At 40.9% G+C, this 137,050-nt stretch overlaps 7 protein-coding genes and 1 long non-coding RNA gene across 13 annotated transcripts; 2 read left to right on the top strand and 6 right to left on the bottom strand.

Moving 5' to 3' along the window:
- Positions 1 to 39,044: 39,044 nt before the first annotated feature.
- mrc2 (mannose receptor, C type 2) lies at positions 39,045 to 65,971 on the bottom strand. Its single transcript, XM_039825391.1, has 29 exons — positions 65,686 to 65,971; positions 59,698 to 60,102; positions 56,709 to 56,882; positions 56,403 to 56,567; positions 55,351 to 55,464; positions 54,923 to 55,060; positions 54,630 to 54,821; positions 53,337 to 53,491; positions 53,080 to 53,184; positions 49,596 to 49,711; positions 49,319 to 49,467; positions 47,900 to 48,117; positions 47,372 to 47,514; positions 47,133 to 47,229; positions 46,921 to 47,050; positions 46,658 to 46,690; positions 46,366 to 46,532; positions 45,991 to 46,159; positions 45,761 to 45,903; positions 45,442 to 45,544; positions 44,939 to 45,105; positions 44,742 to 44,850; positions 43,914 to 44,152; positions 43,596 to 43,758; positions 43,166 to 43,315; positions 42,780 to 42,893; positions 42,127 to 42,306; positions 41,682 to 41,705; positions 39,045 to 41,577 (listed from the first exon to the last, which is right to left on the bottom strand). The coding sequence occupies exons 1-29, from the start codon at positions 65,810 to 65,812 to the stop codon at positions 41,357 to 41,359; spliced, it is 4,410 nt and encodes a 1,469-aa protein (XP_039681325.1). The 5' UTR covers positions 65,813 to 65,971; the 3' UTR covers positions 39,045 to 41,356.
- A 3,638-nt stretch (positions 65,972 to 69,609) lies between these two features.
- tlk2 (tousled-like kinase 2) lies at positions 69,610 to 82,894 on the bottom strand. Of its 4 annotated transcripts, XM_039824022.1 has the most exons (21): positions 82,221 to 82,891; positions 81,005 to 81,087; positions 79,466 to 79,543; positions 79,290 to 79,359; positions 79,160 to 79,203; positions 78,891 to 78,989; positions 78,451 to 78,552; positions 78,135 to 78,227; positions 77,848 to 77,958; positions 77,132 to 77,268; positions 76,537 to 76,689; positions 76,365 to 76,431; positions 76,184 to 76,281; positions 76,011 to 76,092; positions 74,730 to 74,821; positions 74,480 to 74,569; positions 74,138 to 74,307; positions 73,215 to 73,353; positions 71,454 to 71,565; positions 71,080 to 71,187; positions 69,610 to 70,866 (listed from the first exon to the last, which is right to left on the bottom strand). In XM_039824022.1, the coding sequence occupies exons 2-21, from the start codon at positions 81,083 to 81,085 to the stop codon at positions 70,693 to 70,695; spliced, it is 2,100 nt and encodes a 699-aa protein (XP_039679956.1). In that variant the 5' UTR covers positions 81,086 to 81,087; positions 82,221 to 82,891; the 3' UTR covers positions 69,610 to 70,692. The 4 variants fall into 4 exon arrangements, with proteins under 4 accessions (XP_039679956.1, XP_039679953.1, XP_039679954.1 ...); XM_039824019.1 differs by having other exon boundaries at positions 76,365 to 76,689; positions 82,221 to 82,894; XM_039824020.1 differs by lacking the exon at positions 82,221 to 82,891 and adding an exon at positions 82,052 to 82,076 and having other exon boundaries at positions 76,365 to 76,689.
- A 353-nt stretch (positions 82,895 to 83,247) lies between these two features.
- On the bottom strand, positions 83,248 to 87,641 carry mettl2a (methyltransferase like 2A). 3 transcript variants are annotated; one of them, XM_039824025.1, is made up of 10 exons: positions 87,542 to 87,641; positions 87,031 to 87,214; positions 86,349 to 86,437; positions 85,848 to 86,116; positions 85,063 to 85,112; positions 84,897 to 84,957; positions 84,659 to 84,798; positions 84,446 to 84,552; positions 83,937 to 84,002; positions 83,248 to 83,783 (listed from the first exon to the last, which is right to left on the bottom strand). In XM_039824025.1, exons 1-10 carry the CDS (start codon positions 87,564 to 87,566, stop codon positions 83,638 to 83,640), a joined length of 1,137 nt encoding a protein of 378 aa, XP_039679959.1. In that variant the 5' UTR covers positions 87,567 to 87,641; the 3' UTR covers positions 83,248 to 83,637. The 3 variants fall into 3 exon arrangements, with proteins under 3 accessions (XP_039679959.1, XP_039679957.1, XP_039679958.1); XM_039824023.1 differs by having other exon boundaries at positions 87,423 to 87,596; XM_039824024.1 differs by having other exon boundaries at positions 87,031 to 87,189; positions 87,542 to 87,558.
- An 851-nt stretch (positions 87,642 to 88,492) lies between these two features.
- Positions 88,493 to 103,125, bottom strand: LOC120574029 (integrin beta-3-like). The gene is made up of 15 exons (XM_039824017.1): positions 102,801 to 103,125; positions 101,215 to 101,300; positions 100,742 to 100,946; positions 100,210 to 100,462; positions 99,915 to 100,077; positions 99,640 to 99,801; positions 99,431 to 99,526; positions 99,251 to 99,340; positions 99,024 to 99,158; positions 98,513 to 98,942; positions 93,049 to 93,271; positions 91,543 to 91,643; positions 91,206 to 91,325; positions 90,688 to 90,854; positions 88,493 to 90,509 (listed from the first exon to the last, which is right to left on the bottom strand). The coding sequence occupies exons 1-15, from the start codon at positions 102,895 to 102,897 to the stop codon at positions 90,444 to 90,446; spliced, it is 2,394 nt and encodes a 797-aa protein (XP_039679951.1). The 5' UTR covers positions 102,898 to 103,125; the 3' UTR covers positions 88,493 to 90,443.
- Positions 103,126 to 112,274: 9,149 nt separating this feature from the next.
- On the top strand, positions 112,275 to 113,945 carry rprml (reprimo-like). The gene has a single exon (XM_039824016.1). The coding sequence runs from the start codon at positions 112,875 to 112,877 to the stop codon at positions 113,208 to 113,210; it is 336 nt and encodes a 111-aa protein (XP_039679950.1). The 5' UTR covers positions 112,275 to 112,874; the 3' UTR covers positions 113,211 to 113,945.
- Positions 113,946 to 117,753: 3,808 nt separating this feature from the next.
- On the top strand, positions 117,754 to 129,889 carry LOC120574025 (proline-rich protein 29-like). The gene is made up of 4 exons (XM_039824015.1): positions 117,754 to 117,795; positions 126,836 to 126,935; positions 128,704 to 128,816; positions 129,716 to 129,889. Exons 1-4 carry the CDS (start codon positions 117,754 to 117,756, stop codon positions 129,878 to 129,880), a joined length of 420 nt encoding a protein of 139 aa, XP_039679949.1. The 3' UTR covers positions 129,881 to 129,889.
- LOC120574027 lies at positions 118,259 to 130,408 on the bottom strand. Its single transcript, XR_005641812.1, has 3 exons — positions 130,057 to 130,408; positions 128,706 to 128,814; positions 118,259 to 120,302 (listed from the first exon to the last, which is right to left on the bottom strand). It is a non-coding gene; the product is annotated as an uncharacterized LOC120574027 (long non-coding RNA).
- A 3,508-nt stretch (positions 130,409 to 133,916) lies between these two features.
- Positions 133,917 to 135,977, bottom strand: LOC120574099 (titin-cap (telethonin)). Its single transcript, XM_039824181.1, has 2 exons — positions 135,639 to 135,977; positions 133,917 to 135,358 (listed from the first exon to the last, which is right to left on the bottom strand). Exons 1-2 carry the CDS (start codon positions 135,788 to 135,790, stop codon positions 134,968 to 134,970), a joined length of 543 nt encoding a protein of 180 aa, XP_039680115.1. The 5' UTR covers positions 135,791 to 135,977; the 3' UTR covers positions 133,917 to 134,967.
- Positions 135,978 to 137,050: the final 1,073 nt, after the last annotated feature.

Genomic DNA, 137,050 nt, shown 5'->3' with positions numbered 1-137,050 from the left:
GAGACAGCTTAGAGCCCGAAAGGACGCAGAATTGGCTTATTTCCTCCTGAACCGGTAAGCATTAGCTTCAGGCTAATTTATCACAGCTACTAGGGGCATTTTTTGTCATTTCAACATTTGTGTACTCACATTGAATTATATAGCTAGAGTACCGGAGTTGGTTACTTGCAAAAACAATTGAGACAGTAAAGTGATCCTGACTGGTCCTGGCTAACGCTGCCTTGCTAACCCTGCTTACTGCTAACGTTACCGGGGGACCAGGCAAGCCCATGGCTGTTTACAGCATGTAGCCTCTTCAGCGGCTGGAGCCGACAACGGTGAGTTATTTTAAACCACGAGAGGGGGCTGTAAATCGGAAAGAGAGGACTGTGAGTTTGCAGTGTGTTTAGCGATTGTTGCCGTAATTCTAAGCCAATGAAGTGTGTGTTTCCGGCCGCAGGTAGTGGTATATTTAGCGTTTGTATTGTAATTCTAAGCCGAGGAAGTGTGCCTGACTGGCGTGTGGAGAGGACGGTGAGGTTGTTGTGTTTTTAGCGGTTCATACTGTAATTTTAAACTGAAAAAGTGTGTCTGTCAGTTGGTTACAGAGCCCCGAATGAGCACGGGCTTTTATGACTGTCAATATAGCCAGAATCTAACGTTAGCTACGCTGTGCTGTGGAGTAATGTCTGGCTATGTGAGAAAAGCATCTAGCAACATTGTTGTGAATGCTGCGGTCTCAGCCTGGCAACCTCCGTGAACTTCGAGTCTGGGCAGGAGGGGGCGGGGGAAACGACTCTCCAGTATTTTGAATTTGTACTGCAGTAACTATTTTAACCGCTAGCTGCCAGTATTACACACAATATTACATATTGCACCTTTAAGTTTATATACCGGCTTGTTATCTCACAATCCGACACATATATAAATTACATTTATATAGTTTTGGTGTTCGAGTTCAAGTTTGAAAATACATTGGGTGGTCCCGTAGGGCGGCAAATGCCTTCGCCATCCTAGGAAGTGCAAATTTGCCGCCCGTTGAGGGTGAGTAGTGTCCAGCATTTCACAATCAACTTTTTGACCATTATGAGTGCACCATCCAGGTAGTCGTTCTCACACTGCACTTCTGCTACACTCAAAAAAGCAAATGTAAATACAGAAGTGCACGATTAGAGACACAGCATTAGTCTTGTTAGCTTTCAGCAGCTACAGAGTATATTACATGATATACATTTTCTGCTCCAATAACTGAATCCAATGGATATTTGTTTTCTGCCCATATGATCAAGCTGGCAAACTAACCACCTGTCACCAGCTAATTATGTGGTGAATAACTAAGGCAGCAAGTTGCAGTTGAAATACTTTGTGACCTTTCCATGTATACAGGAGTAACTCTCTCTGCTCACGCATGTAAACTGGTTATTCTGAATGTTTCAGAAACCCGAATAGTGACCTTAACCCGACCATAACCCGAAAATTGACAGCTTGTAAACGTAGTCAGTGATTCTACATCACGTCTCAGATCTTAATGAATGATTTATTTAAAAGGAACACGCCGACTTATTGGGAATTTTTATAACCTCACCAGAGTCGATAGATACCCTTCTCATCTCCGCGTGCTGTAACGCCTGTTCGACGGCTTCAGCATTAGCTTAGCCCAGCACAGATCCTGCAGGTAACTGGTTCCAACTAGCCTACTGCTCGGTTGTGACAAGATAAGATAAAAGTTAACGCTAACATGTTCCTGTGTTACATGTTGTGATTTGTAGAGTCGTCAGCGTGTACAAAAACAAGCGTAACATGAGACACAGCCATCTTCTAACCGTAAACAAACCGGGAACTATACTCTCAGACAGGCTTGCTGCGAGCATATCACTACTTCAAGTACTATATTCTTCCCGCCTGAGAATATAGTTTCCGGTTTGTTTACGGTTAGAAGATGGCTGTGTCTCATGTTACGTTGTTTTTTGTACACACTGTGACTCTACAAATCACAACATGTAAATAGGAACATGTTGGCGTTATTTTGTCACTTATTCAGAGCAGTAGGATTACTGGAACCATTCACCTGCCTGTTCTGTTATGGGCTGTAAAGACAGCTTTACAGCACGCAAGGAGATGAGAAGGGTATGTATCGACTTGTCTAACTCTGGGGGTTACGGTGAATAAGCTTAAATTCCCAATAAGTTGGCGTGTTCCTTTAAACAGTCTCATTTAATGTTGTTTTCGTCAACAAAAATTATGACTAAATATCGTCAACGAACCTTTATCACGTGACGAAAACGAGATGCAACGTAAATGCTGGTCATGTGACTATGACTATAATTAAATGTATAATGCTATATTGTTGACGAATAAAAACGAGACTAAATGTGGTTTACAAAATAAAAACTATGCTAAAATATCTCTTCATTTTCGTTGACCAAAATGAGACGAGACGAAATGTTATAACGTTATTTCGTCTCATTTAGTCGCATTATTATTTATTATTATTATTATTATTATTATTATTATTATTATTCGGGTCGCACTGCGCAGACGCAGGCAACGTTACTTCCTCAAGCCCTGTTGCGACATTATTTAATTTAGAAGATGCAGCGGTGAGTTAGAGAGTGAGACGAGTGTAAACGACAAAAAACAAAATTAAGTCTGACACAGAGAAAGCTGGGACCGTGGCCGGCCAGCCGGAGTTCCTCTTTGGGAGAAAAAGAATAAACGGCATTTGGAAAAACTTCCATTACATAGAAGTGGAAAAGAAAACAGAATGTGATGTGGGAAAAGATGGGGAGAAATGCGGCCACAAAAATCACAGAAAAAAACACCACGAACCTTAAGAGAAATCTCAAGCCATTCCATAATGAAATTGAGGTAAGTCAATTAACGTAACGTTACTTTCTATTTTAGAAAGCTCATGCCAACACATGAGGCTGTGGTTAATGTGTCTCATTTTAACGTTTAGCTTTAGACATTAGCCACTGGAGCTGAAAACGACTGAGACGAACGTGTGTGTGTGTGTGTGTGTGTGTGTGTGTGTGTGTGTGTGTGTCTGTTAATTCTGAGTACAATAAGACTGAAATGCTCAGACTTTTAGTCAACTGAAACTTGACTAGAAAAAAAATAAAAAATTTAAATTAAAACAGGCCGCCAAAAACAACACTACTCTCATCTTTTTCTGTTGTTTGGGGTAGGTCAAACGCAAAATTCCCCACCCACCCCCTCAGCCACTTGCATTCTCATATTTGCTACAGGGTGTCACCATTTACATAGTCACACACTAGGGAGATGCCCTTTTAGTTGTTCACAGTTTGGCCACCGAGCAGCTCGACTGGAGCAGTCAGGGGTTTAGTGCCTTAAATGTCACGTCACTGTCAACCACAGAGGGAGGGGAGAACATTATCTATTCACTGCTGGCAATAATGTAAAATACAGTAATCTCACCTCTCCCTGTTACAGTTTGACCTGCTGTGAGAACTTCTTTCATTTCTTGAAATATGTCAGGAAACTAGGATGAATGTAATTTGGATAAAAAAGGATAGGTTTTTTTTTCAATTAGAAACCGGATATGATTTCCTTTGACAAAAAATAAAAATAGTTTGCAGGGTTCATTCCATTTATTTTCGCTCATTCGTTGTGAAAGGAAGACCTTTAAGATAATTACCTAAATTTCCAGTTTTAATGCACTACATTGCAAAACTATTTTGTGCTTCAAAAATAGGGTTGACTTGTTTGGTTTTTTATACATTCAATTAAGTGGTTTAGATAATTGGGTAAAACTGAACTAAAAAGCCTTTTTGATCAATAACCGTGTCATCACATCCCAGCATCTCTGGCATGAAGCTGACTAATAAAATGTAATCATGTTGATGAAGGTGAGTATTATGTAAAGAAAAGATGAAAAAAAGCAGAACTGAAATATCATTAAGTAGCAGAGCAAAGACAAGATATAACATAAAATATGTAAAACATAAGCCACCACGAAAGCTCATTTAAAACAATGTACACCAAGTGACGGCATAACATGAAACATCCTCAATAATTAGTTGTTATAGCTATAGTGATACAATTACACACTAATGGTATGATGTAGAATGTTTTGTGATACAAAAGTAAGCTCACAGGATGTTTGTGGTTTGAACAAACGCTATTAGTATTGTCTGCCAGAAGAGCAGCAAGCCGTAACCCAGAGCGATATGAGGCTGTACAGACAGCAGTACCAACCTCGGTAAATGTTGTAAATGCTCCAGTTTTAGAAATCAACAATGCAGATCAAATAAAATGACCATTTTTTAAAATCCCAAAAACAGTCATAGATTTCCGACTCAAGAAACCTTAACTGACATAATTGGGGCCTTTAAACAATAAACAATAAAAACTAAATCATGTTGCTTCGTATAATGCAATCCATCAGCTTGATATTAAAAATTGCTTGTATGTAATACCATGTAGCCTACCGTGTAAATTAGGACAATACACTTTGGATAATTATTTATAATCGACCTGTACCTTTGGATATAAGAATAAGTAACCCAGACTGTCCAAACGTAATATCAGCGAGGAGACAGGCTCCTCATCCATCGTCTCTCTGGGGACAAAGTGTCTCAGCCTGTAGCTGCCGCAGTTGAGGTGATTATAAAAGTAATAAAACCCATGTCCACTCGTGTATCTCAGAACAGGTTTGTCAGGCTAGCTAATCTGATGCTGAAATTCTTCCTCTTGCTCACATAAGCTAGCAGGCTTTCTGATACAATAGGAGTGTGGTTTGGACAATTAAACACACAGAGAGCCAGTCAGGTGTTTTGTCACCTCTCACTGCTGTTGGATTTTTCTTTCCACACGTGTGCCCTGCAGGCATTTCAGACTGGTAGACTATTTATCATCCACGGCTCGGAACAACAATGTTGGTTGTAAATTACAACTATTAGATGAGAACAGAAAGCAGACAAGAAACACACGACAAATTATTAAAAGTGTGTTCTCTGACAACCTGACGGGATGAATAGTAATCTGACCGTGGCAGAATGTGAATCAGACCCTGATCCGCGAATGGGTTTCCACAGAGACACTGACGTCATGGCAACCGTGGCAGTGATGCTTCAGAATGTTAATGAGCTTGCTGATGTCCAAGACATGTTGTCAGTTACCTGGCGGAGGTGAGTCACTCAGAAGTACTCACAGACACGGCAGCAAAACTAAAAGCAAAGCATGTCAGGAGGAAATAGCAGAAGAGGACAGAGGAAAACAAGAGACACAGGAAATGTGGACATGGATGGTTTATCGGTAGGGAAAAAGCCACTGAGCCATTCCTAATCAGACCTGTGTAGCCCTGAGCACGCACACCAACATGACGCAAAGGCTGAAGTGTGTTCCGCTGGCTGCCCACCTCCTTTCCCCTCTTCCTGCTTTGTCTTACTCTGCATTATTAAGGGTCACTCATTTTGTCCTGATCGGCTACTCAGGACACTATGGTGCCATGATTGTACTCCCCCAAACTCCTCAGACTAAGAAAACTTTCCAACTTTAAGATGAGATGGATCAAGGCACGGAGACCGGCTTCAGTAGTTTGCTGTTGTCTGTGTGGATTTACAAGTGTGTGCTTATATCGATCTTTGCATTGGCTATGCAAGCACAGCTGTGTATTATTCTGTGAGCATTTGTAGTTTATAAGAAGGGAGTCGGGGGGGAGATTGGCTGCAGTCCAGCCCCAGCTAAGCCATTGTTGCCAGTTTGAGATGGCATATCACCAAGTTGGCAGCACCTGCTTTCAGACTCTGAGACCAGAGCAAGAAACAGAATGGCAACATGGCGATGTGGACTGCTGCTGCTGACTTGGTTGTTATACGTTGCCTCTGCAGTTAAATGCAGCAGTATAAAGCTGGCTGGCCATGACTTGCAATTGGTGATTCAGAAGAGTGAAGCGAGGGAGAGAGTGACACGTCAAGACCATTTATGCATGTTATCATGCACGTTATCATGTTATTTTGAGTTCTGCACCACTTTGTTATGAACAATTGCATCCATCCGTCTGTGTGTTTCGGCAACAATCTGCTAATGAATAAAAACAAATTAGTAGGTTTCTTTCCAGCATACTGCAAGTTGGTTTACTGCTCATTTTTATGGACTGGGAGGGCATTTTCATTTGCTCGTGTGACTATGTTTAAATATGCTTATTTACAGTGTGATCTGGTTTGTTTTGCATTGCAAGTGTATGTTTGCGTCCATGCCTTTGCATCCATGTTTATTTATGCAATGCATACATTTCTTGCTGGGCAAAGAGGAACAGATGAACAAATAACGAGTGAAGGAGGGCTGGCCTGGAGGCTTGTGTGTGTGTGTGTGTTGTGTGTGTGTGTGTGTGTGTGTGTGTGTGTGTGTGTGTGTGTGTGTGTGTGTGTGTGTGTGTGTGTGTGTGTGTGTGTGTGTGTGAGAGAAAGAGTGAGGGTTAATAACCACAGCCTACTGAATGCCTTATTTTGGTCCACCTTAACAGTTTGCTTAGTGTTTTTGGGTGGACATAACTCTAGTGATGGCTGAGTTTTGTCAGTAATATGTGTAGCCTCCCTCCTGCATGACACATAAATCACTGCCTCCCCACAGAGAGACTTTACACTATACAAACCCATCACCCAGAAACAGCACCGGCCAAAGCAAAAAACCTCCAACAAAGTATTTCCTCGCCCACACTTTTGTGTACTTCTTTGTTAGCTATTCCATAATAAATATTCACAAAATATACACTGTCTACTGTAGTTATTGTCTGAGTGGGGAAATAGCAATCATCCCATAGAGTATTGAAGTTCTCTTAAGACAAATGATGGCCCTATACATAGGGATGCACCGAATATTCGGCCGAAATACTTTTATCACCGAAACAATACGGCCGAAATGTTGTGACGACGCAAACAGAAACCGCGACCTGCACGTGTGTCAGTACCCGATCCGTTCCACCTGCAAAGCGTCTCCTAAGCAAAGAGGTTGAGACGGACCACGGAGTGAAAACCAATGAAAAGAGTGCGCTCGCCAGAGGTCTGTCAGCACACGTTTCAGTGAGATCTAGTCGGATCCTCTGCACTTCATCGCGGCTGTACTTGATCCGCGTTATAAAGACCATTACTTGGATGCGGAAATAAAGCAGGGCGCACGAGAACTGATCCAGGCTGCGATGGATGCGGCGAACCCGCGTGGAGACGAAGACGGAGCGCGCACGGAGCAGCGCCCAGCGCAGGAGGAGCTCAGAGCGCAGAAAAAAAGACTCGTCTCTCTGCACCAGATGAGGGGCATGCACCCTCGTTGTCTGATATGTTCAGTGAAATCCTGCAGAGTGCCTCAAATAATAATAATAATAATAATAATAACAATAATAGGTAAGCTATTCTGTTCTTAGGTTACTATATACTGTATGTGACTATCAGATTGTAGCCATATTTCTGCTAGATATTTTTTTAATTAAACTTTAATATTAATTTATAAAATTGCAATGCCTTGATTTTAGTAAAGTTAGTACACAGTCATTAGCCTCGTGAGACCGTCCTTATCTCGCGAGCTCCAGTTTTCCACTCGCAGATCAGTCTGGCATCTTGAGATAGAGAAAATTTGGAGCCGTTTGCCAAATGACCGGGCCAATCAGCGTTGGTTTTGAGGCGGGTTTAGGTGGTGATAGACAGATGGTTTATCCAATCAGCTAACCAGTATTTTCAGCCAGCGGTAGCCCTAATTCTGTTAGCTGCTCGCTAATGCTTTTTTTCTCTTGGATCCTTCTTTTGGAATATGGACCGGGAACCTGAAAGGGGGCCTTTTATTCGTAAATTCTCGTTACACAAACGGCAAATATCCTTTACCAACATGTTGCTTGTTTGCTTAGCTAACGAGCTATGCTTTGTCTGCAGCAGCAGGGGCGGGCTTGTGGTTGTATTTTCATACGCTTCGTTGATCTGATTGGTTGATTTGGCCCGTCTATCACCAACATAGGTGATAGACATATGGTTTAGCCAATCAGCTAACCAGTATTTTTGCCCCTTCCAATGGAAAGTTCCCAGATGGATATGCCGAGCAAATGCGAAGCAATCCATCTGGTGGAGTCAGGTTACACAGTCATAGCCATAAATGCAATGGTACCAATAATTGGCATAATTTCTTTCGGTGTTTCGGTTTTGGTTTCCTCTTTTTCGGTTTCGGCCAAGAATTTTCATTTCTGTGCATCCCTACCTATACAGTACTCCTAATTAGGTGCTGTTAAATCATATGTATTTAGCTGTTTATTCCCACCCTCATACGACTCTTAGCTAAGTTCCATTCCTGTAACATGTAAGCTGCAGCTTTTCTAATGAAATGTTCAGACCATTCAGAAACCAACCAAGCTGGTTATGAGGATGCTTCCAACACCAGAATGTCATCCTGGCTTATAAATGAGTCCTACAGCCCCAGGGCAGGCCTGGAGCCAGGGTCAGGGTCTGGCAAACTGGAGGAAAGTTAGCTCGGCAGAGTCAGAGGACCGCGCTGAACGCTCAGAGCTGGCCACTGCAGCCACACAAGCTTAAACACATCTCACACTGGGGAGATCTCCTGCGGCAAAAACAAGCGCATGTTTAGGTTTCTTGACTTAGCTAAAGCTGGCAGCCACGAGGACGTGTGATTTTGTTAGAAGTGCAGGGACACAGCTGACAACTACTTGGCTGAAAGAAATACTCACAATTTTTCTTAACTTAGTGGTTTATTTCCCTTGATGCAGTTCTGTTTTCCATTTTCCACAATTTATTTCTCTGTGTATGGCTTTCTTGTACAGGCTAGGGATTTTTGTAAAATAATATTTAACACAGTGCCTGAAAATCTACTCTAAGCAGCTAAATGATTTTCACTTGATATTCTTTTGGGGTGAAAGGAAAGTGTGCAGTCATTACTTTCAACGTCAGCAGCATTTTTCTTCATGAACTAATTTTTATCAAATATTTGCCAACTGGCAGCTGCACACCCAGGTTGTTTTTTCGATAAAACAAACAAGAAACTGAATCTCGATAAATAAAGCAGACACGTTATGTTGATGGATGGTGCTTATCTTTTAATATTCAGAGTGGTGTGACGTCTGAATATGCTAAGCTGTATAGTCTAACTGGATATGAGCGAGAAGGAAAATGACAGAGATAACAGAGAAACAAAGAATAGCTTTAAAATGGATTATTATGAACCTGAAAATTCACTTTGAGCCTCCCAGAAGCAGACCAACACAGAAACATCTTGCCTTTAGATTGTTTTCAGTGTATGTTTTCAAGTACAGGTGTGTCCATGACTGACAAAGCTTCACTAGGATATTACAGTTATGGATTTAGTGTTTCCAGAATGTTCCCCAATGTCTCAGTGGCTGAGCCAGACAGCAAATGGAAGTGAAGAACGAGCTCCCTTACCTCGGCACAGAAAGTGCTGGCCAAGGAAAATGGCAGTATTAAAAAGAAAGGCTAAAAAAAAAAAAAAAGAAAAAAAAAAATAAAAAAAAGTGTATATATACAACCCTACAAAAAAAAACCCCCCGCCTTTTTTTTTTTCTCCATCAGCCTCCCACCCTCTGTTTTTCATCTTCTATTCAACAATAAGTCAGTCTTTATCTCTCTAGCACTGATTACTTCTTTTGCTAAGACAATGACACACACAGATTCACTCTAAATGGCCAGGTATGAGGAGAAATCTGTTCACTGTGCCATTGCCAAGGAAATTAGCCTGTTTGTGATTTAATTTCAGATTTTCAGACTTAATTACTTGTGTGTAGGTGTGTATGTGTGCTGATTGTAGAGGTTTGTATGTGTAACGTTGTGTGGCCCACACACAGGATCTATGTGGAAAAGAAGAATTATGTACATTGCCTGCAGTATAGCACACACGTGGGCACCAATAATGATGGCACTGTAAGATGAAGGTAATTATTCAAGACAGCTTGACTAAGGTCTGTCTCCTGGAAACAAGGAATGAAAGCTTTAATATTTCTAGAATAAATGTGTTATTTACAAAATGATGTATCTTTGAAATATGAAGCTGGGTGGAAGTGAGAGAAAGAAAGACCTGACTGACAGCTCCGAATGAAAGAGAAGATGAGCAGAGATTATAAAAGCATAGAGAATGAAAAGATGAGATTCCACACAGGGGACTGGTCATTTTGGATCACTAGGCAAGTGAAAGTATGAGGCCACCTGAAGTCAAAAGTTGTCAGTCCATCCCTCCTGTAATTAAGCTTTGCCTTAACACCATTTCCAAATAGGAATATTGATTTGGACGATTCTACAAACCTATTTTTATTCCTGCCTCAAGTGTTAACTTCCTTGAAGGCGGGTACTTTGTTGAAGTTTAAAACTATTGGATCTACCATAACCAATTGCTAACGTTTGGTCGTGACGTATGTCATGCGCATGTGCAACAAGAGGGGAGACCGTCAAGGCTTATATTTAGCATTTGCATCACTAGCGTTAGCTTTAGCCTCCTAACTCCTTCACCACTAACGGAGCGAGCTGGAAAATCTAACTTTTCCTGAACTTCGTGGGGAGGAGGGCTACAACATCATGGCCACCAACACAACTCAGCAAAGATTGTTCTTGCTCGGGCTTTAACTTCTGGATATTCGGCAGTGTTGCCACAACGGACCCGAATGGCTTCGCTCGCATCTTTGTCCGTCACAACTCTAGCGCACGGCTACAACGTCATAGTTCTCAGCCACTCCCTCGGTTCGCTGATTGGACTGCCAAAAATTTTGCTGGAGAAAACCCAAGACTATACCGTGAACCCAGACGTAGTACTGAAGGGAAATGAAAATCGAGCGTAAGTACGTAGGAGGGCGGAGCCAGGCTACTGTAACGTACTCTCTTATTGTAAATGAATTATTATCTGTTTTAGCAAAACATTCATTGCAACTATATGACATGACCTTTACGACAGCAAATGTGGTAAAAACGCTACTGCAAACTGAAAGTTACATATGGTCACTTTAAGTATATAGTATTTAAATTTTAGCCTCTGGTCCTACATAAAATAGTAGAAGCTCACTTGAGAGATTAAAGTGATTGTTTGGAGTAATTTCACCCTAGGGTCCTTTGCACCATGACCTCGAGCCAAACACCCCCCCAGAAGCTTTTTTCACCTGGGTCGAACACTGGGAGAGTTAGCGTAGCGTTATCAGCTGAATAGCTTAGCGCAGGGGCTAATGGACCCACGTTTGTATCTCGTAAATGACCCTACTAATAATGCCCGAAATGATACCAAACGTCTACATTAGTACAAATAGGTTATGTACTCATAAAACGATGGATTGGAAAGTTTGTAAGTACACCAGAAGTTTATGTAAATAACACTTGCCTGCTGGCTTCTGCTCTCTGCTGTTGTTGTTGCTGCAGTAAGACGAGTGCTTAGGGCCGTCTACAAATTACAAAACCGAAAAGAGATGCAACAAAAATATTTTTTAATTTAACTTTTTTTTTTTAAAGTGCTGTAGTATAACTAGCAGGAGACAAGTAATAATTGAGGTAAGTTTGGAGACATTACCTTATTTAATCATTTATATTAATAAATATTTTTGTTGTATCTCTTTTTGGTGTAGTAATTTGTAGACGGACCTAAGCACTCGTCTAACTGCAGGTAGCAGCAGCAGCAGCAGCAACAGAGAGCAGAAGAGAAAAGGCAAGTGTTCATAAACTTCTGGTGTACTTACAAACTTTCCAATCCATCGTTTTATGAGTACATAACCTATTTGTACTAGTGTAGAAGTTTGGTATAATTTCGGGCATTATTAGTGGGGTCATTTACGAGATACAAACGTGGGTCCATTAGCCCCTGCGCTAAGCTATTCAGCTGATAACGCTACTCTACGCTAACTCTCCCAATGTTAGACCCAGGTGAAAAAAGCTTCTGGGGGGGTGTTTGGCTCGAGGTCATGGTGCAAAGGACCCTAGGGTGAAACTACTCCGAACCATCACTTTAATACCACCACACACTAGGGGTGCACGATATATCTACTCAATATGGTTTTTGAAATATCACGTTGTGCAATATCAATATCGAAAATGGCCCGAAGAGTATGCAATATTTTGTTTATTGTGTGGAGAGATGCACCTGTGGCTGTGTGTTGTGATCAATTTAGAGCCATATATTTCATTGGCCAGTTGCCCTGTCACACATGCACACTTTGACAGTGTGAGTGAAGAGATAGAGAGAGCAAAAGAAGCGGGAAGCGAAAGGACAGAAAGAGAGAGTGCGAACTGCGAAGCGAGTGTGTGGAGCGAAAGGAAAGAAGAGACAGAAAAGTAAGAACATGAGTGTGGCTCACGGAGACAACGACATTATGGAGATTGAAGAGAAAACATCAGTAGCCAAAAAGTAATGCCTCCTCACCAGCGTGAAAGTACTTTGGCTTTAAGCCAACAGCTGTTGCTCAAGCTAATGTACTATGTAAAACGTGCCGTATTGTGGTACAGTGTATGTGTAAAACCTGTTGTCTATTTTGATGCATTTTCCAAGAACTTGTGTGTTTTTATATATGTTTAGGAATATCAAAATGAATATCCATATCGCAATATTCAGTCTCATTATTGCAATATCACATTTGGTCAATATCGTGCAACCCTACCAAACACACACCCGCACAAACGCACACAGTCTCTCTGTGTCATTCACAGCATCTACACTAATTATTTACAGAGGTGAGTGACGGGCAGGGTGCTGAGCACAGGGGTGTCCTGCCATCTGCTCAAGGGCAGCACACGCAAACACACACACACACACACACACACACACACACACACTGACAGACATACACAAATGCACATATGAATATGCACACTCTTGCAGAATGAGGATTGGGTCAGTGAATTTCACAGAGCAGGTCAGAGGACTCAGTGGATCTCTTGGTGACACAGAGGATTGTCTTGTCAAAGTCATTCTGTTGCCATACATAATCCTAATCTGCTCTGAATAAATGTGAAACCTGATGTAAACTCAGTTATTTAAGTTTTCCTGAAACAATCTTCTAATGTTATTCTAAGAAAAGAAAAAACACAAACAAAAAACAGACACACATCACCAAACACTTTCAAAATCACTATTCAGAGAGAGAGAGAGAGAGAGAGAGAGAGAGAGAGAGAGAGATAAAGCAGCAACAATACAAGTGAGCCTAGAGCTTAACATCAATATCTCCTATTGATTTCCCTTTTGTCCCGACACAGAAAAACGAACAATTTCACAACATTAGACAGTCCTATTGAGTCTTCTGTTCTCTCCCCTGTTCTTATCTCTCTTCATTTTCCTCTACAGGCTTTTATTGCTGAGGCTGGAAATAATGACATAATAGCTGTCGTTTTTCTTTGCGAGCTGCAGATGGGGGTCAGCAGCAGTCAGGGGTGGAGGATGGGGGGGGTTACTATTTCCTCTGGGAAAATTTCATCTTCCTGGGTCACAGACCTCCTGAGTCAGGAGTCATTCAGGTTCAAGGAGAAAAGTCCAAGAGAAGAGAACCAAGGAGGAGACAGGGCATGGAGTGAATAATTCTGCCCTGTTGATCTAGGCAGTTCTCTCTGGTAGAAAACATAAATATAAACCACCATTAAATACAAAAAACAACATAACTCCTAGATACATATTAATGGGAGAGTAATCTCACTGTGACCTCAAGCATGTGGCTGTTCCTGAAATCCCCATGCAGTATATTGTAGGATCTGTGGGGTTTGACATGCTTTGCAAAAGGTCCAGAGTAACACCCTTATTAAAAAATACATTTGCACTTAAGCTCTGCATTCTTCAGGCTTTTTCTTGACAAATGAGGCCACCTCTGGTGTTTTGACAACGCTAGCTTTGTATGATATCCTAAACCTTTATTTACTTCAACCAATGCTGTATAATGTATATGGGCAGCAGCAGCAGTCGTACTCTGTGTCCAGATGGCTCTGCTGGCCTTCAAGTATTCACTCGAAAGACACAAGATGAGGAGGAGGACACCCTTGGCTCAGGGTTTGGTCAAGTGTCAGCACTGGTGGGTGTTTGATTGGTATTATAATCTGCAAAGGGCCTGAATACTGACCGGCCACCCCTGGAGAGATGAGAGGTGTGAGAGTAAAATCAAATTAGCTGAAAAAAACAAAGAGGCATCCGCTGAAAAGAAACCACATCTATGGCGACTGGCAGACAGACAAAGCCACTCCCACCAGCTCTCCTGATCGGGCCTCCACTCCCCATGTGGTCACAACACAAACAAGCCAGAACCAAGGACTTCAAAGCAGCCACACACAAACGCCACACACAGGGTCTGTCTGAGACATCTCCGGTCATGGGACTGCAGGCCAGGTGCACTCAGACTGAGCCCTTGGCAAAGCAACATGGTTTCAGCCCCTGTCAGTTTTGATCGCCAGCCAATCAGAGGCTCACCCTCCTTTGAGGTGGCCATTTTGGGAGATCAGGCCACCTCCCAGATTGGCTGAGCACCTGCTGCTCTCCAATATGCCCACCCGCTCCCCACAGCGGCACAACAGGCCTCTCATTCAGGCTCCTTCAAGCCCCCCCCCCCTCCCTCTTTATCTCCTCCTGCCAGGTGGGACCAAACACATGCCCGCTGTCTCATAACCACAAAGATGTGCCAGCGTTGCCCGGTTAGCTGCGAGGAGTCCTGAGAGACATCCAACTATCACGCAGACTTGTGGTCGAGCCAAACGGTTCAGGGAGGAACCAGACAGGCAATAAACAGAACAAATCCCAAGAAACTTTAAAACACAGCAGCACAAAAGCAGCTGACAGACAAGCAACACACACACACACACACACACACACACACACACACACACACACACACACACACACACACACACACACACACACACACACACACACACACACACACACACACACACACACACAATTAATCAGACAATAGAAAGAACAAGGGAAAAAAAGTCAAGAAAGACAGAAAAAATAGCAACCGTCCAACAAAGCAAAGGCTTAATAACAGATTTTCAGCATGAATAAACACACTATAGCAAATCTCCACACTGTATTTATAGGAGTGAGGATGGAAAAGGGGGCCAAATAAGAAATTGCCTTTCCCCTCTGTTCGTTTATTTCCTGCAAAGAGGCAATGATGACCAATATGTCTGACCATCAAAGCACAGCACCTTCCTGCAAATAGCCATGTAATGTAGGCAGGAGTGGCATTAGGAGAAGCAGCGAGCTCCTGGCCGGGCTGATAGGAGACAGATCGGCCCCCCAATAATGTGAGTCGCACAGGGGAAATCAAGCCAATCATTCACTCCCCCCTCACCGCTCCACATGCTTCTCTCCGTCCTTTACCTCTAAATAACCACACTCCTGCTCTTTTCTATTCTCTCTGCCCATATCGCTCTCGCAGCCTCCTCCGCCGTTGATCTATTAACCTGTCCCTCTCAGCATAGGAGCCGGGGTAATCTCAGGCTGGCAAAACCAATTCAACAGACAGTGTAATGCTTTCCACTTCAGCTAAGCTCCAATTGGAGCTCTTGAACTGGAAATTACATTTTCACAGCTTGCCAACGCTGAATTAATGCCAATTATAATGGGTGTTTGAGATGAAGATGCAGTGAAAACAGCAGCTATATTTTAAGCCAAAGGAGCATATTTGTGTGGGCTAAATGGGAATATCACTAGGTTTTACTTTTTGACAGCTGTAATTTGTATTCAGAGCAATGGACAACACTTGCATCATTTCATTCCTCCCTCTTTTATTTACCACTTTCTTTATTTCTGTCTTCCCATCATAGTGTTGGATTTAGAAAGGCGGGGCAACTGCAACATTTTCTCCATCATCATGTACAAATGAGAGTTTAAACAGCGAGGAGAGGAATAAAGACAGAGAAACAGTGAGACAAAGTGCTCTTGTGTCTAGAAGATAGAAAGAATAAATGGAAGGAAAAAGATGGCACTTCAGAGGGAAGTTAATAGTGATAAAGTACTCTGCTGGAAGAAAGTCCCCTCAAATCCATATAGCAGTAGCTGCTCAATCACCACCAAGAGATGGGAATCTAAACAGTTATTTTGCCAGAGTTGACAGACTTGCAGAGTTTGCACCCCATGGTGATTGTTTGGAGAAATAAATGTACTGAGTCTCACACACACACACACACACACACACACACACACACAAAACTATGTTTCCACTTGTAAGTGTTTGAAACTATTACAAATTTTGGCACACTGGATTTACATGTTAGTCAAGAAGAGCATGTCTTGTTGTTATTACTGTAAGAGTAAAAACAGCATTCAACAAAGTGTGAATACTAAACAAAGCACTGAAACTCAAAATCATACATTTACAGTTTATGATAGTACGGAAGTCCAGACCTGCTAACATCCAAATTAAATAATTTTATCAAATTTCATTTTGCATTTGTGTGCTCATAATGTAGGACCAATTTTCATTTCCATGCTGATGTTTGGAAAAATCTTTTTTTCAGTTTTTTACATAACGTAACACTACTACAATTATCATTTCATTTTCAAATTCCAAGTCAAAAGACAATGTGCAATCCAATGTGAAATTGCAAACTGAATTTTTGGATAAGAATTTTATCCTTATTAGAGCTATTTTGAAGTGAAAATAAAATGGGGAGGTCAACCATCAATAACAACTTCCAATTGGCACCAATCAGACAACACCATTCCCCTGATTCGGTTTCTCACCATTTGGGCTCGTTTTTCTATGCAGGACCATTTTAAATTCAGTTTGCAATTTTAATATTGACGGCCTTGAGCTTGAGTTTGCAGCAATTCATATATTATAATAAAATGGTATAAAACTGATTTGTAGAAAGCTAACAGCATTTAGTTCCCTGGTTTACAAAGAAAATCGAAATACATTTTTACAAAATCAAATTTGCAAACCCTTAAATTTTTATTTAACAAGCTGGTTTGATCAGCAAACTTCTTTTTATATTTGAAATCATAGTTACTCCAGTCTACCTACAGTACAAACAGTTATTTTGCTCCTGTCGATTTTAAAAGCCATTCATGTTCAAGGCACTTTCCTAGTGGTGAGATGTGTAGCTGAAATTAGAGCTGAATTATCACTTATTGTGCAGTCAGTCAGAGTATCACAAGTGTAGTGTAATTCCCAATGATGATCACACCTGTCACCGACACCATCTGGAGCTTCAATGTTCCGCTCTCAGATTCAGCGCTCACTTTCATTTCTCTCCCTGCTTGCATCTTTGTGTCCACAGCCCTTACCTTGACTGGTTGGGTGTGCTTTTGATTAATCATTTATCAACCAAGTCAAGCAGGTCATGCATCATAGCCTTCTCTGATGATGGACACACTGCATATTCTGCTTGCAAAATATCCAGCCGCTGTGTGCGTGTTTCTATTACGGATAGGTTTCTAAAAAAGCAATCTGCAAAAATAGTGCCTGACAGAGTAACATTACTGTATGTTTCATGCCCCAAATAGCAGATTTACACAGAAAATGTTTTATTTAAAAACACATTAACAAAGCACTAGGGAGTGCTGGAGAAAACCAGGCTTTGTTATGTGATGGCTCATCTCTTGAGGCCATGCTGTGGATGTACACAGCTCATTAAAATGAGCAGCAATAATGGGTACAAGCTTGATTATCTAGCTAATGACATGTTGTTTCATAAAGAAACCAGAGAGCTACAGCACAGGGATTAACTACAGTAGTGTACAACACTGCATAGCCTAAATACATAAGAGCTGCTGTCAGACCATAAGTGTTGCACTGTGGGCAGATGGCCAATCCTAATATGCTGTATGTTGTGTAAACAATAGCGACGGTCAGAACTAGGTTAAAGTGTCCCAACTACTAAAGAGCAGGTTTTCTTACAACTGGTATAGCCATGCAGATAGTCTCAGAGATTTCTGCCTCCAGTCCAATAGAATTGAATAGAATACAGCATTGAAACATTTTAAAAGACAAGTCTACAGCCATATACTTGAGATATTTTACTCAAAGTGTAATGTCAACCTGCTGATGTCGTTAAGAAAAGGTCAGGGAATCACCTAAATCAGTAGGCGTCATCCTCTTGGGACCATAAAGGTCTGCACAGAATTTCAAGGCAAATAATCAATAGTTGCTGAGATTCAATGGCTAAAAATAGCGAGTTTTTTCAGAAACAATGTCCTAGTTACTCTGGATAACCCTTGTTATAACTGTTGAATTGCTGACTCAAAGCGTGTTTCTTTTTATTTGGGTGATCCATAAAAAGAAACAACAAAAAAGGGTTGTATATCACGCAACCTTTGGCTAATTGTTAAATCTTGCTCTGGCCTGCACATGGCACAGTAACAGGTTTCTGCAGCAGGTTCCTGTTGGAGGAAGCACAATGGTCGTCTATTGGCTTAGAGGCTGCAGTGAGCTAGTGGCTGTATGCCCAGGAGCAGAGGGATGTTTTTGTGTGTGTGCACCCATTTGCTCTTTTCCTCACACAGAACCTCTATTGTGATGTTTCTGGCACTCTGAGGGTAACATTTGACTGGGGACCTCTGCCAGTTCCCCGAGCCTGGCTCTCCCTCTGGACTTAAAGAAGAAAGACAGGTGAAAAATCTGATCTTAAATTGTCTTTCCCAAAAAGAGTCTGTAGTGTCAGAATGGCAAAACGTCAAAATAAATGTAAGGACTCTTTTTTAGTTTATTAATGGGAAATCAGATGTTTTCTCCCATTTGCACAGCTTACAAGCCTTGTGCATTTAAGACATTAATAACTTGTCATTTCCGACGCGATTATAGATGACACCTTATCTGAAAGCTTCCAAATGCCTTTTAAAAGTCAGATTATTCTGCTTGCTCTTGAAGCTAGCATCAGTAGCAGAAGTATAAGGTCTCATCATCTTCATCTCATGTGCGACTGAACTGTTGACATTTGGGATGTATCAGCTGTCAGGAAGTTTTGTTTGGAGAGCACCGAGCAGTGGGATCAAGTGTTAGCCCAGGTGATGGCCTCCCCTTTCCTCACCGTTGTTTACCCCATCTCCTACCCTACACAGGAGCCCTCCTCACCTGTCCGTCATCCTCCTTCCTGCTGAGTGACAGCTCTGTCAGCTACTGGGGAGAGAGGGGAGACTGAGCGTGCCCAGTCACATCTGTTGTTTTACAGGCAGCCTGCGTTCAGCCCATGGGATCTCATTATAACCCGGCCTGTCGAGAGAACCTCCTAAAGCACTCAGACACACAATGACACACACACACACACACACACACACACACACACACACACACACACACACACACACACACACACACACACACACACACACACACACACACACACACACACACACACACACAAAAACAAGACTGCATGCTTTTAAACAAAAAAAACGCAGGCATATGTTGCTCATGTTCGCCCAATGGATGCAAGTTTAACCAACCTACCCCACACATACATATAGAGACAAATAAAGCCAAGAGGACGACGATGCAAAGAAAAACTGGGGCCTCAGTGCAGCACATGCCATGCAAAACAATACGTGAAACCTCTCAGTATTCACTGCTGGTATTCTGCTGTGCAGCTGTCAATCTAGGATTAAACTTCACCTGCAAACACACTAAAGGTGAGCCGATGCAGTCTTCAAAGTCAAAAAGGCAGCTGTCACGACGAGGCGGTGAGGTGCTGGTTTAGACTGCCCACTGACTCAGCGTCACTTCTTGTTGAGACAAAGTAGGCTGATTTGCTTCACAATACTGATTCTCTCTGGCACGACGGGTTCCATGCAAATCGCCGGTGTCTGTTTTGGTGTGCGTGTGGTTTGTGTGTGTGAAAGGAAGGAGAATGAGCAGAGGAGAGAGTGAACAAGGGAGATGGAGTGTGAGGGATAGCATGGATAAAAACAGCATGTATGCTGGGATATGTATGTTGATGTAAGCAATTGTGTCACTCTGGTGCTCTGTGAAAGCAGGTTGCCCATTTACCCCCCCCCCCCCAGTTAATTACATCCTTACACACACACGCACACACACCACTGTGCTATCAGTAGCTGTGTCCTTCATTCAAATAACTGCTATGGTGCTTTTCAACAAAATAACTAATTAAGAGACGTTTCCAGTTTTTACAATTTGGTACTCATTTGCTTAGTTTTTCCCCATCATTTATATACGTTCATGGTCACTTTGTACTCACCAAAATAACTGCTGAGATGGCAGCATTATATTTACTTTATTTGGATATAAAACCAAAAGTGACTTACATAATATTGGTAATAATCCTTCATTGAGTGCACAACTACAGTAGGTCAAAGTTGAACCTGGAATTTGTTTCCTCTTCCAAATAAAGTTTGGCTTACCTGTATGATTGAGATGACTGTTTGTGTTCTCTTAGCTATGGTGATGTGTTCCAAGATCTCGGCAATTACTTTGATGAGTGCAGCCTTCCTAATACTGATAGGAATAATGGCCAAAACTACAAAACTGAGACCCAAGTTTTAATAAACCAGAACTATCCTTGCAGGTGAGAGGAAACGTGTACCTTGTAAGCTAGCTGGTATATGTTGCATTTTATCGAGAGATAAAACCAACTATTAGTCTTGATGTACTCGAAAATAATGTACATTATTCATCTTATATATCCAGCTATCCAACTCCCCACACATACAATCTCAATTTTCTTTCAATTCTGACTCCTTCATTATTCACTAATCTCCCTCTCAATGTCCATTAAATAATTCAGCACACTCGCTTTTAGTGAACACTACTGATCCATGCTCCCTTGTGTCCGTTTTATTGGGACACCATGCACATGCTGGAAAAGTATGTTTTTCAGTGTTTGAGATATTCAGTCTAGCCAGTAGGTCAAGATCAGTAGTGGACATTAAAATTCATAAAAAGGAGCGCTTCAAATCCGAAGGCATGTCGGTAACCGAGAGAGGAGATGAGATGATAAACATGTGAGCCTCAGGTCGACATGCACAGACAACAAGCCCCGGGCCAAAGCAAGGCCACTGTCTTCTCAGTCAACTCACGTGGGCACACCGAGAGCATTTATGTCCACAGACTAGTCAAACTGCCTCGCAGGAAACTTCGAGAGAGACGTTTGACTCACATTTAACCTTTCCTGGATATTGAGGATGACACTGACAACACCATGCTTGGTTTGATAGTTTTGTGCAAATCCCGCCAGGATGACAGGAGTTCCTGATGGCTGTTGTGCCCCAACTACAGCAGATGGACCTGCTTGTCCAGGTGGAGAGGAAGAGAAACTTTGAACAGACTAAAACCCTACTTTGAAAATAATTTTAATCCAAAAACTATCTAAATAAATAGTGTACAGGCTGAAACTGTCCTTGATCTGATGCATGGCTGCGAGGCAAGCTCCACTACAGCTTCCTGTTTATAATATAATCTCTCGCCAAAGGCTACACACCGGCTTAGACAATCCTTTTTAACCAGCGTCTTATCCAGCCTCATGTCCACCTTGCGACCACCTTTTAATGTTCCCTCTTCTTGTATTTTTTTTGGCTGATCATTTTTCCTAGGGACATCATTATTTCCATTTATAGGGACAGACGAGAACACTATATATGCATGCAGAATGCCAAACTTTGTTCTGAACAAATGAATAGATTAAAATGAAACATTATTGATGCCTGTCAGAGTAAAATGCTGTAGTATGTCAGGTAAACACACACCTAACAGTTCAAACATTGTGTATAAATACACATTGTGTATAAATGTTTAAAACATAATGGATTGAAGCTTTAATAAGATGCAAAAAAACAAGGAATTGAATTTACGGACAAAAATAACATGACAATGATTAATGCATCAATATATCTGATATACTGTATAATAGGAGAATAATAATATGAACAAAAACTGTTTTCTTAGTGTTTTCTTATTCACAACAATCTTCTGCCCAATCAGAGGCTTCGTATGTATATACAGAAATGATCTGTGTGTATGTAAATGTGAGCTGTGAAAGTACTATGTATCTTATATCCAAATTAAAGATGTAGATAACATGCAGTGTGTAGATGTAGATACATGGTTTTGTGTTGCTGGCGGAGAAGACAGATTTACATAAATTGCGACCGTGTGTGCACTGATGTCATTGCAGTTGCAATAAACTTTGCAAGAAGAAGAAGATTTAGCAATAGTTTATATAAAGTAAAGCATAGTAATATAGTGTTGTATAACACACTGATGAGTCAAATATACAGCACAGGCACAGAAGAGCATAGAAACATGGATAATTCTTCAAAAATGATCCTGAACATAGCAGTTGCAGATAAACAGTTAATATTAAATGTCGATGTGGTGCTGTGGAAAAGACTTCATATTGTAACATGTTTTCAAAAAAGATGGCAAAGAGATCTCATAAAAATGCCCTATCCAGCACAATAAACAAGCCATTTGATTGAAAATTCTGCTTAATTCAAATACTAAAATAAAACCTTCACCTTTCTCTTTCAAAATCTGATTTTTAAAGTTTTAATGGCTGATGAATCGATCCCTCCTGCATTTTTGCTACAAAATTGAAAAGTAGAAAAGGATAAAATAAGTCAAGAAATAAGCCTGTGACTTTGGAGCTGCATGAGGCAGTGCCATGGAGAAATTACCTTTATTAAGTCTACAACGACCCTATTGATTTTCTGTTGTGTGTCTGCCATAATAATGAAGGCGGCGGACATCAATGCTGCCACAGTGTAATCAGTGCATGCTCTGACAGCCTTTCTCCAAGTGAGGAAGAGGAGACATAACTGCCTGGCAGGCCTGCACGTTCACAGCCAATTTGAGCGCTGCTGACTAATACAAATTCGGGTTTAATGTGGAAATACAGATCAAGATATCATCAATCTTTGAAGTACACATTTTGACAAATACACAGCATCTGGGTTTAGGGGTTGTTGAAGGTTAAAGGCCCAATTATTTGTTTTACATGAAAGCTATATTTACATACCTTTATACAACATTTGTATTAAAGGATGTTTCAGGGTTTTTACAACTTATGTCTATTGTCATAGTTTGGCCATCATTTCTATTAGGGCTGCATGATATGAGGAAAATATCTAATAGTGATTATTTTGACTCATATTGCGAATGCGATACGATTCACGATATTGGAGGGAATGATAGTTTTTGTATCATTATTCTTATTTTCATTGAAAAATATTAATTAAAAAGAATAAAATGATTTTAGTGTATTTTTTGCGAGAATCTGTACCAAACAAAGATTTTTTTCTTTAGTCTATAGGCTACAATTTGTAGGCTGGGACGTCTCTGCAGCACCACATTACTTAATTCAGAATGGTTTGACAAATATTTTGCCATTAACAAATATTGCCCTGCGATTTGGATATTGCATATTGGATAGGATAGGTCCATAGTGCAATTTTGATAAAGTTGTGATTAATTGTGCAGCCCTAATTTCTATCATAACATTTTACTCACCAAGGTAATTGCTTGCAATTGCTACAACCACGTTCCCAGACGTCAGCATTAAAGTGCCCATATTATGAAAAAAACACTTTTTCTGGTATTTGGGGTGTTATTTTGTGTCTCTGGTGCTTCCACACACATACAAACTGAAAAAAATCCATCCATGCTGTTTTGAGTGAGATACGGTTTCTGAATGTGTCCTGCCTTCAGTCTCCTAGTGAGCTGTTCAAAATCGGCTCGGACTGTGACGTCACAATCCGAAATGAGCTGGCTAACCGCAACCGTTAGCTCGTAGCATTAGCATTAGCATGCTAACGCTAATGCTAACACTAGCATGGTACCTCGTTCTCAATAGCAAAGCACTGCTACAACACACACAAGTTCACCATAATCTACAAAAGAACTACTTACATGTGTGCCCTCATTTAGAAGTCTCCCAGCTAATCCTGCCTTGTAACTGACTGAAGTTGGAGAAACAGCCTGTCTTTTACTTCTATGGAGCTAGCTAGCTGACATGATCTACATCTGAGCTACTGAGCATGTGCGAGTGCAATCAAAGATAGTACAGAAGAAGAAGATGAAAAGAGGTCTCACTCTGTAGCTAAAACAGAAACCAGGTGAAAAGAGGATCTACAGCAGGTAGAGAGAGCTGTGCAGTACAACAAAAATATGGTGTTTTTTGAAAATTAAACCATGTAAACCTATTCTGGTACAACCTTAAAATACAATTATGAACCTGAAAATTAGTATAATATGGGCGCTTTAATCAGTGAGTCCAGTGTCATAACTAATAGGAATGAGGGCCAAAACTATGTAAATAAGACACGAGTTGTAACGAAGGGCACTCAGAGAGCACAGACCTCTACCAAGGCATGCCCTATCTCGCAATAACGTTCTAACTTGAGGGGGCATTCCTGTGAATTTTCCCAGTCGGGAAACAAATTTTTCTAATTATTCTGACACCACTTGATTGCAGCACAAATGCCCTATCTCGCAATGGTAATGACAGGAAAAGTGAAAAATAATTTGTCTTTCAGCCAACTCCTTTTTCCATGCTACACCCTTCCACCAAGTTTCACAATTAGGCCAGTAGTTTTTCTATACTCCTGCTGACATATAAACAAAAAAAACAGACTGTCACACTTCTAATGGGATAATGTGATCATACCTCTGCCGGCTTACTACTACAGAGAGATGGGAGGACAGTAGCATATTTAGCTACTTTATGGATTTCAATTTCTACAGATGGTGAAGTGACGAGCAATCTGAAAAGGCTTATCAGTACTTCCATAGTACGGTAATATAGGAGTGGTGTAGAAGGAGGTGGGATGGAACCTTGTCTATCTAAAAGCAGACATAGGGCCTTATTTTAACGATCTGAAACGCAACTATCAAACGCAAGTAGCTTTGTGGACAGATCTCGGACAATGTTGCCATTATACCTGCGGGATAAATGACTCTTGCGCCCGATCAAATCTAAAATGGGTTGGTCTGAAGTAGCTAGGTGTGGTTTGGGCGTAACGTGCAATAAACCAATCAGAGCGTTATCTCACATTTCCTTTAAAAGCAGGCGCCCTTGTTCCATGGCGGATTGCTATTATAATGGTGGATTTGCTAGGCGCACGCTCTTAATACATCCATGAGCGCACACCAGGAGCGGTTCACAGCCAAGGAGACTGACGTTTGCTATTGATTTTTCTTTTTGACAAAATGTAAATAAAGAAATGTCACAAAAACATACTTTCCGATGTTTTGGGCTCACTCTCACTGAATCACGAGCTTATGAATGCATGGTGATATTTTTGCAATGTAGTCTAACATTAGACCGGGATTACCTCACTACGATGCAGCTCTTCTGTCTCTCCTCTCCCGTGCTGCTGCTGGGGCATTTGAGTTAAGTGGCATTGGCACATGCAGTTCAACATCACATCTCCTTAAGTCCTCTACTATTTCCTCATTTATGTCATCAACACATCCATGATTCATGGAAATGTTGTGTAAAACAAGGTCATATTTGTACTTGTATTTATGTATGGTTTGCAAAAATGGGAACTGCTGGGTCTGTGAGATGAGAGAAGCAAAGTGTATGCGCGGTGTGCACACTCTACATTACGGCCAAGCATGCGCCCCTAAAATAGCATCTGAATAATCTGACTTTAGACCAGGTGGTTTTTCCTGGTCTGTGGCGGAATTGTTTTCTGAAACTGCAAAATGGCAGTAGGGAACGTTTGCGCTAGAATACGCCTCCTCTTTTTGCTGAACCGCCCCCGGAAGTGCAAGTTCATTCCCTAGTTTACCGACGTGAATCTGTGGAGGGAAAAGTCCGCTGTGCGTCGGGTGCAAAATAGGAATGATGTGTCGGTGTACAAAGTCAATTGCGCTGGGTGCAAGATAGGGCCCACTGAGTAACTTCTTCTTCAAGTTGTTCTCTAATCCTTCCCGTAGTAGAAGGCAGAGCTATGATGGGTATCATGGGGCTAGGAATACCGTGGACAGCCTATTTTCTGTCTGGAACCTAAGTGTCAGAATGAAGCCAAACAACAATCCCCTCTAAGTCTTATACATAACCATATGTACACATACACACACACACACATTTACACACACACACACACACACACACACATTTACACACACACACACACACCCCCACACACACACACACACACACACACACACACACACACACACACACACACACACACACACACACACACACACACACACATTGTGGACTCTGACTTGATTCCTGACATATTCATATCCAGGACAATTTCTATGTAAATTTGCAGCTCTTCTGCATCTCTTGACATTGTCTGTTCGGGCAACACTAGCCACAGCACAAATTTTTAAGTAGCCAAGAAGAATTTGATCCTGTTGAATACAAATGATGACATGACTCAACAAAGAGGCTTTTCACACAGACTCCTCTATCACACCAGCATGTGGTGGTCAGATTACCGATACACTTGAACATACTATAGACACAGCAGTACCATTTTAGATTCTTGCCTACAGCGATGAAACAGTCGCCCGATAAATCGGTTAGCTGACCAACACAAACTTGATCGGCAAACATTTTGATAATCACATAATTATTTTACTTAAGTGCTCATATTATGCCTTTTCCCTTACCGTTATTGTGTTATGTATCTTTTTTGTGCATGTTATAAGTTTACAAAGTGAAAAAGCCCAAATTCCACCCCAAAAGGGACTTACCATCTCCAACAGAAAACACTGTTCACAAACTGCTCCAAACAGCTCTATTGTAGTCCAGCCTTTACTTCCGTGACGAACGTGCGTCCCTTTGTAACACACGTTATAATGCTCGCCTAGATGCTAGCGTGGCACACCCTCATGCTCTGCTTCTGACTGGCTAGTAGTCCTTACCTAGGTACTGTCAGGACACGCCCTCATGCTCTGCTTCTGACTGGCTAGTAGTCCTTGCCTAGCTACTGCGCATGTGTGACTCCCAACAAAGATGGAACAGAAGTGAGATGCCTCACTCTGTAGCTAAAACTGAGAGCTCAACACACAGGGTGAGAAGAGGAGCTGCAGCAATGTGCATTACAACAAAAATATGGTGTTTTTTGAAAATTAAACCATGTAAACCTATTCCGGTACAACCTCTAAATACAATTATGAACCTGAAGATGAGTATAATATGAGCACTTTAATTTATTGAGGCCACGCATTTGCTTGTTTTTACAGTGTGAGGATTTGTTGCTTTCATCCATTTAAAATTATTGTAAACTTGCATATATTTTGCTTTTGGAAAATTGTTGATTTTTTGAAAACTTTTCTGACATAAAAATGAATTACTAGCAGTAACTGACAGATGGACAGATGCATTTGTAACAGGGACATATTTGCATTTGGCTTTATCTCATTTATAATTACACAAAATATGTTGTGGTTACTTCTGTCTTAAAATGAGTTCAGAGCCTATTTCTTCAGTTATTTCTTCTTCAGTTGTCCTGTGACTATAAATAACTTGTGTCCCCTTTCCCTCTCCCTTTTTTGTAATACTGTTTGGGAGAGGTGAGTGCAATTTATTTTTGGCTCATTCATTATTTTAATTCGTTCCATTATTTCTTGTATTATTCCGTTTATATTTTTGTTCCCCACACTTTTGGGGGTCCCAACCTTTCTACATATTGATTTCAACAGACTTATGTCACTTTGTCGTTTTACGAGTTTTTAAGAGTTAGTGTAGCTAGCTTAAATTCACAGCAGACAAAGCTAACTTCCGTTTTGAATGTGTGTTAGTGTGTATTGTAGAAGTTGGAGCGGACCGTTCTGTTGCATGACAAGATCTGTCTATTCAAGTTTGTCACCAGAATAAAACGTACATCATCCTAAGGAGATCCTGGTGTCACAGTGTGGTGAAATAATTCAGACTGATCTCATGAAGTGGCGTATGTATGACACGCCAATTCGTATGCCATTTTGGCATGTTATCAAGACGCATAAATCGCTTTTTAGCGTGTTTATCAACGCAATTTGCCCGCCACTGACCTACATTATGAGTGAATTTTCGCCGTAGCAAGTAGTATAAAGGGACGTAGGTTCACGTAAGGAGGTTGGTTGGGGTGGCGGATGAAAAAACACAGGACTTTCACCCAGGAGAGCCGGGATTGCGTCCCGCGTGTGGTGATTTTCAGCTGTTTTTTATTTTTTTTAAGCCTTTCCCAATGTTTTTTTCCTAAATCCAACGGTTTGTTTTCCTAAGCGTGTTTTTGTTGTTATTTTCCGTGTTTTTGTCACTTTTTTGTGTTATTAAAGCCTTTCCCTGTGTTCTTTTCCTAAACCCAACCTTTTTTTTTTCAAACGCGTGACGATGTTCTCGCGATAGTACGTTGCGTTCTCGCGATAACAAGCAACATGGCGACGTCAAGTGGTGGATATGTTTACATCTGCTGTATACAGCGTAGACATACACGTGGATAGCTGAAAATGCTACAGATAACACGCCATTTGGCTTTAGGAAAGTGGCGTGTAGGTTTACGCAAAGTCATGATGCAATGTTGAATAATTATATACAATGCAGAATTCCACCGGTCACACATTCATAATGCAAAATAATGAAAATATCCATTGGTTGCAGCCCTATTCGCCTACAGCTATTTTCCAGTAACAGATGGAAAAGAGCAAACACTTATAATAAAATAATATTTTTAATAGATAAAAATAGTGACCTGTTCTTAGAAAGGGGAAAGTTCTCATAAATCATGTTTAAACTTGATAACAGATGGTGCACCCTCTTCTTTTGTCTCCAGGTTTCTTGACGATAAGGACTGAGGATGAGACGACCAGACATATAGAGGTCTGTTGGACGCAGCGTGTGAAGGTTCAGTGAGGGGTGATATATACTGTATATTCACAGAGATGTTCACTCTGTGTGACTTATTGCTCCTTCAAAACCTTTTCATGCTGTAAGAAATCTTCATGTCTTCTACCTTGATGTGCAGAGTGCCAGTTCTCTGGGAGATGATGGACATTCAAGTCTGTGAACTACAGGCAGTCCTCTCTGTTCTGTCTCAGCTTCTCGGTTTTGTTATTCATCTCTTCTGCTCTCTGCAAGAGGGAAGCAACATTGCCTTTCATTGATACTTTGTTGCATGGATCCAGCTGAGCATGCAGGACGTTTTTGGGGTTGCTGTCGGTGTGTGTTCTGGGGATGAGTGTCTAGAAATTCAGAATTGCTTGCTTACATATTATGTACAGTGCCTTGCGAAAGTATTCGGCCCCCTTGAACTTTTCGACCTTTTGCCACATTTCAGGCCTCAAACATAAAGATATAAAACTGTAATTTTTTGTGAAGAATCAACAACAAGTGGGACACAATCATGAAGTGGAACGAAATTTATTGGATATTTCAAACCTTTTAAACAAATAAAAAACTGAAATATTGGCTGCGCAAAATTATTCAGCCCCCTTAAGTTAATACTTTGTGTCCGCCACCTTTTGCTGCGATTACAGCTGTAAGTCGCTTGGGGTGTGTCTCTATCAGTTTTGCCATCGAGAGACTGACATTTTTGCCCATTCCTCCTTGCAAAACAGCTCGAGCTCAGTGAGGTTGGATGGGAGCGTTTGTGAACAGCAGTTTTCAGTTCTTTCCACAGATTCTCGATTGGATTCAGGTCTGGACTTTGACTTGGCCATTCTAACACCTGGATATGTTTATTTGTGAACCATTCCATTGTAGATTTTGCTTTATGTTTTGGATCATTGTCTTGTTGGAAGACAAATCTCCGGCCCCAGTCTCAGGTCTTTTGCAGACTCCATCAGGTTTCTTCTTCAGAATGGTCCTGTATTTGGCTCCATCCATCTTCCCATCAATTTTAACCATCTTCCCTGTCCCTGCTGAAGAAAAGCAGGCCCAAACCATGATGCTGCCACCACCATGTTTGACAGTGGGGATGGTGTGTTCAGGGTGATGAGCTGTGTTGCTTTTACGCCAAACATAACGTTTTGCATTGTTGCCAAAAAGTTCGATTTTGGTTTCATCTGACCACAGCACCTTCTTCCACATGTTTGGTGTGTCTCCCAGGTGGCTTTTCGGCAAACTTTAAACGACACTTTTATGGATATCTTTAAGAAATGGCTTTCTTCTTGCCACTCTTCCATAAAGGCCAGATTTGTGCAGTATACGACTGATTGTTGTCCTATGGACAGAGTCTCCCACCTCAGCTGTAGATCTCTGCAGTTCATCCAGAGTGATCATGGGCCTCTTGGCTGCATCTCTGATCAGTCTTCTCATTGTATGAGCTGAAAGTTTAGAGGGACGGCCGGGTCTGCGTAGATTTGTAGTGGTCTCATACTCCTTCCATTTCAATATTATCGCTTGCACAGTGCTCCTTGGGATGTTTAAAGCTTGGGAAATCTTTTTGTATCCAAATCCGGCTTTAAACTTCTCCACAACAGTATCTCGGACCTGCCTGGTGTGTTCCTTGTTCTTCATGATGCTCTCTGCGCTTTACACACACCTCTGAGACTATCACAGAGCAGGTGCATTTATACGGAGACTTGATTACACACAGCTGGATTCTATTTATCATCATTAGTCATTTAGGTCAACATTGGATCATTCAGAGATCCTCACTGAACTTCTGGAGAGAGTTTGCTGCACTGAAAGTAAAGGGGCTGAATAATTTTGCACGCCCACTTTTCAGTTTTTTATTTGTTAAAAAAGTTTGAAATAGCCAATGAATTTCGTTCCACTTCATAATTGGGACCCACTTGTTGTTGATTCTTCACAAAAAATTACAGTTTTATATCTTTATGTTTGAGGCCTGAAATGTGGCAAAAGGTCGAAACGTTCAAGGGGGCCGAATACTTTCGCAAGGCACTGTATATAGACACACTTTATAATTTTGCATTATTTTAATTTTGTTTTTACCAAATGGTGGCCAAATTTCTAGGTAGCTAGCTAGCTTGTTGCGTGGTTACACATATTTGGGTGATGTGGAATAGCAATGTTAATTGATTTATTAATTTTGCTAATTAAGTTTAGTTTAATAAACTTAATGTCTTGTTTAGTAATTGAATGAAAGTGCATGGTAAGTTAATCAATAATGAAAACAGTTACAGTAACTGTTACAGATGGATCTAGAGAGGTCACGTTACTCCGTACATACTGAGGCAACCTACTCCATTATGCAATGCAAAATCCTGTGTGAGATTCTCTTAGACACGTCTCCTCATTAAGAAAATCAACTCATAAAAGGTATAATCTGCTGTCAGATCATAACTTGATAACTTTGTACCTCTGTAAATATCTACCAACACCACCAGTGAGACTACCCTATCTTTTTCTAAATGTACCTAAGTATTTTTTGTGCCTTAACCTAACCAAACTTTGTATATTTCAACAGTAATAATAATAATAATAATAATAATAATAATAATAATAATAATAATAAATTTAATTTATATAGCGCTTTTCACGAACTCAAAGTCACTTTACAGGGTATAGATAATAAAGATCTTATCTTAGGCACAGATGAAAAGGGGAGGGGCGTGGGGCTAGGGATAGGCAGTGGTGAAGAGATGGGTCTTGAGGCGAGACTGGAAGATGGTGAGGGACTCAGAGGTGCGGATCTCTTGGGGGAGGGAGTTCCAGAGCCTGGGAGCTGCCCTGGAGAATGCTCTGTCCCCAAAACTGTGGAGGTTGGACTTGTGGATGCAGAGGAGACCAGCTGAGGTGGATCTGAGGGACTGTGAGGGTTGGTACGGGGAGAGGAGGTCAGTGAGGTATGAGGGGGCCAGATGGTGGAGGGCTTTGTAGGGGAGGACCAGGATTTTGTAGGTGATCCGGTGGGAGGTAGGAAGCCAGTGGAGTTGTTTTAGGACTGGAGTGATGTGGTGCCAGGATTTGGAGCGGGTGATGAGTCAGGCGGCTGAGTTCTGGACCAGTTGGAGTCGGTTGATGTTGGTAGAGCTGATGCCGAGAAGTAGTGAGTTGCAGTAGTCCAGTCGGGAGGAGATGAAGGCGTGAATGAGTCTTTCAGCAGCGGGGGTGTGAGAGAGGGTCTGATTTTGGCAATGTTGCAGAGGTGAAAGGCGGAGGTTTTAAAGGACATGACGGATGTGGGGCTCAAGGGAGAGGGTGGAGTCAAAGATCACACCAAGGTTACGGGCCTGGGGAGATGGGGAGACAATGGTGCCGTCGATGGTGAGAGTTGGGTTATTGATTTTGCCGAGTGTGGATTTGGAGCCTATGAGGAGGAATTCTGTTTTATCGATGTTGAGTTTGAGGAAGTTGTGTTGCATCCAGGTTTTAATAGCTGACAGACAGGAGTTGATGTGGGAGAGGGGAAGATTGTGAGGGGATTTGGTGCTGAGGTAGATCTGGGTGTCATCGGCGTAACAGTGGAAGTCCAGGTTGAAGTAACAGCGTCTTTAAAACAACGATCATTACGTTCTCTTATATACAGTAGGATGATGGAAAAACGCTCCTGTGGGTTGTATTTCCTGCCACTGCTGGGGGCACTAATTTCTGAAACGCTCCTGTGGGTCGTATAAGAGGGTAGGAATAAACAACCCATATCATCGTATGGTTTGGAGGACTTGTTGCCGCCAGTACCCCTCATTTCTCCACCTCATCCCGCTTACTCTCCTCTCTACTTCATGGCCTGGCCCTCGCTCTCAGACAGAGAAACTCATTATAGCTAAGGATTAGATCGATCAGTATGAGGGGGGAGATGCCCAGTGGAGAGGCAGCATGCCTGGGCCAAGCAATTTATGCCAACAATGGAGCTCATCTCTGCATATCCTGACTGCTTCACACTCAGCAGCAAGCCAGAGAGGGAGGGAGGGAGGGATGGACACACCACACCCACACCCCCCCACACCCACACAAGACTACTTATTAGTAGAAATGGCAGAAATCTGCCAATGGTTACTGAGATGTGACATATTCAGGTTTTGCTAAAAGGCAGGCCAATAACGAGATTAAGCCTACAAAACCTTGTTGGTAAAACTCAAACAAACAGTCTATATTTTTACATTCTTAGAATCTGCAAAGAGAAAAAGCTCCCAGTAATGGACCATTTTCCCCACAAAACATTTTATTTTCAAGGCTGAAATTTTCTCCTCTAAGTGGGTTTACCTCTACAGGAAAGGCAAAGCCTCCTGCCATTGCTCTGGAAACCAGCGCGAGTAAACACAAGTGGAATTGGGTTGTAACTCCTCAGTGTGTCTTCATAGTAGCCTCATCTCAATCCTTGTGCACCCTCGGCCTATCTTTATTTCCCAGAGGGGTAATATTGGCTTCAGTACCTGGTTTCCCTGAATCAGGAATCCTCAGCTCTTCAAGGTGTGTGTGCATTAGAAAGTGTGCGCGCACATGCATGTTCATGTTTGTCTGCCCAATGTTGTGGGGTTTAATAACAGATTAAGCATCAAAGCAGTGAGCATTGGAGCAGCTGAGCTTTCCATAAATTACCTTCACCTTTTGTCTCTATTTCTTCTTATTTGTGCCTCCTTACTATTATTTTCGGCTGGGAAACCATACAAATAAGGAGGTCTAATCCCGTCCCTGGTTAGGGGTGATAATGGTACCTTTAGTTGTTGACAGTAAGGAATTATCATTAGGCAGGTGGAGGAGTGGGCATGTGATCCTGTCACTGCCATTTCACTCTACTTCATTTTGAGGCTTTGGCTATAGCACACAAATGCTCTTTTTGAAGCGCCAAAATAGTTCAATAACTTGTCTCTGAGGGAGAGAAAAATGTTAATAAAAAAAAAGAGAAATCACGAAATCTTAAATGCTTGGTTCAAAATAATAGCAATTCTTTCTGAGCAGTGATGTTTTTTTGTGGTTAAATCTCAGCTCCCTTATCGATTTGTTATCTGTACATAAAAAGGATTTGCTTTTGAAATTATCACAAGCTGTGCAGGCCCTAATTACACCCATTAAGGACGCTAATTACATACCTGAAAAATGGCCAACAAACAAGTGCAGATTGTGGCTTCCCCAAAGACTGGGAACAGTGTGCCCATAATCCCTTTCACCACACGGATGCTGTCCTTGGCCTGAGAAAGAACAGCATCCCGCAGGCAAAGACATGTTCTCATCTGCACAGTGGAGTTAACTGCACCACACCCAGCATCCAGTCCTCCACGCTCCCCCCTCCGCTACCACCAACTTGCCTCTGCAAACCATCCATTCTCCTGGGGGTCCAAGTTTCTTCTCTTACAACTGTACATCGCAGCACACACACACTCAAACTAAAACACAACGCCACGGCAAACTCACTGAAAATATTAAAAGGGAGAAGAAAGACGGGAGTTGAAATTAGTTTGAACAGCAAAGTGAGAGCAAAGCTTTTTTTTTTTTTTTCTTTCCTTTCTACTGCTCTGGCATTGCTGTTCTGTCTGTATCTCTGCTGATCCAGTCACTTTGAAGTGTGCAGCCTTTGATTTGGATAAAGATTAGGGAATTTGATCCCCATTTAAAAGAAGCTGGCACATAGGGGTTGTTTTCATGGCCATAAAAAAATCACTTTGACTAAAAATCAATGGCTGATTCCAGATGGGGCCTTCTTTGCTGGAAGTGAAGTGCATCATCTCTGCGTATGTCAGTGTGTCTGCAAAGTGTTTATCAGGCGACTGGCCACGGAGATTATTATATTGACTCCACGCTCGCAGTTCAGAGGGGTTCGGCAATGACAAGCATCAAGCAGTAACAACAGGTGGATAGAGAGCCGTCATACTGCATGATGAAACACCAGAAGCAATCTCAGCCAAGAGCTCTTACCACTGCAGATAACAGAGATGGGGACATCATCATCCCTGTGGTGCCTCGATATAAAATGAAGCAGGACAGCGAGAGTACGCGGTGACCACAGAGCAGCATATTAGAAATGCTCCCCTTGTAGAAGAGTCTCAGTGATCATTAGTGGTGCAGTTCACCCAACTCACTTGCCCTTATCTAGCCATGCAGATAGTTTGGGTTTTATATGATGAGGTTTTGACCATGGGTCACTGAGACTACAATATTTGTTTGGTAGAAAGTAGCTCCAGTGAAGGGAACAAGGAACCAGTTTCTAGAGGGAAATATTGCTTTTGAGTTTTTTCAATGCTTTGAGCACCAGAAGCCAAATTCCATTACCTCCATGATACTGTAGGTAATTATGAAGTGTTGCTATCAAGTTTCTAATGAAAAAAGTAGGTAATTTGCTTCATTACACTGATGATATGATATATTACTAACAAAGTAAGTAAACAAAACATTTAGGCTGCAAAATATATTACGTTAACATGTCAATAACAGAGCCCAATTTGCTGTAGACGCACTTTGCAGCGTGCATAGTTTGGCACTTGTTATATAATTCAGCAGAATAAAATATCACACAGGCAGACAACAAGGGCATGTAGGCCTATTACAATATACTCCACAGCAGCTGCAGCCACAAATACACATTAAAGCAAAAAGAGAGCTGCACAGTTTTTATACAAGGTGTAGTGCGCACGCACGTTGAGGTTGTTGTAGGACTATTTACCTGTTTTAGAACGTGATCTGTCAATCACCAAAGCACCGCGAAGTCCTCCACAATCTGCTCCAGGTTCTGCTTGTTTTTCGCAGAATAAACCATAAACCAGTCCTGTCAATCTCTCGTCCTGTATAACCAGTCCACTGCGCTCAGCAGAAAGAGGCCCGGCCTGCAGTCACATCAGGGATTATCGTCACGACAAGCAGAAAGGCCTCGCGCACCTGAAGGGGAAAACTCATCAGTTCCCGCTGGACCAGCGCTGGAGGATCCACCGTGAACATTTTAGCATGCCAGCTAGCCACACTCAGCATGCACCTGTTGACGCAGCGTCTGTGGTGCTAACCTTTTTTCTTCTTCTTTTTTTTACTATGCTAACCTTATGGGTTCCCATAATGACGCAATTCTCCATTATACTGCATTGCTGTACTTTTCCCAAACTGCTGGGCCTAACGTTAGCCATGTTGCGACTGTACCACCCACACCGTCTGACACTCGGCCAGGCCAGTGAACGTTTACATTTAGAACAGGTGTCTTCATGTGCTAGGCTACTGCGGCCGCAGAGCAGACACACCAGCAGTAGCTTCTTCTTCTTTAGTGTTTTAGGGGTTGACAACCCAGTTTGAAGGTGCATGGTCCATGCATTGCAGCTGCTGATTCTCACACATTTTTATCTCGACCTGTTTTAACTTTTGTTTTAACTCTGTAATAAATGCTACTTGAAATGTAGCAAATTGTACTTCAGATATAACAAATATAGGTTACTTGGTGACAAGTAAAATGACTGATGTGACACAAGTACACACAAAGTAATGAGAGTAAATGCAGGGGTGTCGGACTGGGAGTGTACCCAAGGGCCCTTATGTGATGAGGGCCCAAAAAGATGCTAGAATGAATAGCTGTGGATGTGGGGTGGGGCCCATAGAGAATTACTTTCTACAGGGCCCAGACTTTTGTGCTACGCCCCTGAATAAATGTGATGTATTACAGGCTACACTGATAGACAATCTTATCGCCAACCCCTCGTATGGGGTCGTAGCACAAGTTTCCCATGCAAATAGGCTACCTCAAAACTTTGGAACATGCAGGTAAAACCAAAACTATCTGCATGGCTATAGATACCACCAGAGGTGTGTGATTTGGGTGAACTGACCCTTTAAAAACAGCAATAAGTACAAAGAGGAATGGATAAGAATGTGTTTCTTCTTTTTGAGTAAGAATAAATAAGACTCAACATGGTCAGGCATTGTGTCAAGTGCTTGGACTTGACACTGAAGTTTGAACCTTCACAGTTGAAAGCACTTAATTAAGTAAGTCGCTTTGGATAAAAGCGTCAGCTAAATGACATGTAATGTAATGTAAATTACAACAAAAGCAGCGAGCAAGACAAATAATACAGAGTGACAAGTACCTGAAAACCAATACCTGGTGGCAAAGATTGCATCCACCTCTATTCCTGTTACTAAACTGAATTTTGTTGCACTTTGGACCTTAATCAGTACATATAGTTCTGTAAATGGTGATTCAATGGAAGTGCTGTGTGGTTATCAGCATAAGCGGTTTGCTGATAAGCGGCATAGTTAGTCTCATAGATCCCATTTTGGACAAGAAGCATTAAAAGACATTGATTATATAAGCCATCAGCAATTCTAAATGTGAGCCAAGTTTTTTATTAGGCAGCTTCTTTTCAAAATAGCCCAGTCCACTGCTGGTGTTCAGGGGGAAGAGTGCATGATCCTATTCCTTTCAAAACTCACTCTTTTTTTTCTGAATTTACTTTTTTCCTCTCCTCCTTTTTTTTCTCTCTCTCTCTCTCTCGCTCTCTCTTTGTCTGTGTCTCTCTCTTTCTCTCGCTCTCTGTGTCTCGCTCTCTGTCTCCCTCCTCCATTGCCAGCCTAACAGCTGCTTCTCCTTTGGCCAGCCTCCAAATGGATGACTGAGGAGAGTGAATGGGTTTTTAATTTCACTTGTTAGCGCTGCTTTCTCTCTGGTTCTCCTATCTCAACCTGCAGTGCCAACCAACCAGATAGGAAGAAAACTTGGAGAGGGAGGAGGGGGAATAAACAGCCGCAGCAGTTTGTGAAAAACACAAGAGCCTGATCTGACCTTCAACCCTTCAAATTAAGAGGATATTGATTAGGCAGGAGTTGAGATATTTGAAGTGTGTTTCATTCTCCTTTCTTTTTAATTAATCATGAAGGGTTTCACTCGAGTATCTCAGAGGAGGCGAGGACGATTGAAGCAGTGATATTGTTCTGTTACTCCCTGAGCAGAGACCTCTGCCACCGCTGTCTTCAAACTCCAAAACCCCAGACAGGTGAATTCAAGATGCCTCAGGCAAGATGGCTGCTTTAGCTATGGCTGCTGTACATGTGCAAAAAGAAGCCCCAATGATTCAACTCTTTTCACCTCACACTGACACTTTTACATGTGACATTTCATTGAGCCATTACTGCATCATCAAATGAGGAAATAAGGGAAAAGCTGTGCAACTGCTGCTTGTTAAGAATCCTAATGAACTTAAGTCATTAAAATGATAAGTAGGCAGTCCAACAGCTTCAAAGAAACCTTGGTGAACAGGTCAGGTCTTCTTATTACAAAGTTGATGGCAAAATTTTAGCACACACAGACACATGATAAAACTGTATACAACACTTAAAATTTCCTTCAGATGTTGCCACGGAAACATTTCAATTAAATCAGCTGTTGTGATTGTTGTGAGTGCATCTGAAATATTCAGGTGTCTAGAAAGCTTTTTGATAACGATTAAGGACAATATAGTACTAAAACATTAGGGTACAATGCAGCCAAAGATAAATACAACATAACAAAGACTAGAGGCTGTTTAACACAGCTAGAGTCTGAAATGCAACAGACAGAAAAGATTTAGTGTTTAAAGAGTAAAACTTCCCAGAGGATAGTTTCCATACACCAGACACATTAAAAACGACAGGCGGCAGGGCTGTGAAACTTATAAACAACTGCTGCAGTACATAACCCCTGGATTAAACTGAGTGCCTGCAGCATGCAGTTGGATGAATTGTGACATCCTTCCTAAGTGAGATGGATTACTGAGAGCCAGTTTGATTTGAATAACAAGCAATTTACTGGGGTGTAATGCTGCAGAGGTGCAGGTCTCAGGCAACACCTGGTGTAATGGAAGCTACAAGGTGTTGGGTTTAAAACACCCGCTTGTCTTTGTGTTGGTATTCCTGTTTGAACATAGTCCAGCCAGGAGGTGGAGGAGGGCTTGTAGTTGCCTTACTAGCAGCATCTTATCAGGCATAATCATATTGTTTGCATAAAACGCTTTAACATGATTGCAATCACGCAGAAATGGAAATTCTGCAGTTGAGCACAACACAAAACTGGTAGTTGTATGTAAGTTGTGTACCTTGGTAGAGAAATGAAACACAGTGACCTGGGCCTTGAGAGACAAATAATCGAGTGAATCAAATGACACCATGAGCAGGCGGATGTGTCCCATACAGCGGGCGAGGTGTGCCCTCTTGTGGAAAAACATCAACATCGCAGTCCACATTTTACCCCAATTCCTTAATTCATTTCCCAGCTCACTGACTTATAAAACTCACAACAGTAAAAACTTATCACTTTATGACAGTAAACAGGAAACAATTTCACATGAGAACTTGCTCCACAATGAATAATAATCCAAAAATAACTGTGAAAGCAGAAGCTTTGAGAACATAGACTTTATTCATTTCATATAAAAAGACAAAAACTTTCAAAAAAAAGTTGAATAGGTGCTTCAGCTAATCTTCACAGGGACAAGATCTGGCCTGCCTTACAGACATGATCTCATTGGGGAACACACAGAGGGTCGTCACACTTTCATATCATCAGCTCAGTCTGTTCATATTTTACTGTATATAAAGACAAACGTACAGTAAAACTACCAGCAGAGGCCAGGGTAAGCCGGGACAAACCACTGCACCCTTTACACTCCTCCTATCCTGCCTTCCTCTCTTCCTACATCCCTGACTCCTCCTCACACTCCTCCTTTACCCCCTTTTCTCCTTCGTGTAGTTTTCCTTTTTTCAATCTTCTTTTTCTTCTTCCTGACCCTTCATGTCCCTGAGCCCTCCTTCTCTGATTGGTTCCAGACGTGCCACTGAGCTCTTCTTGCCGACTCAACATTCCACAGCTGGAGACTGCACACGCTCTCTCTCACTCACACACTCTCACACACTCACACACTCACACACACACACACACACACACACACACACACACACACACACACACACACACACACACACACACTTCTTGCTCCGTCCTCCTCCTCCCTTCCCCCTCTGTCTTAGTCCAACTCACGGAGCAAAAAGCTTTTTTTCACAGCAGCTCTGTGAGACACCAAAAGCCTCAGACTGAAACGGCTCCAAGCATTCCTGCAAGCAGAAAGACAGAAATGCACTCAGAGGCAAGAGCTGAGGGAAAAGGAAAAATGTTCGAGGAGGCAAATGAGCTCTGATAAATGTAGTTATTACGCTGTACAAATGTGAAATCTTAAAATGACGTGGAAAAAGAGGTTTTCTTGTACACAATTTTCACTTTAAAACATTTCTTGGCTCTCATACTGTATATACAATAGTGTAATTCACTGATGTTTTCTTTTGTGGGGCAATGAGAGGTTCAAGTGTTGACGAGTATCCCATAAAAGGAGTTTCCAAATGTCTTTACCAGTCATTTTTTAAGTCAAAGCACATAGTAAAACCTGCATCATTAAAAAGACAAAAATATCCAAGAGATAAAACATACAGAGAAGTGAACTGCGGTCCATAAAAAGATGAATCAGACAAATATCAAATTGCAAACCCTTTTTCATGATGCATACAAAGAGAATTACTGCTTTTAAAAATTGCTGAAACAGCAACAGATGGTGTGGCATGAAGAGCCAAAGCAAACAAAAGTTACGAATCACAGGACAACAACAGTGTCTCAAGGAAAATGACTAAAGGCAAGTGGATGATTGAATTAGCTCAAGAAAAAAGCAGAAAGTGCCAAAATGTACAAAGAGCTGAAAGCTGAAAGTCTGATCATGCAATCTACTTACAGACCAGCTTTCAATACTAAGTACAGAACTTAGTATTAGTAATGTGCACAATTCTAGTGTACTGCCCTCAGACGGTCACCACTAATAATGGTCCCTGTCACCCTCCACACATTCACATTTGGACTTCCTCCTCTGTTTGCCTGACAGCTGGTGCTGACGTGTCAGATCAGAAAGGAGGAGAGAGGCAGACTCACAAAAAACACACACGCATCATCAGTAACAGCTCTCTACAGCTGCACAGATAATGACAAATCAATGGGAATGACATGAATGCAATAAAACGACAAAAACACACCTCAAGTTCAGGTAAATACTGCCATGGCTAAACAGAAAAAAAAGAAAAAATTTAAAAAGTGAATTTGGTCCTAAAGAAGACTGTGACTGTGTATTTAGATTACAGAGACAAATGGTTTTAGTTAAGAGTCAATCTGTGGCTGTGATAGGACTCTTTTTTTCCTTTCTTTTTTTATAAATCTTTCAATCAAAATGGGAACAACATAGGAAATATACACCGAGCAAAAATTTACAATGGCACCAGGGAAGACAGCGAGGAGTCATTTCAGTAAACCGATTTATGTTGAACTTTTCCAGCTGCGATAAAACTAAACTCCCAGTAGATCCACTTATGGCCTTCATGAACGCTTTTGGGGATACGCTGCAGGCTACATATGGAAGGATCTGATTTGTCTGGAGAAAACTTGCTCAAACTGTTAAGTCTTGGTAGAAGAGGGTTGATAAGGCAGGGATTCAATTTAAACTTAACATCTGCTGCGCTCTACACAGCCCTTCAAAATAATTTTTTTTTTTTTGTGTGAAAAGATACAACACAAGCATAAATGCCACAATGTGTATCTGAGTCAGCACGTTAAAAATCAGCCTTTTCTGTGTCCGGTAGGGTCCAGTCCTGGGTTGGTCGTCTGGTCTGGGGACGCTCTGCTACTCTGCCTGCTCGTTCAGCTCCATGTCAGACACCAGGATGTTCTTCTCCAACTGCTCTGCGAGGCTCGCGTTGGTGCGGCTGTAGCGGGCCCCTTCATAGGACCCCTGGGACCCAACAGTTCGCCGACGGTACAAGTAGATCACGCCAACAATCAGCACCACCAGCACCAGGCCCGTCACCATGACAACAATCAGAGTGGGCAGGTGGTCGCTATCCACTAGGTAGAAGATGGATGTCAGGATTAGTATAAATAATTCACTTTCTGGTTAAGTCATTTATTCAAGTGAACAGAATACCATGGCAGCAGATAATCACACTTACATTTTACAGCTGAGGTTTCAGCAGCTGCAAATGGAAGAAGGGACAGTTAGTAAAAAATGTATCGCTTTAGTATTTGGCATTCATTTTAATTGCATTTGATCTCCACTGTCTGTTTTTCTGCGTCTGCTTCATTGTTAATTCATTTTCTCTCAACACTATAATCAATTTAAGGGTTTCAACTTTTGTATAGTATTATGTGAACTTCTTTTAATCGATTAGCCAATATTTAATTTATTGATTGGGTAGATGTTAAAGGACACTTTTCAGCTCCTGCACATGGATCATCATGCTTTAGAACATCTTCAGCATTTGTGAAACCTTGAAAATGATTTGATTTACTCTGGTCTCATTGTTGACATAGTGTGATCTTAAAATCTTAAATTCTCAAATAGACTGGTTCTGAGAATAACCTCCCCTTGGCTAAAGCGGTCTTGTGCGTGCTTACTGCGAGGCCGTTTGCAGATGACTCCATGTGTGCGATTTCTGCATGAGCCCGGCTTCCACAGGCCACTGTTGCTCTGGATCCAGAAGCAGGAGTTTGGAGACAGAACAGAGAAGGCGACATCATGCGCCTCCCAGTTGGTGTACGACATCTCTGTGTCCTCGCTCCACACTAGGCTTCTACCTGCAGCAGGAACACATGCACACACACTCAGGAGCTTCAGACACACTGAAGCCAGAGCTGTTTCTTTAGTTTTATCTTAAGGAGAGATAATTCGTCATATCATGTTTTGCCTGACATCTCTGTTTATTCATAGAGGTTTCCAATATTGGATTAAGTTGTTACCATTAGCTTACCAAGCATATTTTAGGGCATTTCACTCAAGAGATAATAATGAAGTTTAAATTAATTAATTTTTCCGAGATAATGCACCTTTCTTAATCATATTTATTTGATTGCATTTTATTTGATTAGGTTTCGTCTCCATAATTAATTGTCTCATGATTATTCTAAAAAGAAAATCATAATCAATCAGGTAAAACTTATTTAATTAGGGGAATTATCTGGAAGCAGAGTAAGAACTTAAAACTGAAGGTTAATAAGTTTGCTGCTGTAGAGAGAGATGGGAGAGACTGTCTGATGCAATGTTGCTGGACCTTTCACGCTGATGCCCAGCCAAGCTCCATGCGCCTGCGCTGCATAGCTCTGGATGTGTTCCCATACAAATCCATTCTCTGTCTCATCCAAGATAGAGAGAAGTTCAGCTCCCACTAGAAGAGACAAAAAGGAAGGGAATACACAGAGATGGAACAAATGATAAAAGGGAATTGATCACGTAAGGAGATTTAACAATGGTGCAGCCGGCTCAATGAAGAGCATTTCTATATTTAGACATATTGATGCCTTTTGTCAATTATGTTTGCAGTGGAGAAGGTCAGAGGTGTTGCACTAAATTGGCTTTCAATTCAGTATCATGAGCTGTGCGGGCAGCACAGCAGGGGGATGGAGGATGTGTGAGGGAGCTTCTGAAACTCTTCCCTACCTTGTTTACAGTATGTACGTGCATCCTGCTGCAGTCTAACAGTTTGCAGGTTAAAGGCGTAACAGTAGTTTCTGAAAGGCACCCATGGCCACTCCCCCACAGAGTGGGGGCACTGGCCAGGGTAGATCCACTCGTGAAGCACAGGCTCATCTGGCAAGAAGAAAAACAACAGAGATTAATACATTAAACATTTTGTAAGATTATTTTTTTAAATTCCCCCCCCTTTATTTCAGAGTGACAGTGGATAGACAGGAAAGGGGGGGAGAGAGATGGAGGATGACATGCAGCAAAGGGCTGCAGGTTGGATTTGAACCCGGGACGCTGCAAAGGCCTGAGCCTATATGGGGCGCACACTCTTACTGGGTGAGCTAGAGGTCGCCCCTACATTAAATTAACAGTAATTGATTACTGACATGTTATTAGCACATACCACTAATTTGACAGATAGCAGCCTCCAATTTAGAATCACAGGGAGTCATAGTCCACTGGCCAGTAGTGGTCATGTGTCCGCATCCAGCCGTCTGATGGGGCTCCCCATCTCTCCAGTTTGAATACAAAACTTCTTCTTCACCCAGCCAGGTGAAGCTTCGTCCCTGAAAACATTATTATTATTATTATTATTATTATTACTATTATTATTTTGTATTAAAGTTGCAAGTTATTGCAGTTTCCCTCTACAAAGAAAACACTGTTGCACATGTGTAACTCTATTAATATGATAAGATATACTGTAAGTTAATAGGCTCACTCCATAATTGTAGAGACCGATCCAGGCATTCCGATGCAAGCTGTTGATCAGCAGTGTGAGGTAAGCTTGCTGGTAGGGATTCTTCACCGTGGCCAGGGTCCCATTCAAAGATTCGCAGAGGTGCAGGGCGCCGGTCCAATCCAGACGCTTTTCCACAACCCGGTATGTCACTCCACCCAGCTCCACAGGCTTTGACAGAGAGGCAGGGATAAGCGCCGGGGCCGGAGCGAGACCTGAGTCTGAAACATAGAGAAGCAGGGTTCAGTTTTTATGCATGTTACATATATCTGGAACAAACTCCCAGAAAACTGCAGGTCTGCTGCAACTCACAGTTCCTTTAAACCAAGACTAAAGACTTTTCTGTTTGCTGCTGTCTTTTATTAAATCAAATAATTATTAATCTCTTACACTGCACTGTAACTTTTATTCTTGTGTTTTATACCCATCTTTTTCAATTTTTTCATGTTTCTATTCATTTAGAAATTGTTAGTTATTTGTTTTTAATGTAAATTACCTTTAATCTTTTATGTAAATCACTTTGAATGGCCTTGTTTTTTAAATGTGCTATATAAATTAAAACGAAAAGAATGTAATGTCCGGACATTACATTCTTTTCGTTTTAAGTACTTTCATTTGTCCTGCACCTGCCAGAAGGTGGGATGTGCACACAGTTACTTTTATAAATCTATATAAATTAAAGCCTTGCCTTGCCTTGAAGAAACGACATAGTCGCACAAGATGATTTACAGTAAGTCAAATTCCTTTTGGGGTGCAAATATTCTGCACTTTTAAAGCAGACATTGTTGTGGTTATTATTCAATATCCCACCTTGTTGCCTTTGACAGATGAAGCCATTACTTTCCATCTCACAGGCTCGTGAGGCCCACATGCCAGTGTTCTTCTGTGGGTTCCCATGAATCATCACCACACAGTTTCCCTGAGAGGTGACAGTGAAATCATCAGAAGAGGAACAGATTGAGGACAAAAACATGACGCGTGCGCTGATAGGTAAGTGTTAGGAGTACCGGGGTCTTGTTGTGGTGTGGTCCGCTGTTGTCGAGTGGCTCTCCAGCAGCCCAGTTGGTGTAGCTGAGCAGGCCAGCCTTGGCCCAGTGGAAATGACCTTTAGAGTCTGCGGTCAGACCCACCCAAAGTTCAACACTGGCATTTTGAAGCAGGGTGGTGACAAAGGCTGTGAGGAGGAGAATCGATTGCATCACTGTGCATGTATGTGGTGAGACTCTTATGAGACATTCATAATCAGTGTTGAATATAGGCATAGGTTAATACAAACATGAATATCTAAAGCACACACTGATGAGTGAATTAACAGGCAATCACGTAAAATCAACCTATTAAAATAAAATGTTTCTTTTAATTCTCATAACATTTTACATCCATTTGATATGAAAATATAAGTTATATATAAGTTATATTGAAGTAGAGAGGTAAGTTCATTAACTTCAGCTAAGTCCAGCACCACCTTCCTACTTCTAACTTTATGCCGGCTGTATTCTGCTGTAATTACCTTGCTCCAGATGATTGGACACCACTGCCAGTACACCTCCCTGCGTTTCACATTTCAACTTGGCTGCAGACCATGTCACTCGGTATCCGAATAATCTGAAACACTACAGAAACACCAGATGTCATTGCAAACAAGATTGCTCAGGTTGAGTCAGGACAGGAGCAGGTGCATGAAATAAAACATCAGATACTTACGGTACTTGCTAAGCTTCACTGCCTATGTGGTAACATATTTGATACATTCTAGACACCCAGCATCCTTTATACAACTTAACATAAAAGCTGCATTATGCTGAACTCCTGGTGTGTTGCAACTCTACCTTATGTTGATAGGAAGACCATCCATAAGGACAGCCTGAAGGTAGGTGGGGTGATGACGGAGTTGGAGGAATGGTGCCTGTGACATTCACTCTCTTACAGATGTAGGGCAGGTCAGACTGGCACTTCTGATCAGCCCAGTCCGCTGTTTTAAGAGTGAAAAATACAAGCTCATGTACGGGTACTGCATTTGATTTACTCTCTTGAGGTCTCTTATTCCGGCTGCTCTCACCTGTGCTGGCGGACATGTGGACACATTTGCGATCACGGCTGACTGGGTGCGGCCTCCCAAGGGCCCAGGACACATAATTGAGCACAGAGTGGTCAGACCAGCGGAAACGGCCATCATTTTCGTAGGTGTGAAGCCCCAGCCACCAGTTGTCACCCTCCACCTTCACCATCTGAAAGTGAGAGAGGAACGGTAAAAAGGCATGTCAAGGCCTCACAGACTTTTAAAGCCTGCAGAAGGCTGCCATGCGGAATATAGACACAATAATTACACAGATCACACACAGGTTGGTGCTTGTTAGGTATTTCAGAGGGTTTTGCCCTTGATTATATCAACTCATACAAACAATGATGAACTTTTTGATAAAGTGTGCAGTGCCTTGCGTAAAGTGTTGGCCAGGAAAGCTTCCTCCTCAGCTGAGTGGACCGAGGCCAGCGAGGAATCAAACCAGGAGCAAATCCTCTGGGCCTGGTCCCAAGTGGTGCGGTGGTCAAAAAATTTATACTCAGCTTCCTGGAAGCCAATCCACTCTGGTGAAGTTGCGCCTGACAGATGAGAGATGAGATAAGAAAGACAGTCATGAGATAGAAATGGATGGTTTTTAAATAAGCCCTGAGGAAATCAGTTTAGTACAGTGAGAGAAGTTCAAAGCTAAGAAAATATGACTGACCTTCAGAGACATCTGGTTCCTTCTCAAGACTACCTAAAAAAAAAGATTAAAAAATATAAATAAAGAAAAGATAAAACCAAAATGCAATGAATAACTAGAGGGAAGACATCTTGAGAGACTCTAATCAGAGAGTGATGATATAGGTGGAAAAGGGTATTTCAAAAAAATGAATAGAACTATATAACTGTATTTTGACCGCACCAATACAGTGTACTGTAGGACTGTCTAAATAAGCCCAAAGAAGAGGTCCAGTGTTGTTGTACCTCTAGGGATCTTGCAGATCCAGTCTAACTCAGAGTCACAGTGCATGGCCAGCCAGGTCATAGTGCCCAAGTCTGCTGCAGCACATTGCCGGACGTTGTAGTAGTAGCGGCCAAAGTTCTGGTATGTGAACTGAGACACAAGCAAAGAGTAAACAGATTGTGCTTCAAGCATTTTTAACTACAGAGTGAGGCTGCATCTTGTCTTTACTCACAGCAAGTCCATCACTCCACTTCCAGCTGCCATTGTCCATTGGGTTTCTGCGGTTCAGTCCGATCCAAAACCAGTGCTGTTCATGCTCCTCTGACTCCCTGTGGGCCCCATCATCATCATCATCATCATCATCATCATCATCATCATCATCATCATCATCATCATCATCATCAACATCATCAACAACATCGTTATCATCATATGACATCACACGCCACCTGGTCAGAGGTGCACACCCACCCAAAGGCCTCATGGAGGACCTGCAGAACAAATTGCTCCTCCTCAGGGCTGCTGATACTCAGCAGGTTGGCTCCGTGTCTCCGGCAGGACAGGTGAGCCTGCAGCCAGCTCAGCTTCTTCTCCAGCTGGGAGGAATGGAACACCTGCACACAGGTGATAAAAGTGTAATTGCAGTCCAATTAAAATGCAATACTGGTGTAAAACATTTAGTATTAGCAGTAGTAATACTTCCACTCCTTTGTCTGCCATTTGACAGTAAAAACTGTGAAGAACTCGGTGCTGTTAACTTATTTTTTTGTTAGACTTTACAGATTTAAATGATAATTTAAATTCTACACTATATTTTATTTATATACATTTATTCTTATGTTTGTTCAGTTCAAACAACACAAATTACTGATGCATTGTACAGATATGTTTTTTTTAATAGTTATGAATTAATTAAAACCAAAGTGTGACTGAAGTTAAAAGACACTTCCAGCAGAGTACTGATGGTGTGAAACAGTGTGGAACTTTGCTGGGGTGAACCTTGTAACAGTAGCGCAGGTTGCTGTTGCTCTTCCAGCCGCTGGGACAGGAGCCGCTGAGGCTCGGGGTGGGCTGGGGGACGGGGGGCTCGGGGCTCAGAGACGTGTCCTGGTTCTGACGGCAGATGAATTTAGCCTTCGATGACGCACACTCCCTCACCTCCCACAGACCTGTTGCGAAGCCCGTCGCCATGGAAACGCAGCCGCCGTGGACTTTCACTGAAATAGACACCAGGGTGAAATGTAGTTGAGTGGAGAGAAAAAGAGGCTACAATGATGAAATGATGAAATGTGTGGAAATAGAGGAATGATAAAAACTGTGGAAAATGTAATTACACATTTCATAAGAGACAATTATGGGTTTTTCTCAAAACAAGGGAAACAGTTCCTGTAAACCCTGTTTGGGCTCTATTTCTCTAATCACCCTGATGGATCTCTGTTATGGACCATATTTAAAAGAAAATAGTGGTCTCGACGTAATGATTGTTTTAAATTTCATTATGAAGATATCTATCTGTATGTGATTCTCTCTGTATCACATAGAAATAGTAGGACTTTTCTCCTAAAACGTAATGATACAAGCATAGGCTTTAAAGAGAACAAATAGAGGTGTTGGCGTCAAACTGTAGTAAATTCTTCTGGTTCTTCTGGCCTCAGGTGCAAGCTCATTCCGGGGGTTATGAATATCATCAGACTATAAGTAAGTATATAAGTGTTTGTACTAGAAATGTAGAGGTCTTTTAATAAGCCAAGTCTACAAGAGCAACAAAGTGCGGCTATAATCTATGCAGAGGTCAACCAGTTCATATCTTTGGATCTATCAGTGACTCTAAAGCCAGAGGACTCGCCCACAACTGGTTTTTGCGTCTCCACGTATGGTTTAGAAATTATGGTGAATCCAAAATCCATGCTAGCTGGAATTTCACAAGGAGTATTCTCCCCTGTTTGCTGCCTCATTCCTGTGGAGCTCTAATGACTATTTGTTGGAAGACAAAACACAGTTTACGATTTCCTCAACAAGCTGGTCCAATTTTGATACAGTACATTTAAATCAGAACAGGTTTTGGCTGGTTTTGACAGCTGCTGATAATTTTTGCAGATTGTCAGCTGATCACAATGCTTTACAGACAAATCAGGATATCAGGGTGTAGTTCTGAGTTTGTATTTTAGCCAAAGAAAAAAATACCTGGAAGAAATCCAGTTTCTTCTTTGTAGATGCAATCCATTTTTAACATGGACCTCATGTTAAAAAAATCTCCAGCTATAGAAGTGAACTCATCACAGCAACAGGAATAAAGTAATAAATAGGCGGTGGGGTGGGAAGATTCTGTAACAACCCCAATCTGGTCATTCTACTTCCTGTAATACATTATCAGATCATATTTGCAGTTCATTCTGCTCATTCAAATATTTGACCTACCCGGCTGGTCGCGATTCCAGTTGGTGTAGGACACTTCATCCCTGCTGAGCCAGTGGAAAGAGCCGGGGCTGCCCTGGTCATGGAGGCCGATCCAGAAGGAATCACCAGAGCGACCGAACACCAGGCTGTTGGCGAAGGCCTGCTCGAACCTTTAAAGATTTACAAGGAATTTTAGAAAGGCAGAGCTAACAGAACACACTGTGATGTAATTTTGCGCGTGTGTGTCTGTCTGTGTGTGTGTGTGTCAGGGTATGTACAGTTTGTGCTGCTGTCGCACCTATTGGTAATGGTAACAAGGGCGGCTCCATTGTCCTCGCAGGACTTCCTGGCCTCATCAAAGGTAAAAAGATCTTCTCCCACCCAGTAACAAGCTGGACTGTGCCACTTCCAGCCCTGAGAGAAGAAACGAGGAGAAAGTGAAAAACATAACCATAACAAATTTTTTTTTTTAAATAAACATTAACCATTCAAATAGTACTAATGTCTACAATGGCTTTGCAACACTTCAGATTGGCTAATTCAATCCTTTAAAACCTGGATGTGCATCAGAATACATATGGAGACATATAATCATGCAGATCTTTTGGATACTGTCTAAATCCCAGCAATATTGGTGCTTTGTAAATGGAAAGTACAACAATTCAAGTGAGTCAGGCATTTAAATAGATCATGTTTCAGTAGCACCACCTGACTAGTCGAGGTCTTGGCAATTTATAGGCCAACGACAAATTGGAACAGTTAAAGAAAAATAGAGACTCAAATAACATTGAACTTGTTTGAGGTGTTGTATGGTTGTATGTGAAAGAAATGTGTTCACAGACAGACAAGCAAACAACAACTAAAACATCCCCTCCTTGGAAGACGTAAAACACATAAATGGTGTCTCTCAGAAAATAATTTGAATGCCATCTTAACAGTTTAAACAAAAGTGAGTCCACTTATCCCAGTATCCCAAATGCAGAATAACAAGAACACGTCTAGGCATGCAGAAATAACTTTTCCCTGGCCGCAATCCCTCCTGACAGCTCATGTAGGCCTACTGTAGTTGTGGACGTGTACAGATGCAGAGCGCAGCCAACACGCAGAAGGTCACAAGGGGTGAGATTTTGCAGAATAATAGTGAGAGACAGTTCATATACAGTTGTGGAAATAAGCCAAACCTCGGGCTTTTTGCACAACCACGTTTTTATCAAGACAAAAACCTCAAAGATTACGGCCGCTGGAGGTTTGATCTGTTCAAACTCACGTCTCTTAAACTCTCATTCTTATCCTTCCTTTCCCTGTCTTACAGTCACAAGATCAGCGTTGACTTATAGCATCTTCTGAATACCAACAGTATTGGGATGTATTTCAACCAGAATAAACTATTATGTAGTTATGTTATGAAACACCACACCTGATTTCAACCATTATCCATTGATTTATCTCACCCATAAATGACACAGAAGCTGAACCATCCTAACATTACTTTCAAGTACACAATCATCCCCCCCAAACAACAACAACGACATGGCAGCCTGTTAGCAAACTATTTACATTCAGCAGTTACCTAGCAACATTATCATTCATTTGGAGTTAAGTTTCTGAGCATATTCTCTTTAGCTCTGTTGTTGGTCTCTTCTAACTCCTGAGGGAAATATCTGATTCATTAGCTGCTAAATGCTCCACTATGTTCACCTAATCTTGGTGAGTTTTTCGAGCTTTTTCAGCTGCCGGCTGTGGCCGAAATTGACGCTATGAGAGCGGTGAGAGTGACCCAAAACCTAGACAGATAAACAAAGCTGAAGCTCACTGTAAAGCTCTGTAAAGCCGAGGGGAGCTGCAGATTCAGGTGATAATTTTCTGTAGGTTTATCACTACAAGCATCCTCTTTCACATTGTTTTTTTTACATTGTCATTTAATATTTTGTCATTATAACAAATATCGATTAGTCACTGTAAGATACACTTGCTGATTTTGTTGCTGTTGTTCCTCTAAAATCTGTTATTAGCTATAATTCCAATCCTGGAAGACATCTGGGGTGTTGTGCAGTAGTCCGTACTGTGGCTTTAAATGGTTAAATACTCACACAAAAATGAACACAAACGAAAGAGCTCACATTTCTAACTTTTTCCCTGATGAAGATCCTTTGAGGCAAAACACGTTGGTTGTTAACTTACTATCAGGGAGCCTCGGATGCTTTTTAAAACTGACAACAAATACCATGGACTTCCTTTAAAGTAATCTGGTCCTTGTTTTTTTATTCTTACTTGATTACTTGCCCTATCCGTGAAGAGCACCTGGTTTTTTACTTCAACATCACCAACGGCACATTTGTTTGACCCAGTGCAGCACTCCCTATTTTTTATTCCTATTTTCAATTATTGCAGGGGACCCATGGTGACTGAGGGGCCCTAAACAGCTGCTTACGCCCCAGGCCACCTCTGACATTAGAGATCAGTGTTCTCTCACATCTCTGTTTATTCACACATGAAGCAACTGAGTTATCCTGATAATAAAATCACTATCTTTGGAAGTATAAAGTAGAAACGCAACACTTCAGTGAGTAAGTACAATGACAGCATTACAGTGATGAGCAATCCATTACATTATTTGAGTAATGAGCCAAGCGCTGGATGGGGTATTGGTTCTGGGATCATGTGGTGTAATGTTGCTGAAGCGGTCTGTCATTGTTGTTTCACATGTGTGAAGTGGCTCATCTGCCTGAGACAAACCGCCACAGGGCCCTGCAGCGTGTGCAATGCCAAATGACCCCTGTCACATTACCACCCATGATGCCTCGCTCCCCCAGGGAGAGGGGTAAAGATTCATTACACCAAACAATCCATACAAAGATCTTTGTTGAACGTAACAGCTGAGAAACAGCACGACTCTCAACTTCAGATCATTTACATCATAAATCAACGCTTAGCAAAAATGTAACATTGCTGAAGGGCACAGAGACACACAAACACACACTAAGATTCCTTTTCTCGCTAAGATTATCCCGTATGTCAAACAGGGATTGAATGAGCTATACTGTCCACTTAGACAGTGACCATCAGCAACAGTGGTCAGGTAGGGGCAAGTAAGGTATGAGAGGCCTAAAGTCTCATATGGAGAGAATTATGAACTGGGAAATCAGAGACAGATGTAGATGGATCCTCCAGATGGGATTTGGTTCGCCATGTAGATACAAGTAGTGGGCGTGATAGGGCCTTTCTGTTGTATGTACTGAACACACTTGTTAAATGAAGACACAAACAACATGTCCCAATTTGAATACCTTAAAAATATAATGTATTTTATTTTGTTTTATTGGGCCATGGAAAAGTACAGTATGTGTTAAGACAAGTGTCCAGTGTTCCGTTTGTCTGGTGCTTGCTTGCAGTCTTTGGGGAGTGATTTATATTACAGTTACAGACTGGGGGTGGACTAGGGGACCAGTGGACCAGTGAAAGGGTGAGAGATGAAGGGTGAGAGATGAAGGAGAGTTCTGGGAAAAGGGGTCAAAGGTAAAGGAACAGCTGAAAAACTTAGAATAATAATTATGCTCACTACATACTGTCAGCAGCTGGAATAAGAGCACAGAAATGCTGCGGGGGATGTGAATAAAATCTTTGTGGAGTAAAACTGAAAGATATAGGGAAGAAAAAAAAACAACTAAATTGTATCTACTCCAGAACTGAAAAAAAAACCAGTGATCTAAAGCACAAACAGACGCGTCAATGAGAAAATGAAGTATGTAGCACTGAAAGCAAAGCGAGAAAAAGAGTAATACTTGTTTGCAGTCTTGGTGCTGTGGTTTCCCATCACTCTTTGTTCCCAGTTTCTTACAGATGGAGGCCAGAGTCAGATTACAAGGGCTGTCATCCCAGCGGCCCTCCTGCACATGTAAGCAAGACACAAACAGAAAGAGAGAAAACAGCTGTTAAATATATACAAATGGAGGAGACTCGCTGACAGTGTCCATTACTTTGAGGTGATTAAGGCCCCAGACGTTTGGGGGTCAGTGTGAGGGTGAAGGGTGTCACTTACAGCTCCCCAAATGGAGACGCAATCTTCCTGGGTGTTGCGGAAGTTGTTGGGTTCAAAGGGGTGCCAGTAGGTGAAGATGACGGGCGTGTGGTCAGTCCATTGGAAGTCCATTTGCATATCAGTGTCATGGAGCCCGATCCATAGCTGGTCAATCTCTGACGGAGGCAGTAGTGGAAGAAGTATTCAGATCTCTTACTTAAGTAAAAGTAGCAACAATATGTTTTGTTAAAATACTCTGTTACAAGTAAAAGTCCTGCAAGATGTTACTAAAAGTACAAAAGTATTAGCATTAGCATTGAAGCATGGATGTGTTAGTGGACTAAAAAGTATTATTAATAATAGTAATATTTCACTCTGAAATGTAGTGGAATGTGGAGTGAGTACAAGTCTAAAATAGCATAAAATGGAAATAGTCAAGTAAAGTACAAGTACCTCAAAATTGTACTTAAGTACAGTACTTGAGTAAATGTACTTAGTTACAATCCACCACTGGACAGAGGACACAGACAGACATTAAGGTTAGGAAGACAATTAGGAAACACAGAAACAGGGTTCAAAATAGGATTAGGGTTCCAACTATGACCATATTATAAAACTGACAAACTTTTCCATGAGGTTCATTAACTACATTGGAGCAATTCCATGACCTAAAAATTTGATTCCTCACTTCATGTGCTGTTTTTGAGCCCAGGAAAAGGAGTGAGCTGCCTGGTTTCCACTACATTTGAGCTTGCTCTGGAGATGTGGGCATACAATGTAGGATAAACAGCTGGGAAATATCAGTGATCGTCGATATTTTACTTATTTTAACTGAAATATTTGCTATTGCTTTTCTTTTCTTTTTTTACACAGAAATATATATCCAAATCCACCAGAAAGCATATTGAAGAAGGCATAGCTGAGACATTTTGCTCCACTGTGCTTAAAATAGAAATTGAAGAAACTAAATTTACAGAGCGTTCTGATAGACTTGAGTGTGTGAACTCTGTGAACTTTTTGGATGTCTACATTAGTAACACACAGTGCAATCCTGTTCTTTCTTTTTTCCTTTATTGAGCGTGATGTTTTTTATTCTTCTATAGTTATACAGAAAAAATGCAAATTCCCTCACTTCCTCTGTCTGGAACAGGTTATTTTTGTGTTTATTATATTCCTTAAAGTATACTACTAGTGGATATCCTGTGATATAACGATTGAACTCTGATTTAAGAGAATTCCATTTAATTTCTGGCTCCCAATAGCAATACAGTTTGGAGGAAAAGGTGCAGTACAATAAAAAAAAGGACAAAAGACCTTTCTTCAGGTTGCGTATGATGAACTCGAGCTCAGGTAGGGTGTGGATGCTGACCAGGTTGGCCTCCATCCTCTGACAGGTTTTCTGAGCTGTATCCCAGTCAATCTTATCTGAAGTTAGCTTGTAGCAGCCAGCCTGGAAGGCCTGCCAGCCCACATCACACTCATATTTCTCATCATCTGCCCACGAGTCTGTGGGAGAAAAAAAGATAAAAACCCATCAAATGCTTGACTTTGGCACTGTGGCAGTATATTTGACTTCAATGTACTAATTCAGATGTCTGTACACTGACCAGTAGTGAAGGGGTCCAGGGTGGCATTGGGCCTCTTCTTACAGACATACGGCAGAGCAACAGAACAATCGCGGTTTTCCCAACGACCAGATGTTCTGATCACAGCGCAGTTTTCCTCCTCAGCATGGTTTGGCTGGTCTGGCGGACGAGAGTTAAAAAAAGAAACTCACTTTAAAACATCACTAATGCCAAGGTACCTTTATTCAAGGCACTTAACCCCAAAATACTCCAGTGCCCGACAGTAAAAGACTGCAAATGCACTGGAAGGCCACAAAGAGTGTATTTACACTCAGAGCAGTGCGTGCTTAAATTGAGCAAGCATGCTCATTCAGCCTTCTGTGGGAAATGGATGTTTTAAAAAAAGACCACAGATACTTCAAGCTTAAAAAAAACAACAAGAAAAGGGTGAGTTGTTTTTACAGTCTAACCTGACTCCCAGTTGAGATATTTGAGCGGTGACGAGTCGGCCCATTGCCAGCCTCCATTAATGTCCAGGTCATTTAGGCCAATCCACAGAGCAGCACTGTAGCCTGTCAGTAAACCTAAAACAGCAGAAAAATACCTTTCTCAAATGTTATGAAATATGACTTTTGAGAAAGAGGACACAATAAAAGTTAGCCATGATTTTAACCAGGGCCGCTGTGTGTCTTGCTCGTGCCCAGGACAAGATGATGTCCAAAGGCCCCGCCCGCAGATTATTTAAGGTTAGAGGGCCCAACTGACTGGCCCGGTGTTCCCCCCGTGTCAGCGGCCCTGATTTTAACTGTCAACACTGTATTGGGCAGATGACAGAATTATTATATAATAATTGACTAATATTGGCAACAGGGTCATAACATCCCAAAAATCAATTATTCCTGTTGAGAGAGTGAATTTGCACAGAAAATAATAGTAAATAGTATGCTGCACAGCAAATTGTATTGCCCTAAATGCCCTATTAATATTTTTATAATATAATATATATACATTTTTTTTAAATGTTTTTCACAGGCAAACTAAGAAAGAAAGGCTTGATCAGCAGACATGATAACACAGTCTCTTTTTAAAAAGTAATAAGGTGATTGCTCATATTAGAAATTAGAAATGTATTAAGAAATCAAGATTATTTTCCTCACTGCTGATTTGATCAGGGGTGCAAATGGTGGAATTGCACCCTTACAGATACAAAAAACAACAGAAATCCTTAAATTCCAAATTATCTTTCTCTTAGAGAAAAGACTCTTAGACTGTAATTAGACTTTCTCTTATTATTTTGTATGCCAGGACATAAATCAGTGATTACTTGTCTAACTGTTTGTTGATTAATGTGCGGTTGCTGCATATTTCTGAGGTTTTATTTGCTGGTGTATTGTGTATTGTATTTTTTATTTAGTAGCTTTGTGTCTACCCTAAACAATATCATTGTATATTTCAAAAAAGTAGCTACAACATGAGTGGATGCCATTGCACATAAAAGTACATGTGTGCACATTGACTTTACCATTGATGTATGTCTGCTCATGCAGCTTGGTGATGCTTAGCAAATCTGCTCCCTGCTGCTGGCAACTGATCCGAGCCTCGCTCCATGACAGCGTAGCCTGAAAGTTAAACTGGTAACAGCTGTCTGTCAGCGGGTCAGTATCCCAGAATGTTTCACAGCCACTGGCTGACGGTGAGGGAAGGGAGATAAGACGTTAGTTAGACAGGAGGAAATAACAGTAAAGTAAACAGTTGGGTGAGAGGAAATTGTGGTAACGTTTGCTGAGCTTTGCTGAGTAATTAATCATTTGTGTAAAGTGAAACTCACTCTTTACAGGACAGAAGCCCCAACGTTCGTCTTTGCCATAGTCAAAGGTGGTGGCACACCAGAGGTGACCGTCCTCACGCCCGATACTGGTGCAGTTGTGGAACCACTGGTTGTCATACTGGAAGGGCAGATAGCAGGGACGGCCATGAGAGTTCCCCTGGATTGTGTAGATCTCTGAGGAGCAAAGAGGGGAGAGTCGTTGAGTCCCTGCATGCGGCAGGAGAACCGGGCCATGCTTGTGTTGCCTGAAGTTATGGCTGGGAATGGTGCTGAACTGAAATACCTCATCTGTTTTCCCAGTGAGTTGTATAATCAAACACATTGTGAAAAACAGAGGGTGATGTTACAGTCAAAACAGTCAAGTCAAATAGTGGTCAGCAGAAGGAAGCGCAAACAAACAGAAATGATCAGGTTATCAGGAAAGTGATATTATGAACTATATTTGAAAACAGAATCAACAGTTATCATGTTCATGTCATTTCATCAAATATTTATACCTCAAAGCAAGATCTTTAAAAGAGCACACGCAAATTTTGAACCAGGCCAGTTTCCCTTATTAACTATAACTGTGTTTATATTTCCACAGTTTGACAAAATACTCTGAGATTGCCGTTCTGCTCTCTAGAAGTAAAGTATGGTGTGAGGAAAAGGGCAACAGAGAGAGGGAGAGGCTGGATCCGCAGTGTTACCAGAACAAGTTAGGCCAATGGAAAGTAGGGCAGACATGTTAAACGAGGAAGGAAAGATTTCTGAAGCTCCCTCCCTGACTTCCCTCCCTGCTCCACCGCTGGCCAGCTGGCTGGTAGGTTGGCTGCAGCTGAGTCTCTCCATCACTGACTCATGTCAGAGGCATTTCTCTCCAGCAGCGAGTTGACTTCACAAAGAAACTTTTAAAGATCTGCACTTAAAAGTTGAAAATGTCCATGCGTCCAATTCCCTTGCCACAAAAAAGTTAAAGAGACTGAGAAGAGGAGGGATAAAGGAGAAAGTAATAGGAGATTTTCTGGTCTTACGTTTATGGCAGATCTGGTTTTTATTGCAGTCAAGCAGAGCCTGTTAACTGTAGACTCGTATGGCTGACTGAGCCTCACAGTATAGTTTGTCAATGAACAACCGTGACATTTGATATTGGTAAGAATGGCACTGACAGCGGAAATGAGGCTTAGCTGTCAACCACCGTGGTTAGATTTAATCTGGACTGAAAACTATACACAAATATACTTGAGGGCAAGGACAGCTCTGTGTGTTTACTGGAGTTTACAAACACTAGCAATGTTTTCCTTGGCGTCAGCCGCTTGTCCTCAAAGATGCCCTAAAAGCAACATTTTGTTATATCCATTTGATCAAATACAGCTGTGGCATCCACAACAGTAAGTCTATCTTCCGCGCTGAGGCCGCACAACATGCAGCGAAGGAGCAGCTCACTGGGTCACTGTGTCAATATTTGGGATCTCTTATATTTAATGGATTTGATTTGGTTTTGGTGAATTACTAGTCTGGCTATCACTAGACCAAGCTCAATCTTTTAAGACTGAACATTAGTCTGGGGAGTCTGCTCTGGATTTTCTACTGCACAAGAGGCGTGATCAACGGGCATAATTCAAATGACTGGATAGTCCTTCAACCAATCAGACCAACGCTCTGGGTGACGTAGCAGCGACAGCGGCATCAACGGGTTGCTGCGCTTCGGTGGCCGCCATGTTGAATGTGGGGAGAAATCAAATCGCCGGCAGAACTACTGCATTACTTTATCTATTGTTATTATCATTACCTTTATATTTTTTACTTTTCATCTTATGTATTTGTATTGTTCCTTACTTAACTTGTAATGTTGTTCCTATATTTTTTCTTTTTCAAATTGAAATAAAGAATTATCACAATAAATAACTTACATACTATCTTGCACCCTATCTTGCACCCGGCGCAGCGCAGCACAAAGCCCGACGCAAGCGTCTTTGCTAGTTTAAGACCGACGCAGTTGTCAATTTCGTCGTTTAAATAGCAAATGCACCTGCGCCCATCTTTGCGCCCATGGGCGTGCTGGTCTTACAGGGAGGTGTGTTCAGGTGAATTATTGGCGTATTGCTATCTTGAGGCAGCCGGAAGTGATCAGGAGTTGACCAACAAAAACCTGGTCTAAAGTCAATAACGCAGCATTTCATTGTTATTTTAACAGCATATTAATAAAATGCGCCTAGGCTTGTGCACAGCGCGCGCGCACACTATGCTTGTTACACACACACACACACACACACACACACACACACACACACACACACACACACACACACACACACACACACACACACACACACACACACAGGGAGGCACAGCAGCACACAAACATGCAAAAGATTACAAATAAAAACATTACGGTGCAAATCCGCCATCATAATAGCAATGTGCCAAGGTACAAACGCGCCTGGCTTTTAAAGGGAATGGGAGATGACACTCTGATTGGTTTATTGCATGTTACACCCAAAACACACCTATGAATTAATGAAGACACTAAGTACAACCCTTTTGAACCATGCGCCCGGCGCACAGAACCATGCGCTTAGATCGTTAAAATAGGGCCCTTAATTAGCTAAGCAGGTTGTGTTAAGTGTCTATTCTATTTCCTGTATAGTATTCTATGTTTCTATGATTTTCAAAATGAAAGTATTTTAAAGGGAATCTGGAAGTGTAGTTAGTTAGTAGGGTGGCAGTAGCTTTGTCCTGGGCACTGCCAAGGTGTTCTTGAGCAAGGCATCGAACGAACCCTGCTCGGTGCATGTATAGGTCCTGAGCAAGTGTGTGTATTTCTGGCCTGTGTGTAGTGTGTTCTAACAACAGAGTGAACAAATTGTAATTTCCCCCGTGGGGATCAATAAATTCTTATTATAATTAGTAAAACCTTTTGGGTCAAACACACAGATAAAGACTGACCACCAATCTGAAGAATCCTTGCGATGTAAATCTGATCTGGTTTGATTAAAAGCATGCTTACCACGATACGTTTTAGAGCACAGGTCCTGCACACCACCATGCACTGTCCATTTGAGCTTTGAAGGAGGGGAGGTTGAGGAGGTGTTCCAAAACGAGGGTGAGGGAAGGTAGTTGTTGAGGTTGTCCAACACCTGGCCACAGTTCCAGGTCCAGCGTATTCTGGGTGGCTCGCGGTCACAGGTGTACACACCCAGAGGAGACCTGTCCAATCTGGAGGAGACGTTACCAGTGGTTACGCCCAGGCACAGCGACGAGCCCAGGTTGAACAGGCGACCCCTGGTCACCCACTTCCAGCGCTGGTTGTCTTCTTCACAGGAGGTTGACAAGACAAGGGAGTGATCCCGCACCCCCAGGCACCCCTGGGCGCCCTCATGGAAGAAAGCAAACTCGTCAGAGTCCAGCGGCGCTGTCCAGACAGAGGGAAACAATTGCATCAGTCGATAATGCTGATGAAAACGGGATTCCATGTTAGCAGCTAATGTGGCAAGAGAACGGGTCAGCGGCTGGATCAATATCTCCATTAATAGATGCAGTGCTGGGTGAGAACTAGTTTGAGTTGTGGCCTCTGATGTCCTGCGTAATACACTTCAGTGGTATTAATAGTAATAATAATATTAACCCTGCAATAACCTTAAAATCCTGTAAACACATTACATGAAAGAGCTCTCAGCAGGACGTATCTGCAGAAATGTAATGCAATAAACTGTAATAAAATGATTGTGCACGTTTTTAATGCAAGGTTAGCAAGTATTTTAACATGCACCCACCAGGTGTCTAGAAATCAGCCCATTCCCAAGGCTTGACCTGGAATTGCCTCTCACCTTGTTCACTTGGTGTCTATTTATGTTGGGTCTGACTATGGAGAGAGCAGCATTTGGTGGTTTTGGGGGAAAAGGTCTTTATCGTGAGAATCTGGCGGGTGACTGATACATTTGACCCAAATGACTAGGGATGGGCATCGTTTGGATTTTAACGATTCTGATTCCAATTCCGATTCTTCCTTTCGATTCCGGTTCTTATCGATTCTCGATTCCGATTCTTTGAGTGGTGGAGTTGAAACGGGTTAGATGCTTATTTCACAAATAAGAGGAAAGTTTTATTTTGATTCATAGGTGGGTTGCAGTTTTACAGCTTTTACAATGCAAAATAAAGCCACACTAGAGCTCCGCTTACTCACGGCTGCAACACAACAAGCGCCTGGCTGCTACGGAAACCAAAACTTGCGCATATTAAATTTGGAACCTATGATCAGATTTGAAACCAAATCCTCCAAATGATTCCAATAAAGAAACGATTCCGATGGAATCGTAATTTTTGAAACGATTCCGATTAGGAATCGGTTCTCGATGCCCAACCCTACAAATGACTGAATGTTTTCACAGATCTGAATTTGATTAAATTGATGAAACTGTAATGATACTCAGGGGTGAAATGGGTAGCTGCTTTCATTCGGCAGACATCTCACGGCTGTACACTGATGCCTTTATTGGCATCACCTCAGTGTGATTCTTTGAGGAGCTATAGCCGCCTGCAAGGTGTTAACAAACAGAGCTTTACAGTATTTGCAGTATTTTCATGTACCCTTATAAATAAAAATGTAAGCAGAAAACTGATCCTAACCCTATCTGTAACGGAAAAGAAATTGTTGAACTTAACATAGTCAAAGCAGTGGCTGGATGCCAGCCTCGGTGACTGGAATTTCAGGACGAAAACCCAACACCCTTTCTCAAAAATATATGTGGTTTTCCAATATTGCTTTTTTTTGAAGGATTTAGAGATTGGTAACCTAGAAGCCAGGATTGTGAACAGAATGGTGTGTGGTTGTGAGTCCATGTGAAGGTGGTAGAAGAAAAAAAACAACTCTGGAGTGTAGGAGTGATTCTAAGTTACGGTCCTGCTAAAATGATTTGAAAGAAAATATCCACAAAATACACACAAATCTCTTTTCTCAGATCTGAGATTTGGAGAAAAAATGTGAGACCCTCAGCATTCCTACTCGGCGGGCTCCTGTGAGAGGCCAGGAAGTGGGGAAGGTGGGAAAAGATCACTGGGCATTTAGTTTAAAAAACACTACTTTCCTATGTGGATACTTCACTCAATTTCTCGTTTCCTACCTAAAAGCTAAAACCCTCCAAACCTCCTGTGCTGCTTTTTATAGACACAGAGACAATGGAGTCTAATCAAGAGCCCCATAAAACTCCCTGTAATCTTGGGGAGACAAAAGACACGCCCCTCTTTTTGCTCTCAGCGTCTGTGGTTGAGTTTCTCAGAAGCAGTGTTAGCTCATTTGGTCGGTAGCAAACACAGTAACGGAGTGCAGTAGAGGCACAGTGGTTCAGCTTAAATTTGAAAGTGCTCTGCACAGTGTAATCAGATATAATCACCACCCTGCTCTTTTTATAAAGCTATCCCTCTTACAGTAACACCCAGCTGCTACGTTTGTGTACTGCCGTTCATGGTTTTAACCATGAAAGATTCAAATCAGAGCAAGTGTACCCTGACAAGGACACAAAAAAAAACGTAAACCTTCTGAGAACTTCTATTGTATCCAAACACTGGTCCAGTTAACACAAAACATCTCAGCTGCCTTTGGTGCAAGATTATCTTTCCATGAGGCTGTTATTCTCGTCACTTCTATTAATGCAACATAATCCAGAGCAGGATCAAATAAAAAAAACAGACAGCATAGAGCTATGGAAAATCACAGAAATCTCCATAGAAAGACAAAGTGTTAAAAGGCAAAAACATCAGCCACATCTGTCTGATCCTTTTCTGCTGATTATTTTCTTGATGAATTGATTAATCGTTTTTCGTAATTCGTAATCGTATTTAAATTGTTTTGTCCATTCAACAATCCAAAAATGATAACAGAGTAAACTTAGTTTAATATCATAGAAGAAAAAAGTAAAACTGTAAATATTCACATTTGTGAAGATAGAGCTGTTGATTTTTCTTTGCTTAAAAATGACTTAAACAATGAATCGATTATCAAAATAGTTTGATTAATTTTCTGTCCAGTGACCAATCGTTACAGCTCTAAAAATCATATTTTGCATTAAACCCTCAACTATCCGTTCACATAAAACCCTCTCTGACAGACATGTCCTCCGATCTCTGCTGTAAGTCAGCTCTACTCTGCAATTACACACAACACACAATAAAATGTTCATCTATAATCTTAGCTCAGGATTTAGTTACACTTCTCTTTGCAAGTAAAACGCTTATGAAGACTTGAATAGATGGAGTTACACAATGCTGACTTCTTAATGAGACGAGGCATATATGCAAATAACTCATTCATATGCCATTTTCAAAATGGGGATCCAAGGGTGCCTGTAAGAAGATTTTCACACCGGAACCAGCCCAGTAAAAATCAGCCTTACAGTGAGTGTTGAATTCACTTCAGTATGTGAACATAAGATCAGGATTAACATGATGATTGCATGAGAAGTTCCTGGCTAAAGCTTTTGAACCACTAGACAACCTGAAGCTGAAGTTCCAGACAGAAAGAAGCAAATTCAAAAGAAGTTTTAATTCCAGTCTGGAGGCGACACAACTGGATGTTTGATGTGAGAAAACTCCCGGGCAATCAGAGAGAGTGCAGAATTCCAGATTAACTTTAAGCCATTGAGCCCTGTGAAAGCTAAGCCACAACAGCTCTCCTGCTGTGATCTCATCCTCTTCTTTGCCCTGTCACCCCTTTTTTTTCAACGCTGGAGACAGTTTCCTGCAGAAGAGAAGCTGAAACTCACGGCCAAGGACACTCGCCAAGAGAGGCAGATATTCCCAGAACCTCCACCTCCTCACTACGGTCATCTGTTGGACTAGGTTTGAGGACAGTACTTGCAAACCTGGGCGACGAATCAACAGCGAGTCTCGGCTTGAGACATGATGAGTTCAACAAATTTCTCCATATGTGACTCATTGCGGTTGCAAAATAATTTAAACTAAGTGGCCTACTTTTACCATTAATTTATTTTACATACTTATATGTCTAATCTAAAGATCTAGACTGATGTTCGAGCAGAAGGCTTTTCCCGTATAAACCTTTCCGTATTCTGACAGATGTCTGAGATTAGAAGAACAGGCCTTTACTGGCCAGTGTGATAAAATGGCAACCAACAAATAGGCAGGAAATTCCAGCCTGCTGTGTTTGTTTCTTTGGTGTTTTATGGTGGTCTGGCCTCTGAAGCAACCCAAACTGTGGATAGGTTTAACCTCATCCAAGAAGCATGGGACAGGGGAGAGGAGAAAGGGGGGGCATCTCTCAGACACACTCAGAAACAGACCTAACTGGAAAGTGCGTATCAAATTTAGAAGTGTGAATACATGCAAACTGTCGAAACTTTTCATCAGTCCTCACACTTACGCACGGTATAAGGGGGATAACGACTTGTCAGAGTTTAGGTTTAACTGTTAAATTATAGTTTGATAAGAGTTATATACAATAGTAGTTAAAGGGGAACAGTGCTAAGATGAATGTTGATGGGTATTTTGTGTGAGATCATGAAGAACTTCGCTCTAAAGCTTGGCACCAGAGACCACCACAGAGCTGGAGCTGAGTCTCAACATATAATAAATCATGGGAAACTTACTTTGAAATCCCACACCATATTGGTCTGAACTTTTCATGCCCAAATAAACTCTGTTGTATTGCAGTTCTGCCAGCCATGAATCAGGGGAAACAAATCCTCATTTCCTATAAATCATCTGGTATCATTGCCATTCTTTTTCGTTCCTGTTGTGTTGTGTTGTGGTGACAATACAGCACTAAACTCTCATTTCTCATGACGTTACATAGTGCATGAAAGTTCATGACAACATGCTGAGCACATAACAAATCCAAAGAGACATAATTTCATTAAACAAATCAACAATCATTATATTTAAACTTAGATCAGTTTGCAGCTCATTAATGTGGTCCAAAAAAAACATTTAAAAGGGATTATAAAGTTTGGCAACAGAGGAATTTGATGGCAGATGGGTGCAAGTCATTTTAAAATAAAGAAACTAGTGGCCGGTTAGCTCAGTTGGTAGAGCAGGCGCACATATACAGAAGTTTATTACGCAGAAGGTCCAGGGTTTGAATCTGACATGTGATGATTTTCCTGCATGTCTTCCCCCCTCTCTCTCCCCTTTCATATCTCAGCTTTCTTATCCAATAAAGGCAGGAATGCCCCAAAAAATACTTGTCAAAAAGAGCTCCAGATTATTTAGATTGTGGAGTATATTCTAAGGGAAAGGAGTGTCAAGTGGGAATGTAAACCTACACAATCTCATACTCTTAAACTAACTTTAAGATCAAACTAAAAGTAGTACGTGTGTGGTTAATCATTTTATTTATGGTAGCTGCCTAACTCTTATTTCCAGTTGACAAGCAAAAGCTCTGGAAAAACAATTATGTGGTAAAAAAACAACAACAATAAAACATTCTATAAATTTCTAATTTCATATTTACTGGAAGACATTGTTTAGGTGGGTTTGGCCTCCACAGCATCCCATAACATGTTAAGGTCTAGTAGCTGTGCAGGCCTGGACCGAATGTGTTAATTACAGGATGTAAAGGTCACATCTGCCCGCAGGGTGCCAAATGAAGCGTCACCCCACGTCAGTTTTACAATGTAGCCTAAAAAACCCATCCGGCACAAAAATAGAACAACACAGTTAAAAAAAAAAGTGCGTTGCTTTGCAGCTTTAAATAAACGTAATACATAAACAGACATCACAATAGAGACACCAAGCCAGCAGCCCCCCCCCCCCCCCGTTTTTCTCCACATCTGGTTCCACTCACTGCTCGGACTTTTGGTTCGTGGCATACCGAGGCACCGAATCCAGAATACCCAGAAATGATCTCTCAGTATCTCCTTTCTTATGCCTTTTCCAATTGGAAGCCGTTGTCAAAACAAAAGCATGCACACTAGGTTAAACGTCGGCCCGGTTTCTCGACTTTTACATCAATGAAATTAAGCGAAAGTTGATATTTTCTCACCCGTAACGCTCCTCTTCAGTTCCAGACTAAAGATGAATAAATATAAAGTGCATTTGTAAAATGTAAGTTGCCGATTTGTCCATGTTTTCCTTGATTCCTTGTTTCGGTGATGGCCGTTGCTTTGCATGCTCACAACTACAACACACACGCTGCGAAAAACACACAGCAGAAAAAAGCGAAGCAGGAGCAGCAACTGCCCCAGCGTTTTACTCTGAGGACGGATGATGCAGAGTTGGTGGCGAGTTTGACCGCTAGAGCTCCGTCTGCCTCTCAGTCCGATCACAGTCAAATGAATGGAGCAGCGTCAACAACGTGTGTGTGGTTCCCAACATGAGGTCCGGGGACCTCCAGGCGCCTGTGAGGGGACCCCCAATAGCAACCAAGTACAAAGAAGTAAAGTAAATACAGTAAATAATAAACAATTTAATCTCATAAAAGTTCTGAAATTAAAATTTTAAAAGCTATTTATTAATCGTAGCTGTCAGGGAAACGTAAAATAAATGATGATAATGGTGCTAAAATCAAATCTAAAATCAGAATTTTTAGAAAATATTTTATTTGAGAAATTCCTATATCCCTCCTTTACATCATTATTTAGGGATCACTTTACAATAAGGTACACAAAAAATAGGTAGTTAATGATTAGTTACTGTTGAAAGAGCAACGAATGATTAGTTACTGTTTTTCAGAAGGGTAACAAATGATTAGTTACTGTTTTTCAGAAGGGTAACAAATGATTAGTTACTGTTTTTCAGAAGGGTAACAAATGATTAGTTACTGTTTTTCAGAAGGGTAACAAATGATTAGTTACTGTTTTTCAGAAGGGTAACAAATGATTAGTTACTGTTTTTCAGAAGGGTAGTTATGTTTTTTGAAAGAGTAACTATTCGCCCTACTAAACTAGCCTTCTGAGAAACAGTAACTAATCATTCTTTACTCTTTCAAAAACAGTAACTAATCATTAACTACCTATTACTTTGTGTACCTTATTGTAAAGTGTTACCATTATTTATTTTATTTACTTTTAGAGTTTTGGCTCTTTGGCACAAAACACTATATAGGATTTACTAGTTAAGATTTTTTTCTTTTCAGGTGTGTCTTTTTGGCCAGAGACTAACACAAAGGCAGGGACGTAGGTGTGTTGACCCCTGACATTGCTGACTGAGGGATGTGGAACATAACTTCATGGCAGGGAAGGAACCAGAGCTGTAGGCTACCAATTACAAATACATACAGGTGGCCTTACCTCTTGCCATATCACTGGGTCTGGACTATCTCCTTTTCCGGAGTTGCTCAGCGTGAGAGGCCCCTGGCGATAGTGGGGATAAGGTAGTAAAGAAGCTCGTCAGAGGCAAGGCACAATGTGTGGATGAGACACCACCTTCTATGCTGAAGCTCCGGAGGGTATGCTTAAATTGTCGGCGCATCCCACTCCTCAGCCTCCTGGGGTACTATGCACTGGTGTAGTGGGAGGGTAACGGCCAACGGTTAACAGTCAGCCACCCGGTCCTCATATAACTGTAATTAGCAGCTCAGACGTCCGGAGGGAGCTTGTAGTAGGCCTGGGAACAGGAGAAGCTGGAAAAGGTTGCTGGGGAGAGGAACATCTGCCTTGCTTAGCCTGCTGCCACAGCAACCCAGCCCAAGATAAGTGGCAGAAAATGGAAATATAAATAAATGGATGGTTGGACTGCCCAAAGCTGATGTATCCCAATCCATAAACATGTACAGTGGGTATAGAAAAGAATCAACCCCCTTTAAAATAATCACAGGTTGTATAAAAAAAAATAATTTCAGGTTGCTTTGCAGCCTGAAATGAAGACAGACACAGTTTTTGTTTCATTCAGCTGTATTTACTCAGTGCAACTTATAACATCCAAGTGAAAGATATAACACCAACATGTCATAAAAAATAAAAAAATAACATAATCACTGAATTGGAAAAAGGATCACCCCCTTGTTTCAGTATTTTGTTGAACCACCTTTTGCTTTAATTACAGCCTTTAGTGTGTTGGGATATGTCTCTACTAACTTTGCACATCTAGACGCTGCAATATTGACCACTCTTCTTTGCAGAACTGCTCAAGTTCAGTTAAATTTGATGGTGACCGTTTACGGACTGCTGTCTTCAAATCATTCCACAGATTTTCAATGGGGTTTAAGTCTGGGCTCTGACTAGGCCATGCAAGGACATTCACCTTTTTCTCTTTCAACCACTGTGTGGTCAGTTTTGCTGTGTGCTTTGGGTCATTGTCATGTTGGAAGGTAAATCTTCTTCCCACTGACAACTTTCTGGCAGAGAACGGTGTTACTTGGATGGTGAGCTGTATTGGATTTTCGCCAGACATATCGCTTGGCATTGGGGCCAAATAATTAAATTTTAGTCTCATCTGACCATAACACCTTGTTCCACGTGGCCTTAGAATCTTCAAGGTGCGTTTTGGCAAAGCTCAGTCATGACTGCATGTGGCCTTTCATGAGGAGTGGCTTTTTTTTCTTGCAACCCTCCCATAGCCATATTTGTGGAGAATTTGTGATATTGTTGTCACATGTCACACAATGACCACTCTTTGTCATGAATTCCTTGTAGTTGTTGTAGGCCTCTTGGTAGCCTCTCTGACCAATTTCCTCCTGGCTCTTTCATTGCTCCAGTTTGGAGTGATGTCCTGACCCAGGGAGGGTCTGTGTTGTACCAAATACCTTCCACTTCTTAATAATATACTTCACTGTGCTTCTAGGCACTGATGAAGCCTTTGAATTTTTTTGTATCCATCTCCTGACTTGTGCCTGTCCACAACTTTATCCCAGAGATCTTTTGACAATGCCTTGCCACCCATAGTTGATTGTTTTCTTCAGTTGCACTACCAAGGACTGAAATGCTTCAGGAAAAGCTTGTTTCATGCTGAGCTAATCAAAATGACCACAGCTGATAGTCAATTGGCTTTGTGTGCTATTGAGAAGGTGATTAACAACACCTGGCTGGGTTTACAAGTCATTTTTAGGAGGGGGGTGATTCTTTTTCCAACTCAGTGATTGTTTTTTAAATTTGTAATTTTTTTTTTTATGACAAGTTATAAGTTGTAAATACAGCTGAATAAAACAAAAAAAGTTTTTGTCTGTTTTCATTTCAGGCCGCAAAGCAACAAAATGTGATTATTTTAAAAGGGGGGTGATTCTTTTCTATACCCACTGTACAGTATGTGTTGAGAGAGAGCAACTTGGCGTCCATATAGAAAATCAATGTATGATGTCTGCTCCCAGAGTACACAGGCAAATTATATTCAATTTGTGGCCTTTAATGGAGTTTCCATGCATGAAAATTTGTGCAGAATGCCTTATTGTGTCTATTATCATTCAACATGTTACCAGAGAGACAGATGAAAAATGAGAACCCACTTAATATTGGCTTTTAAAATGGTGTTTGTATTAATGTTGTCCTTCACCTTCTGGCAGAGGCACAGTGACTCCAGACCAGTAATGGATTTATGAATGAGAGACAGCATTTATCATACTTTACTAATTTGACTGCTGCACTACACTAACATTTGAATTAAACCATAAAGTCAGCTCATACTAAATCAACATTGTCAATGTGGGATTACGGTCCAAGTTTAAAGTCTGTTTCTGGCCATTACCGAGTTGTTTGTTCCATTTACTCACTAATTAGAGAATATAACTTAATTAAATATAACAGAATACGAAGAATACGACCCAACACTAGCTAGGTGAGGCTGGATGTAAGCATTACCTAAACATATATTTGAATTTGAAGCTGTAAATATTACTTAGAAAAGCATAAACACAAAACCCAAGTACAGAAATAATACTCATGACTACAGTGTCAGCTGTGTTGTTAATAGAGGTTTTTCCTTCAAAGAAAGCAGTGATGGTCACGCCAGTCAAACAGAAGCCCAGAACAACAAACACTTTTTAACCAATAGTATTTAATGGTTTATGCAACTCTCTGCTAAGGCCCAATCTCCCCCAACAGTTCTATTAGGCAAACCAGTCCCTTGCATTTTATTGGCCAAAAATAAATTCAAACATACCTAAATAAATATGTGTTTATGGTAGGGGGGGTCAATGAAAGCAATAACAGTTCTAATTAAAAGGCAACTTGAAAAACAGTTTTCGCCATAAAACTGGTTAAATTGAAAAGTCTTTAAAAAAATGTAAAAGGGGTTGTTTCTCAACAGCTTCCACTCCATATAACACAACTCTAAAACCACTCATTATAAAAACGGAGGTGGAACACTGCCACCAGCTGGAAGTTCTAAGCTTTGGTCACAGGAGTTTGACGAGGAGATGGGAGAGGGTAAGGGCCTAGTAGCTTCTGTCCCTCCTCGTCATAAACTATCTGGTCTGGAATTTAAGCGGGGAAGGGGATCCCAGAACTGCGGGTTTGGTGACATAGTGCCATAGATATTTAGGGTTCAATACATTAACAGGCCTGACTGGTTCTTTCAGTTAAGTTCAGGGAGATGAGAACAAACAAAATGTTTGAGCTTGGGGAGTTCAGACTACCTCGGACCAGAATGGCTCATGCATGGGTGTGTGTGTGTGAATGCGTATGGGTATGAGGCCTTCTGCAGTCCTTTCCATCTGGCCAAGCTGAAGCAGTTCTATACTTCTTTTTAATTTCTCTTTTTTTAAGCAGAAAAGAAAAATCCCCATCACTGAACCCCACTTTTCGCCAACACAGTGCCAAACCTCGCCCCTTACGGCGGGAGTCGTCCAGGGCTTTGACCCCCAGAACAATGCCAGCCTTTGGAGACAGGCGGATAGGTAGGCTGGGAGGGTTGGACATGAGAGGGACGAAGGGTGACGTTGGTCTCCCTTCCCAACCCGTCCATGACTTCTCACCCACCCCTTGCCGTCATCTGACCCGTTTCCCTTTCTCGTCATGGCAAGGTGGGATGCTGCCGGGTGGGAGGACACAATAAGGAGTCGCCCCCACCCCACCCCACTCAAATGGTTCTGTCAGTCAGTCAGTTAAGGGGTGTGGGCTCAGTTTGAGGCGCTGCTGTTGGAGGAGCTGGATGTGGAGGCCACGGCCATGCCCGAGGTGCCCGAGGAGGCCACCGACTTGCGGATGTGGGGCATGAGGAAGGGGTCACTGGCCAGCTGGTGCACATCGATGCGGTCCTCCTTACGGTAGACTAGACAGCGCCTTATAAAGGCCTGGAGAAAGACAAAGTGACATTGGAATGACTGAGAAAAATAAAAACTCTTGAGCGCAGATGGTAAAAAGATGAGAATTTCCTAAATATATACACCAAAAAAAATAGAATATGAATACGAGCAGGGTATTGTGGTGGTTGAAGATGCAAAGAAATGATGCAAACACTAAATAGAGAAAACAAAAGCAGTGAGTTGAGAGAGCAGAACCAGTACCTTAGCTTCAGGTGTGACTACTGGTTTAGGTGGAAACTGCACATCTGTTGCCTTCAGTATGGTGTTCTCCTGCAGGATGTCCTGCTGGGACTGGTTGTGGCCGAAGGGCTAAAAAGCAAAGACAATGAACCAAGTCTTACTGAAACGAACAAAAACATGAACTAAAATCAAGTGAATAGGAATAATTTAAGTGTGTTGATGTTCAGTACACTGTCCATAATAAAACGTTACTTAATCTTCCTTTGTCTAAAAATCATTTTACATACAATAAAACATTAAATTCATGTAACCAAGGGACATTTTTATGGACTTTATAACTGACTTAATAGCTTAGATGTCTTGTTGCAACATATTTTCTTCAGTGCGTCTCCTACCTTGCGGCCATACAAACACTGGTAGAAAATGACTCCCACAGACCACACATCCACCTTGTTGGAGATTTTGGGTGGTTCCTTCCCAACCACAAAGCATTCTGGGGGAAGGTACCTAAAAAAAGAGAAAAGGGGAGCAGTGTTAATATTAAAATCGGTTTCAACAGATACAATTAAACTGTCCAGTTTCAAATTGCATTTTGTAGTCATGACAAAGACTAAGAATCTTTTTTCAACATGATCTCAGCTCTCTGTCCCCACATATGAAGTAGTAACATCAACAACAAACAATGTGCACAGGGTGATCCTCATGAGAACCAGGCTCTGTGAGTGGATTTGTTCGTGTGGTGGGCATCTTGCTTAAAGTGCCCATATTATGAAAAAAACATACATTGTCTTTTTCTGGGTATTTTGTGTCTCTGGTGCTTCCACACGCATACAAACTTGGAAAAAATACCATCCATGCTGTTTTGAGTGAGATACGGGTTTCTGAACGTCTTCTGCCTTCAGTATCCGGGTGAGCTGTTCAAAATCTTCAGGGCTTCCTATGTCAGTAGCCGAGACGAGGTGGCTAACCCTAGCATGCTAGCTTGTTCTCAATGGCAAAACACTGCTACAACACACACTAGTTCACCATAATCTACAACATAACTACTTACATGTCCCTGTTCTGCAGGTATTCCACGCAAAGTTGGAAGTGCGCCCTCGTTTGGAAGAAGTCTCCCAGCTAATCCTGCCTGGTACTAACTGAAGTTGTAGAAACAAACAGCTAGCTGATGTGATCCTTACCTAGCTACTGCGCATGTGCCTCCAAACAAAGATGGGACAGAAGTGAGATGCCTCGCTCTGTAGCTAAAACAGAGACCTGAACACACAGGGTGAAAAGAGGAGCTGCAGCAATGTGCAGTACAACAAAACTATGGTGTTTTTTGAAAATGAAACCATGTAAACCTATTCTGGTACAACCTCAGAATACAATTAGAAACCTGAAATGAGCATAATATGGGCACTTTAAGGGACCTTTGCGTGAGCATTCGTACACCAGGCAGCATGATAAGAAATGAAAACAAGCATTCAACTAAACAGACGCTGAAGCTTTATACTTCCATATACCAAGATACACCTTAGTAATATTACAACTACTGGGATTAAATGGCATTGCTCCACAAGATATGGGTGTCATGTATTGCTTTAGTCTTTTAGCCACAACAGCACTTTGCCGTAAACAGGTGGAGTACAGTCAGTGTTGTTTTACTCATTTAATTAGTAAAAAGCGCTGAAACCCAATGAAAAGGAGTTGGTCATTTAACACTATACATGGGATTTTTTTGTTGCATTATAACCTTTGCTGCCCTTTTCTCTGGATGGATTTTCTCACGTCTTTATTGCTCCTAACAATGTTTATTGCTCAAGCACACCCGGTCATATTTCTTTGTATGATTCTTCTACAAATGTAGCAAGCTTCCAACTCTGATTCTGCATCTAAAAACACTCATACTGCACACTTTAGATTCCGCCATTTTGTTTTTTCCGTCTACAGCATAAAATGCCTTCACACAGCAAAATGATGACTTAGTTTCTTACGCACTGTGCTGCGGGAAAGCAGTCAGACACTGAGAAATATTTCAGCCCTGACAACCGAACATAAAGTTGACCCTTGAGGACTAACGCTCCGTAGCAAAAAATAAACCGCACAGTTTATTATATCACAGATGGTGGCCCCCCCTGCGGCAGAGTGGCATCTTCTTCCAGTGTAACTCTCACCAGTATGTCCCTGCTCCCTGTGACGTCAGCTCCATCCCGTCCACTGAGTTGTAGCTGTCATCATCCATGATCTTCGACAGGCCAAAGTCTGTGATCTTGATCTCTCCGCAGGCAGTGCCGTTCACCAGGAGGATGTTACCTGAGCAGGGCGAGGAGAGGATTTACAGCCATTAAAGAAAAAGCCTGCATAGTTCAGATTTATATTCCCATTTTGAGATGAAAATAAAAACTATACTCTGGATGACTCAGTTCTGTTGAATGCACAATAAGTGCGTCAACATCCAGTTTAAAACCTGGTGGTATTGGGTTAAGGCAACGCCCCAGTTTCTCAAACGCCATGTAAACACCTTACCCTGGCTGAAATCGGAGTTCTCCTACCACAGTTAACAGACCAAGCTAACTCCTTTAGTAACCGGGGTATTCATGCATGTATACATCTTAACAGGGGTAAGTTCAGGTTATGCGTCTGCTCCGTAGGTTATAACTGCCCCTTTTGAACCGGAAAGAGAGCAGTAGAAGCCAAAAACAACAACACAAGCTTTAAACCTTTAAACTCACTTAACCGGGGTAAGACCATACCCTGTGCATGTAAACACTGAATGATTGCAAATTTTAAAAAAATAAACATGATCAAATCAATCTTAATGGAATAATGGCCAGAAAATGGATTGAAGGCCAAACTACCTATCAAGACAAATCACAACTATAATCTGCCCAACAATTGTATTGTAGGTCCGCCTATTAAGACGCTTGTAAATCCCCAATGCTGGACAATGTCTCCCTATCATCATTACTGAAGCTGCAGTGGTTTAAGTGGTTAATTTAACTGAAAGTTTAATTTGAAGTAGAACTGTGCCAAGAAAACTGAAACTAGATCATGCAAGCTCTTAGCGTTTAAGAGCCACTGTGGTGTGGAGACCCACCAGGTTTGAGGTCGTAGTGGATAATGGGCGGTCTGATCTCATTGAGGTACTTCAGGGCGTTAACAATCTGCATGATGATGGAGCGGCCCTCTTTCTCGGACATAAGTTTGTGCTGCTTCAGGTAGAAGTCCAAATCATTGCCTTCGCAGTACTCCAGGACTGTGCAGAACCTGCTCCAAAATAAGGGAAAAGCATTTATCCACCTCAGCAGCATTTGGTTCATAAAAAAAACAAAAAAAACACAGTTAAGGCTCTACTGATTGGCTCAAACTGAACCCAATCTGCATGAACAAGAGTCCATATTTTGGAAGGCACACATTTGTTTAAAAGGAAATGACTTACGAGTCAGTGTCGAGCGAAAAGTAGTCGTAGAGTTTAACTATTCGTGGGTGGTCCAGCTCTTTATGGATTCTATATTCCCTGCACGCGTGTCTGAAACAAAGAGCATTTCCAACATTTGCACCAATCACTTGAAATGTGGATATATTACACCCAGTGAATCCGATGGGTTAATAAATGATGAACAGAACATAATTCATAGTCATTCAAAATATATTAGTGTCATTGTGTTAAAAAATTGAACAGCACTCACTTGTGATAATTTTCCTTCTTCTCATCCCTCCAGTTCTTGTTTAACTGGTGGATTTTGACCGCAACATACCTTTGCTCTGTTAAGTCAAAGGCCTGGAAAATAAATGTCTCATATTAGTTAGGAAGTACATTTGGCTTTACTTTGTTTTAATTGCAGTGAAATTCTTGCTTCATCACTTTTACAGTGATGACAGCAGATTCTTGGAAAAAGTCTCACATTCTGACACAACAACTTAAGCTGGGCTCAGACTACACAAGTTTTAAAATCCTAAACAATTTTGAAATACGGTTGCAAAACGCACATGATAATCTCCACAGATAATTCTTTTCTCCAACCTTAAACACACACTACAAGATTTGAAAATAATGGTGCATCTCATACTACAGGATAGTATTAAGATTATCGTGCCAGAGGGAGCAAGGCACCACCTCATGTGATCTCTCTAACGGGATCTCACGGGGAAGCAGATGTAAACAAAATGGTGACTGACGTGGGACGGCGACTTTCTGTAGCAGGGATTAAAAAGTGGTTGGGAAGACGTGGTCACCACGGGTTGTCTGTTCTTGACTCTTCGGTGAGTTTAACCGTTTCAGTCTCCTGTTTACCGTTGCTTGGCAACACTGTCAGCTGCTGCGGGACTCATTTTCTTTTGTGAAAGTACTGACGTAATCATAGAGATAACCAGTTTGGGAGGGTTTAAGATTGGATCTGTACACGGCTCACATTACCAGATAATCTGGGCCGGATTATTAACCATTATATATTATAATTATTTAATGATATTAAAAATTATTTCTCCACCGCTTACGGGTGGGGGTGTATTGGGGATAAATCGGCCCAAAACTCTTGAAGTCTGAGCCAGGCTTTAGTGTAAAGCAATGAAACATGCATCCTCAAATATTTTCTAAAGTATCACTTTAAGTATATGAGCAAGTTAGTTTTCACCAGTGTTACGCCACAATCTAGGACATCAAAAATGACCACAGACTTGAGTCAACTCACACTCTCTTAAGCAGCAGAAAACTGGTAGTTGTTGCAAGGCTGTTGTACAAGATTGTATTGAATTGAGCATGTGTTAATAATTACCAAATTTTTAAGCCTGTAGAACTGTAAATACTGAGTACTAATGCTGCCTTTTCTCTGTCTAATATACAGGATGTGTTGGCAAAGGTATTCACTACATTAATTCAATAATAGAAACTGGAATGTATTTATGGTGTATGAACTATTATCAAAAAGCAGTGGTTCTGCCTTAACAGGGAAAGATGGAGTTTCTCTCACCTTGTAAACTTCACTGAAACCTCCCCGTCCAAGTAAATAGAGTAGCAGGTATCTGTCATTTAGCGTAGGGTGATCTTTGAATCTACACGGGGTGAGAAGCAATTCAAGTCATGTAATTAAACAAGAGCATAGGACACATCATTACAGACAAACCAGGAAAGAAGAAATCGTACTGAGAATTATCCTCATTGTGGATCCTTTTCAACTCGCGAATGTGCAGGTTCCGCACTCGCTCCAGCCGCTCCAGCTCCGCCTGGATCTCTGCCTCCTCCTGCAAAGGACAACAAACTTATATCTAAACCTGTGCAGCTAACAAAACAATGAAACAGAAAACAAAAATACATCAGGCATTACCTTCTTAAGGTGGCCTAATCTTAGCTTAAAGATTTCCTCCTGCTCGTGGTACTCTGCCTGTGATAACCTACAAGGACACAGAACAAACCTCAGTGCCACTGTGAATATGCGAGCAGGGGGAAAAACAGCTGGTATGAAAGAGAAGATAAATAAAAAACAAAAAGCATCGTACACTTCACTTTCTGTTCCATTGGTTTTGCTTTTGCGTTTGTTTTGCTCCAGACTTGGAGGTGGAGTCTGGGCCATGGAGGGCGGTTTGCGTTTGGCCAGCAGCTTCCTCTGTCTTTCAATTTCCTCTCGCTGGGAATTGATTCTTTCTTGTTGTCTGAAAACAGATGACACATTCCAATGACATGTAGACCTAATGCATGTATCAGTTTGTGTGTGATCTACTGTAAGCGATCTGGCCCTGGTCACGATACTGCCTCTTCTATGTAGGATGTGCTTATATTAGATCATTTGCAAAAACGGCTTCAACTCTGTTTTCAGACATGAAACATTTTATGTATAATGCAAATTATTCTGCACACAATGCCACAAGACAAAGATGTATTGTTTATGTTGTAAAAACAAAAAATGTAACTTACATTGATATCTACATAATATCAAAACCGACTTGGGTTGTTCATTTCATACTAATGCCATAACTATTGAAGTATATTAGTGTGATTTTGCCTCTCTAACTAGCAGCTTAATAGTTAAAATGATATTAGAGAGAAAGTGTGGAGGAGGATCTTAAAGATGAAACGTAAAAAAAAAGCCCTCACTTGATAAGGTTTTGGAAGGCATATCCATCCGTCCACTGCTCAGTGAAAGACGCTCCATGTCTCACTGTGGTGAAGTGACCCAGTCGAAGCCTGTCCTGCATGCTTTTGTCCCGGCACGCCATCTTCTCCTGTTTGGACTGGAGGAAGGGCAGAGAAATTCAGGCATCCAACCAGTACGGTTGATTCCACGTAGCATAAAAGGCAGGGTTGGTAATGTTGAAAAGCTAGCAAGATTTGAAAGTAGCATCTCCTACTAATAACAACACCTAATATCATAACGCATGTTTACAACAAGCCTGACAACTGTTAGCACTGTGACGACACGTATTGAGGTCAGGCTCATACACTGGAGGGGTAGAGTATGCGCAGCGGGGCAAGGAGGCATTTCATTGGTTCGTTCAAAGCGGACGGCGAGGCAGTGATTGGAGGACTTTTTCACAGGATTACAGCAACAAATGAAAGATGTTTTTCGCTCCATTTTCAGAGCCCATAAGTTATTTATTGCTGTTTGGGTATGCCCATTTCAAACTATAATATTATATATATATATATATAATATTATATATATATATATATATATATATATATTAAATATATAACCAGCCCTGCCTTTAAATAAGAGCTTCTAAAACTAGCGCACATCAAAAACCCACAATGACCCACTCACTGGAAATTAATAGTTTAAAATAAGTCATGGTGCTATTAGATGCACATACTTTTTCAATCAGCAGCTTCTTGGACATGGTCACACACTTATTTAAGCGTTCCTTGTATCGTTCCAGCATCCTCTGCTGTTCATCAATCTGTCTCCTCAGATCACAGTTTGCCTGAAACAGAACGAGCACAAAAAAGTTCAGGTACAAAATATATAAATGTACAGACAGAAGGAATGTTTCAGCTCTGACATGCCTTGAGTGAAAAACCCAGACAGGGACCATATATTCTCAAAACCACCGAAAATGGCAAGCAGAGTAGCAGGGATGAAATGTAATGAGATTAGTACCCGCAGCAAATCGTCTATTCGGCCCTCCTTCTTCTCCAGGTCAGAGTTCTTGTTGTTCTCCATTGCTGTTAGTTTCTCTATAGTAAGGTCAGACTACAGGGTACAGTGAGCACAAAAACAGTGTTTATGTTAATGGTGGATCATTCTGTATCAGTGAAAAATGTAATACAAACAGTCCCATCTAACAAACTCTTCCAGTTGCTAACTGGTTTCCAGTTGCAAATATATTGGTTTATATGTACCACTTATATAACAAAGGCCTTTTGAATTATAATAAGAGTTCAATTAGATAAAAAGCCAGTGGCATTTCAAGTACCTGTGTGGCTTTGTGGAGCATGTGAAGAGAGGCAGGCTTCAGTGAACACGTCGAGTGCTCTGTGTTGGCCGAGCTTACAGAGGAGGGGCTTCCCTGCTGCACCTGGGAGGCAAAAACATTCATCAAATAAAAAAAACTTACACAGACAGAGGGTGTCTTAATGTGTGCACTTTATCACATTGAAGAATTCATCCAGACCTGCAAGTCATGATAAGACAAAATATAATGAACAGCAAAAGATGTGTGCAACAGGTTAAATTCCAAGTGTGTTTGAATCTGTAATTATTGGCCAAACCGTGTTCATAGACCACATCAGACTCTTCTAACCTATAAACCACTTGACCTACTGATGTTAATAACAAGCGTGGAAGAGAGAATGGCAGGAAAATGTGGAGATAAAAAAAGAAGAATGAGACAGATCACAGAGCAAACATGCTCACCGTGACAGGGGGGTTGGAGAGGGAGTGTTGTGGGGAAGAGCGGACCACTGGTGGAATTCCCCTGGCAGGGCTGGTACCAGGACCGCTACCTCCCGCGAACTGACAGACAAGCAAAGACAGAAGAAAGCAGTTCAATGGAAAGACCAAGATGGAATAAAAAAAGAAAAAAGAAAAAGTGGTTAGAAAGTAAGTATGAAAAGTTAATACTGAAGCATTGTTAGAGGCCACAAGCTTTGCTGCATACACACTCAAACTCTTCTGCCACTCACCTCAAAATAATCACTAATTTTATGTCCCCTTGCACCTGCTTTGCCTAGAAGAGAGACACAGGGAGTTCAGACAGAGAGGCCGATATTTGGGATACACAATGAGAGGATCATAGCAGTGGAACAATCTTACCTTGGCTGCTGTCAAAATGTTCTGCTTTCCGTTTTCTCACTCTCTGCTCATTCCCTTTTTTCTCAGGAGTCTGTCAGGAAAGTAGTGTGAATCAACTGAATGTATAATAGGGCAACACGGAGGAGATGGTTGGCATAAAAAAAAAAAAATCCTGTTCATTTGTAACAGAGACTAACCTCTAGCTCTTTGTCACTGAGCGAGCCTACACTGCATAGACTCTGATTGGATGACTCATTTTGGTTCTGACCCGAGCCCTGTTAAAATGAGGTAGAAATACATAAAAATAAAGCACAAGGAGCAATTAAATACAAAAGAAGCATAAAACATGCAAGAATACATTCGTAGAAGTGTTTTGTTACGTGTGCACATGTACTTATTGTGTATGCATAAACTTGTGTGAGAGAGAGTGCACACAGTTAGAAAACGGGTGAGAAACAGAAAGAAGGGATGGCTAGTGTCACCATTAACTTGACACTGAATCTAGACCTGCATCAGCCCTAATGCAGTTCCCTTGTTGATGCCTGTCAGTCAAATGAATCACATAAAAATTCTGCAGGCACTGTCCAATCAGGGAGAGATACTTAGTCATTCAGAGCACACCAGAGCTCTCTCACTGAACCCTCCTAAAATGGCTGAACATTAGGCATGCTGCTGGGGATGTATACCTCCCTCTGTCACCTTTAGATAATGTCATCCATTTTCCTCCTGTTCACCAGGGTCTTAACCGTTTGTTTCTTCTCTCACTCACTGGAGAAAGCCAGAGTAAGATGCTTTGCTTGATTTAATAATGACAGCTTGTTTTCACCCCTGCCACATATATTGGTTGTTTGATCAGACCTGTTCAAAAGGAAATTTACTTTCCAAAAATGTTAGTAGGCCATCTCTGTTCCATTACCAAAAGGCGTGCCAGCCCATTGTCCTCAAAAGGATAACAATTTCCCTTTCTTTAATACCAACTCAGTGATAACAGAGAGCGCAGCAGTGCCACAGGGCTGTTCCAAGGTCAAGAAAAAACTTGGCTCTGCTCTGTGACATTGAAGGGCTTTTAGACCACCAACCCATATTTCTTCATAGCCATTTGTTGACACACTTCTCTCTCATTACCCCCCTACACACATTACATCTCTTGTCCTACAGGGTGGCTGTGGCATGATGCCTTAGCGAGAGACGCCATTTTCTCTGCGGCAGCAGCCATGCCATGCTCTGGGCTCAGCTCTGCCTATGGCTGGCACAGGGCCCACTCCTGGCACTGACTCTCGCTCCCTAACTGTTCCAAGATCACCTTCCACAAAGACTGCTCCATCCATGTAGCAAGCAAGAGGGTAAAAAGCTAAATGCTGCCTCCACTCACACCTGGTCAAGAACTACATTCCTCCTCTGCCTCCTCCCCCTACCACCCCTGTCCTGTCTGTGGCCTTTTTGGCAGGCATCACCACTTGCATATGCAGCCTCTACATCATGAGCCAGGAAGAGATGCCATATCACACTAGCCAAAAAAACACAGACACAGCTCAACCTTCTCCAGAGACAGACAAAGAAAAGGAGTGGGGCCAAGCTTGTCCAGGCCAAACAGCAGAATGATACTGAGGCGGAGTGAGACAAAGAAAGGAAGAGAGTCATACAAATGTGTCATCAAGAAAATCTGTGATTATAAGCACTTTGACAGGAGAAGAGTCCTCATGCTCCACCTCAGCGACATCTGCTGTAACACAAACCTTAGCCACACCGACCCCAGTGAAGCGAGCCTCCAACAGCTCCTGTCGTCGGGGGTCCAGGCTATGCAGTTCTTCCATCATGGCTGCAGAGACAAGAACACAGATTAAGGAAGGCATTGTGGGGTCTGGTATATTCAAGCGTGAGTGACGATCAGTGTTTCAAAAGGCATTAGTTGTGATGAGTCATAGCTGTTTTAAGCTATATGGAAAATTCCTGTTCTGAGTCATCAATAAGCCTGACAATAATGTTAATGACTATCATGTTTGTACAGCAAGCACCAATGCAACAAACACTCACAGCAGTAAAATGCCCAGAAATATAGCCAATAATGGATACTAAATATGCATCAAAGACTAGGGCCAGATGTGTAGAGCCATTGCATGCAAACGTATAGCATCATGTGATAACACCCTGGCACTTTAGGCCGAAGTTACATACATAGCTAGCCCTGGAGTTATGAACGGTCACTAATGGAGGGACTGCCAAGTATACTCTCAGAAATGGAAATCGCAACAGTAGACAATAAGTGCCCAGCTTGCTAGCCTGTGCAAATGTTAACGTTTAAGTTAACGTCACACGCCCAACACTGATTGCTATGTCTTTCTTGTTATCTATAGCTTGCATTAACGTAGCTACATACATTAAATGAACGGTGTACGTTAACCTAACGTTAAAGCATTCGTGTCGATTTAGGGATACTAACGTTAGTCCTTATTCGTGTGTAACTCAACTCGGGATTGAGTTTGCTGGCTCAGCTAACAACGATTTGAAACATCATCAGTGAATAATCAGAGAGGTAGCTGGCTAACATTGGATAAATGAGCTAACAAGCATACCGAGGTTGGGCATCACTTAGCTAGCATTACAATCTAAGAGCTAACGTTAGCTAGTGACATTAGATCTGATTTAGTAAAGTAACGTTAATGTACCCAAACAAGGCAAATTGTAATGAATGTTGGCCCAATTGCATTTGTCTGATTAGGTAGATAACGACTCAACCCATTACAACTACTGTCCACAATAGTTACATTATTTTACAAACACACTTTAAGATAGATAGCGTTAGGTAGCCAACATGCTAACGTTAACTCGTCTGTCAAAAAGAAGCATCCTCTCGGTTCAGTGTTGCCAGGTGCTTATGGTGCCACGACGCCTGGAATCACTTTAACGAGAGTCCTGTCCAGATAAATGACGACCACCTAACGAGATACTTACTGCAATTTAATATTTTCTGCGTCCTTCGGAGGGTCTGCGGTTAACCCTGAAACCGTTCCCGTTGTTTCCTCGGTGTTCGACAGACCCTCCCAGGCTAGGCCGCATCCACAGCCGCGTCTCTCGCGTGCTGACAATTAACGATCGAGACACGGGAGTGTGCGGTGTAGCTCAAGGTAGACGACGGTGGATTCCCCTCGGAGGCCTCGACAACTCCGGGTAACCCAAACCCGCCTTGCTGTGCTCCTTAAGCAGGGATCCCCATCACATCCCTCTCGCCGAGGACCATACCGTGCCTATGTCGGTTATCTCCTTCCAGACAATGGCGATCCTCGAGATTCTGCGTTTTTCACCAGGTATAAATGTCTTTAAAACTAGCTTAAGTTACCCCTATCCTTTCTCCCCCGGTGGTGAGATCAATTTCGGGTCCTGGCTTCCAGCTCGATCAAAACAAAGTTCGGCTCCAGTCGTCTTCCTCGCCGCAGGGAAGAAACCAATCTGTTTCGGAAGTTGTGCTGTTGCAGGCGTTTCAGTTGAATCCGGATCGATTCGGTTCGGTTCTCATGTTTTTACAATGTAAACAATAATCAGTAAAATCTCATATTTTCTCGTGAGATTGTTCAAGTATTTCACCTTCGTTCAGTCCACGCCTGCCCCAAATCTCCTGTCTGGACCAATGGCAAATCCCTCTGTACACAATACAATTTACAGCACCCACCCAGGCAACCACCAAAATCACTTATCAGAAAGTTTCCATTCCCATGATGTTCACACCCACACATTGAATTTATATAATGTCAGTGAATTGCCAGATTATTGTTTTTTTCCCCCTAAAGTAGCCATTCAATCATAAATAGGTGTTTAACCATTCAAGAGACTGTGATGGAAAGTAAGCAGTATGGACCAATATCATTAAGTGATTTCCTTTGTTTAACAAAACACATTTGAAAACAACTTTAAAATACAGATGTAAAAAAGATTTACAGTTTTCGATTTTTATTGATTTTGCATGTACAAAAAGATCATGAAGTTATTTTTAAAATCATGCAATTTATTGCAAAACATCAGCTCATTAAAAACTGCATCTGGCATAATATAAAGACTTAAACATGGGTAACCAGTCTTTTCTCAGATTACTGAACTCATCAGCACAAAATGAGAAATCATGACTCTTGTAGGTAGAATTGCAGCACCATATGGTACTCTAGCCATAAAACAAGTCCATCAACATTATGGCAGCTGAAATAGTGTAAGGCCATTACAGCATTTACCTATCCAGTTGCATCCCTTTATCACAATGCAATGGGGCTTCTCAATTCCATACATCCTCAGAAAAAGGCCTTGATTTGATCTCCTAGTTGCAGTGGTTCAGGTAAAGGTCAAACCAGGCGGGTTCTTTCCCCTGTCTCAGCCCTGGGTCTCAAGTGGCTAGAGCCTTGCGATACTTGCACTGGATCCACACCCTGTACATGGTGAGCTGTTTGCCTCTATTCACCTGGAGCCTTCTGTCCACGAGGTTCTGCACTTTCTCAAATCCTGCCTCAGTGAACATCCCATGGAGCTCATCTAAAATACAAAGAAGCACAGAAATATATTATATATATTATATATTATATAATATATATATATATATATATATATATATAAATAAAAAGAACAATTCTGCAAAATAATCTCAGTATTATTTGCAGAATTGTATTAATATGTCTTGAATTTTACCTTGAGTAAAGAAATACACTCTTGTTCCATCACCTCGGACATAAAAGTTTTCTGACAGACACCTTCCTAAAAGAATTAAAAGGGACGCACAGACAGTACCTATTATACTACAACAAATTGCAAACATTAAATAACACTTATTCATTAACGCAGTGCCGTTTTAATCTGCAGTGTACCATTAGAAGTACTGCAAATGGACCCCAAGTCTGAAAGGTCTTGTGCAGCCAGACTTACTGTTACTATCTACATTAAGTGTGGTCCATAATATTCTGTAACATATTTAAGAGCAACATACTTGGACTGTCACTTAAAATGACCACACGCAGAAAGTTGCTTTGGTGTGACTTAATGCAGCAATCAATTCTGAAACGGTGCTACCAGAAAAACAGACCTCAGTGAAACACATTTTCAAGGATAACCACTAATCATAGATCATTAAAAATGAAGCTTTCTGGACATTCTGAACAGCTATTTCGACTGGAGCCTCGCTGGACTTCAGCTTGACTGACCTTTCTTGAAGCGAAGCTGTGCCATATCATAGCGTCCATAGTCCCTGAGCAGAATCACTCCCCCAGGCTTCAGCAGCCGCGCTAATCTACTGATGGATGCCTGCATCCTGAGTGAGGGTGAAACATTAAGAAAAACAGGGCTATATTCAATGACACACACAGTGAATGTAAACCAAAGAGAAGAGGAGAAGAAAGACGGAGAAAGATACACACTTGTTGGGATGCAATGCTGATAACACAAAGATTAGCACGATAACATCAAGGGTTCCATCTGGGATGGGGTAATTGGCTCCCACGTCACTCAAGTCATGAACAAAGGCAAAGCAGCGCCCAGGGTCGTACTCTGGATTAGTCTGAAGACAAGAAAGCAATGTTAATTCATCCATTAGCCCACAACCCTAGAGATGAATACATCTATCAACACATCATCTTTTCAGGAATCCCACCTAACCTTGACTAACTCCACAGCAGTGCTGGAGAAATCACAGCAGTAAACAAAGAGTCCCGGGTCACTGCAAAGAGCAAAGCTGCAGTTATTTGTGCACATAATAAGACAGTACCAGAGAACAGTATTTGTCAAACATGGCTTGAAACGACATGCTAATGCCTTCACTTACTTGTTGGTCTTCAGTATTGGAAAAACTGTATTGCCTACACCGCAGCCAACCTGTCCAATAAACATCAATTAATATAACATTTATTTTGTTTACTCCAATTTCACCCATTGTCACACACCAACACCTACAGTGGCAAAGTTTGTTTCAAGAGAATGAATACTGTCAAAAAGATTGATACAATTACTAGAACATGCATTTCTGCACACATTTATTTTAATAGAAAATGTTTAGAAGTGTTTATTTGGCATAATAATAATAATAATAATAATAATAATAATAATAATAATAATAAGAGATACCACAATGTGATCCATGTGAGGAGGCTGCTTATGCACAATACATAACAAATTTAGCACAAAATGTTTTTGGCCATCCATCCCCCATCAGTCAGATGATGAAAGATATAAAAATATAATAAAAAATATGAACATATTTCACTTTTTGCTCTTCGGTAAACAGAAAAAGATGATGTATTGAGTGATGCTGCTGACTTTTCTACTACAAAGGTTTTATCTGTATCTGGAACTAGATTTGCATCCAAATTCATAAACACAGTGGTAGACAATCATGGGGCATGTGCCATATTTTTTTTATCCATTTAAGTAAGTGCAGTAGTTAATTGCACCAATTTCCACTAAGATCTGTTGCCATTCTTTTTTTAGACCACTTACTAACAGCCAGACAACAGAACTGAAAACAGAGGTGTATAACAGCAGACATTTGGCTTTGCCATTATATCTGTATGGTTCAAGTTTAGCTAACTTGCTTTCAAATTAATCTCTCACCTCTAGAATGCGATATGAGGCAGCGGAGCCAGGGATGTCACAATCAGTGTGAGACAAAGCTGCAACTTCCCTTCTTTGTTCTTGATCCAGAGAATCCTGCTGACTGTCATCTGTGCCAGAGACCTCGACATGGGACTCCCGGTTGAGGCTACACTGTGGGGCCAACTCTGGGAACTCTGTGAAGAGCCAGTGACGGTCTTTGAAGAAACGATTCTCATGGATTGTGTAAAAACCATTCCAGAACTCATTTGCCCGGCTGTCGTATTCCTCTGCCAAAAAGAAAAAAAGGTAAGGCGGGGAGTAAGAGCAAGAGTAAGTCATAATCATGATTACAAATCAACAACAACCAGATACATTTCTGTATCCTTTTACACAATGATCAGATACAACTCAAATGAAATGAAAATAAACACATATACAACATTAGTATCATAGTTCTGTTACTGATCCTTGATGCCAGTCATGTGTATGAGCAATGAGTCTCGACAACAGCAATGCTACCTTGTTTCTCTGCAGGTAGTGGCTGATTGTTTTCTAAGACTTTCTTCTTAGCAGATGCTTCTTGTTCTTCAGTCCACTCCACATTGTCCCTGTAGGCAACAGAGCACTATTATCCAGTGTGGGTGACGTGATGTGGTTTTATATAGCCCTATGGTCTTTACAATCCACATAGCATAGCATGCAACACCCAATATTTTTAGACTCTCAATATGAAAAAAGGAAAAACTTGCCAAAAAAACAAACTAAAATAACCAAAAACAGTTAATGGGGATAAAGAGTAGGGAACTTCAGGTAATGTTATATTGTTCATTTAGACAACAGAATGGAGTAATACTAGTAATGCCATCATTTTATCCACATATGATTATTGGAATTAAAAACATATTTTATTTAATGGCCAATATAATCAGATGAGATGAGGATAAATTATAACCTCTCTATCAAAACAACAAACAGAATGCCATAGCTAACGTTACTAAATAATAGCTTTTTACATTTGCTTATTGTTAGATAACGTTAGTCAATTCAGCAAAAGGCCATCCATACAAGTAATGTACTACTAATATAGCTAAGTAGTGGGAATACCTCAGCCAGGGGACACTGGCACTGACCATATTGCTCTGACAGAGATGCACACCAACCATCTGCCTGCCCTTTTGTGTTTCTGGAAGAAATGACCCACCATGCGTTGTGCTGGAAGACCTGCCGTGGGTCTGTGAGGAAACGTGTCCCGAACTGAGGTCTCTTCACATCTCCGGGGGTTGAATCTGACAGAACAACCCCAGTTTCGCTGCTGTCTCCATCCATACCGACCACGACATGGGGCGCCGCCATGTTCGAACTGACGAAACGGAAGAGGGGCCGTGCTGCGTTCACGGGTTATGGGACATATTGCAATTAAGACCAGTAATGTAAATGCAACTTAGTAGCCTATGTCGAGATTTTCTGACAACAAAAGATGCAACGCAATGCAATGAGTATGGTTCTGTAATGATGTTGTTGTTTTGGGATGTTTTCACTTTGTAAAACAGGTCGTGTATAACTATATGATGCATATTTCCCCATTATCTTTACCTCTATAATTTTTGTAGAGCATGTACATACTCCTTCGTTGCCACAGTACAAAATGGTACGTTTCATTCTCGCTGGCCGAACTACAGACTGCATCGGCATAGACAGTATAGGATAGGTACCATAGCGATGTTGTTTGGAGCACATGAAGGAGACACGCTTCCATATCCAAATGTCGATGGACGACCATAACAACTCAACTGAAAAGTCACAGTCACACCATCACCCAGCTCTGTAGCTACACTGCACTACAGGCTGCTTGACAATGAAATGATTTGCACAAGACTTTGAGGCTGCACCGCCACAGGTGTGTGCTGCAGCATTTGAGCATTGCCGTGTTTATACACTAGAGGGAGACATTTGCCAAGATTATCATTGCTATGGTCCACATGGTGTCAATCTGAGCCCCATTTATGAGAATACACCTGACATTCCCCCAGTCCTATCAAACGTAATTAGAAAAACGTATATTTGCCATTTTCTTGAACTCTGGAAGTTTGTACAGAGATCCTACAGCAACTACTTACTATCTGTAGGCTTGCGGTAGAGATTTACTGATACTTTGAACATGAGACTTTTCTAAATTTTTATGCACATATTTTTATATGATTATACTATCCTGATACTATTTCATTTGCATGGGCTGCAAGAAAAACACTAAAATGTTATTTACTAGATTAAGAACAATGCTTAGTTGACCTGGTTGTTGTGTTGAGTTTCAAGGCAGGAAGTAGTCAACATCTGGACTGAGCTATGATGTAAAAATACACCCTCCTGGTACTGCTGATAAGACACACTCTTCATTTGTACTAGGATTCTGGATAAGACAGCAGATATGCTACATACCATTGATTAAACATGTTATATTACAACATGAACAGCGAAACCTAAGGTAACTGTACAGAGGCATTTCACACGTATGGTTATTTCCCCAAGATTCGCTTTGATGTTATTTATAACAAATTATACACATTTAGAAAATACTAGAATATGGGACAGCTAAGCAGTACCTTAACACATTCTACATAGTTGTGACTTAATGTCGGCTAATAGGAAAATGAATTTAGACAGTAGTGATGAATGTGCCTTTTATTTCCATGGTGAACTTAAGTACCAACAAACTGTATAAAATGGCTGGGTGCAGCACACATTAACTGGACTCATTAGGCTGGTGTGAACAGGATGCGGTGACAGAGCTATGTTGTGGGCAGTGAAGGGAAATGCTAACATATATCAGATTGAACACCAGAGAAGTGCACAAGAACAATACAACTAAAAACGACGTGGGCCATGCAACAGGAAATATGTTATGGTTTGATACAGAAGATAAGTGATGGAATGTGGTCAAAAGGAAATTCTCTCCTCTGCAGGCTGACATTTATATGATTAGTATAACACCCACATCACAGTGAACTTGCTTGAATTGAATGTAAAAACCTAGCTAACGAATAATTCTTTCTTTAATATACTTCTGTGACATATATGACTCAAAGAAAACATTAATTAAAAACCTCTTAGAATTTATACATATCTCTCTGCTTAATTTAATGATTTTCAATGTTTCAATTTAGTCGTTTGTGAAATAGCTTGCTGTGTGTCTGAATAAAGCTGGGAGGCAGAATGAAACATTCACCTTCTCACTGAAATCACACAGGGCATCAGTGATATTTATTGTAATGTTCCACCAAAATGTTTTGCCAACCAACATCACAGAGGGAATACAGAAAGAGTTAAATAACTTTTTCTATTTCAGAAATTTTAGCAACTTGTTGCTTGTAAGTCTGCTCTTAATAAAGGCTAAAATCAGTCAAAGTCAGGTATATATTTTAATATGTAACATTCCCTTTGTGTAACTACAGCGAAATCCCATGCATCTTTAAAAACGGTGCACAAAATCAAACTATGCAACAGGTGTGCAAGCCATCTCCTAAGGTAACTGAAATACACCTCACATTGTGCTATTTTCTCCCATATTGAGGATACGCAAATTTAAATTAGTTCATTATCAAAAATTACACTGCATATGGCCAATCACATTTGATGTGCAATAAAATATGCTCATACACAAAAGAACAGCTTGGCATTTCAGTGTAACACAGTGCTGGTCAGTAGAAAATTTAAATATTTTACAATTTAGAATGGCAAGATTATTTTTGCCATAATACAAAACCCACCCAAAGCAAACACAGGTGATGGTGCAGGGATAAAGAAACATGTCAAAGCATTTATAAAGTTCCCATTAATGATATGCCTTTCAATAACAATATAGACCACAAACATCACTGTAAACCAAGTCGGCCTACAGGCTGCAGTTAAGGAGATTTACTCCCAGAAAACAAAATACATTTTTTACAAGAAAAGACCAAGATTCAAAAAGACCATTAATTCATGTATTTCCTATACCTACTTATTACCATTAGGCAATGGTTATTCCTATTTCAATTTCAAAATGTGAGCCAAACTAAAAAGTCATAATAAAAAAAATGTAAACATCTAATATTGCAGTGGTAGAACCTGAAGTGGTAGAAGTGGTAAAAAGACCACTTTCAGCAGCAGTTCCCCTTGTGGCACTGAAAGCTTTGACCCGTCAAGATCTGTGTCCCCCTACCTAAACCTGAACCAAACCCTTATCCCTAACCCTAACTACGGAGGGGGTGCTACACATTTTAGAAGGAAGGACACAGATCTCGACTCATCACAGATTTCGGTGCAACACCCTTACTGTAAACGGACATTATAGTTGTTTATGTTAATGAACTCCTATCCGACTGCATGTAGAGTACTTAGAGAAAACCATGTGACATAGTGTGAAAACAGAAAGCCTGATAGCAGGAAACCGTCTGTGACGTACATTAACAGTTTGTTATTTTTTTACAATATGTACAATTATAACACCATTGTTATCATTATTGACAGCATTAACTACTTTTCAGCTACAGTGTAGATCTTCTTTCGATCCATTTCTCTGCTACTACATTCCATCTCTGTGGCTGACCCCTGAGTTTTGCTCTTTGCATTTAGTTGTTAGTTTCCTTTGTATGCTACATTGGTGAAGGTGGAGGTGGCACCTTTGTACAAAGGATTGTGAGCCTGGGAAATGAAAACAGAGGAAATGCTGGTTAATTCAGTCCCAAACAGATCCAACTTTACGAAGTAATGTTTAGACTTTCCCCTTTAGAAGGCAGCCCTATTCTGTTACTGTATTAGCAGCATTGATGAAAAGCTGTTGCTGGTTGCGGTTAGTGCTTTAATTATATTATTATCTCACCGTATCCCATTTGGCTTTGGCTCTCTCCTCCTCAAACTTGGCAAACTCTCTGCGGTCGTGGATGGTGACCAGCAGCTTCCAGATGAGCAGGCCAACAAGGCCCAGTAGGAGGATGGCTCCGGCCACTGCCAAGAGCACCACTAAGATGTCTGGACCCTGAGGGCACTCTGAGAGACGAGAGACAGGAAGGGAGGCAGAGGGATAAAAAGAGCTAATTTCCTCCTGGTTTCCATGATGTTTGTTAAGCAGTGGAACCTACTCATGACGCTGAGCAACTACTGTAGTCCAGTGTCAAACACTCCATTGTACAATGGTTCAGTACATCATGACAACGTGTAGCTGTGGTTAAAGCGCGTTAGAAAATGACAAGTTACTGGATGCAGGCACTGTTCCTCTTTTGCTGCAGCCTGCCAGACACAGGCTGAAATCTCCTCTGTCCTCATAATGCATCTGCATTATAATGCTCAGTTCTCTGAGAATGTTAACATTTCATACATGGACACAAACTCTTACAGTACCTGGCTCTTTTACCACGAACAGAATGGATTTGCCACTTTCATCTTCGTAATACTGGAAGTACTCCACGCAGTCATTCTCATCTTTGTATGAGCAATTCACTGCAAGTCTATCATGGAAAACTGTAGGAAAGATGAGAAAAAGAAAAAGACAGGGCCATTAAAAGTGATAAGTGATCTTTAAAAACATCGAGTATTTATCAGTGCATTATGTTTTTGACTGCAATGCAAGTATGAAGCCTCCAACTACTTCCATATGATCAGCAGCAGAAAAACCAGAGTAGGCATTACCACAACAGATTAACAGTATGTAGTGAGGAGGTTAGAGAAGAGTTCTCACCCAGTTCATCCACCACTTTAATCTCATCTTTGCAGATTCTACTGCAGCTGTTGTCATCGGTGTACTGTCCTCTCTTGAAGTGCTGACACTCAACACACTCCCTGTAAGCAAGTCCCATTCGGTTACCTTTATACAGTACACAGTGTTAAAACTCTTGATGCTCTTTAATAGCAGTGCACGGTTCAATTTGATATGCAAGGGATGGACAAACTATCAGTACCACCTAAGAGTGTTGATATCTGCTGTCTGCTGTGGCCATGAGCAGAGTTTAATCTTTCTCTGCTGTACATGAAACCACACTTGAATTTGTTAAAAATGTGTGTGGGAGTGGTTTGCCATAATCTTGGAATGTGGGAACATCATGATGGAAAGATGTTGCACTGCAGAGTGCTATCAGCCAATGTAGTTAGCCTCAAATTCTTTGCTAAAGATTTAGTAGTAGCAGCGCCTGAGGTCCAGAGCCAGATATATCAGTTAGACCCACATTTTTTTTTTTTTTTTTTTTTTAATGTTTCTTGTTTTGTGATTGTCTGTACTGATATCTTTTCATGTTTCACTGTTTTTACCTGTATGTTTTACCTGTATGGTTACTGTTTTTAAGGCACTGTAAGCGACCTTGGGTGTCCTGAAAAGTGCCCAAAAATACAATTAGTATTATAATTAGCTACTGGCCAATTTGCCATGAAATTTGGTATACATCTTTTTAATTTTTTTATTTAACCGTTATTCATCCAGGTAAGTCGATTGAGAACAATTTCTCATTTGCAACGACGACATGTCACATTCACACTGTTACACATTCATACTTGGAAGCTGTCCAGTACAACCACGGTCTGATCCGCTGGCCACTGAGCAGCTCCACTGGAGCGGTTGGGGTTGAGGGCCTTGCTCAAGGGCACCTCAGTGGTGGTAATGAGGGAGGGACAAGTGGTGCTCTTTCACTTTCCCACCCAGATTTTTATCTTGCCAGCCACCACTGCCCCATCTTCAGAGGATGACTTCTAATAATTTGGTGACCTCTTACCACCAACTTTCCTTGACCAACAACTGTTTTTTCCATACAATTTGCATACATTTATCATTCTTATGGCGTAGATATTTGTGGTTCCCAAAGGATGAACCATTTCCATTTTGGACACTCCATGATTTTTCCTCTTGCGCCACGCCACCCTCAGATCAAAAATGTTTAGATCAAAACTAATTTCATGGTGGACTGCATGTGAAAAATATTCATGGTCCCAGGGAAATAAACCCCATGATCTTTCCTCTAGTTGTCCTCTAGTGCCAACCACAGAACAAAAAATGTTTTAGCCTCGCGATTGCTAAGACTTTAAAAGGTTTGTGCTGTCTAAAACATGAACATTCTAGGAAGTGGGACTCCATCTAATTGAGTATGGATTACTTCAAAAGTTACACAGTTACACAGTCTGTTTGCATGTCTTTTTTCTGTTATTTTGTCCATTCCTTTATCTCTCTTCTTTGTTAAGAAGTAAGAAATATAATTACTTTTTTATAGTGCAGGAATCAGGACACGTAGGGCATTTCTCACAGGTCTCTCCGTAGGCGCCAGGCTGGGTGCACTGACAAACCCCACACTCACAGTTCCCCCGGCCGCTGCACAGCATGCCGATGCTGGACATGCAGGTGTCGATACGTGTGGAGCAGTTACAGTTTTCTCCTTTCCAGCCTGCGTCGCACTGGCAGAGGCCACAGCTGCACTTCCCATGATCTGATTAAATAAAAAAGGATGATGAGGTTAATGCTATAATAGTCATTTAAAGGAGCAGTGTGTAGCATTTAGTGGCATCTAGCGGTGAGGTTGCAGATTACAACCAACTGAATACCCCTTCCTTTCCAAGCATGTACCGTATTTTCCGGACTATAAGTCACACTTTTTTTCCTACTTTGGCTGGTCCTGCAACTTATAGTAAGGTGCGACTTATATATCAAAATATATATAATTTAACATGTTTTTACATAAATTCATACTGAAAACATTACCGTCTACAGCCGCGAGATGGCGTTCTAGGCTTGTGACAACTAGAATGCTGCTCCTAAAGACAACTGAGAAAGAAAAGAGATAACAAACTGCAGGTAGTAAAATATGCAGCCGAAAACGGTAATCGAGCAGCAGAAAGAAAGTGGGGGAGAAACTTGTGAGGGACTGGCGAAAAGGTTACTCTTACTGCAATGAAGAAAACAAAGAAAGCTAATCGGCTAATCGCGGGCTGAAAGCAAGATGGCCAGAGCTGAAGGAAGGAGTCGGGAGGGGCCTGTCAACGGTGCAGTTACGTCTCCACGCCTTTTAATACATCCATGCTCCACGCCCTGGTAGCTAGTTGTTCTGTGTGCTATTGTATAGTTCAATAACTGTTAATGTGTTACGTTAACATACCGGACACCTACCGTATTCAGCCTGATGTTCTGTGTGCTATTGTGTAGTTGACAGATGAAAAAAAAAAAATGCGACTTATAGTCCGTGCGACATATATGTTTTTTTCCTCTTCATGATGCATTTTTTGACTGATGTGACTTATACTCCGGAGCGACTTATAGTCCAGAAAATACGGTAGTAGAAACTACGATGGCCTGTCAGGTAACATAAAAACACGAAAGGCCTTCTCTAGAGCTGGTGTTCGGTTTGTCCGTTCTGGGCTACCGTAGAAACATGTCAGTGCAACATGCAGGGCTCCATGGAAGAGGGCCCACTCCCGCTCATTTTAAGCTATAACGAAAATACAATTCTAAGTTTCAGGTGATTATACACTACTGAAAACATAATTATCAATACTATATTACATTTCTGCAAATAGATCCCTCCTTTAAAATATATTACATTAAAATCATTTTTGTACAATTCAAATAATACCTCTAATAATACAATGCATATTAACTGAAATATGTTTTTCAAGGACCATAATCACGTGGGTGGGGTTGGGCAAACAAAACTGTGAAATAGAAATTACACAATTGCTAAATGAATCAGTGAGTGTGTGTGTTTCAGGGGGTTTGTCCTTTGTTGCCTATTATCCTGTGTATTTTTTAAACATGTTGCATGCCTGGGCAAGTGTACCTGTGGATGCAACAATGTACTCACTAGTGTTAAGTGTAATGTGTTACTGATGTGTTGTGTATTTACAACACATATTTACTTATCTGTTATGTGTTACTTTAAAAATTAGAATGTTGCTTCTTTTGTCATTAGATGGTTAGCTTAACTTGATTAATTAATTAACTGTTTATCAATCAATAAATCAATCAATTGATTAGCTTGCATTTTAAAACAATGATCAACATCTGACAGCAGTAGTCATAAATTGATTGTATTTTAAGTGGGTAATGCAAACGTTTACTTACTTTTATTTACAAGTAAGCTTTGTGTGCAGCTCTGTTTGTCTTTACATGTTACTTTACTTTAGAACAATGCTAAATAACTAAATAACTTGGTAACTTGTTCTAAAATGTAATATGACTCACTCAGCAAGGGACATTACACATATCTCTTAATCATCCCTCTTCTGACAAAGGCAGGAAATGCTCTTTTGTGAATGAACACACAAATGACCAATTCCTTACAGGCAGACAGACAGACAGACAGACAGACAGACAGACAGAGACACACACACACACGCACGCACGCACGCACGCACGCACACACACACACACACACACACACACACACACACACACACACACACACACACACACACACACACACACACACACACACACACACACACACACACACACACACACACACACACACACACACACACACACACACACACACACACACACAGCCTCAGCAGCCTCAGATTCTATGGAAGTGTAGAAAGCACCAAAGCCAGGTCATAGGGTAACAGTGTTACAGTGACATAATCATTTGCTGACAGAATCTGGAGGCGAGATTTTCTCTCTGGATTACAAGAAGACAGAGAGATTAAAATACCTTAGAAACAAAGGCAGAGCCCCAGAGATGACAGTTCCTTGCAGGAAACCAAACTGGATGACTAAGGGCAAAGTGAGTGAGTCACAGCCTAGCTAGTTCAGACTGGGGGAGTAACTGAGTAACTGGTCATGAAATATGACAGAGGGTCCAAGGGTCCCAAATTCCAGAACTTAAAACAAATCATCTGCCGTTGTAAACTCAAGTGTACAATTCCCCAGTATCCACCATGAATACTACAGTTACTCTTTTAGATAGTGTTTATAGCTGTGATGGGATCAGGCATTGGTTAATGGTTAACAGTCTCACACATAACGCTTAGCAACAATCGTTGAGTCATCTTTCTTACTCTGTCAACAAGATAACAGCTGAAAACTGTTGAAAAACTTTTTAAACAAGAAAAATCTGATATGTATGTCAAGACTACATTGTTATTGTAACTATGGATAATTGTGCAGCATATTGCACTTAAACTTGTATTGTTAATCTTTCTTGTTCTTATTAGTTGTAAAGTTGATTCACACATAGAAGGGAGTTTTTAGGTTTATATCATCCTACTCTTTCTATGAGACTGCACAGTAATCCTGCCCATTAATCACATGGCTGGGCTTTAGAGAATGTTAACATGCTAAAAGGACAAAACAGGGATAGTGGCCGAACAGTTAAACAGAGCATTGCAAAGTTTGAAGAAGAGAGGAAACTGAATCAAGTGCAGTGGGGATAGAGACATAATTGAGAAATAGGAGGTTGGGCAAATTGCGAGCAAAGGAATGCAAACTTTCCTGTGCTCGCTTCCCTCATATTTATGGCCTGGGGCTGTGCTTGCTGACTCCTGCTCTCTGTCCCTGCATTGGTCCCATAGCTCCTCAGCAGAGGAGGAAATACACAGCCACAGGGAATATCACAGAGATAGAGCTTTTGGAGCCCTGGGTCGCGGTAGCTCCAATTGAGCTGGGGCAGAGGGACGCTCGCGCTTTAAAGACAACAATGCCATGACTCTACTGAGACACAACAACTATGCGGACCAAAATTAAGCCTTGTGGACTGTCTTACACCAGACATGGCTTTGTGTGTGTAGGTGTGTGGGTTGGCAATTTGGGTGAGTGTCTGCGCCCAAGCCCTGGGTGTCATCACTAAATGCCTTAATACCTGTTTCTCAGAAAAACAAACTTCCTTGAGAAAGACTCCAAACTCCTCCTTGTTGATATAAATATATTCTGGAAAAATTCCAGCTTGCCAACATACACATGGGTGGTCCTTCATCTTCTCCTTAGGTCATGGTGCTCCCAAAATGGGCCCAGAGTATGTTTTGTTTAGTTTTGGATGTTGAAACTTAACCTTGAAGTACTATAAGGCTGGTGTAGTAAAGTATATATTAACCTTTTGGGATTTTCATGTCAAATTATACCCATCCTGAATGTTGCATTTTTAGTTCTGTTCACTGGAAACCAGAGTCCATTACTGTAGAACTATATGGAACTTTTAAGTTGTGAATTTAAGGTAAAATTGCACTCCAACGATTTAGTATTGCACTTCCATTGGTGGTATCACAAGAGACAGATTTAAAAAAGAATGATCAAAATCAATACAACAGAGGCTGAGATATCCTGACTTCTAGCTCCAATAACGCTGGTTCCTACTATTCCCATAATGCAACTTAAATGTATCTTTTAATTTAAATCAGTTAATGTACATTAAGATAAAAGAGCAGTTTCCTATTCTGCTATTGCTCAGCCTCCTCCTTACAATAAAAGGCCCAAACTGCTGTTACATTAAATTACCCAAGGACAAAGCCTATTAAAGTTTTATCACTGTGATTGAGTAACTGTGCACTGAGCTGTTAAAACTTGTAATAGGGAGAGAAATCACATCATGTCCCACTGCTGTTAGAGGTAACAACATGAATTAAACTCAGTACACACATCAAGTTTACAGACCTACAGTAACAGAGGATTGATCATTTGTAAGCATTACTGTTTATGCCTGGCAGCTACATTTACAATTATTTACATGTCCTTTACAAGCCAACAAAGACTAATAATAATTGAACATTAGTTTTGAAAAGACTGTGGATTTTGTATTTGTCAAGCAAAGTATCAGAAAACTATGTAAACTGACTGACTGTGTTTACAGACTGAGAGCAACTGGAAACAACCAGGGTAATTCCCATTAAGGTCAGACTGGGCTTCAGAGAAGAGGGAAAGGGAAGGGAAGGACAACTTTATCTTTCCTGCTAACATTGACATGAAGTAAAGGGTTGCTTCACCCTAAGTACAAAAAAAAAAACATGCACATATTTTAAGTTTACAGGTTTTGAGATTTCTGCCACCACTTGATATAATGGAAGGGAAATAAGTTTGTTTGTGGTTCTCACAGTGATGCTGTGGCTTGAGCTAAATGCTAACACCAGCATGGCCCTCGTGCTCACAAAACTATCTGAATGGCTAGATACCACAGAGGTAAATAAGAATAGATTTGTAACTTGTGTGAATCGAACCATTTAAGGCCAGTGCTTTTGCTCTAAATGTTTCCAGGAGTAAGAGCAAAATGGCGTGGGTTCAAGATAATTTACTTGTATATATGTTTTCATTACTTTTACCTATGACATATTATATATTCATTGAGTACTGAGTACAGGTCTAACGAGGGAGCTGGATGAAGCTATTAAAATGATCATATGTATGATTGAAGCTTGTACTTAATTCACTTAAGTCACTTGTGATTGTGTGATTGCTTGACCATGAGGAAGATTGGCGTGCGGTCAACACATGTTGGTCTTGTTTTAAATAATGTTTTTTACTTTTGTACCTTGATGAAGCAAAGTGCCTAGAATGTTTGGGAAATTCATTCCACTTTTTTTCCCTACCCGTGCATCAGGAGCAGCTGTTTTGTTTCACATCACTGTCAGATCCATTAAGTGCTTCCTTAATTATTTGAGTTTTTTAGCAAAATGTCATATTGGTGTTGGCAAAGCTGCAAAGAGGACTGACACTTATCATAACAGAAAGACGTGTATCTACTCACCGGCGCACAGTGACCCTTTGAAGCGCAAGCAGTTGAAGTCGTCACATTCGCAGTATTTGCCCCACACCTGACCGAACTCATTTGCATGGCAGGAGCACTGTCCGCACAAACAGTCTCCTCTCCCGCTGCAGATTGGCCCCTCTGGCTTTGGGATGCAGTTGGCATCATCAGATGGACTGTAGTCCTCCACTGAGCACTCGCAGTGTGGGCCCAGACGACCCTGGTGACACTGACACACACCGCACTCGTGGGTCCCGTTGCCGTTGCTACAGACGGGACTGTTGGCTTCGGCCTTCGCCTCACACTCGCAGCCACAGGCAAAGTCCATCGTGACTTCCAGGGAATCCTTGAAGCCTCGAGGTTTGATGGTAAAAGTGCGGCTCTTCTCTTTGGGGCAGCCACGCAACTGAGCCTCCACACTGAATGAGACCTGAAGAGGAGGAAATGTCTCTGTGACAGTCTGTGCGTGTAGATATCAGATGTGCATATCAGCATCTCAACAGATACGTACTGTGTCTCCAATCTTGAGGCCAGAGCAAGACTTAAGTCCAGGGATGACCTCTCCATTTAGGCAAGTGGCGTTGAAGGAGAGATTCAACTCTTCTGGGACTCCCAGTAGTTCCAGCTCTACTTTAGAGCGAATTTTCTGCTCAACACCAATTTATGAGGTTAAACAGTTAAAATGTATCACTTTACATATGTTACATACATATTGTCCTACATTTGGGAAATTCATACCGCATAAGCATCCTCAATGAGCTGAATAACATTCCCAGAGTCATCGGACAGAGTTCCTACAGTTGTGCCTGGAATGAGCTGACTGTATTCCTGGAATGACAGGCATGACAGCAAGATGATGACAGTTTTTGTGTTTTTCATAACTTAAACAAATTCATGCTGCACAAGCAGTGCAGTTACCTGGTAAAGCGGCACCACATAGCTGGTCACAGCAAAAATTAGATTTATGTTGTTTTCAGACATTTTGTCTGTTATGAGTGCCAAGGAGGGATAGTCCTGAAAGACACAGGAAGCAAATTGTCTTCAATGGAAGCAGGTTCTGTCCAACAACTCCACAAACTATTACAAAACAAAGTGAATTACTGATGTACTTTAATTTATGCCTTTACCAGCACAGCAGATTTGTTGTAAACATTCTCATTATCAAGGTAACACTGTCCATCATTGGGCTGGACAATTCCAGCTATACGTCCATCCAGGGCGGTGTGAGTTTTGGCATCAGTGGTGAATACCAAAAGGTGCGAGGCATCCGGACGCCAGCCAATCTTGTCCTGATAATGATGAACACAGAAATAAAGATGACAAGTAAAATAAAAACTAATACTGTAGGTATGTATGTATGCACACGCTCTGCAAGCATGTGTATGTAATGACATTTTCATACCTTGCACACCACAGCCTGCACGACAGCATCAAATCCACCCTCTGGAGCATCTCTATTTCTAGACACCTGCTGTTTCCCCACCTCCTCGGTGAAGCGAGCCACCTTCTCCGTCAGTGACAGGACATGCTTGAAGCCAAATTGAGCCAGGCATGTGTCGTGAATTCTATTTGTATTGAATAGGTGAATGGGGGATAGGAAATCAGTGAAGGGGAACTGGACAGACTTTCTCAGAATATTCAAAAATCTCCATTTCAACTCTTTCTCCTCCTCAAATGTAGCATCAACAATAACCTACCCAAAGCAAGGGTTTGTGAGTGCCTGTGGAGGATAGGTGTACATGTAAGGGATGGTGGTCTTGTCCACAAAAGCTCCAAACCCCATGCGTAAATTGCTTGTGGTGCGGCCCATGGCCACTGCAAGCTCATTGCCCAAGGTGCGAAGGCGAGCCAAGTCATCCTTCATTGAAAATGAAAGATCCATCAGATAGTAGAGGTCTACTGGGTAATCCTCCACCTGTTTCACTGACACGGTGAAATGCTTGGTATCTCCTGAGAGGGAAAGAGCAGAGGGTTGATAGCATGAGATAAATTGTGTGTCCCTGAATCTTTTTTTTTTTTTGTCTTTAAAGTGAAAATGATTAAATATTAGATAATAATAAAATACTGAATCAGTATGCTAAATATGTGTGACCAGCTCTGGTGCATCAGGCTTTTAGTGCATGCACAACAATAATAATGTTCCTTGGTGTCTGGTCTCCAATGCGTATATCTGGTCATGGTCGTTAGCAACTGGTCATATAGGTGATGTCTTGTTGGGTGTAAAAGTACCTGGCCTTAGTGCCATATGGATTTTCTGAGGCTTTATCTGTGTGACATCGTCAGCAGTACCCGAGGCCTTGTCGCTGAGCGGTTTGTCCTCCTGAATACTCAGGGTGCTGGAGGGAAACTCCACAGCCGTACTACTGCACCCTCCATTCAGCAGATTCTGCTTCAGGTCGCAGCGGGATGCGCTGGATCCCCCCTTCCCATACTCCTGAATAAAGTACCATTGCATTAAAGAAAATCTATAAGTTCTTATGTATCTCCCATGTACAGGAGCCCTGAGGACAACCATTTTCCCCTTATTTTTATCGGAACAGTTCAGAGGCTACAATGTACTGTATAAGCATGTTAAAGAACAACCAGGATGACAACAAGAAGAATGCTGTTGGCAAATGAGATCTGTTCCAACTTGTTACACTGAGCAATGAATGGGAGGAGCGACTAGACACTGTGTGTATGTGGGCGTCTGGTGTTTTTACCTCCTGAAAGCACCACGCACAGGTAGGGTGAACAGCCAAGCACCGTTGACAAGTGGTGACTCCTTGTGATGTGCAGATGTTGGAACCTTTGATAATCACACAAACAGAAATGTAACACAAAATCAGTGATGGAAGAAGTACTCAGATGTTTTACTAAAGTAAAAGTAGCAGTACCACAACATAGAAATACTGTTACAAAAAGTAAAAGTACTCTTTATACAGAATGTACCCAATTCAGAATAATGTTTATTATATAATTGATAATAGGCAAATTATTGATGTACATTACTTAAATGTTGTAGCTGATAAAGGTGGGGCTAATTTGTTTTACTATATACCACCAGGTAGCTTGTGAATTTCACCAAGGGATCAATAAAAAGTCTTTATCCATAATAATACATCATCACTTTGTCTGATTATATTTTGTATTATTAATCTGAATCTGTAAATAAGTACAGTAAGAGAAGAATAAGAAAGTAGCACAAAATGGAAATACTCAAGTACAAGTACACCGAAATAGCACTTTAAGTACAGTTCTTGAGTAATAGTTACATTCCACCACAGCACAAAATGCATTTCCTTTCACTTATTTTTGAAGCAGAGTGACATAGATAACTGCTGACCACACTTTTTAATCAGCAGTGCCATGCAGCTCTGTTCAACCACAAACACAGATACTGTCCATCACATTCTGGAGCAAGCTGGATGGTCAAGTCTCGGTGCAGTTTACCCATAACGTTAATGATGCTAATCCTTATCCTGGCCATTTGACCATGTTAGCAAATGACACCTACCTTTTCATTCTACAGTATGTAGGTCAACAGATAATACCAAACACTTTTCTATTTGTTATCTAGCATGGCCTGTTGGGTGTGGCTCACTGGAGATAACGCAGAAGCACAGTTGCCAAGGTAAATCTACCTGTGTAGAAAGGGTTATATTTGAGATCTGACAGAATAATAAATTTACTTCATTGGACTCTTGAATAACTGTCTGAAATCATATCAACTCCCAAATTACCTGGCATGGTCAAGGGCCCCTAAAGTACACAGTGAATAAGCACCACACAGTAGGATATGGTTTTTCAGTTACACTACTTAAGCTCCAAATAAGTCTGACAGTGTAGTAGACTATAAAGTCTACATAGTCATAATGTTTTATTTCATTTTTTAGTTAATTGAGAAAAAGTAAAACCCCAAACAAGCACATAGAGCCTATATAATGTACAGCCTACACAGTCCCAAATATTTGCTGATAATGAAATGATCCTTGAGCATTTTTTTCTGAGGAGACCCGGGGAGCCCTGGTCCCCTCGCTTTGGGAAACTTTTACTCCCTTATAAGGAGAGGTGGCGAAAGCTCCGACAGAGCAGCGCAAATTACAAACTGCGTCGCTCCATTCAAGTCAGCGAACAGTATATAACTCTATGTTCCGTTTGAGAACATTTTATTGAAAAATCATCAGAACATATTAAATATTAACAGTAGGTGGTACCTTCAAAGATGAGCTACAAGTCGGGCGGAAACACCCCCAGGTCGCCTAAGCAGGTGAACGTTTTAAAAAGCAGCCGAGTAATATAAACTTACCGAAAACCTTTGATGCTGACAACATAAGGAGAAACAGTATCACTGGACGGTCTAATAAAGTTCCCATGGCTGGAGAGTAACGGAGCCGACTTGACATGAGCCGTGTGTGTTCCCGGTGGGCTTGTTCACTTCGCAACTTGAACGCCTTTCCTCATTCTCGACTTGCCAAAACGCATGTTGGGTCATAGCGTTGCCTCATACATCAAACTCTCCATACAGTGGGCTACATGGATCCTATCTGGGAACGGCATGTTGACACTCGTTTCCTAATGGTTCGATAACATTTGATAAGTCGAGGAGGAAAATAACACCAAAATCCTACTTCACTTTTGCATACGGTAACAGTACATTCACTTTACACACAGCCAATATGGTTGGGTTTGTACCTCGTCTCAAGAAACACCTGGACAGATGTCTCTGCCACTCCTAAAAACTACAAAAAGAAGAAGAAGAAAAAAAATCTGATGGGTAGGTTTGGCGAAAAAAAAAAAAAAAAGACAAAAAATCACTCTGAATCTCAAAACATACAGGAGTGTGTTTCAGTAATAACACTTTAAGTACAGTATGTGGACAACTTGGTTGGAAGTCCTTTACTTTGGTATTAGTTTACAAGAAATTCATATAGCCTATTTAAGTTTTTGTTTTATTTTAATGACAAAATATAAGTGAAATCAATCAAACTAAAACTGTTGAACACAATGTCACAATAAAAAATATAGCCTACAAAAGAACTAATTCATAAATTATTTAATTATTTTGTTTCTTTAACTTCTGTACTGGACCATTTGCACCACTGCATTCATACATTTTCACCTTTTTACAGCTGTTAACGCCCCCCTTTTCCATTGTGGAATAAATAGTTGCCATCAACACTAATGGGCATTGTTTTATTTTAAGTGTGAACCATAGACTGTTTAAATAAGCTACTAAAAACTAATATGCAATGCTATACTAATCCTCATTGTGTTTTCTGGAGGGTAATTTGACCATATACACACATATACATATACATACATACATATACATATATATATATATATATATTTTGCATTTTGGACACCTGCATACCGTGCAGAGGTGTTTGTCAAGACACACAATGCTCAGCGCAGTTAGTGATTTGTTGCTTTGTATGTACTTACACATTACAGATACAGTTCATTTGAAATCACTACCACAGTGCTCCTCTCAGGATACATTATTTAAAAAAAAACCACAGTTTAAAGTGACTTACATCCTGTTAAACATAAAATGCTTTGCATGTTGCCCTGCCCTCTACTGGATTGAAAAAAGCACAGCATATAACAGTTAATAAGCATGTATACCTAAATTAATGAATCCACACAAAGACTTGAAACAGCCAACACCAAGTTGTGTAGCTTGGTAGAAAGATAGTGGGAAAAAATAATATATAAAAGTCTAGTAGTCCTTTCTTGATTTTTTGGGGGGGCTAAAGAGAATGATATTGCCCCAAGCAATTGCTATGTAATATGCCTTCCATAGAAACAGTCAAGCCAAGCTTTCTGTCCTCCTCCTCACCAAATTTATGAACTGATAAGAGCCCACCACAGGAAACCTCTTCTCATTCCACTAAATAACGGAGCATGTGGAAATGTGCCAGCTTTTAAAACAAGAAAGAAAAAGAAAATGAGGCAAAAACTGAGATAAAAGCTAAGATTGCCCGACTGAAATGAACTTTGGGAAGTGTGGTTGTATATGTGTGTGCGTGTGTGTGTGTATGTGTGTGTGTGTGGGGGGCTTGCAGAAGCAGACAATGCTTCTTATCTCTGCACTTGTCCATTTATTGAATCTTTATCCCTGTGCTTTGCTGTTATTCTCCAGCTTGTTGCTAAGTTACTGCCACCCGTGTCCAAGAATTGCCACGAGAAGAAATGACAAAAATAGAGAAATAAGTAGAAAAGCTATAAAAGTCAACTGTTCTGTTGGCATTAAGCTCTCAGTGTGGGTGATGGTGCAGGTAATACACTGGGATCAATCAAACCCCCTCTCCAGTATTGACTGATTTGGATCTATTGGCTCCAAAGCCTTCGGTGGCAATCACCCCCACAAATGAACGGCATTTTCGGAAGAGAATAGTGCCAGTTGTCCTGAGTAAAAAGCTAGACACTGGGTCAGATGGCAGCCAATTAAGACTGAACAAGAAGCGAGGATGTGGGCTGGAGGAGGAAAAAGGGATGGAAGGGTCCTGACCTGTGTTGCAGATCTATCTGGTGCCCTTTAAGCTTTTCACTGAGTCTCAGAGAGTCAATATTAAAACACAATCATTCTCAGACAAAATCAGTGTTTGGTTATCCGCAACCGGCTAACGCTTTCCTGCTTCGCTGCGTTTAACTGGCGGGAGGGAGGGTCAAGTGAGGGGACATGAGTTTTTTCTCAGGTGAAGGGTTGGCAGGCTTATGAAATGTGCCCCAGAGTCACTGACGTGGGACAATGTGTATTTGTGTAGTGATGCCTTGCTATTGGATCTGCCTTCCCCTCCTCTAGCCCCTCCGGATCTGCAGCTTACATTTCCCTCTCAGGGGATGACAGTGTTTATGTGGAGAAAGTAAAAATAAATAAAGAAAGAAATAACTGAGTATATATGAGGGCTGGAGAGAAGGAAGGAGCATATTTCTGTTGTTGTTTTAAGTGCATCCAGACTTCAGAACTGTGGGAAGTCTAATGTAGCGTGCTGTTTAATATAAGCGAGACACCTGGAAAGAAAGAAGTTGAAGGAACAAAGGAGACAGAATGTGACAAGTAAAAGCAAAGAAAAGACAGAGCAGCATAGCCTGCATTACTGAGATGTGTCTAAATGGAAATGAGGTTAATGGGTGGCGGCTGGTGGAGTGCATGAGATGTCTGCACTAGAAAGGATTTTCTGCAATCAGATTCGTGAAATCTGTAATCTGTTTCTCAACAAAAGACTTTCACCAGCCATTCAAATGGACGGCTGCAGTAGGTGCACGCACGCACGCGCACGCACGCACGCACGCACACACGCACGCGCACGCGCACACACACACACACACACACACACACACACACACTTAGTCGAATATCCCCCTACAAATCCAAGCATCATCTCCAATAACTTTATTGATGCTTGTTTAGTGGGGTTGATGTGGGGCACCACTCTGCTGTGGCAATGTGTCCCTGCAATCTGTATTAGTGTGTAATTAATGACTGTATTTCTCTCTGCGTGATTAGGAGTCCCAAAGATCAAAACATGGCTTCCAACACTTCCCTGCTATTTGTGATACTTGGTCCATCCATATTCAATATCCAAGTCGTGCTTTTGTTAACCTACACTTTACTTGCCTTGTTGGTTCCTGGCATATAAGTAAGTAAGTAAGTAAAATTTATTTGTATAGCACATTTCACAGATAAAAATCACAAAGTGCTTCACAACAAATGGGTGGATACACAACATTTATACATTGCAGTACATAATCAGAAAAGACACTTAGGACACAATAAAACCGGCCTAATCACCCTATGGTCTATTGAAACGCCTCTTTAAAAGAAGAGTTTTCAACTGAGTTTTAAAATTTGTCACTGAATCCAAGCAGTGTACGGAAGGAGGCAGTGAGTTCCACAGCCTAGGTGCCACAGCTTGAAACTAAAAATCTCTGACCTGTTGATCTCAGACTACGTGAGGACGTACGCAGCTGTATCAGGTCAGGGATATATGGGGGCGCCTGACCTTGTAGGGCTCTAAAAGTTAGAACCAAAATCTTGAAGTGTATTCTAAATTTCACTGGTAACCAATGAAGTGAAGCTAAAACCGGAGTGATGTGTGCCCGCTTACTAGTGTGGGTTAAAAGCCTAGCAGCAGAATTCTGGACAGTCTGGAGGCGACAAAGATCTTTCTTATCAAGACAAATAAAAAGAATATTACAATAATCTAAACGGGACGAAATAAATGCATGAATAATCATCTCCAATATAACCACACACACACACACACACACACACACACACACACACACACACACACACACACACACACACACACACACCCGGCAGCTTCCTTGCAGTTCCGTGTGTGCGCTTTGATCAGCTAATAAAGGGGCATCATAGGAGGAATCTGTTAATTGAAAAAAGGGAAGTTGTGAGGAAAGTCTGCTCCCTCCGGGGTGGAGGGGCTTGAAAGGGTGTGTCCACTTTGAGTCCTTGGTCACGTCAGGCCTGTGGCAGCACCACGAACAAAAAGGACGTAGGGGTAAAGAGCAGAGGGGACGTGGGTGGGGTCAAACACCACCTCCTTGTTGCTAGGGATGTCTTCACTTAGTTTGTGTTGCTAGGCTGCCAAATCCCCCACGTTAAGTGGAAACGTTTCCCCCCTCCTCCATCCAGGCACCTCATCGCTCCCTCCCTCTCCTTCTCCTCTAAACCAAAATAACTTCACCAACCATCTGTCACTAGGCTCACAGGTCTACTGTTGCTTAGGAACAAGTCAGACACTCACATCCATGTCTATATGCATCCTCATATGAATATATCTTCATATACAGTTATGCCAACAATAATCATTAGATAAATATCTCTTTCTGTGACGGTTATATCAATGAAATGTGTCGCATTCACAGCAAATCCTCATCCTGATACTCCGAAGAGTCAGAAGTTGTAAATCAGCCACAGGTTCTTCCATTTATGAAGCTTTTAAAAGGGGAAAAACTTCTTCAAAAAGACATTTAATAATGATGTGGAAAATGAAAATTGAAAGGAGTAGCATGGTCATTAAAGTTTCCTCCTCCGGGGCGACCTCTAGCTCACACAGTAGGCTGAGGCCTTGGCAGCGGTCCGGGTTCAAATCCAACCCGCGGCCCTTTGCTGCATGTCGTCCCTCCTCTCTCTCCCCTTTCCTGTCTTCAAGCTATCCTGTCGATTAAAGGCCATAAAAAGCCCCAAATAAATAATCTTAGTTTTTTTTTTTTAAGTTTCCTCCTCCTTGACCTTGCAATTACTTTCTCCTCATTTGTAAATTCGTTGAAGTTTTGTAGTTTAAAGCCTCAAAGAGGTATTGTTAGGTTTTAACTGTAGCGGAGGATTTACATATTGACAGAGAGATGAAGTGTAAGTACAAGCTACTTTCCATAATCACACTGCAATGAATAATAGAACAGAATCAAATTGTGCAGGATTGATTTACATGCTGCTAATTAATTTGCAGCAACCAAATCCTCAGGCTAATGAGATTACTTGATCGTATTATACATGAAAAATGCTCCTTGTTCTTCTGTTATCAGCCATTAATGAATGATCTGAAAGTAAACCACCTCAAGGCTTAAGGAAGGTATTTGTGGATGGAGCTAATCATTGTTTGTAGACAAGCTTGTCAGTTGGTAGCTGAAAGCTGCTTACCCAGACGTCAGGCGCATCCCAAATTGAATTTCATAGTCTTTGTTTTTAGACAAACAGCAGATTAATTTGACAGACTCTGCAGTCTTGGGGAGTCATTTCAAAATATTTGAGGCAGCTTTTTATCAACCTGTTAATAATGATAATGATAATAATAATAATAATAATAATAATAATAATACATTTTATTCATTGGCACCTTTCATAGAACTCATAGAACTTTCATAGACACCTTACAGTTAAAATAAGCAAAAATACAGTTAAAAGTTGAAGTTCATCAGTGCAATTTCACATCAATATAAGTAAAAGTGAGGTATTAACATAAAATAGGTGAATGCAGTTTCTCCTCTGTATCTTTTAAAGAACATTTGAGAGTGTTTATGTACAATATAATTACATATTTATTTATATAGCAGCTGTAATCCTTTGCCGATGTAATTGGATAATACATATTAAAATTTTTGCCAAGATAGTTAAATAGTTTCTAACTTGGTTATTGTACCTCATTTCAGTGATTTTAGGGCCCTCCCTCCTTGCAGCAGTTACATTTCCATTAAAATCTGATGAGATATATTCATAAATTTGTAATGTTTGAAATTTTAAAGCACAGACTAGCTGTGTCAGATTATTTTAGAATTTACTGGGCAAGTATCCATCCATCCAATCTGTGTTGATGTCTAGTAGATATCCGCTTATACTCATCAGAAAAAGGGAGAATCTTGCAAAAAGTCAGAATTTTTAAACGAGTTTCATGTATGGGTAGAAATCTTCTTAAATATGTATAAGTTATCTAATAATACAATCACTGGAGTTATTTTTTTTTATTACAGGTAGGACATTATGATTAATTAAGTGCTGACCTAAAGAGATAGAACTTTTTTTTTTGCCATCATTGCCATTTCTTTAAAGTCTGATAATTTAGAAAAATGCAGAGATAATATTGGGTAATGTAGATTGTTAAACCAATAACAAATGCAGCCTGACAATACAGTACAGACCTCATAACATAAAACCTCACATTCTGCATGCAGAAGGAGGTGGGGGATGAGGGAGAGAATTCTTATGAGAGAATGTTATTGTTATTGTAATGTTATTGTATTAGGATCAATAATGATTTGAAACTTTTTACTTAATTCATCATATGGTATATTTGCATCTGGAAAATGCTTACCCAAGGCTCATATTTCTTTACAGATCAGGTTGCAGGGGTTTCAACTCCACTTTGGTGTCCCAGGCAGCTGCAATAGTTACACACATGAGTGGTTTTAAACCCTTTTTAGGGGGGCTCAAGCCCCCTAAATTTAATCTCAGCCCCCCTACAAATTACAATATATATATATATATATATATATATATATATATATTTTTTTTTTAATCAATTTTGGTGCTTCAAGTGAGAGTTTGTGAACTTGTCTGTTAGTGACAAAGGACAAAGAATTACAGGTTCAAAGGGCTTTCGCCGATGCTACGCACATCTAACCCAGTCAATCTGTCAGAGGGAGAGCAGGAGTGCTGTTGTGAAGTTTAATGTTGGCAGTCCCCAGAGAAGAAGTTGGTAATTTCATGGCGCAGATTAGAACCCAAATTGAAACGTTGTTAGAACATTGTGTCAAATTGGTCGTTACTACTGTGACTTATGAAGTGTCAGGTTTAGTTAAACGTACAATGTGTAATTTTCTGCCACTAGGGATCTCTCAACCAAAACAATGGATTGTAAACACAGACATTTGATGTTGTTGGGAAGTTGCGTGGAATTATGGGAGTTTTTATTGCTAAACACTATCGTTGATTAGAATGTATCTCTTCACGGACGAGTTTACCCATTCAAGTTTATTCACGTTATGTTTAGTAACGTTTATTCATGTCATGCTAATAAAATAGCTGCAGTTTCCCCAACATAATTACATTTATCTTGATTCAATCTGTATTGGTAGCTAGCTGACCAGTTAGCTAGTGAGCCAGCAAGCTAACATTAGCGGCTAACGTTAGCAGGTTTTAGCTGCTGGCTAATGATTAGCCAGCAGCTAAAACCACACTATCACAGTATATTTCACATGCCAATGTCACCTTTTGGATTTTACCGGTTAAAATGAGAGACGGGTGTGGGTGGGGATTGCAGGGGGAATCTCCAGGACGGCTAGGTAGTTTGATTGCCGTTGTCAGCAGCAGGAGAACATCTCCCAGCTGCCCGATCTCCCCCTTCACTTTTCTGTAATCTTAACTATTCATTTTGGTGCTTAACCCACCTTTTGTCGGGTTATTTTAGCTAGCTAGCTAACTGTAAAGACAGCTAAACGCGAAGGGGGGAGAAATTCGGCAGGGAGGAGATTTTCGGTACAAACACCGGTAGCGTTTACGGAGATGTAGCTAGCTAACATTATGGATGGCCGATGTTGTGACTAGGATGCCTGGGTCTGATATTCTCTGTTTCCCGATGCTTCATTAAACTGCCATTAGCGTCGTAAGCACCCAGCACTGGCTGGGGCTAAGGTAACTAGCTATGTCCCGGCTGTGTTGTCAGCTATCATCCCGAATTAAGTCTCTTTGTGACGGGGGAGTGAGGCAGGCAGACCGGACTGTGCTAGCTGGCTAAATTAGCATTAGATTAATCGTCTATTAATGTTACTAGTGAACTTATTCGTGGGATAGCGAAAACAATCATACTACTAATAACTTTATGAGTGTGTTGATCGTGTTATATATATATAATGTTATTCACCAAGCATTAGCTAGCATTAACGTTAGCTACTTGTCAACCAGCACATACATTGTAGTAACATTAAGCTGGATTAATGATATGTATCAATAAATAAGGTTTCTGCCGTATTACTGTGTTGCAAAGTGGCATGTAATTAATCACAAAATGATGCCTTTTGGCAGAAAAAGCAGTGTTACCAGTATTTTTTTCTGTGACATTGTATGATTTACAATTACTCTCGAACGTAGCATCTGGGTGCCCGTGTTTTGATGGAAGTTACAAGTAACAACATATGACGCCACTGATGGGCAACTAAATGAAATGTGACGTGTCTAAAAATAAAATAACAGATTTCTCTGGGTTTTCCATTTGATGGAAACATTTAGGATAGTGTTACTACACAACTCAAAAACTATATATAACAGGTATGGTCGTTTTTAGACATTTTAATGCAGAAAAGTTACATGTTGTACCTTTAACATTGTTGTTCAGTAGCTAGCTCAGAGATTATCGGCTAATGAAATTACTGATTTAGCAGGGGGGGAGAGGGGGGTGAACACTTTTGTAAGGCACTGTACCCCTGTCACATTCTCATTAGGGGCTGAGCTCCCCTAAAAGTCTGATCCTAGAATCGCCCCTGGTTACACACAACACCTGAAAGACAAAGTGATGTTTGAATAACACATCCAATAAAAACAGAGAGCCGTCTGCTTCTCAGAGGTTTTAATTACAGCTGCTGCAAGAAAAGGAAAAAGCAGAGACAGCGAAAGCAGAGGAGCCAATATTTCTGATAAATATTTACCATGGTTCAATCATAGATTATTAATTCATGTCTTCATTTCTAAGTTATAGCTGGCTGTGCCTATATTGGTCTCTCTCTCTACGTAACAGTGACATTTCCCTCAGCAACAGACATTAAACTCCACATAAATACCTCTCAAAGAAACAGATGCTAATCTGAAAATCATTTGGATTCTAATTGAACTGAAGGCTTTCAGGTTTTAAAATGATTTTCAAACACTTTTTTGATTTAACTGATTCAAAGTTAATGTATGTCTGAATTTGGTGAGGCTTTCAGGCATTATTGATGTGCATAAATGAGTGCTGGGGTTTCTGAAGAGCACACTTAAAAATATCCACGTTAAAAACTCTTTCTTTAAAAACGTATTTTCTTGAATTGAGAGACTAACACGATGTATCACTTGTTTGAAATACATTCACCTTTTGGAAGATTTTCTTTTAGGAAACAAGAATGCACATGCTTCCTGAACAAACTTACTACACTACTGGAGATAAATAAATAAAAAGAAATCTGGGAGAGTAAAATGTACATCTAATGTTAAATTATTATTTTGCATTAGAAACAGATATAATTTACGTCAGTAGCAGTTATTCACAAGATAATAGGAGGCAGATAATAAATTAAAGGTAGACTGAATTACAGATTAAGACTTGTTCAAATAAAGTTTTCTTTCTTTCTCTTTTTTTGCACATCAGAGCAGCAGCGAATAATCTGAGGACCTCTGACTACCTCCCCTGGTGAAGAGTGGTGGTTTGGTCAACGGGGAACTCATCATCACTTTAAAACGCACCACAGACTTGGCACAAAAGAAGCGCTCGCAGGCGAACACAGGCGCAAACAGTCTTGTCTGACTGTCTCTTATTGCAACGAAGGAAAGACGTTTTGCACCTTGCGCACTATCTAAGAAGACTCACTTAAAGTCAGAGAAACGTAGACTTTGAGTTGAAACTTACTTTTGGCTGCACCTGATGCGACACTGTTTGACTGCAGTCCGGTGATGTGGATGAGGTCATAACGCTGAGGCTGTGGCAAAACCCGTTGTTTTCCTGTAGAGCTGGACTTTACAAGCGTATTATTTTTGTGTTTCTTCCTCTTATTTTTGTCTGAACAGTCATATGACGCAAAGTTTTACTTGGAGTCCAGGTTTTGTGGCGAGACTGTGTGTGTGTGCCTGTCCTAGTGGAGTCTTTTTGCTGATAACCCGCAAGGAATCATGAACTTCTCCTTGTTCGACTTGACCCAGGGCGCGCTGTTTAACGGTAGTCAGACCCTCGCCGGGACTTTGGCGACATATTCCGGCAATGGAACCGACAACGTGGTGACCGGCGACGGCGGAGGGTCCCTGGTGTTGGTGCAAGACGAGCGCAAACTCTTCGTCATGCGTGTGGTGCAAATCGCGGTGCTATGCGTGTTGTCGCTTACCGTCGTGTTCGGCATATTTTTCCTCGGGTGTAACCTGATGATCAAATCGGAGAGCATGATTAACTTCCTGGTAAAGGACCGGAGACCCTCTAAAGACGTGGAGACGGTCATGATCGGGCTCAGGTAGAGCACGGTGAGCAGGTACTGTGGAGAACTGCAGCGGAGATCCGGTGCGAGGATCTGATGCACGTTTCCTGTGCCGCAGGTCAAGTCTGTCTCTGCATGTACTACTCAAAGACGCCCCATCTGTTTATTAGTGAGGAAAGATATGCAACAACTTTACATTTCCTTCCGAAAAACGACTACAGGAAAGTAGTCCAGTGACCAATGTTCGTGCGTAAAGTTTGTGCGTAAAACACGGGAAATTGTTTACACGTGGGCCGATCTGTTGAATCTTTTGAGTGAATTTAATGTTGCCAAACTGAACAGTGACAAAAATGTTTACAAGCTTTTACCTCATTTTTTGTTTAGTTAATTTTTATTTTTTTGTAAATTTGAAATGATTGTTCATGAATATTTTTAAAACTGTCAAAAAGCATGATTGTGCATTCTTATAGTTCCACGTCTTCCAGTGTGCTATGTGGACGTGATGGACATGTGGATATTCTCTATACAAAGTATTTTTCTTGGTATCGTTTGGTAAATACACTCTAAATACTGAAATCTTGCACGTTTTTCAACAAACTCCGTCCTAGCTTTATGGAGTGGTTCTGGTCCTGTTTGGCATGCTCGCTTATTGGTCTGTAAAGTGATTTTTGGACCTGTTTTGCACTTTTGAAATCACTGATGCTGCATGAATTATTTTGTACCAAATAAAAACTTTGCAGCATGCAATTAAAATTGAAATTACCATATAAAGCGTTGCCATCTGTTCATGAAACATATCATGTCAACACTGAAATGAAATTATGTTTTCTTCCAATAGTGTGTCTTGTCTTTCAATTCAGAACTGAATCAGTACTATACCAATCTCTAAAGAAACATGTAATATTTTACGTTTTAATTTCAAACTCAAATCAAATCAGACTTGTGAAATGTTCTCCGATCCATCTCTCCCTTCACATCTAATCAGATGTGATATGTACTTATAGGCACAAGATGAAAGCATTAAGTGAATACATTAACTCACTAGTAGGTGCACTTTTAAATGTAATAGGATAATATTTATTAACATTAAAGGAGTTACACCGAAAAGGATATTTTAACTAGTTCTAGCTGAAAATAAAGACAAAATTTGAAGCAGTAAGGTGAAGCGGCACATCACACTTAATACTTAATACTAAGTACAAGGAACGTGGTATTTATTGCAGCTTTATATAAAAAGGCGATGAGAGGCCAGGCTGAGTTATCCATCTTGTAGACAACAGGCCGAGCTCATATTGGTTTCATGGCATTTAATCTGATCTTTCTAAAGAATGACCAGCAATTAAGGAACATCCAGGTTCACCTTGACCACTTAACTCCCCAGCAGCCCCAGATGCACCTTAAGAGTTTAAGTATGAAATCCAGAGTTAATGTTCTTCTTTTGTGCCATCAGAGAGTGTGCAAAAGAGAGCATAAATGTGAATTAATATAGCAGTGAGCGAACCTATATGCAGGTTACGCAGCGTTAGAAGGATTTCACACAAAGAGGACATACAGCGACATCCATGAGGTGTGATATCATTATTCTTTGTGCCGCTGAGTGTCTGCACATTGCACACACCTCTTTTCTTTCTCCAGAAAAAAAAAAAAACTTTGTACTATTTCTATTACACAGAAAGTGTCATTGTATGTGTCAGATATTACTGTAGGTTACTATTGTTTCCAGCTCAGCATTTTGGTTCAATTTCCACTTCTATTTCTTCTGTATTTCTATCTGCATCCTCTCATCCTTGTCTCTTGTGCCCTACTCAAAAGCAAAAAGTTCTCATTATTATTTCAGTACTTGTTAGGAGAGCTGGGGTAGATGAATCCTTACAAACACACCCATGCATCCACACCATGCACACATCGGACACTGATGTGCAACAGACCAGCAAATTCCTAACTCAACAAGTTTCTCAAAAAAACAACATGAATTAATAAAACTCATTAGATAATTAGACTGTAACAGCTGAGAACTTAAACAATTTCAGACAAAACACATTATGCATGCATATGAAAAATATTATGTATTTAAATATGTTGACATGGTTACTACTACAACCTGTGTGTTAAGTGCATTATTGTTGCTTTTAAGTTTTCGGAGCACGGCAGAGAGCAATTAATATGAGAGCAAAAATTATTTTTTACACTTACAAAGATCAATGTAAGGACATTATAAGCATTTGTATAAACAGTAGGCCTGTGATTTCACTTACATATAAACAGATTGTTTACAGAGTAGAGATGGTCCGATACCACTTTTTTGCTTCCCGATACCGATTCCGATACCTGAACTTGCGTATCGGCCGATACCGAGTACCGATCCGATACCAGCGTGTCATATATTTCATTATGTTTTAACATCTGTATACTACTATCTCTGTATGGATGTGATATGATTTCTTTCTTTGTTGTCGGTCTGGCTCAGGTTAAACTCTTTGTGAAACATGAACAAACGCAAACAAGGAATGCCCCAGAACTTTCTTTTATAGTTATAATGAAAAAGAACATAAATAAACTACTTTAACGTAGATTTTCTTTAGGGCTTCATTACGTGGTATCGGATCGGTGCATAAACTCCAGTACTTCCCGATACCGATACCAGCGTTTTAGGCAGTATCGGAGCCGATACCGGAACATCTCTATTACAGAGAGGAGGTTAGGGGTCAGGCTAAATTATCTACTGCAATAAATTAAATTATTATGGTGAACAGAACTGCTATTAAGACAATTTATGATAGTTCTTTGTAAGCCTCACCTTTGCTTTCGTAAGCCTGTAATCCTCAGGAAAAGAAAACAAAAATTGGTTACCATAATGTTGGACACAAAGAAGCATGCAGTCCTTCATGCAGTTATTAACTTGTTACACGGAAACTCAGATTAAAAACATATTGCACAGTAAGTCAGGCATTGCCTTAACGCAACCCCCACAGGGTGAGTAGGGGGTACAGTAAGGGGGAGCTGAATGATTCAGAGGGCCCACTGGGGTCCTGGAACATTGCACGGTTTATACATGTTTATTGTTTTGCTGTTGTCAGGTGGCTAAAAATTTTATAGCAGCACCCCTGCCTGAAGTTAGCCTAGTTCCAGACCTCTGAATTAGTGCACAAATCTTTTTTTTTCACCTATTCAAATAGCTCTGGTGTTGTGCTCATTGAGGCCTGTTTCCCAGGTTGGAAAAACCACTGAGTCCATCAGAGCTTTGTAGGCAGGAACGTCGAAATATCAGAATGGGAACGTAATTTTTCTGTGCCAAAACCAGAAAAAGAGCAACAGGAAAATGCCCAGAAAAAGCATGGGCGAGATGGACACAGCTACTGTGTAACAACACAAGTGTTAACTACTTGTAGCAGCCAATACCACGGACCATGTATGTATCGACTGAAAATGACTGCAATAGGATACGTCACTCACTGACATTTCAGTAAGACTGCAAGCATAGAAACATCACCCCCATGCATCCAGCATACTCAGTGACTACAGTAATACAAAACTAATCTAGTTTTGATATCTATTCTTTAACAAGCGGATATGTAAAACACACTCACTTAATACTGCACAAAACAAACACACAACTATCAGCACTGGCACTGAATGTTGCAATTGACAATTGATTCTTTGGTGTCTTGTCACTTTCTTACACACGTCTTTTCTCTTGACTTGGCTGAATGTCAGTTAAAATGTCTCTCTCTCCCTTTCTCTCTCTCTCTCTCTCTCTCTCTCTCTCTGTCTCTCTGTCTCTCTCTCTCTCTAATGTGAGTCGCCCACTAGCCTACCACTGAGCATATGCAAAAGAGTTAGCATGTAGCACCATCCATGTCCACAATCTGTTGTGGACACATGGATGGTGCTCGCTATGGTGTTTCTCTTCACAAATGAAATTATCTGCAATAAACATGGTATATGTTATATACCGTTATGGGCCCACAAGTTGGACTGCTTGACAAGGTTGAGATGTAGTTAATTATAATAAGTGCATGAGGAGGATATTAACAGGATAATGTTCCAGTGGCAGTGCAGGAACAACACGTTAACATGTTAACCCTTCATCCCAATCAACTGTCCGCAGTTGTGTAAGTTTGGTGAGTTTCAAAGTACTTTTGCTTGTCACGAAGCATCATCGCTGACCTTTTACAACAGAGACCTCACAGAAAATAATGAACCGTGCACTGGCCATGAAATCATGACAGAAATAATGGTGATTAAACCAGCAATGGCATTCAGCACTCAACTGTAATAGAGATAGCTCTTCCAAGAAGCTTGTCTTTCAGTGACAATACCTTATATATCATTGTGAAGGTCTCTTGTTGTGCTTCGCTTTTTTACCAGTAAAGTCAGTCAACCATACAGATTTGTCAACTAGGCAACACTGTGTGAAAGCCATTTTTAAATCCCTCAGTATTTTTGATTAGAGGGCAAGATACACAAAAGATCTGTTCTCCATGCCAACACAGGTCCCACAAGGATGAAGTGGCCTTTCTCAGCTCCATTCAATGTAATGTAATGTGTTGTATTCAAAGGAGGAATCAATAATAATACATGCAATGAAGTTGAGGAACGGAAACAGTATCTCATATCTTACACAGGTGAGTGGATGTAAACACTCTTTTCTGTGCCTCCCTTTGGTACACACACACACACACACACACACATCTGCATGAACGCACACGCACACACACACAAAGTGGTATGACTTGGCAATCATTTCAAATTATATATTATATACACTCAAATTAAAGCATGTATTTTTCTTTCATTTTCCTTGAACACACAATGTTCGCTAAAATGTGATTATTTTCTAAAAGCAATTCTATTCATTTTTATAGTTGCTGTGAGAACCCTCACTGGCTTGAGCCCCTTGAAACTGATTTCCAAAAAACACTAAAAGCACTGCAAATCCACAGTCGTCCACACACACACAGACACACAGACACACACACACACAAAAACACACACACACACACACACACACACACACACACACACACACACACACACACACACACACACACACACACACACACACACACACACACACACACACACACACACACACCTTTCCTCCACATCACCCCAGGCAAATTGTGCCGCATCCAATTCAGCTGGGAACAAACAGTCCTTGCATTCAAACTCATGAAATTTTAAATAAATCTATTATGTGCAGGCAAATGAACAAACAACATTGCCTCATTCTTTCCATTACCCACATCACTATGAAGCTGGCAACAAACGTACACATAGGCACATACACACATAAACACTTTACTCAATTAACGCATTTCGAACCATCAACAAAATTATACACCTACATCATTTCACACTCAATGTGTTTCTACAGTATGCTGCTCTCAGTGTGAATGTGAGCATTATTTACCAATGTGACTGTTGTTGATTTCATAATAATATCGTGCTGTCAGCTGTAACCCCAAGGCATTGTTCAGTTTTTTAGGTAATGTGACTTGTCACTGTGTTTTTTTACCCGCCCGGTCCTGAACTTTGCCTGGCAGTATGTCAGTGTGATCTCACTCTAGCAGCTCTGTCTCTTTTACTCCTGATGCCTTTTATCTGTCTGTACTCTCAAGATTTTCTATGAACTATGAACCAGCAGTTGAATTCATACAAACATGTCATTTGCCATATAATAATGGATGAAGTAAGACATAATAAAGAAACACAAGATGGTGATAACTAGGGTATCATCACCGTCACCTTCTTGTTGCTTTTTGTTGGGTTTAGAAAAAAAATTAAGTGGAAATGTGGCTCTGGTACATACAAATAATTTGCCAGTGAAAACAGACAACACCAAAAGCTCTATATTTAAATGTAATGAATTTTCCTCCTTCTTATCAAATTCTTAACAGATGTGGACACTTATTGTATCTGTGTGCTTTTTAAAAAGCACAATATTAATTGCAACCGTAATCTGAAGGAGGTAGCGGTTTTACACTAAAAAGGTGGTACTCCATTTTGTATGAGTCGTTACAATATGCAAATGAATACTTTGTATTCACATGTTTATGTCACAGGAACTCACATGTGCTATTTTGTGTAAAGAGCTTAATCCTATTCAAAAGGAACACATGTCTGGACTAAAATTAAAAAAACTAAGAAAAAGTCAGTGGTGGTGTGATCTTTTGCAGTACAGTCTGATTCTGCTCTGCAGCTTTTCTTCATTGAGAGAAAAAGAGGCAGAACAGTACATCAGTGTGTGACTCACTGTTACAGATAGTTTATGATTTAATTGAGGAAATCATACACTATTCTAAATTGAATTATCTAATGAGCCTCTGACACGAAGGAAAGTTTTAGATGGAGCATAATAGCACAAAGGCTCATAGTCTGTGCAGGCCTTCGGCAGTAAGGTTAAATCTAATTCTCATGAGGAATGGCGAGTCATACGTTGCACTAAACCATCTTTCATCCCTGTTTCTGTATTTAATTAGGGATCACGTCCAGGTCAATGCTGCATCTGGATACACACAGAGACCCAGTCAGAGTGAGGAGACAGCTTGGCACTGGGGATGTCAGATCAAAACAGAAAAAGGGAGCCCGGCACAGGTTGTGTGTGATTAAGTCAGCATTCAGAGAAGAGCACTGGAGAGAGGGAGTTGAGACACAATGACACCAGCTTGGCTGCCTTAGATGGAGACGATCACCATGGGACTAATCAAGCACACAATAAACAAAAAGCAAACACACAACAGAATGGGAGCTCATTCCGTCTAAGGCGAACAGCATTAATATGCTTTTCTCTAACGGCTGCATGCTCTCAAGGGGATAGTGGATGTCTCATCCCATTGATTTTGACTAAAAATCCCTTGCATTGACCATAAACTGGTGTACTGTTCTGCAGCATCATTACAAACCCTTCCCACTGCCTACGACACACCTCCCCCAACCACTTACATTTAAATGGCCCAATGCAAGATAATTGGTGTTGGTTTCTAACTAGTTTATTATGTATTAATAAACTCAGAGTGTGCATAGAGACGTGTTAATTGGCTCGAGTTCGTGATAGGCACTATACAAAGCTTGCCCACAGCCAGGGAAGGAGGAGGTGGTGGTGGGGAGCGTCTGTCAGTCAGCCTTCCTCCTTAGGGAGAAGAGAAAAAGAAGAGTGTGAGAGGAGCTACATTCAAAGCCTTATCTCACAGTGCTTTTTTGGCTCTCTTTCTACCTCAATCCTACATCCCAGACAGTGGATTGCCAAAGACAGAATAACATCCACGCTCTATGCCCTGTCCTTCACTCTATTTCGGCTAATGTCACTCTTGTGCTGTCGTCGTCGCTAGATATCATCTCTTTTTTTATCTCCTCCTTGTTGTCATTATGTCATTGCTACCGAGATGGCTCCAAACTTCTGCTTTCCTAAAAGGGTCGGGGTGACATTGGATGGCCCCTGATGAGAAGGTATGGAGCCTTTCTGACTGTCCAGTTGTTCCAATTTAGAGATGTATTAATCACTTACCGCAGGGATCATTTAAAAAGAATTACAACACAACTGTTAACTTATTACAAACCCACAAACATTCACTGGACTGCAACATATCACCACTAGACAACTGAAGAAAGTTGAATGGTGTCTTTCTTGAGGCTGTGAGCAGTGAACGTTTATCAGAAACAGACGAGGCGAGAGGAAGAGGAAGACATTAAACCTTTAAAATATTGATTGTACTCTTCGCTGACATTATCTAAACAAACCTCGCTCCATGCCCGTGCACACACACGAACAAGTGATTGTGAACACACATACACACACTGCTACCAACACATACTGTAAGGGCTGCAGGGTGGTGTTGCCATAGGAACGGGGAAAGGTAATGGCCATGTTCTTGAGTTGATGCCGCAGGGGGTGAGGGGCAAAGGGGGGTGAAAGTGAGTCAGGCTTATGGACTAATGATAACAGCTTTAAGTGCCATCTTACTGTCACCATCCCCCCGACTGACGGCGGCAAAAACTCCAACACCAGCGTTCTAATAGGAAAACATTTGAAGAAGTTCTAAGCAACAGTGATGCCATGCCATTTGTTTTTTAATGCCTTCAGCAGAACACCCGGCTAATATGGTTAATGCTGTTAGCTTTGATGCAGAGAGAACTGCTAGGCATCTTAATGCATGGCTTTCCATCTTCACCCCTTGGGTATGATGAATAAATGATCTCTAATGCAATGAGCTAACCCTTTAACCAACAGTGAGGATGACCATTTCTGTGTGTGTGTGTGTGTGTGTGTGTGTGTGTGTGTGTAATTTAATCATACCTCTGCAGCCCAGTCCCTATTGCGGGCTGTTTAAGTGTCAGAAAGCTGCAGGGTCTCATTCATATTTGACATATGTCATATGCATATATGGTTCCTGATATAAACTAATAATAACATAAATATTCAGAGTGAGCTTATATCATGACCTTCCTTACTTTACTTCATTTCAGGGCTGGTATGGTCTAAATCAATATATCAACTGAAGACCTAATTATTCAGGCTGGCATTTAGTTAATGTAGTTCACTTTTATCTTTTTCTACTGACATTTTTACTACTTTTATATCCCTGCCTTATTTTATTATCTTATTATCTTTTATTCTATTCTTATGAAATTATTCATCTTGTGTAGGTTATCTTTTCTTTGTTGTTTTTTGTTTTTAATGCCATACTGTGAAGTACTTTGAGTTGCATTTAGGTATGAAATGTGCTATACAAATAAAGTTATTATAATTATTCTAATTCTAATTATTAATATTATTATGTGTCGCAGTATGGCAGTGGTGTATGTAGCACATTACATTTACTCAAGTACTGTACTTAAGCACATTTTTGAGGTATGTGCTTTGCTTGAGTATTTTAATTTCATGCAATTTTATACTTCTACTTCTACTACATTTATTTGGTAGCTACAGTAAGTAAATTAACTTTCAGATTAGGATTTTACATAATAAATATCAATTTAATATAATATAACATATTGATTAAACTACCCAACAATATATTAGGTAGTTAAAATTACCGTAACGTCAACATCACATCAATTAAATACAACAATATCCAGAATTCTACAAAATGATAGCATATGATTATATCATTACAATATGATCCCAGTGAAAGATGATCATTTCTGACATTGAAGTTTTGCCCAGCCTTACTTATTTTTTTGTCCAGGGATGATTTTATTTGGAATGTTTTAACATTCACAAGATGTGGATTGCATTTCTGTGGTGGTATTTGTGAAGAACTTGTAAAAAAACATCTGTTGATGGGCGTGGGCTGCACTGGATAACATGAGAAGAGAATTATCTTTAGGCCACTCTGCCAATAAAACATAGTTCATTAATTTCCTCATCTCTCACAGAGTTGGTCATCACCTGCTGCTGCGGTTGTTCCTATCTCACCCTTCCTCCTTCTCCTCCTTCTCCTCCTCCTCTTTCACCGCTTGATGCTTCCCATTGTGTCACTTTACCCACACAATGACAGGGGGGCTTTTAAAAATAGAGACGATCCCCCCAGATTACAGCGTTTTAATTACAGAGCTGTAGATGCGATGGGGGTGTAGAGGCCCCTTCCCCTGACAGCGAGTGGGGAGGGTTGAGGAGGGAAGGAGAGTGGAAGGCAGATTGGTACAGTGAATGTAAACTGTGTGCTAATTAGTGTCGCCTGCCATAGTGAATCTCTTAGGCTCTAACGTTTGGTTGCACTGTTGGTTGCATTGTTGGTTGCATTCTAAGCACACCATAAACACACACCAGTAGCCACATCATTGTTATGTTTAAATATTAATACCAGAAAATCACCTGTGGGAAGACTGGGAGCAATTCAAAACAACTTTATCACACTCGACTACTACAATCGTTTCACACCTATAGTTTGTTTGCTTTGGTACGAATCAGTTGATGAGTTTGTAAACTTGGAGCGATGCCCTTGGTTAGGTTTCGTTTCACATCTGGAAAAATCCAAGCTTACCAAGATGCGTCTTTACAAACCACGCAAGAACGTTCACTCCACTTCAGTCAGATATGTCTGGGGCGGGAGCAAGAAAGTAAATACAGGAAGAAGGTCCTGTGTTCTAGACTAGTGAATATTTATTGCATCTCCGCTGTCAAACCAGCTCATTTCCTTTAAATGATCAGACATTGTTTTGCGAGCGTTTGCTCTGGTCACCGGGACTTCCCTCTGCTCTGACGATGTCTGTCTCCAACTCCGCAGTCTGTTTCTGTAAGAGAAACACTGCAAGCTGCTACAGTTTGCATGTTCTGCCGCATCGCAGATTGCAAAGCACACCTAACTAAAGGAGCCATAGCTCAGACTTGCGGAGTCGTTGGTCCGCTTTTGGAGCGCACCCAAGTGTGATTGCCGCATTTTACACCTGCCCAAACGAACCACACCAAAGAGTAAAGCGAACTCTAGGGAGATTCAACCAAACTAAATAAGGCAGGTGTGAAAGCCCCCTTAGAGTAAACCTTTATTTTAAGGCTGAGTCCTTTGCATAAAATGAAACACAAGAAACGGCCAAATGTTTGTTTAAATTCAAGGTTTTTCCTGGCTCAGAATGGGTCTTTTGGGAAGGGACTACGCACGGCAGTAAGCATGATCGGTCCGCCTACAGTATTGACAGAAATGTATATGCATTTACCTGTTATTTCTGACAATTGAATAAACAAAAATGTATATTATGCCTGAGTAAATAAAGCCCAGTTAACAAAACTGGTTAAAAAAATTATGTTAATATTTAAATAAATAACCGTGAGAGTCTGGTACAGCCTGACTCTCCTATTCAAGTTCATGCTGTGCTTGTTCAACTGTTGTTTGATAAATAACTCTTAAACACATTTAGAGAGGATTTGAATTGCTATTTCTATTCTCAGTTTTTACCAGTTTTCTTTTTGCTCCTTCCTTTGAGGCTGGCTTAAACGACTTTGGGGGTTGCCAAAAATTTCTCTATGCAGCAAAAATCCTGAAATTGTTTGTATGAGTATCTAAAATGACAGACGTCCTCGTAATTGCTTATTACAGTTACAAAGTGATAGTGTGTAAATTAAACATGTATTAATTGATTATGCATGCTCTAATCTTTGTAGGTATATTATATATATATATATGCATCACCTGGCATAGGGATTTCATCAAAACAAATGAATCAACACAAAGTGTATGTTAATGGTAAAGGTGCTTCACTGTCACATACACATACATGTAGCGAAATTCATTCTCTGCATTTAACCCATCCCTCAAGGGAGCAGTGGGCAGCCATTTACAGCGCCCAGGGACCAACTCCAGATCTGAGCCAGACCGGAGAACTTAGTACTTAGAACGACTTGGATTCAAACCTGCTGTGAGGCCACAGTGCTAACCATTGGGCCACCATGCTATGCTGTGTCATCAAGCATTCATTAACTATACACTAGTAATGGGTGGTCTATGGGAGGAAAATAGTTCCAACAAATACAGACACACATATATAGACCACAACATAAACTTATATCTCCTTCTTACAAACCTTACTACAATTATGTGCTAGAAATCTAGTAGTATCTGTTGTTGTCCTGACAGTAAATTGTAAATGGTAAATAGGGGGGTAAAACTTAAGTGTTGCTCATTTAAGATGTACATGTTATTGTTCTAATCTAAACATATCTGTTTAATGTATAGGCTGTTGATTAACGGTAGGGTTCCACACAACGAAATACGCGAATTTCGGCCAACGAAAGTTTGCCTCGGGGGCGTGGTTGCGAAAACAACACGCAAGTCCGCAAATTTTTTTTTAAATGTCCCGGGCTGTCAGAAGACAGGCCGGTAAAAATGCATCTACAGTGGTCTATTTGGTGGTGTGTTTGCCCTGTTTAAGTTTGTGTGACATATAAACAACAATCCGTGTTGCTACAAGTGTCAATGTTCGCCAACAAAACATGTAATCAAACAAATGCACAAGTAGCCTAGCTAGCTAGCTGCCTGGCTAGGCTACAATGAAATCCAATGTCCGAACATGCTAGCGATTAGCCTGTCGGCTAGCTGAAAAGTTTGAGTGTTTAAACTAACATATACAGTGATCTATTTAGTGGTGTATGTGCCCTAACTAAGTTTGTGTGTCATATAAAACACAATTCGTGTTGATAGAAGTACCAATGTTCGTGTAGAAACATTTTAATCACATCAAAATTTTCATGATACGGCGCTGATAACCTCTGCCATCTTTGTCAGACTTTTTTTGTAACTCCCGCCTCCAAACACACGGACCTGATTGGTTCTCGAGTGGTCCTCATTTGAATAAAGTTAAACTTTCGTCAACTTTATTTCGCTCCCCTCGGCGATTCGCTCTCATCGCGCTCAATCAGGGCGAATTTCGTGTCCATTCAACCTCAATGAGAGCAAAGCGAAATTTCGCTGTGTGGAAACCTACCGTAAGGATGTAGTCTGTTATCACCTGTTGTAATATTGTAGCTATTATACGCAGCATTGAAATATTTTATCACGTAACTAAACCACATGCCATAATGTGCGCAGCACCCTCTCTATCTGTGTTCACATATACTTAGATGATGGATAGAAAATGTGTCCTTTATATAATTTTAAAGTTTAACCTAAATGAAAAGAAATATAAATATGCCTCAATGTCCGAGTTGCAGACTACATTTTAGTGCATGGGAAATAAAAAGGCTATACTTAGAAATGTCAGCATGCAGATTAAAAACCACTCACAGAAATCTCTAATTAGAAAAAACAACTTCTAATTAGCATCATAATTATTATTACTTTTCAATTGTTTGATTACTAAATGACTCATACATTACCTCATTTCAGACTATTAGTATCTAGAACACCTACCTAAGTTTAAAATTAATTTAAATTGCAGATATTTTTCTCTCTCTCATTTGATTAGTGTATTAAAAAACGAATTACATCCACTGTGATTCACGGTTGAAAAACAGTAAAACCTAAAAAAAAGTCCTGAGTGGGTGGATACTTTTATAGACAATAGTTTTGGATCTTTGAGTTACCAGCTGCTCTGCTTTAAGCTTCAGAAGTGAGATTAATTAAACAGCCTGTACTGCATACTGTAGGTCAATGTAGATCACAGACGGAGGTAGTGTGAGTGTGTGTGAGAGTGTGTGTGTGTGTGTTTGTGTGTATATGCAGACTGTCGCTTGTATTTTGGCACCTTGGCAACCCGCTACTGTGGGCCTCTGCATCTCAGCAAACAGGTTAGAATTACATACTGAGCATAATATCAGCTGAAGCTCTCACATATGGCGTGGACAGAACATATTTATCCACACTTTGAGCCGTATGATCCTTTTCATACATTTCCTGTAAGTGTGCATTATTTGAACTCATTCTGTTTTATGAGGTTATTAGGCTGTCAGCTAAAGCTTGTTATCTTAGCAACGACTAACCTGCTGCTCTCGGTTTGGCTCAAACACAATACCCATCACTGAGCTTTATGTCATAATACAATCATGTCTAGTATTACAAGAAGTGATGTTTTTAATATTGTTTGCATATGGGAAGATAATCCTTTGTTCTTTTTCCTTACTGTGGAGTAGAGCCTCACCCTGAGTATAGAGGTTATATATAATATGGTTTATTCTCACACTGTGTGCCTCCAGGCAGAGAGCCTCATTACAGTCTCATCTCTCCTTCCCAGGCTCCTCAACAGCCCACCACTATCTTGCAGCAGCTCCCAGCGACCATGATGCCTCCTGGCTCTGCTCCTTCTATTAAACCTGGTGGTCATGTCAAGGAGGGTACGACTGTCATCACACACAAACTAAGTCTCAGGATTTCACACTCACTGCTGTTCTTGCCTATCTGTCACATTACCAGCTTGGTAGCAAGCACTCCGATATATTATTTATGGTCTACTCTTGAGCTTGGACAATTACATAAAATGTGTGTGCATGAGTTTGTATGTGAGAGTGCTGCAGCAGGTTTTACTCAGCCCGGTTTACAACTTTTAAAGGGATAATTCAATTATTTAAAATAAAGTTTTGTAAGTCAGTGGCATTTAGTTTAGATATTCAAAGGTTGAAATATGGATTTGGGGTTATAACAGGTATAATGGCTGCCTAAACCCATCTTCTGTTTCACTTTGAGTTGACTCTGGTTATAAAACAATCATGTGCTATAACATAAACTGAATTCATTTAAAGCCAAACTTGTGGTTCGGCACATAGCTGCATGAAGCAACTTTGCATTTCGGTTAAATTTGTTAAAAGTTTGAAGAACGTCACCACACATAAATCATGTATTTTGATGAGCTGTTACTAGATTTCATATCTCTCTTAAATCCTGAACATTCAGTGATTGGAAAAGTGGAATGGAGATGGTTTTATGTGTTCAGTTTAAACTTGTGCACACAAAAAATGGCCTTACCAATCACCAGATTTCTCTTGGGTGTGAAGTATTGAGCTGCAAGGTCTTAAGTATTAGAGATGGTTAATTCTTCTTTATTACAAACACACTTGATGGCTGATATAATGGTTACTATTCTACCTTTAACGTTAATTGACTGCCAATTAGCTGCCGCCCTTCTGAATGTATTAACACTACTGCAGTGCTCATTTAAAACATGCCTGTTTGGAACAGGGCTATTGCTTGACCTCTAGTCAGGTATTGTTGCTTGCAGCTTTCTCCAGAACCATTGTACCCCGAAATAACTTACAGAGTATGCAACCCAACTGTATACTAGTGACTTACTGTGTATATCTACTTCATAGGAAAACATTGTACTACTACATTTACCTGACAGAGAAATGTTATGTTGCAGATTTCGATTTTACTTACAAAATATCACAATTAAATTATGATGAAACTATCCAGCACCATATTAGAGTTGAATGCTCCACCTTGAACAGACATTAGGTAAATTGAAGTACATTGTGCTGATAATTTTTAACTTGAAGTAAACATTTGAATGCAGAACTTGTACTGTGGAGTATGTCTACTTTTACTAATAGTTTTACTTCAGAAAAATCATTTTGTGTATTTCTTCTGTGAAATATCACAATGTTTGTCGAGTTACTGAATGTTGCATCACTGAGCTAATAAACAACTGGTGCCCATAGATAAAATTCATATTGCCTGGAAACCATTTAATAATTTATCAGGGTGACAAATATTTCTTAAAACTTACACAGCCACATATATAAAACAAGTTTTTAAGTGACGGTGGAATTATGATAACTTAAAGACTTTTCTGAATCTTGGTCAGAAAGTGTATTTGTATTTCTGGGAAACATTAAAATAATTTTGCGAGGTGAGTCATTGCCAAACAAATAGTGACATGGTGAGAAGACTCACATTCACCACCTCGGTTTGACACAATGTGGATTAATGACCTGGTCGCCCCGAGGGAAGAGGACAGGATGGCAGGCTGATACAATATATGAGACAATCAGAGGACTGTCAGATAGTGCTCATTGTGCTGTGTGTGTGTGTGTGTGTGTTGTGTGTGTGTGTGTGTGTGTGTGTGTGTGTGTGTGTGTGTGTGTGTGTAATATTTTCAATATGCAGACCTTGTAGAGCTGATGATGATCCAAAATGCCCAGATGCACCAGGTCATCATGAATAACATGACCATGTCGGCACTCAGCTCGTTCGGATACTCCAGCCCTCCGCCAGTCCCTGCGGTGGGTACCAGACAAGGATCAGGGTAAAAAAACTTAAGGGTTTGACTTTTAAAATGGAATAAAAAATGGAACAGAGAATAACATCGGTCATAACTTGTGATATGAAACAGAGTTTGAGTATATCACCTTTATCTTGATATAATAAAATGTAGGAACAAGTTCATTGAATTCTACTTAGCTTTAACACAAAATCAAATTCTTCCACTCACAGATGTAAAAACTATCTATGGTTTTATTACAGCATCCCAAAGTTTCCTCCCAGTGCACCTTTTTTTTTTTTAAAGATACATTTTTGGGGCTTTTCCCTTTAATTGACAGTGACAGTGGATAGACAGGAAAGGGGGAGAGAAAGAGTGGGGATGACACGCAGCAAAGGGCCACAGGTCGGATTCGAACCCGGGCCGCTGCAAAGGACTCAGCCTATATGGGGTGCACGCTCTTATTGGGTGAGCTAGAGGTCGCACCCCTCCAAGTGCACCTTTGATGTCTTGAAACTCAAATGTGAAATCATGTTTTAAGACATCAACAGTAAGTTACACATACTTTTTGGGCTGTCTGGGTGTAATAACAAAATGCACGAGTGTATAACTCATATTTGTTGAATGAAACTGGTAAACTATGGACATAATCCAGGTCTGAGTCTACCTGTAAAAAAGTGTACACTATTTTAATTTCAGCTGACATTTTTAAATTGGAATTTCCTGAGACAAGAATCCACCTTGTTGTCATTCCTTAAGCATTTTTAAAATATGTAACAAAGCATGTTTTCTTTCTTTTCATTTTTTACAGTAAAGACAGTGTCAGTGAACTAAAACTTAAGCAGTGAAAACTTAGTAATGATCTTAGTCTTTCACTGAAAAATAAAGATGGGCTGTTTTTCTCCTTCACTATGTCAGGCTCCCAGAGATGTGGTTATAATTCAAGAGAACGAGGCTGACCCAGAGATATACCACCACTTTTACCAGTCTACGCCTTGCATGTCCTACCCTGCATGGTTCCTGCCTCAGGCCACACTGGTCTACCAAGACCCCATCAAGCCCCCCTCTTCTCCTCCACACTGAGACAGGTGATCAGAACCCCTGCATGTCCATTACATTTCTCATTACTGGTGGCCAGTGGCGTTTTAGGTGGGGAAAATGCTTGGGCAACAACTACTTTGGACATATGCAAAACCAGAAAATTACACAATTTATACATTTGACAGGCCATTTCACATTTAGCCTAGGTGGGCACATACCTGTTCTCCTCAACGTTCTGTTATATGTGTCGTGCTGCTTTCTAGGTTGGTAATCCTCTCAGAAACAGGTTGAGATCCTTGGCGAGGTATCATCCCCTCCGAACTACACACACCGGAAGCAAAATGTATCTGACAAGCTAGCCTAACATTAGCAGTTAGCCATTTTTCCTGGAGAAGCAGGAAAAAGCACGTCAAGTATTTTCACCAGCGATTTCATTGATAACAATAACTTTACCCCGCAGCTGGTGGGCACCAAGGTGTTTGATCTAATTTTTTTTTTTCAAAAGGAAGACTTTAAAATGTGTTCTGTATAAAATAATCCACATTGTTACTAAATTACTAAAAGAAACGATTCCCAACCCAACTACTAGCCAATGACGACAACAGTGCTTGGCAAATAGCCAATCAAATTGCATGGGGCAACAGGCAATCAGCCGCACTTGGGCATGCGCATTGTTGTTTTCCCACACTCAAGGCACTTGACATGAGCTGTTCCGCCCGTTGAGCCCATTGATGTAGCCAAGCACATTTAAAACATTATTTTAAAAACTATCAGCCACTGACCTTAATTTTTATAATAATGATTAATAACAGCAGCAACCGAGGATGTTTATGTCATGCATTAATCCAGAATTATATTGATTTCTAAGTTACTCAGAGTCAGTAGGCTACCACTACACTCACATGCACCAAATTACATTTCTTCTCTACTGGTGGTGCAGAGAATAACTGTCAGAATAAATAAAAAGTCAAATGCACATTCATCATTCTGAAACAGAAAGGATAATCCTGAAAACTAATCAGATTTATTTCCTGTATCAAATCAAACTATTGATGTGTTTGTATCAAATCCATATACTGTATAATAATAGGGAGATATTTTTTTAATAGCAGGCACCAGAATGTAATGTTAACATACAGAGCAAGTCTATGAGGTTTTGATTAAAAAGGAAGTGACATTTTCTCTACAGAGGCTCCACTGTGTGAGGTAGATTCAACCTGTGTATTCTTCCATTAAAATCATTCCTAAAATGGCTCAAACGTACGTGTTGAAGACTCTGGGTGTTCATTACTGCAGGTGTGGAAGGATCTTACTTTAAGTGAATCGATGTGTTATGTTGTAGATTTGATCATCTTAATAGCCTTAAGTGCAAAGATTAAACAAAACCTGATAGGCATACAGTATTTGAATGACATTTCTATGTACATTTTACATCAGATGAGCTTCCAGGATGATTTTTTCGGGTAGAAGGTCCACTTTTAGAGGTAGTCTATTAGTCTTGCCATATCTTAAGTTGAGAGAAAAATTTAATTTTCTATTCTCTCTCAGCTTGTTCCCCTCCAGAATCTCCAGAATACATCTACCATCCATTTATCATATCTGTATATGAAAGGATAAACTATTACTTACTGTATATCATTGATCATTGGACTTGTTGATCATTGGCCATTATACTAGGTAAATAAAAACATTCAGGAGATCACACTGATTTATATTTTTGTGTTTTGTGTGATCAGGCCTGCTCCTCCTGGGACTGAGAGCCGACGTTACTCCTGCAGCAGCTATAACCAACCACACAGCAAAACCCAGCCAATAGCCAATTAACACGGTCTGCTCCCATGATGTCATAGGGCCCTTCGAAGCAGGGTGACAAGAGAGGTGCCAACAGCAGGCTTCACAGTAATTGTGATGAGAAGGGTACTGATTTGGGATGCTGCTAGTGATTATGGTGCTGTTGATTATGAATGGCTTGAAAGATGAGTTCATCAGATGCTTTAGATGTGTGTAATGTTTTATTTATTTTTTCATAGAGAACAATAGTGCTGTGGAGGCAGAAGCAGAGAAAAAGATAGAGTGATTACTATTCACTCACCAATTATGTTTTTTGTATGGGTTCTATGGGGAAAAACAATCTTGAATGTATTCATCTTCACTCAAAGATCATGATTGATTTCACACTTCACATTTTCTTTTCTTTTTTTTTGCTTATTACAATTAAATGCATTTGTGTTAATTTACAATGGATTAAACAGGCAAATAAATATAATACTGTGCTATGTTAATGGCATGTTTATGCCTATACTTTTTCACCCTGCATTGCTCAAATTATCCAATAGGGAGCAGCAACAGATGTTAAGTTGGATGGCATATAGACCACAAGCAAGCTTTATACCGTCCTATTGACAAACATTCACAGTGACTCTGCATGCAATATTGCCGAGGCCATTACATACAACTGGATGACATAGCAAGAGTGTGACAACCATAGACTAGTGACAACACATATAATCTATTGCTGTGAAACACTATGTGACCTTTTCTTTAAATACACTGTGATGAGTACTTAGGAGGAGGCACTACTCAATCCCTACAGCTGGCGACAATAAAGAAAGAAAATCAATAGAAGTACATAAAATTGTGTAATTCACAAATTAAATTGAATAATTTTGATATGTTTAAATAAGAAAAACAGCTATGTTTTCTGGTTCAAACTCAGGTAAAGTTGAGTTCATGTACAGTGTGAGTCAATTCTTAAGGGTTGCATTAACTTGCTTGCAGTAGCAGTTAGGTTAACTTTGCCAAATGGGATAATACAACCAGCACCATGTAGCTGAGACAGCTGAGGCATAGGAAAGAATTTTCAATGTCAATTTACGAGATTTGCCTGTGACAACACACAGCATCTCAATTCGCACATTTCTTGGCATCCACTGAAAATAGTTTCAGGGTTCAGAGGTTCATTTGGAGTTTGAAAAGTGGATTGTACTGTGACAGTGCAGGGTGGGGAGCACAGGGTTTTATCAGCAGTGTGGGAGGGTAATTTTAAAGATAGGGGGTGAAGGCAGCACAACCAAATCTCTGATAAAAGACTAGGATTAAGAGCTCAAATGGGAAGGATGTGCCAATACGGCTGTCTCTACACTGTCTCCAGGGTAATGCCAATGTTTACCCAGCTATTAATATCAAACCACCACACATTGCCTAACAGACACAAGGGAAAGTGATGTGATACAGAGAGAGAGGGACAGTAAGTCAGAAGGGGTTAAAGAGACAAATATTGAGAAATGGGATGAGATTATGGAAGGGCAGCAAATGGCAGAAGTAATAATTAGATTGAGCATATTATTGTAGATTTAGAGAGTAAATGAATTGAGGAGGTGCAGTGCATCCAATAAAGCTCTGCACACCAACAGAGGAACAGTGCGCAAACAAACACAGGTGGTGGGACATGAAAGATGAATGAAGGATGTAAAGTGGTGAAGTGGGGATTGTTCAGAGGGTGGAGGACACTGTCACAGTATATATGTGTCCAAATTATGGGGGACAGATACCCAGCTATTTATTTCAGCATGTCTGGCATCATGGTGCATCCTGAAATGCATTTCCATATTGATCTGTTCCTTTCAATGTTTTTATAGATTTTTGTATGTTTTACTGCTTATTCACATTATTTATTTTTTCATTCATGTTTGGATTTATTATCACATCATATCATTGTTTAGGTTATAACCCCTTTTTGCTGTAATTATATTTATCCCATTTTCTCCCAGATATCAATAAAGTCTAATCCAATCTATTACACTTTATACAGTGATGAAACTGCCTAAAGCTGCAAGATAGTGTTATTAGAGTTATAACACTGTCTTTGCAGCCTAGCTCTTACTGTCTGGTCAGAATCCTTATAAACCAGATAAAATTAAGCTGTGATTGCTTGTCACTCAGCTTTACATTATATTTTTACTTTTAAAGCATTGTTTGATTCACCAAACCCTTACCATGCTACAAAGCGTTTTCCATTCACCATTAAATGCAATGAGAATATGTTCATTTTCCATTTAAAATAAAACACAATGAGGAGTGAAGAGCAGCTCAGCTTTTATTAGTAAAAATATAAATATCTAGGAAAAATATTTCAATATGATTGCACACATTTCAAATTAATTCAGAACACCAGGCATTCTTAACTAATACAGTATCTGTCCACATATCAACTAACAAGACAGATCACTTAATACACAGTGTGTTATTAGTTTTCCTAAGTTCTGCTAATTAGAAGTGTCAACTGGCACACACACACACACACACACAAACACACATATGTACAGCTGCAGTGTGTGCTCACACAGGAGCATTCTGTACTCTTCACATATATTGTCAAGGGCCTGTAGAGGCCTGGAAGTTGCATACCCAGACCCCCTCACCTTCCTGTCTGACTCTCCCTCTTTCCTTTTGCATATCATTTTCCATCTGTCACTTTCTGTGTCATTCAATTCAATTCAATTTTATTTATCAAATCATAACAAGAGTTATCTCAAGACACTTTACAGATAGAGTAGGTCTAGACCACACTCTATAATTTACAAAAACCCAACAATTCCAGTAATTCTCCCAAGAGCAAGCAATCCCCTCACCACCTCTTACAGGTATAATCCATTAATCTGATCTCCAAGAACACTTCTGATTTACCCTACGAGGATATTTGCACTTTTCAATGCAAAATAAAAGGCAACAAAAAGTTTTATGCAGCATTGTTAAGAAATAGTTGGGTCGCAGTGATTCCACTGAGAGATCGGTGATATGGTGAGGCCAGCTGGCCAGCCCAGACAGGGATCAGCCCATGGCACAGCTGAGAACACACACCCTGCCTCTTCATCACAATGCCTTCACCTAACCATTTCTAGTACCACTGACCACCAAATGCCAACAATGATTGGTGCTGTGCTTGTCAAGAAACACAGATAGTGCTAAAATGTACAGTTTTGGATGAATGTCATGAATAAATGAGATAAATCTATATATATATATATCTTGTCATGCTCTTTCCTGAAACACATAGTTCAATGCATATTCGTTCCCAATTGTCACCCATCTTGTCTCTCCCTAACATCCCCTCTTTCTCTTTTTGTTTTTCACCCTCTCTGGGCCTCTTGAGACATGGAGCGACCCAGGTCTCTGGGTGCTTTGAAGAACTCCATGAGGGTTGGCTTGACTGGGGGGAGGTCTCTTGTGATCTCGTCCACGGTCCTCTTACTGGGACAGACTCCGTCTGGGGTGGGGAAGGTATGCAGGTCCTCCTCGGTGTGTGGGGCTCCACGTCCAAGCCTGACGCCCAACTCTGCGGGGGTGAAGATTGGCAAGGGGAGGGTTTTTCTCTTTGGCAGCAGCTGGTGCTCCCTCACCCCTCTTTCCACAGTGCCCACCCTGAAGACACCAGAGGGGCAGATCTGTTTCAGCGGACGGGCCTGCCACTGCCGGGAAAGAGTCTCCCTACGAGAGTCGTCATTCATGTTCATTGTCTGTCTGCGGGCATCAGAGAAAAGTTGAAGTTAGAAACTGTGGGAGCACTCACTGTGATTTACCTACTTAATTAGACTGTAACTGCCCTCCAATATGAGAACAGTTCTTCAAGAATTGTCAAGTAGATCTCAATCCATATCTGATGATGGTAAGGGAGATTTTAAATCACAGCCAGAATGTTATTAGTAGAAATAGAAACTTTTCCCCCTCTCATTCAGGGGTGACACATACCACATTAAGGGGACCAGCAGAATGTTTTTTTGGTTGGTCTGTGAGCTCTCACCTGTCCTGAGGTTGAGTCTTGAGACTGACACTATGCCAGTCAGCGCTGTAGCTCTCCCTGTGAGCCTTGTTCTCCTCCCATAGGCTGCAGGTCAGCTCAGCTCCCACCACCACACCGTTACTCTTCTCCAGGACGGTATTGACTGGCATCATCTCTGCTGTAGGAAGATCTGTCTTGGATTTATCGCCTCCACTGGGTCTTGTTGATCAGTCTTAAGGTCTGGTGTTGTGTCTGTGATTAGGCTGTTTGTTCAAGGGGACAGTGATGCTTCAGCTGGCTGTATCTCCTGGCTCTCTCTGTCTCTCTCTTTGTGCTGTCTCTGTCTGGGCTCTGGTCTGTCCTCGACTTTTATAGATGTTCTGTTGCTATTCCTGATCCATGTTGTCACCCTACAATCAGTATGCAATGACATTTGACACCAAGTGCTCCGTGTCCCAGTTCCTGAGAACTGGAAGTCCAAACTCTGAGGAGGGGTTAAGGGTAATTGGGCTGAAAACCCCCTGATTCTCGAATTGTATGCCCAGTCTTCTCTGTAATCACTCAGCACTTTCCACTTCAGCTGGGATTGTGGTGTCAGAGTGGAAAGTATCATGGAGATACTCTGTATGGACATTATATAAACACAGACAGACAGACAGACAGACAGACAGACAGACAGACAGACAGACAGACAGACAGACAGACAGACACACACACACACACACACACACACACACACACACACACACACACACACACAGGTTTAGTCTTTGGAGAGGAATCTTAATAAGGTTTTGGTCTTGATGTACATGAAGCAGCAAGTGACACCGCATTGATGTGGAAAGACAGAAATGATGCAGCTGTTTTCCATACACAAAGGATATTTCAGGCAGTAGGTTAAATATGTATGCATCAGAACCACAACACATCTGTCATTTGAAGATAAAAGGTGAAAAGCTATAGAACTTTATGTGACTTTCTGACTTTAAAATCATAATACAGTTGAGAAAGAGTTTATACAACAGCTGTGACAACATCCAACCCCCTCATTAAATGCCATTACAGTGCGCTGCCTCAGTACAAGTGAGAGCTCCTCCATCCCCAGTGATTCATTACCCCGGTGACAGAGCGCCACGCAAGCCATAATCAACTCAGGTTACAGACTAAGAAACACCCACACACACACCCCCCCCCACACACACACACACACACACACACACACACACACACACACACACACACACACACACACACACACACACACACACACACACACACACACACACACACACACACACACACACACACACACACACACACACACACACACACACACACACACACACACACACACTAACCTCTGACAGTTGTCTGTTGGTGTGATGTTACTACCGGTCCCTGACTCTGACTCATTCATCCACATCAGGTACTGA

This window comes from Perca fluviatilis, chromosome 15, assembly GCF_010015445.1.
Source record: "Perca fluviatilis chromosome 15, GENO_Pfluv_1.0, whole genome shotgun sequence".
In the NCBI taxonomy this organism is placed as follows: domain Eukaryota; kingdom Metazoa; phylum Chordata; class Actinopteri; order Perciformes; family Percidae; genus Perca; species Perca fluviatilis.
The sequence above is the reverse complement of the archived record's forward strand: the minus strand, read 5'-3'. Positions and strand labels throughout refer to the sequence as shown.

What these genes read in the sequence shown, in the direction of transcription:
- mrc2 (XM_039825391.1), bottom strand. Translation starts at nt 65,812, where the DNA reads ATGCAAAGCAACGGCCATCACCGAAACAAGGAATCAAGGAAAACATGG. An exon ending in GATCTGCAAGATCCCTAGAG is followed by an intron (nt 46,691 to 46,920) that starts GTACAACAACAC and finishes CTTTTTTTTTAG; the next exon opens with GTAGTCTTGAGAAGGAACCA. An exon ending in GCTGGGCATCAGCGTGAAAG is followed by an intron (nt 42,307 to 42,779) that starts GTCCAGCAACAT and finishes TTCCTGCTGCAG; the next exon opens with GTAGAAGCCTAGTGTGGAGC.
- tlk2 (XM_039824019.1), bottom strand. Translation starts at nt 81,085, where the DNA reads ATGATGGAAGAACTGCATAGCCTGGACCCCCGACGACAGGAGCTGTTG. An exon ending in CCACTACGACCTCAAACCTG is followed by an intron (nt 73,354 to 74,137) that starts GTGGGTCTCCAC and finishes CGCCCTGCTCAG; the next exon opens with GTAACATCCTCCTGGTGAAC. An exon ending in CAGGGAGCAGGGACATACTG is followed by an intron (nt 71,566 to 73,214) that starts GTGAGAGTTACA and finishes CTCTTTTTTTAG; the next exon opens with GTACCTTCCCCCAGAATGCT.
- mettl2a (XM_039824023.1), bottom strand. Translation starts at nt 87,585, where the DNA reads ATGGAAGCGTGTCTCCTTCATGTGCTCCAAACAACATCGCTATGGTAC. An exon ending in GCTCTACAAAAATTATAGAG is followed by an intron (nt 87,215 to 87,422) that starts GTAAAGATAATG and finishes CCGTGAACGCAG; the next exon opens with CACGGCCCCTCTTCCGTTTC. An exon ending in TCAGCATTGCATCCCAACAA is followed by an intron (nt 84,553 to 84,658) that starts GTGTGTATCTTT and finishes ACCCTCACTCAG; the next exon opens with GATGCAGGCATCCATCAGTA.
- LOC120574029 (XM_039824017.1), bottom strand. Translation starts at nt 102,897, where the DNA reads ATGTCAAGTCGGCTCCGTTACTCTCCAGCCATGGGAACTTTATTAGAC. An exon ending in CCATATGGCACTAAGGCCAG is followed by an intron (nt 100,463 to 100,741) that starts GTACTTTTACAC and finishes TTTCCCTCTCAG; the next exon opens with GAGATACCAAGCATTTCACC. An exon ending in CAAAGGGTCACTGTGCGCCG is followed by an intron (nt 93,272 to 98,512) that starts GTGAGTAGATAC and finishes TTATTTAATCAG; the next exon opens with ATCATGGGAAGTGCAGCTGT.
- rprml (XM_039824016.1), top strand. Translation starts at nt 112,875, where the DNA reads ATGAACTTCTCCTTGTTCGACTTGACCCAGGGCGCGCTGTTTAACGGT.
- LOC120574025 (XM_039824015.1), top strand. Translation starts at nt 117,754, where the DNA reads ATGAAGTTGAGGAACGGAAACAGTATCTCATATCTTACACAG. An exon ending in GTATCTCATATCTTACACAG is followed by an intron (nt 117,796 to 126,835) that starts GTGAGTGGATGT and finishes TCTCCTTCCCAG; the next exon opens with GCTCCTCAACAGCCCACCAC. An exon ending in CCAGCCCTCCGCCAGTCCCT is followed by an intron (nt 128,817 to 129,715) that starts GCGGTGGGTACC and finishes TCACTATGTCAG; the next exon opens with GCTCCCAGAGATGTGGTTAT.
- LOC120574099 (XM_039824181.1), bottom strand. Translation starts at nt 135,790, where the DNA reads ATGATGCCAGTCAATACCGTCCTGGAGAAGAGTAACGGTGTGGTGGTG. An exon ending in AAGACTCAACCTCAGGACAG is followed by an intron (nt 135,359 to 135,638) that starts GTGAGAGCTCAC and finishes TGATGCCCGCAG; the next exon opens with ACAGACAATGAACATGAATG.